Raw genomic sequence first — 144179 nt, 5'->3', positions numbered from 1 at the left:
ACTAAAAGAAAAAAATGCAAAAGTGAAAAAAAAGCACAGATGGGGAAGATTGAAAGAACACCAAAAGGTGGAAAAACAGATAATCAAGGCAACAAAAAGAGAGCATGAAAGGAAATTAGATGGCATCTGACCTGCTGAGTACTTCCAGCATTTTCTGTTTTGATTTCAGATTTCCAGCATTTGAGATTTTCATTTTTGCTGTACACATTATTTTCTTCAGAGGCTATGTTTAATAAGGTGTATTAGTACCAGGCAATAGAAAATCATTCTAATTGTTGCACCAATTTCAGTATCACATAGTCCAGGTTTTGCACAGTCAGTTGGAGAGCAAAGCTACTTTATTGTCTCAATCTCAAAAGAGTAACTCCAACTGCACTATTGAGCAAGTTCCATTTCCTGCTTCAGATATCCGAGTAGTTTCTCTGAATGAGACCACCAATTTAGTATTGAATTACAAACAGCTTTCTTGCATGGATTTCTGCCTAATAGGAGATGGGTTGAGACTCTCTAAAGTAATTTCCTTAGGACCTTATTGATGATTCGTGTTTATCAAGAATGGATTCAAAGCAGTCCCAGAAGTGAAAGGATTGGACAAACTGCATCATCCACTGGAGTTAGAGGCAACTTGATTGAAACCTGTAAAACACTGAGGGGCCTTGGATGTGGAGGGGATGTTTCCTCTTGTGGAAGAATCTAGAACTAGGGGTCACTGTTTAAAAATAAGGGGTCACCCATTTAAAACAGAGATGAGGCAATATTTTTTCACTCAAAGGGTCATGAATCTTTGGAACTCTCCTCCTGAAAAGGTGGTGGAAGCAGAGTCTTTGAATATTTTTAAGGCAAAGATGGATAGATTCTTGGTAAGGTTATCAGTGGTAGGTGGGTTGCAGATTTCAGGTTACTATCAGATCAGCCATGATCTTATTAAATGGCAGAGGAGGATCAAGGGGCTGAATGGCCTACTTCTGCTCCAATATAGCCTATAAATGCATCTTATTCAATAAGAATCAAATATTTATTATATTAAGATATTTAATCGAATATCCCACATGGATTTGGAAAGGACAGGTCAGCCAGCATGGATTTATAAAGGGTAGGTCATGTCTGATGAACCTGATTAAACCTTTTGAAGATGCTACTAAAGTAGTAGACAATTGATGGTAGATCAGAAGTTAATTTTGAATCTGACGTTGATAGATTTTTGTTAGCCAAAGGTATTAAGGAATATGGGGCAATATGGGCTAGGTTGCAGATCATCCATGATCTCATTGATTGGCAGAACAGGCTCAAGGGACTTAAATGACCTATTCCTGTTCTTATGTTCCAATAAACATACTGGTCATGGCTAAAAGTATTTGCTTTTGTTACAATAACAAGGCTTTATAAGATGGTTATGTTTTGGGACTGTCTTTAATTTAGGGTCAAATGAAGGAAGGGTCATGTGACCTGTTCCAAATTCTGCTGACAGGGTGGTTTGATTGCTAAAGATTAAAGAGGAGCACAGATTGTTTCACTGGGAAGGCAGCACAATGTGTTCACATTTGTGGTGGCAGAAGATCTGTGCTAACAGTAGAGAGACTATTAGTCTCCAAGTCTCAGGACAGTGCTGAAAATGTCATATTGTAAGCAGTTATTCTTTAAACTGTCCATTTAGTTCCAAGATAAAAGAGTTGGGCTCTAAAGGAGAGTTAATCAGCATTTCTGCCTGGATACAGGCCCATATGATTCACATTGCCATGGAGATGGGCTTTGAGAGGAGAGAGTTTTAAGATATCCCTGAAACTTACAGGCATAGATCAGTCTAACAGGATCCGGGAGAGAGAGAGAGCAGCTAGAAACCAAAAATCTAAGGTCCACCAGGCAGGAATGTGGGTGGGAGCTTGCACTCAGATTGAAAAGACTAAATTTGTGAGGATTTAAATGAGACTGGAAGAGTCATCTAATATTAGCTTGTTAGGGGAAAGAAAGTAAGTGAGAATTTATCGTAAGGGAGACTTCATTATAAGGGAATTAATTACTTAAATTAGAATCTACAGGCAGGCCAGCACAAACCAATAAATCAACATTTAAACCAGATGAACTTTGTACACCTTCAGGGCTTGCAATCACCAGCAAGGTCCTGGGAGCTAGACTGGACATGAAGGAATTAAAAATAAGATAGATTGGGTGTCCTGGGAGTCAGGTGGAGACTTAGGTTGGAAAACAACTAAGATTAAGTGTGCTCTTCAACAGACTGGGGAAGGACAGATGGTCCCAGCTTAGAAAAGAGGGAAGGTCTCTGCCTGGGTGAAAAGTGGGATGTACCTGATGCCAGAGATGTACGTGGTCAATAAAGTATAAATATGCTGAACACTTGTAATTTAGCAGAGTGCTATCTCAAGCTGCCTTGAGATGGTTCTCTCTTTGCAATTGCTCGAATAAACGATCGTGACCTGTACCTGAGACTCCTGTGGTCCGTTTGTCAAAGATACCACAACAAGCTAAAGGGAGGAATCTCCAGAAAAAGAAAAGTCTCATCATGAAATACAGTTGTGGGATTAAAAACTGTCAGATTGGGAAAGGAAAAGAACTGAAGTAAACTCAAGTCGTTAAGGAGCTCTTTGGTCCTGCAAAAAATTAATGCTATTAAAAGGAAACCTGTAAAGTGTTTGTTTTCAGCTGTGTTAAAAGAGAAATGGGAGTTTGATTCTATAGTTTGAAGTATAATCTGCCTACAAAAGTAGTGTTTATTCAAAGTGTTTTTAGTTTGTTTATTACAGTAAAAGTCTTAAAACGTGAAATTATATCCATCACCCTTTCAGCCAATCACTGGATGTTCGAATTTCTTTTTAAAAGTCAATGGTCTCTACAGAAATTGAAACACTTTATTTTATTTGCTTGGTAAAGAAAAATCTTTAACCTTATGCTTTCACTTTGGCATAACTGTTTCGGATTTCTCTTGAACAAATAATATTACAGTAAAGTAGTAAAAATACATTCCTAGACTTTCTTAGTCCTAGTGCAGTACTTATTTTTTTCTCACATCACTTCATACAAATAGCATGAGCAAAGATATGATTAGATGAAATAAATCTGTCACTTTTGACTTTTTTCCAAAAGTGTCCCATATAATTGCATGGAAATGTGTGGAGTGTTACAAGCATGAAGTTTTAAAAATAGCTCAGATTTTTCAAATTTTTAAAAAGGTACAATTCAGCAAATATGTGCCTTAAAATTAGGCTCTTCAAATATTAGTAAATGAATACTTAATATCTTCGCATTAAATTCCTTTAATCATTCCATTTATGGGACTGAATATTACGACCCCCACCCCCAACCAAGGTATTTGAAGACTGGGAGCTCAAAATAAAATGAGTGGCCTGCCCAGCGCCTTCCCGCCCACTCCTGACTTGTCTCCCATATTACAATGGGCAAGTAAGGTTTCAGGCAGCCTGCCTCCCCTAGGGCCTATTGAGGCCCTTAAGTGGCCAATTAATGGCCACTTACGGCCCTAATTCCACCTCCACCCTATAATGCATGCAGCAGGGGAAGGCAGAAGGTAGGCAATCCAGCAGCTTTGAGTATGCTGGCTGATGTCAGGCAGGAAAGGGGCAACCCCCAAAGATTATACACACACCTCCCCCCTTAAGCCTTCCCCCCCAGTATGCTCCTACATGAAATGACTTTACAGATTCTCAACCCAACTCCTTTTAGGCACAAATTCACGCTAGTAATACAACACTAAATTGGTGGTCTCATTCAGAGAAACGACATGGATATCTGAAGCAGGAAATGGAAATAGCTCAATAGTGCAGTTGAAGTTGCTCTTTTGAGATTGTGACAATGAAGTAGCTTTTCTGTCCAACTAACTGCAATATCTGGTCTATATCATACTGAAATTAGTACAAAAATTTGTACCATTTTCTATTGCTTGGTACTAATACGCTTCATCTTATTGAATATAGCCTCTGAAGAAAATAATGAGTGCATAGCAAAAATGAAAGTCTTAATTACATTAGCCCCCCAACACTTACCCCCTGCCCTACCCCCTTGCTGGCGCCTGCAACTTGCCTCAAGTCCAGGATCCATCAGTCTTCTTCTTCAAGGACTACTTCAAGTCCCAACAGGGGCCACTACTCAATCCTGCTGCTCAGGTTGGCCGGAAACTCTATGGTGAGACTTCCCTCTAGGGTGGGAACCCTCCCAGGTGGGGGACTCAATTAAGGCTGCCCCCAGTGCAATATTTTTGCAGGGCAGCTGTGTTTCAGCTGAGCAGGCTGACCTTGGAATTATTGGTAAGGGTGGCAGGCAATATGCGCCCCCCAACACCACCCCTCCAATAAAATCCACTCCACAGGGTGTAAAATCCATTTTAAATAAACAGATGAATCTTTGTTTAAATAGTGGGCAGATGGAATGCATATAAACATGTATTGGCATTTATATGATAATATTCAAAGAATAATTTCAAACATCATAAACATTTAAATAATGGGGACAAATTTCTGTTGAAAAAAAACTTGCATTTATATAAAAAAGGAGAATGATCATAAAACTCAGCTGTGGTCCAAGTCATTTTCCTCTCTGAATAGAATATCAAAAGTGATGATTTTTTTTTAGATAATGGCAAATATTATTTTTGAGCATAATTAATGCTCCATTGTAATTTATGCTAGACTAAGGGATTAAAAGATGGTTAAAGAATTAAATGTACTTTTTGAGCATTATTCATTTCTCTGTTCTCTAATTCATCATAAATTAACCTAGAGTGTTCCTGATGATGATTAATGGGGAGATAGTAATGTAACCATTATACTATAGCCATTGTTGGTTTTGTTCCAGGGATGTGAGCTTTTACATAAACTAATGAATACTGTGTCAGCCAATTAAATTTCCAAATTCAGTGATGTATCTACTAATAATCACTGATATACAGTGATATGTCTGTGGGGGGTGGATAGGGTGGAAAGTGGGTGAGGGATAGGGTGGGTTGGGGCAGTCAGAATAGCGGGTATTTGGATGGTCGTCGGGGGAATAGTGGTGTGATCGGGAGTTAGTCAACAGGTTGGGGGTGAGTCGGAGGTTCAGGAGGTATTTGGGGGTCATGGAGGGTAGTTGGGAGATCTGGAGGGACTCAGGAGGTCCAGTGGGGTGTCGAGGGAGGGGTAGCGGTTAGTAATATAGCTACCCAGGAGTTAGAACTGGTTTTAACCCTTCTAACTTTTCTTGGGTATCTATTCTGCTAAGTAAGTCAGAACCATCCGAAGTCTCCAACTCAGAGTTGGAGACTTTTCAGAGTTCCAGACTCAGGGGAGTTGCCCATCCAAAGTCCAAACTTCCCCGTGTAGTCAGTATGTCAAAACTTTACCTCTAGGGTGCGACCATCCATAGATTGGAAGTTCTGGGCTAGTTAAAAATGCAAATTTTTCTCTTTTCTCTTAACATTTGTCCAAAATGTATCACCTCACACCTTTCTTCATTTAATTTCATCTGCCGTGTCTTTGCTGATTTTACTAATCTGTCTTCCTGAAGTCTGTAGCTATCCCCTTCAATGTTACTACATTTGCTAGTTTTGTATTTGCAAACTTTGACATATGCACTCAAGTCCAGGTCATTAATAACTTTAAGAATAGTGGGTCCAATAACCACTCCTGGGAGACACCCTGTATTCTACTTTCCAAAATAAGAACAACCATTCATAACTGCTCTGTACCTCAGCCAATTTTGTATCCATGCTGCCACTGTCCCTTCAATTCCACAGCCTTTGTTTTTGCTAACAAGCCTTTAAAAATTATTCTTTCACAGGGTGTGAGCATCACTGGCTAGGCCAGCAATTATTGCCCATTACTAATGGCCCTTGAGAAGGTGATGGTGAGCTGCCTTCTTGACCACTGCAGTCCTGGTGGTGTAGGTACACAGTGCTGTTAGAGAGGGAGTTCCAGGATGTTGACCCAGTGACAATGTAGGAACAGTGGTATATTTCCAAGCCAGGATGGTGATTTGGAGGACAACTTGCAGGTGGTGGTGTTCCCATGCACCTGCTGCCCTTGTCCTTCTAGATGGTAGTGTCATGGGTTTGGAAGGTGCTGTCGAAGGAGCCTTGATGAATTGCTGCAATGCCTTTTGTAGATGGTACACACTGCTACTGTGCGTTGGTGGTGGAGAGTGTGGATGTTGTGGGTGGTGGAAGGGGGTGCCAATCAAGTGGAATGCTTTGCGCTGGACGGTGTCAAGCTTCTTGAGTGTTGCTGGAGCTTTACTCATCCAGGCAAATGGAGAGTGTTCCATCACATTCCTGATTTGTGCCTTGTGGATGGTGGACAGACTTTGGGGAGTCAGGAGGTGAGTTACTCGCCACAGGATCCCTAGCCTCTGACATGCTCTTGTAGCCACAGTATTTATATGGCTGGTCCAGTTCAGTTTCTGGTCAATGGTAATCCCCAGGATATTGATAATGAGGGTTTCAGCAATGGTAATGTCATTGAATATCAAGGGGAGATGGTTAGATTCTCTCTTGTTGGTGATGGACATTGCCTGGCACTTGTGTGGCATAAATGTCTATTATGTGGTGTGAATATCAAATGTCTTCTCAAAGTTCATTTATGCAAGTTCAAATGCACCAGCCTCATTAACCGTGTCTATTACTTCAGAGAACTTCAACTTAGCCAGGCATGATTGCCTTTAACAAATCCTATTTGAATTTAATTTATTAGCCCATACTTTTCCAAGTTCCAATTAATTTTGTCTCAAATTGTGTCTCAACATTTCCTAACTGCTGATGTGAGGTTGACTGGCATATAGTTTACAAAATTGTGAGGAGTATAGACAGAGTAGATGCGAGTAGGCTCTTTCCACTTAGATTAGGAGAAATAGACACGAGAGGACATGGCTTTAGGGTGAAAGGGGAAAGGTTTAGGGGGAACATTAGGGGGAACTTCTTCACTCAGAGAGTGCTGAGAGTGTGGAACGAGCTACCATCTGACGTGGTAAATGCGGGCTCACTCTTAAGTTTTAAGAATAAATTAGATAGATACATGGATGGGAGAGGTCTGGAGGGTTATGGACTAGGTGCAGGTCAATGGGACTAGCAGAATAATATTTCGGCACAGACTAGAAGGGCCAAATGGCCTGTTTTCTGTGCTGTAGTGTTCTATGGTTCTATAGTTGCCAGGTTTAACTCTCCTTCCAAACAGGGGCATTACATTTGTAATTCTCCATTCCTCTGGCACCACCCTGATATCCAAGGAGGATTGGAAGATTGTGGCTAGAGCCACCACAATTTCCACCCCTACCTCCATCAGTAACCTAGGATGCATCTGTGACCTGTGACTTTGCTCATTTGAAGAGTGTCTAGAACATCTTTATCTATTTCTATCCTAATATTTCTACTGCCTCCTCTTTTACTGCAGCATCCTCTTCTCTAGTCAAGCCAGATGCAAAATATTCTTTTAGTTCCTCAACAATGCCCTCTTCCTCCACCAGAAAATCTCTTCTGTTTTAATCAACCCTCCTCTTCCTTTGATTACCCTTTTACAAATTATTTGTGCATGAAAGACTTTTGGGTTCCCTTTTATACTGGTAACTAATCTCTTCTCATACTCTATCTTTATTCCTCTTAATTCCTTTTTGAGCTCTTCTCTGTGCTTTCTATGCTCAGTTTGGTTCACTGCTTTACAATGAACTTTACAATTGTCATAAATCACTTCTGACTCATTTTAGCCTCTTCATATTTAATAATTCGAGCAGAGAAGGCTGAAGGCGGACCTGATAGAGGTATACAAAATGATGAGGGGCATAGATAGGGTAGATAGGAAGAAACTTTTCCCCTTAGCGGAGGTGCCAATAACCAGGGGGTATAGATTTAAGCTAAAGGGGAGGTTTAGAGGAGAGGAGATTTGAGGAAAGTTTTTTTCACCAAGAGGGTGCTTGGAATCTAGATCCCATCGCCTGAGGTGGGGGTTGGGGGAGTGGGGGGGGGGGGGGGGGGGGGGGGAGGGCAGGAACCCTCTACATTAAAGTAGTATTTAGACGAGCACTTGAAATGTCATAGCATACAAGGCGACAGGCCAAGTGCTGGAAAATGGGATTGGAATAGATAGGTGCTTGATGGCTGGCACTGACATGGGCTGAAAGGCCTGTTTCTGTGCTGTATAGCTATGACTCTATTAATTTATCATCTAATTTGTTTAAAGCTACAAAGACTTCTCGATCATATGGGCTTCTGCTCCTTGTAGCATTACCAGTCTGTGCCATATTACTTGACCCTGTTAAGCTACTTCCTCTATCCTGCCTTCTATCTCACTCCAGACTGTTACTACTTGATCTCCCTCTCCTATTTATAGGTGTTCTTTCAACCTTTCATGATCTCTTTCAAGAGGCATGTTCATTCCCAGTCCCACTGTCTGAATTGATATTATGTTTTTTGCTGTATGTTCCCATTCTATAGGCCCAACCTCCTGTCTTTTTATCTCATATATTTAACCAGTTTATATTTTCCAGTGGCCTTCCCTGCTCTACTTACAATTGTCACGTTCTGCCATCAACTGGCCCCTTTCTGGCATGTATGTAACTATAGTGCCAGCTTTTGGCAATTGTCCTCTGGAACAAATTGCCTCATCTCATTTGTCCAAAATACTGCGTCCATCTTTAGAAACCCTTGTCCTCAGTCATGCAACATGGGTATGAGGGATACATGGTTCCTCATCACTTACTACAACCCTTTCCGGATCCGCAAATTTGTAATCCGTGCCACGCCAGCTAACCTCGATGTGTAACCACATAGTCTGGCTCCTATGCTGTGGAATGGACAGTTTACCACCTTTACCTGTAGCCTTTCCCAGGTCTTTACACTTGCTAAGTCCTTTCTTTTTTAGCATACCATGTCTCCTCGACTGAAAATAGTTTTCGATGGCTGAACATTATGTCTTAAGGCTCGCCGAATTTTATGAAACTTCGGCTTTAAGGAATGCTCTTCTGCCCATTGTCATGGCTCACTAGGGATAGTGCGCTGTAATATCAAGCCCCACTGCTCCCCAAGCCGAGACAAATGTGAAAAGTTTGATTCGGCCACAAAATTGCCCAATTCTACCTAACTGTTTAATTTAGGTTAACCGGGTTTGTAAACGTAACAAGTAAATAACTGTTTATGACACAAATTGTCTTTAACCAGTGGCAAAAGAAAGAAATATGAATTGCTAACTTTTAACTCTAACTTGAACTCTGCCCCTTCTTGTACACACGCACGCGCATGGATTTTAAGGGCAAGATAAAACGGCTCAATAGCACCAATCCGTAGTACGGAATTAGAAGGGTTGATTTTGATTGATGTCTTCCCAAATTCCTTGCAGTTTGTTGTTAATGACACGAGATGGTCTTCCAGCACTTTCAGTCTGTAGTTCACTGGTTGAAAACTTGCTTTTTAATGTCTCTACTGGTGATTTTCCCTTTTTCCTCTTGACAGGTGGTTTTTCAGAGAGAGTAGGTTACAGAGATATGGGACTCGGCAGGGGTGGACGGGGGCAGTCAGGAAGCCAACCGCTGCCTGCGATCGAGGCAGGAAGGCAATTTCATGCTGGCGGGCCAATTAAGGAGGGGGTGGGGGGAGGAAATAGGAGGGTGAGCGGGATGAACGCAAACTTTGCACATGTGCATGAGTGCGTGCTTGTGAATCTCCCTGAGGCACAGCTGCCTCAGGGAGATTAAGAATTTTCAAAAAAAAAAAAATAATGATAAAGATTAGAAGAATGTTATAAAACATGTCCCCTCATGTGACTCTGTCACACGATTAGGGGCATGTTATAAGTGAAATTTGAAAAACTCTCAAATTCCTTAACCTTATTCCAGTCCTAGTCATTTAAGGAGTCCAGGTAGTATTTTAACCAGTCTATTCCACACAGTAGATGGGCATCGGCTACCTAGCACCACACAGCTGAAGGACTCTGCAACCAAGACTTTCATCACCGGGCTGAAACCTCTTGTAACTAATATAATGCCCTCTCTTTGGTCAATATCATCTTCTTCTTCTTCTGAGTCTTGTCTCCTGTTTAATTTCGAACACCTTTGTTATAAAGTTTAGGCAGTTCATCGCATAATGGTATTTTGAATCGCATCTAAAACACTGATTAACCGCACCCTGGGCATTTCTGGGGTTCATTCTTTTGTTGTAATTCCCCAAGTATTTTCTCCTGCCATAATTATCAAAGGCTTTTTTGTCCTAATCATTTCTAGTTATAAATCTCTTTCTGTAAGGACACCTCCGTCCTGTTTCTAAACGACCTTGCCATCCTGTTAATATTGTATCCTCTATTTTCTGTCTTACCGCTGAATGACCGATTTGACAATGCTGTCAGAAAGGAATGTCTTCCAAGGACTTTTTTTTTAAGAGTTTCTGACATCTGTCCTAGCAGTGTGTGTCTTTCCACAAATTTAACTCCTGTCAAAACTAGAAGCCTGTCCATGTTCAATACCCTGGCACAGTCTAGCAACTTAAATGCCAGCACTGATTGCAAAAGTTCCATCTAGAAATTTCTCAATCTTGCATATAGTCTATTGAATTCCATTAGGTAATCTTCTATGGAACTACCCTCCAACTTTCCAAATGTCAAAATCTGACCACACTTCATAAACACTTAATAAATCATCCTTTTAATAGATCCATAAAATCTAACAATGTTTACAAACCTTTATCTGTATCCAAAAGCTCAGGCTCCAACTCTGAAAATACTTTGCATCTTATTTTGCTTTTGTATGGTAACAAAGGTGCCAAGGCTATTCCCTGTTTTTTCTTTGGCAAGGATGTAACCCGTGTCCACATAGTTACTCCATTCTTCCATAGCTCACAGGGTTCATTTTCAGAAATCATTGATGGGTAATCATACCCCAAAACTCTACATTTTGATTCAGTCATTTTTGAGTGACTCCAAGCCATGCTTCTCTTAAAAGTTAATTCCTATCTCACCCAACCCCCCCCCACCCACCTTAAACCAATTTATATTTCTCCCTTCTTCTAACTATGCTTCAGTTCTGCCGAAGGGCCATGAAGGCTCGAAACGTTAACTGATTTCTTCTCCGCCAATGCTGCCAGACCTGCTGAGTTTTCCAGGTAATTCTGTTTTTGTTTTGGATTTCCAGCATCCACAGTAGCTTTTAGCTTTTTGTTTTTATCCAAATACAGTCTTTTGACTGAAGAAAGCTTAGTTTCCAATCTTTTTTCACTTCAATAGCCGGCACCAGGACCATCAGATGGAGTTTTATTTCTGGTGTATAAAACTCTACAAGGAGATCTTGTCTCACCCGTTATCCCTTATATACAACCAAATGGGTACTTAAGTTGTTAACTAATAATTAGCAATTGAACTCCTTTAACTGTTTCCTTCCCCAACATGTACCATCTACAAGATGCATTGTTGAAATTCACCAAGGCTCCTTCCAAACCCGTGACCATCTAGAAGGACAAGAGCAGCAGATAGATTGGAACACCCCCACCTGGAAATACGCCCCCCCCAAGCCATTCACCATCCTGACTTGGAAATATATCACTGTTGCTTCACTGTCGTTGGGTCAAAATCCTGGAACTCCCTTCCTAACAGCACTGTGGGTATCTACACAACATGGACTGCAGTAGCTCAAGAAGGCAGCTCACCACCACCTTCTCAAGGGAAATTAGGGATGGGCAATAAATGCTGGCCCAGTCAGCGGAGCCCACATCTCATAAATGAACAAAAAAAGTCTCATCCTCTAAGGGACCAATATTTACTTCAGTTACTCTATTCCTTGTAGGAGGTTTTACCACCTGTTGTTATATTTCTTGTTAGTTTACTCTCATGATCTATTTTCTCCCTCTTTGTTCCCTTTTAGTTATCCAGTGCTGGTTTCTAAACTTTTCCCAGTTCTCTAGCTTACCACTAATCGTCACAAGATTCTCGGCCTTTCCTTTCGACTTTCTTAGTTAACCATGGTGCATCTTTCTGGTGGAGTCTTTCTTTCTCAATGGAATATATATTTATTGATAATTATGAAATAGCTCCTTAAATGTCAGTAAAATGTCACTCTTTATTTACCATCTTAACCTTTCATCTATTTTCCAAGACCAATTCAGACAATTCTGTCTTCAGGTCACAGAATGTGATTTGGGTGGGGGGCTTCAATATCCAACACCAAGGGTAGATTGGGAGGACTGCTGCTGACCAAGTTGGCAAGTCTGAAGTACGTAGCTGCCAGACTGGGCCTGTGGCAGGTGGTGAGAGAATCAACAAGAGGGAAAAACATACTTGACCTTGTCTTCACCAATCCACTGCTTGCAGATTCATGTCAGTTTTAATAGGAGTGACCACCTGTGGAGACAAAATCCTTCCTTCTCAGGGAGGACAATTCTCCATTGTCTTGTGTAGCAGCAACACTATGTTAAATGGGACAGTTTCAGATCAGATCTAATCGCTCAAAACTGGGCATCCATGAGGCACTGTGAGCAGCAGCAGGAGAATTGGAATCAACCACAACCTGTAACTTCATGGCCCAGCATATCCTTCACTCTATCATTACTGTTAAATAACTGCAGTTTTCAGTGCCATCCGCAACTCCTTAGATACTGAAGCAGTCTGTGCCCACAAGCAAGACCTGGATAATTTTGAGCCTTGGAGTGATAAATGAAAAGTAACATTCGAGCATGAAGGGGGCGGGCCCCCCGCCCCTCCCCTCCCCTCTCCCTTCCCCTCCCCTCCCCTCTCCCCTCCCCTCCCCTCCCCTCTCCCCTCCCTAATGGACCCCCTTTCCTGATTGGAACCCAGCCCAAAGTATGCCCACCCGATCCCTCCCTCATACCGTGAGTGCCCCATCCCGGCCTTCGAAACCAATCATCACCCTCCATGCACCCCTCCAGGCCTTGGGGCATCCTCTCTTGGTCCTGCCAAGGGATCTCCTGGACTTACCTCCATCCTGGGCTCCCACCTCTTTGTTCCGTGGGAATCGATGTATTCCCAGCAGTGGCCATCACTCCTGATGGTGTCGCTGGGACTGGAGATCTGCTAGCCAATCAGATGAACATCAGATCTCTGAGACAGGACTTCCGCCCAAATGAAGGAGGAAGGCCCACCTCCAGCCAATTAACATCCCTCAGAAGTTAACTGGCTGCAGTGCAGCCTTCTGGTGCGGGATTGTATTCCCCGCCGATTTTTTCAGTGGCAAAGTAGAAAAAACCGTGAGCTGAAAAATCCAGACCTATATCTTTTTTTAATTTGTTCATGGGCTGTGGGCGTTGCTGGCTAAGCCAGCATTTATTGCTCAACCCTAATTGCCCTTGAAAAGGTGTAGGTGAGCTGCCTTCTTTAACCTCTGCAGCCCATGTGGTTTAGATACACCCACAGTGCTATTAGGGGCTGGTCTGGGTTCGCCATTTTTGATTCCGGTGCCTAGGTTGATGCCGGGTGATCCGTCTGGTTTCATTCCTTTTTGTAGACTTGTAGTGGTTTGATACAACTGAGTGGCTTGTTAGGTTAATATAGAGGCACCATTAAATTACTGGTTGGATTCTGTGGCCCACCAACTAGTGAGAAAGATATAAAGGATATAGGGAAGAGCTGCCTCCTTGAGCCGCTACAGTCGATGTGGTGTAAGTACACCCATGGTGCTGTTAGGAAGGGAGTTCCAGGATTTTGATCCAGCGACAGTGAAAGAACAGCAATATAGTTTCAAGTCAGGATGATATATGACTTGGAGGGGAACTTGCAGGTGGTGGTGTTCCCATCTATTTGCTGCCCTTGTCCTTCCAGGTGGTAGAGGTCATGAGTTTGGAAGGTGCTGGTCAAAGCATTCTCGGTGAATTGCTGCAGTGTATCTTGTATATGGATCATATTGCTGCCACTGTGCGTCAGTGGTGGAGAGAGTGAATGTTGAAGGTCGTGGATGGGGTACCAATGAAGCGGGCTGCTTTGTCCTGCATGGTGTTGAGCTTCTTGAATGTTGTTGGGACTGCACTCATCCAGGCAAGTGGAGAGTATTATTACACTCCTGACTTGTGCATTGTAAATTGTGGACAGGCTTTGGAGAGTTAGGAGGCGAATTAATCTCAGCAGAATTCCTGGCCTCTGACTTTCTCTTGTAGCCACAATATTTATATGGCTGGTCCAGCTCAGTTCCTGGTCAATGCTTAGCACCAGGATGTTGATAGTGGGGGATTCAGCGATGGTAATGCCATTGAACATCAAGGGGAGATGGTTAGATTCTCACTTGTTGGAGATGGTCATTCCCTGGCACTTGTGTGGTGCAAATGTTTCTTGCCACTTGTCAGCCCAAGCCTGAATGTTGTCCAGGTCTTGCTGCTTATGGACATTGACTGCTTCAGCATCTGAGAAGTTGTGAATGGTGCTGAACAATGTGTGATCATCAGCAAACATTGCCAGTTCTGATTTTATAATGGAGGGAAGGCCATTGATAAAGGAGCTGAAGATGTTTGGACCTGGAACACTAACCTGAGGAACTCCTGCAGTGATGTCCTGGGTCTGAGATGATTGACATCCAACAACTACAACCATTTTCCTTTGTGCTAGGTATGACTCCAACCAGTGGAGAGTTTTCTCTCCGATTCCCATTGACTTTAGATTAATAGCTTTGTTTAGAAGAAGCTTTGTTAAGAAAATTAGAGAAAAAAAGAACAGGTGAAATGTGTCCTTTATTTGTTTTATCCAAACAAAATAATATTTAGCCAATATACCTACACAGTAATTATGACTGCACTCCAAAATAATTAATTGCATATGAGCTGCTTTTGGTGCACTTAGAGATGTGACAAGCTGCTATACAAATACAAGCTATTTCTTTCCTTTAACCCCTTCCCTAGCATCCTGAAATACTGAAAATGTATCACTTTCAACACAGAAGAAGCAGCTGTTTAGTGAGTAGCTGTTGAGCTTTTATGTATTTAAGCAATAATTTAATAATCTAATAAATGGAGGCTTGACAGGACAGCTTGGACCCATGGAGTATGTATCCTGTTCCATGTGGGAACTGTGGGATGCATCTTGTGCCCTGGACAACCATGTAGATAGGAAGTGTGGTCAGCTAGAGGAGATCCTGCTCCTGGTTTAGGTGCTTGAGCAGCTGCTGGCCTCACTATGGTGCGTCTGTGTGAATAGAAGTTTTATGGATAGCATATTTACAGACGTGGTCACCCTGCAGCTTAAGGATATGCAGGCTGAGAGTGAATGGGTGACTGCCTGGCAGTCAAGAAGGGCCAGGCAGGTAGTGCAGGAATTCCTGAGTGCACCTCACTCTCCAACCAGTATTCTGTTCTGAATGCTGATGAGAGTGATGGTTCTTCCTGGCTGTGCAGCCAGAGACTAGTGATCCGCGCCACAGCTGCTTGGCTGTACAGGAGAACAGGCCGAAATTTGGAAATCCAATTTTAGTTGGGATTCAATAATTGGCAGGACAGACAGGCATTTCTGTGGCTGCAAACATGAATTCTGGACTGTACATTGCCTCCCTGGGGCCAGGGTCAAGGATGTCACTGAGGACTGTAGAGCACTCTGAAGGGCAATAGTGAACAGTCATGGTCCATATTGGTACCAACAACATAGATAGAAAGAGGAATGAGGTCCTGAAGGAACAGTTTAGGAAGCTAGGGAAGAAACAAGCAGGACCTCAAAGTGGTGATCTTCAGAACACTCCTAGTACCACGTGCTAGTGACAATAGAAATTGGAGGATAGAGCAGATGAATGCATGACTGGAGAGTTGATGCAGGAAAGAGAGCTTTAAATTTCTGGGACATTGGGACTGGCTCTGGGGGAGAATGGACCTATACAGGTGGGATGGGTTGCAGCTGAACAGAACTGGGACCAACGTCCTTGTGGTGTGATTTGCTAGTGCTATTGGGAAAAGTTTAAACTAACTTGGAAAGGGTCTGGGAACCAAAAGGTAATATTTGAGGTAAACCAAAGTGCACAGAGAATTGGGAAAGACAGATGGCACTAGAATAGGAAATAGTAAGGTATTAGGTGGAGTCAGGGTAAGAGGGAATGTAATAAGATTTACTGTGCATGTATGTGAATGTTCGTAGCGTGGTAAATAAGGTTAGTGAGCTGCAGGCGCCAATAGCCTCGTGGAAATGTGAATGTTGTGGCAATATGGCTCAAAGAAGGGCAGGACTGGGTGTTAGATATTCGTGGATACAAGGTGTTCAGCAAAGATAATAAAGAAAACAAAGGAGAAGGGTTAGCTGTATTGATTAAGGAGAACATTACAGTACTGAAAAGAAGCTGTCCTAGAGGGGTCAAGGACAGAATCTACTTGGTTAGAGCTAAAAAAAAATAGAAGTACTATTAAATCGCTGGGTGGATTCTATGGGCGCTAACCAATGAGAAAGATATAGAGAAGGTGCTGGTGAGCCACCTTCTTGAACCGCTGCTGTCCATGTGGTGTGGGTGCATCCACAGTGCTGTTAGGAAGGAGGGTCCAGGATTTTGACCCAGCGACAGTGAAGGAATGGCAATATATTTCCAAATCAGGATGGTGAGTGACTCAGAGGGGAACTTGGAAGTGGTGGTGGTCCTTTTTTTTTTGTTTACTGCGGTTACCATGGAGTTTTCTCAATTGTCCACTGTAACTTTGGTGGAAGGTATTCAGAAATTCTGGAAAAATAGCATAAGTGATATTTAAACCATGTCTGCAGTGGGAAAGTGGGAGAATCACTGTGGAAATTCAAACCCAATTTTTTGCTTCTATTACCCCATCTGGTGGATTTTCCAATTGTTTATCACTCTTTGAATAAATAAATTATTGAATATATACTTGTATCTGAAACATGTCGGGCCAACTTCTTGTCCACTGGTTGGAGAACCGGCAGGGGACTACCGTCAGTTCCGTGGGGGAGGCCCAATGGAATCAAGTGCCCTTCAGGCACTTAAGTGGCCACCGTAGGTCCTTCCCTAGGATTGAGGCCCCAGGCAGCAGAAGACCTGCCCACTGAGAGCTGCCAGCCAATCACTGGCCAGCAGCTCCTTGTGCAATCAGCAGCAATGGGAGTGGTGGCTACTGGGGGTAATGCACCCACCAGAGGCCCCAGATCATCATGGAATCCCAGAACAAAGGTGAGTGAGATGGGATGGGGATTGCGCGGTAGGTGCCGCAGGAGCTGGGGAGGCAGGGACAGTGGAGTTATCAGCAAGGGCAGGGTGGTGGCTTTTCAATGGATACCCCCTGCCTTATGATGTTTTCCTCAATTGGGCACAGAGTGCCTGACTATGAGGGACCCCCCCACCCCCCACCCCCACGTCACCCCCTTGGGTTTGCTGGGCAGCCTTCCTAGGATGTGGAAGGCCATGTGGCCTCCATTTAGTCCCTGAGCCACCACTAAATTCTGGTGGGCTCAAGGGTAACGGGTGTCAATTAGCTCATTACTGAGTCTAATTGGCACATCCCACCACCGGCAGCCGCGAATCTCTCCCAGTTAATCAATGAAAGTTTTGTTGGTGCTGGGAGACTGACGCAGGTCCTCTCCCACGATTAAGTGGGCCATATTTCTATTTTCCTGTTGCGATGGGCTGCAATGAATTCAGCATGATGAGGGAGGCCAGGAGCGGGATGGGGGCTGCAGGGTGGAGGTCCCTGGGACAGGGGGTGGGGGATAGGGGGTCAGATGCAAGGGCAGGGGTTTGGTTATCAGCAGCCACCACCCTTCCCAATCCTGGGTCACTCAATCAGGCACAGAGTGCCAGACTATGATGGACCCCTCAACACCACCCCACCCAAGGAGACTGCTGGAAACCAAACACAGGATGTGGGCTTTGCTGGCTGGGCAACTCTCCACTGGTTGGAGTTATACTTAGCACAGCTTGCTTTTCCTGATTATTATAAATGACCTAGGCTGTGGTGTGCAGGGGGTAACTTCAAAATTTACAGATGATACAAAGGTTAGAAATGCTGTCAACTGTGACGAGGATAGTCTTGAATTCAAAAGGACATAGAAATGTTGATGGATTAGGCAGACAGGTGGCAGATGAAGTTTAATGCAGAGAAGTGTGAGGTTATCCATTTTTGCAGAAAGAATATGGTGAGACAATATAAAATACATGGAGAGCCTCTAAAGGAGGTGCAGGAAGAGAGGGACCTCGGTGTATAGGTACATAAGCCATTGAAGATGGCAGGGCATGTTGAGAGAGCAGTTAATAAAGCATATAGTATCTTAGGTTTTATTAATAGGGGCATTGAGTACAAGAGTAAGGAGGTCATGTTGAACTTGTATAAGACCTCCTCTGGAGTATTGATTCCAGTTCTGGGCGCCATACTCGAGGAAGGCATTGGAGAGAGTACAGAGGAGATTCACAAGAATGATTCCAGGGATAAAGAACTGTAGCTATGAGGATAGATTGGAGAGATTGGGACTGTTTTCCCCAGAGAAAAGAAGGCTGAGAGGAGACTTGATAGAGGTATTCAAGATCCTGAGGGGTATGGACAGGGTAAATAGTGAGAAAATGTTCCCACTCAAGAGAGCATCAAGAAGGGTACAGATTCAAAATAATTGGCAAAAGGAGTAAAAGTGACATGAAGAAAACCATTTTTCACACAGAAGGTGGTGGAAGTCTGGAACAGACTTCCTGAAAGGGTGGCAGAGGTAGGTTTGATCGAGGCATTCAAAAGGGAATTGGATTGCTACCTGAAAAGAAATAATGTGCAAGGTTATGAAGTTACCGACAACCCTCCAGCCCCTCCTGATGCCTGACCCCTCCAGCCCCCCAGCCACCCACCCCACCCGAATGTCCGCACCCCCACCCCCTCCTGATGTCTGACCCACGCCCACCCCCTCCCAAAATCCGACCCCCCACAACACCCACCCTCCCCCCAAATATCCAGCCCACTCCAACCCCTCCTGATGTTCGACCGCACCTCCAGCCACTCACCCCGCCTGAATGTCCGCACCTCCAACTCCTCTCGAATGTCTGAGCCCCCCCCACCTCCTCCCGAATGTCCAACTCCCACCCCCCCCAAGGTATTACATTCCCACCCCTTCTAATGTCCAACTCCACCCCCCAACCACCTCCCAAATGTCCAGTCCCCCGCCCGGCCCTCCACCCCTCAGAATGTCCAACTCCCCAGCCTCTCCAAAATGTCCGCACCATCCCCCACCTCCCCGAATATCTGGCCCACTCAATCCCCTTCCGATGTCCGACTCCCCCCACACCCCCCCCGATGTCCGACCCCCTGCCCCCATCCCCACCCAACCTCCGAACACCTCCAACGCACAAATCCTATCCACTTACCTTAGGCACTTACCTTTTCCCTGGCCTGTCAATTTCAATCGGGCCTTTAAACTTAACTGCTTTATGGCAGCAAATGCTGTAAATGAAGGGGCGTGTCCTCCTTCAATTCAACAGTGCCGGACTGCAACGCTGGACTTCAGAGATAATTGCACTGCTTGGATCTCGCCCAGCCTGAGTCGGAAGGTCGGGCAGACAGGCACAGAAGAATTTTGAAGTAGATAAGTAGGCACAGAGTGGCAATCCGACACCAATTACCACTCCGAGGAAGCTATGGTAAAAACCTGTGAGTAGACTTCCACTAATTGGTCAAAACTTACACTTAGCAATTGCCATCACATATCTTCTTTGAATCTGGAAACCATCCTGGTTTCTACATTTGAATACAAATGCCCAGAGAACATTAAATAAAAGTGGTTCACAATGTACGTAATGTCCTGAGAGTACAACTTCTCCCCTTGCTAATTCAACCCCCCACACCACAACCCTCAGCCCCCGAACCCCCAGGCTACACATCACGCTGCACAGCCATATACAAACCAAGCATGTATACTTTATGAGCGTAGTCAATAGTTTGGCCCAGTGCACACTGTTTCCATCAGCAGATGAAAATCAGCGTGCATTTAAACTTCTCACACTTCATTATGATAAAAGCAAAAAACTGCGGATGCTGGAAATCCAAAACAAAAATAAAAATACCTGGAAAAACTCAGCAGGTCTGGTAGCATCTGCGGAGAGGAGCACAGTTAACGTTTCGAGTCCGTATGACTCTTCAACAGAACTAAGTAAAAATAGAAAAGAGGTGAAATATAAGCTGGTTTAAGGGGGGGTGGGACAAGTAGAGCTGGATAGAGGGCCAGTGATAGGTGGAGATAGCCAAAAGATGTCATAGACAAAAGGACAAAGAGGTGTTGAAGGTGGTGATATTATCTAAGGAATGTGCTAATTAAGGGTAGAAAGCAGGACAAGCAAGGTACAGATAGCCCTAGTCGGGGTGGGGTGGGGTGAAGGGAAGGGATTGAAATAGGCCAAAAGGTAGAGATAAAACAATGGATGGAAATACATTTAAAAATAATGGAACTAGGTGGGAAAAGAAAAATCTATATAAATTATTGGAAAGAATAGGGGGGTATCGGAAAGGGGGTGGGGATGGAGGAGAGAGTTCATGATCTAAAATTGTTGAACTCAATATTCAGTCCGTAAGGCTGTAAAGTGCCTAGTCGGAAGATGAGGTGCTGTTCCTCCAGTTTGCGTTGAGCTTCACTGGAGCAATGCAGCAGGCCAAGGATGGACATGTGGGTATGAGAGCAGGGTGGAGTGTTGAAATGGCAAGCAACAGGGAGGTCTGGGTAATGCTTGCAGACAGACCGAAGGTGTTCCGCACAGCGGTCACCCAGTCTGCGTTTGGTCTCTCCAATGTAGAGGAAACCGCATTGGGAGCTGCGACTGCAGTAGATTAAATTGAGGGAAGTGCAAGTGAAATTCTGCTTCACTTGAAAGGAGTGTTTGGGCCCTTGGACGGTGAGGAGAGGGGAAGTAAAGGGGCAGATGTTGCAGGGAACAATCCCTGCGGAATGCAACCGGGGGGGGGGCGAAGGGAAGATGTGTTTGGTGGTGGCATCATGCTGGAGTTGGCGGAAATGGCGGAGGATAATCCTTTGAATGCGGAGTCTGGTGGGGTGATAAGTGAGGACAAGGGGGACCCTATCATGGTTCTGGGAGGGAGAGGAAGGTGTGAGGGCGGATGCGCGGGAGATGGGCCGGACACGGTTGAGGGCCCTGTCAACCAGCATGGGTGGGAAACCTCAGTTAAGGAAGAAGGAACACATGTCAGAGGAACTGTTTTTGAAAGTGGCATCATCAGAACAGATGCGACGGAGGCGAAGGAACATTCAAAGGATCATCCTCTGGCGGCATTCCGCAGGGATTGTTCCCTCCGGGACACCCTGGTCCACTCCTCCATCACCCCCTACACCTCAACCCCCTCCCATGGCACCTTCCCATGCAACCGCAGAAGGTGCAACACCTGCCCCTCTACTTCCCCTCTCCTCACTGTCCAAGGGCCTAAACACTCCTTTCAAATGAAGCAGCATTTCACTTGCACTTCCCTCAATTTAGTCTACTGCATTCGTTGCTCCCAATGCAAACCGTATGTCATAGGAACCCAACCAATGGAAACCCCTCTACAATGGAGAGACCAAACGCAGACTGGGTGACCGCTTCGGTCTGTCCGCAAGCATTACCCAGACCTCCCTGTCACTTGCCATTTCAACACTCCACCCTACTCTCATGCCCACATGTCCGTCCTTGGCCTGCTGCATTGTTCCAGTGAAGCCCAACACAAACTGGAGGAACAGCACCTCATCTTCCGACTAGGCACTTTACAGCCTTCCGGACTGAATATTGAGTTCAACAATTTTAGATCATGAACTCTCTCCTCCATCCCCAGCCCTTTCCGATTCCCCCCTTTTTTTTCCAATAATTTATATAGATTTTTCTTTTCCTACCTATTTCCATTATTTTTAAATGTATTTCCATCCATTGTTTTATCTCTACCTTTTAGCCTATTTCGATCCCTTCCCTTCACCCCAACCCCACCCCCACTAGGGCTATCTGTACCTTGCTTGTCCTTCTTTCTACTCTTAATTAGCACATTCCTTTAGATAATATCACCACCTTCAACACCTCTTTGACCTTTTGTCTATGACATCTTTTGGCTATCTCCATCTATCAGTGGCCCTCTATTCAGCTCTACAACCCCCACCTGCCCCCTTAAACCAGCTTATATTTTACCTCTTTTCTATTTTTACTTAGTTCTGATGAAGAGTCATACGGACTCAAAACGTTAACTGTGTTCCTCTCCGCAGATGCTGCCAGACCTGCTGAGTTTTTCCAGATATTTTTATTTTTGTTTCACACTTCATTATGGTTGCTCTTAATCTATCACAGCTCAGTTGTAATTGTCACACTCCATTCATAGCTCTTGGCTCCTCCCTTAGGAAATAACAATGGTAATCAAACGTTACATTGATGGAAAATGCCTTATCTGCTTGAAGTAAATCCTAAAATAAACTTTACAGACATGTAAGCCCAGGCAGTAGCATAATGAGTTCCTGATTTAACGGCTGTTTAAGAGCAGAACTTACCCACAGTGAACAGCAACGATTGATTCTCTGGAATATCGGAAGCAGATAGGATACAGCAGTAGCTCTGGGGGCTGAATTAGAGGCAGAGGAGAGCTAGAGTAAACTGAGGGCGATAGTAATAGGCAGAAAATGTCATCACAAATTGAGGGGAAGAGGAAGAGAGAAGTGTGAAAGAAAATTGTGTGTGAGGCAGGGAAGAATGAGATGGGGCAGGGGGTGGTGGGGTGGAGAAATAAGTTCCTCTGCTTCACTGTTACAAAAACAATTTTAAAGCAATTTAACAGCCAAAATTACCATCAATTCACACCTTCAAATACCCACAACTTCTCTGTAAGAAATTGCAGTACTTCAGCAAATACAGTTGAAATTGTTATTACTATTGTTGTAATCATTCCATCATTTTTTGTTCTATGAAGATGTTGAATGTTCACAAAATACTGCTGTCAGGGGTGTGATATGGGGAATAAAGTGTTAATATGAGTTATAAAGTGAGATATATTCATGATAGTTGCCTCTCTCACTGTAGTTTCTATCACAAACCTTGGCCCACACATCTGCTATTATTTTCCTAGATGTGTTTTGCTACAGATGAAGTCACTATATCTGATAAGAATGAGCTGTCTTGGTGTTCTATTTTGTTTTCCTTACATCCTGCACTTTCCCACTAACTTGCAGACACGTCTGGCTAGCTACAGCTGTATTGTGTATAAATGTATGCTATTGTAATTGCTCTTTGAGATGCTATGGTTTGCTGAAGCATTCCTCTGCTTGCTTATAATGAAAACTCCCTAACTTTAACCAACTCTGGACTTCCATTTGCCCCACAAAAAGTGCAACAGGTCCAGAACATCTTACAGTGATGTGACATGGCCCGGTCCAGAATGAGTCTGACTTACCCTGAGATTTTTGGTGTATTATACTTCACACTTCATTTTGCCGATGCCTGCACTTGACAAAAAAGGCTATGCGTCACACTTGTAAAGCTTGAAACAAAATTTGAAACATTCTGTAGCACCACGTTCAGTTCTACAAAAAATTTAAAATATTTTTCTGCATCATTTTTTAAATAGAGGATTAATTGTCTGTTGTGTTTTCTGTCTTTGTATCAATATTTCCTTTAAGTGCAAGTCTAACCTGTTTGCTAAGAGCTTTGGCATTCATACAGCTAATTGCATGCTCAATGGTTCTCAAATATTTAATGATATGAAAGTCTTCAACACATCTTTTTTGTCTTATTTATTGGACTGTATTTTGTTGGTGTTTGCTGCTGATCTCAAAGAAAGCTTGCTTTAAAGATCAGCGATCTCTGTGGTCTGTTATCCCCTCTCCTACATCAGTTTAAACCTAGTACCTAGTTAAGGGGATCTCCAGGCGGGCAACAGCCATGACATCAGCAAGCAGGTAAACAACCAATCACTTGAAGTAGTCACAGATGGCAAGCCAAGAAGCTAAAAGCACATATCCTTCTTCTTTAAGTTAAGATTTCAGATAGTGATATAAATAATTATGTTATGATTAGCATAGAAAATAAATTAAAGAAAAGCAAGCTGTTTATTTTTTTAAAAGTGGATTTTGTTGCATTATGGAAAATTTTGTACTCCACAAATATAAAATTAGCATCTCAGGACCAGTGAAGGTGTGTAGCAGTAATTATGAAGTTAGTGCACTTTTAAAAACCAAGGCCTGAATTTTTCCCTCGTTGGGCGCACGTGATCAGCGGGCATGGGAGCGGCTGGGAAACAGGCCTCCGACCACGATCGGCCCACGACCGCGATTTCATGCTGGCTGGCTAATTAAGGCCCGCCCAGCATAAAACGCATCTTCCCAATGGTTGGGAAGAGCCAGGTGGGGGTGGGGGCCTGTGGGGCGTCGGGTCCAATGGCGACCCAGTGGGCTGTTTAAAATCGGCAGAGGCAGCTCCCTGAAGGCTGTCAGGAGAGGATCTTTTGGCGGTCTGGAGACTGGAACAATGGCCTCACCAGCAGCTGGAGACGTCAAGCGGGAGGGTGGGTCAGGGGCGGTGGGGGGGGGCCACCAAGATGCAGCAATTATAAATGTAGGTTTAAAGTACCACGAGCGCAAGAGGGACTGTTCATGGGTGATCTTCTGTTCTGCCGTGTTTTGTTTGTATGTTTACTGGTGTGGAAATGAACACCAGATATGATAATGTTCATTTGTTGTGAGCATCAAAATTATATAAATTTTGCTTTTGTCTTAATGGCCTGAGTATGCTTCGTCTTTCTTTTGGGGCAGGACATGCCAGTATCTAATGCTGGACGTGAGTTGCTCTAAAATTTATTGCTCAGGCACTGAGTGGACTTTGGGTTCAAATGAAAGGGTCATTTCAGACATCCTGGATGAAGGCAGCAGCCCTGGCATGAGCTGGAAGCAGATCTTTGGCAGCCTAGCTAACAGAGTGTTGGATCAAGGTGTCCATGGTGTCCCTGCCTCCCTAAAGGATACGGAGGTCTGCCTCTATGCCCTCAGCATTCTCCTCACCGTGCTCCTCTTCTGACTCACCACTGGGTTCATCCTCTGTGGCAAATGGAACAGTGTCAAGATCCTCTTCCGCCAGTGCGTCCCCCTTGCCAGTGTCAGATTGTGGTGGGTGCAGCATGTAAACACTATCAGTGACACCTGCTCTGTAGTGCACCTGCTGAATGGTCCAGGTATCGGATGCGCATTTTCAGAAGACCTATGGTCTTCTCTATCATCGCCCTTGTGGAGGGATGACTCCTATTATAATGCTGCTCTGCCTCTGTTCTTGGGCGGCGGAGAGGTGCCATAAGCCACCTTTTCAATGGATAGCCCTTGTCACCCAGCAGCCATCCATCCTGTTGGGCTGGAGCACTGAATAGACTTGGCATCCGATGGTGTCGGAGGATATATGCATCATGGGAGACACGAGGATACCTTTCACAGACTTGCAGAATCAGCATCCTGTGATCACACACTACCTGCACGTTCATGGAGTGGAAGCCCTTCCTGTTGACAAAGGCACCCGGCTAACCCACTGGTGCCTTGATGACCCACATGTGTCAATTGCACCCTGGACGTGGGGGAAGCCAGCAATTGCTGCAAACCCTCTGGCTCGCTCAACATGGTTGGTCTCATCCATACAGAAATGAATAAGTGTCAGTATCCACCTGAATGGAACTTGATGCAACTGTGGACAGCTGATTGGGAGACTCCACACGGATCCCCCACTGACCCCTGGAAAGAGCCAGAGGCATAGAAGCTAAGGGCTGCTGTGACCTTCAGAGCCACTGGCATGGGTTGACCACACGCACAGTTGAAGGTGATCTCAGGCCCAATCATTTGATAAATGGAGGTCACTGTCTTCCTGTAGAGGCGGAGCCTCCTTCGACATTCCACCTTGGACATATTGAGGTAGCTGCATCGCCGCCTGTAAACCCTGGCAACAGGAAAGTGGCATCTTCCGTGACCCTTCTGCCTTGGACTACCTGCTGGCCCTGCACCCCTTGTGCCTGCGCCTCTCCTCCCACAGGCACCTCCCCTGGAAGCTGCATTTGGACATCTGGCCTCCTCTCCCTTATGTCCTTCTCAGAGGAGGTGCTTTCAGCGGAGACCACAATCCCCATTACCAGGGTAACAGAAGGCTGTCTGATACCTGGAAGTGTCCACCCAGTCAAAATTCTCCGGTGGCCTTAGACACCAATGGGTGCTGAAATGAGGCCTGGAAATGCTAAGAATGAGGCTCAGAGCAGAGATGAAGCTGTCAAGTTCAAATAAGCAACCAGAGGCAAACTATTTCCTAAACTCTTCATTACTCACAATGGCAATTTTGCTGACCCTTTTTATCCCGCCCTTGGATGAGGTTTTGTAAAAAGTTTTGCCCGTGCGACGAGCGCTATACCGCACGGGCAACGTAAAATCGTTAACAATTGCCTTTTTAGTGGCTTTAAGTGGCCTTTCAATTGATGATGGGCACGGCTCCAACACCCATGCGTATCTGCCGACCTGAAGATTGCTCACGTGCAGTTTTACACCCGATCGGGTAGTGTGTGTGCCCACCCATGGAATGTAAAATTCTGCCCTAAGTTACACTGTAGTAATAGGAGTCTGACACATATCATGTTAATGTGGGATTGAGTACAGTGCCATCCACACAGTGATGTTAGAGGCACAGGACTCGCACCTAGAGATCAATTGAGTGTTGGACAGAGATGTGTGTACCAGCAAGCATGGAGACAGCTCTTAGCTTGTAACTTTTACTGTATATTTGTAAATAGTTCTAAGAGTCAGTAAAGACTTCCAGTTAATCTACGTATGACTGCGAAGACTTCTTCAAACCTATCAATTTTTAACCAACACCCTAAACATGGTAGCAGCCTGTGGAAAAACCCAAAATCTCATAGAAAATGCAGAGGAAAGCTAAAATGTTGGAAGACTGTGAAACAATTCAGCAAAGCAGTCTGACCTAAAAGGAAGCTACAGAAGTAAAGGCACAGAGAAAAAATTGCCAGGACAAAGCTCCAAAGAAAGGCTTGGAAGCTGAGGGCAGATATTTAAAATTCCCTACTGCTGTAGAAGACTCCTCTGAATATCCTTTGGAAGTCCAGCTTCAGATCCCAGAGTGCAGAGTTAGCTGTCCAAGCAGGGGTGACATAATTCTTTTAAAACTCCAGGTTACAGCAAGTCTTGAGAAATCTTTAAATAATTCGGAATCTGAAATGCAGTTTGGAAAAAAAAAACCCATTGGTTAAACTTGAACACGTGGTGTCCAATCTCGCTTCAAAATTTAAAAGAAATGCAATAATCCGTGAGAATCTTGACTTCTAATCTCAGCTGAGAGAAATCAAAAGCCAGGATTTGACAAGTTTGCGAATTTTAAGTAAAATGCTGAGCAAGAGAACTCAGCAGGCAGTCAATTCAGGTAGCCATTGGTGAAGAAAATGCATTTTTCAAGTTGAGTGCCATTATAGCAGGGCCCACCAAGGTTGGCAAGCACAGGTAAACCCTTTGCTTTCAAATGAATGGCGGTGCCATCTTGGATTTCACCAACTTCTTAAAGCTGAACCTACACCTTAAAAATAGATCAGAATTCCACACTTCCAAATCAATTTAGATTAATCCAAGGCCCAGATTAATCACAAAATTGGGGGCTTTGGAGGAAACGATTCCTCAGATACTGCATTGGTTCTGGTTTAGACAAAAAGTCAGAAGCAGAGCAGGTTAACACACTGCTTTACATGGTAGGCCCGATTGCAGGTGACATTATTGAAAGACAGGGAATAAGTGAATCATCTGCTGAATTTGAAGAAGCACTAAACTCATTCGACATTTATTTAAATTGAAGAAGCAATACAATACTCGAAAGAGCTAAATTTAACAAGTGAATCCAGCAGCCAGGAGAACATGTTGAGTTCAATCATCAATGATTTGGAAAGGATGGTAGTGTTTGCGAATACGGAGACTTAAAACCTGAAGTCATCAGGGACAGAGGGCGGAATTGTCCCAGATTTGCACCAAGCGTGGTAGTGGACAGGAAAAATGATGTTTTACCCGTCAGCTGCAATGACAACTTCTCAAGTCGTATCGCCTCAATCCCGCTGTATTAATTATGCATTCCAGAGAGACACACCGTTTCAATGGCGGGCAAGCACTCATTTACCCACCACACCATCATCTCGTCGTTTCATCACATCAAGCTCTATATTTAAAATCCAGCCGTGTGCACACCCCTGCTTTCAGCCCATGACTGCTGCATGAAAGACATAGACTAAAAGGCAAAGGATTGCAGCCACCAGGTTTAATGATGTGTCCCTTGAGCGCCTTTTGGATGCAGTGTAGGCTCACCATGATGACCTCAACCCCCAATCTAGCCGCAGGATGGGCAGCAACATCACCAATCCGGCATCGGAGGGCGGTGGCAGCGGTGGTCAGTGATGGTCAGAACCACTCAATGCCACAAGAGGATGAATGATTTCTTCTGTTCTGTCAGGGTAAGTCACTCTTCTCATCACTTTCAACTCACACTCACAAATGCATCACACATCCACAGGGCCCTCACTCACTACCAGTTCAAGGGACATTACCATTCACTCTTTCACACACAACTTCATTGTCCTCATCCCACCCAAGGGACCACTCATCACCCACACATGCCAGGCATACCTACCATTTGGCCTGGCAGGCGTCCTGCTTACATTCCTCCCGAATGACAAGCTGGCACACAACAAAAGAGAGAGGTAGCAGACTGGTGGAGGAATGCCCGACATCAAGGCCCTAACAGGCTTTGAAAACAGAAACATTCAGCTGGCTGATGAGGATCTGGACCATTCTTGTGCTGACAATGAGGTCAGCGCCTCTCTACCAAGTGAGGATCCAGCAGAGCAACATCCATCAGACAGCTATACTGTGAGTGATGTGTCCTGTTTCATAGGCCACTGCCATGCACTAATTATCTCTTCTTTCTTTCATAGGAACATCTGGGAAACAGCCGACATGTGCCCTCACTGCATATCATCAACATCTTCCTGCAAACAAGTGGCTATTAGGTCCTCCACTGCGTCTCTATTACAGGAATATTATCACAGAGGGTATGTGCATTGCCATAAGCCAGACTGGAGCCAAATGTTCATAGATACAATGTGAGGATCTATGGTGTCTCCTCGCTGCAAGTTGTCATCATCCTCCACAAACCTAGCAACTATAAAGGTCTCCCGAGCATGCCTGTCTTGTCTGGCCAGTGCGAGGGCCTCATCCCCATCATCATCGCCTTCGAGAACCTCCTCATCCTCATCCCTGCCGACGTCCTTCTCATCAGAGAAGACCTCCAGCTCCTCCATCTCCTCCTCAGCCAGCTCCTCTCCCTGTTGCAACGCCAGGTTGTAAAAGATGCAGCAGACGACGACGATGCATGACACACTCTGTGGACTGTATTTCAGGGCTTCACCAGACCGGTCCAGGCACTGGAACCTCATTGTCAGCATCCCAGTAGTCTGCTCCACCAAGTTGCGAGTTGCAATATGAGCCTCATTATACCATTACTCTGCTGCAGTCTGAGGTTGCTGCACAGGTGTCATCAGTCACGTCCTCTGCTGGTAGCCCTTGTCCCTGAAGAGCTATCCCTGCAGCTTCTGTGGACCCTGGAAGACATCAGGGATCTGTGACCGACTGAGAATGTAGAAGTTGTGTACACTCCCTGGAAACCATGCACTGACTTGCAATCTGCATTTGTGCTGGTTGCACACCAGCTGCACATTCAGCCAATGGAATCCCTTGTAGTTGACAGTTTTTTAATTCACCCACTGGATGTAGGCTCCGCTAGCTGAGCTAGCATTTATTGCCATCCCTAGTTGCCCTTGAGAAGGTGATGGTGAGCTGCCTTCTTGAACTGCTGCAGTCCATGTGGTGTAGGTACACATACACTCCTCCCTCTGCCTAGCCAGGCACCTTCGTCCCTCTCTTCTCCATTGCCTTCAGTCCCTGTATGCCATGAGGTATAAAACTAGTTCACCAGGCCCCATGTTCCTGATGTACTCCTCCAGCAGGATGGAAGAGAGATGCATGTGTCAGCTTGGGTGTTCTAAGAATCTCTCTTGGTTAAATCTGAAGGCCCCATAACGCATCCCGAAGAGTGCTGGCCACTGCTTGGATAGCCAGAGTTTAGTGCGCTGTATGGCTGCTCGAAACCATGCCCACCTCCACCCCACTACACCTGACCGATTGGCAGCAGCTTTGCCCATTGGACTGCATGCTGTGCTCTCATCTCAGGTGCAGGAATTCTCCTAACCCACACTGCTAGGCTGCACTGTTAGCTTGAACCATGGGGGAGACTGGTTGAAACCGGGATGATGACATTGCAAGGGGCTGTGAGCGCCTCCACCAGTGACTGCTCCATGACCAGCTTTCGCAAGGAGATTGTACAACATGCACTGTCCAATTGTTCTGCAGTCCACTAAAATGCTCATTAGTTTGCAGTCTGTGTCCGAGGGATGCAAAGCTCTGGAGCACTTGGTGGCACTTTCACGCCTCTGCATTGCTCGAGTGGGTAGATAAGCTAGAGGCCCTACTCCACACATGTCAATGTGGCTGTGTCTGAACTGTCTCAACTGCAGAGGAATGGTCACTTTATACAAGGTTTCCCTAATGCGTGGCCACTTTCCTACCCGCCCACCCTGCACGTGCTTGTGCATTACCTTCAACTGCAGGGCAGCGTTTGCCACCCCCTCCCCCCCTTCCCCTTCCAAGCTGCTTCAACTGTAGGGCAGCCCCTTCACTGCCACCCCCAATGTGCCTCAACCTTGAAGTCCAACAAGCGACCCTCGTGAGCACTGCGCAACGTTAATGTGCACTCACCTCCGAATTCCCTCAAAATGCAGCTCGTTAAGTGCACGCTTAGATATACACATCGGCATGCGGGCAGACAATCCAGTGTGGGTGGTTGATTCTGTGTGGGGCTGGCCTTATAATGGCATGTAGATGTCCAATGGCGGGAAATGCGGTCCGCCATCAACGGGCTGAGTGAATGGCCGCAAACTGGTTTCACAACATTGTGAAGCCAATTTTTGGCCTTCTCACCATCTTGTCCGCTCACACCACCGAACACGCCCGACGCCAGCGGGCACCAAAATTTCCACCCAGAATAGTGGTAGGAGTAGTGGATGATGCACTCTCCGACCTCATGCAAGCAAAGAAAGATGAAACCCTGGAAAAGGCAATCCAGATAGTTAGGCAGTCAGAGCTCTGTGAGCAGCACAGAATCATTTTAAGGGGAGCAAATAAACTGTGGTGCAGAGGCCAACTCACAGTTCAGCTGGTCAAGCAACAAAGACACAGAGACACTTCAGGCCAGGCAAAGCAATACTCGAAGCGGCCAGCAGAGCGATCATGCCAACACTGTGGAGCACTACAGTGTACTTGCACACGAACAGAGGAGAGACTTCATCCTGAGTGAGACACAGCCAGAGTGAGTGTGGGTATTGGCAATTTGGTGCACAGTGGGAATTCGGTGCCGAGGGGGAAGAGGTACTCTTTGCATTTTTTCTTTGCTACCCAACTTCTTAAATCCTCAGAGAGTGGTCTTGCGCTGCTGCAGCAGTAGAGGCTACATGGGAAAGGAATGACTGGTAAGTAATGGGTAAGGTCAGGTAAGTATTTACTACTTTTATTGCTTATAGTTTAAGGTCTTTTTGTGGTTTATAGTTTGTATATTCTGTAGTAACGAGGATCAGGAAAGAAGGGCCCTAGAGTAATTGGTTTAAAAGGTTTAATTTAAAGGGAAAAGTCATGGCAGGAGAACTCAAAGCCATGGTGTGCTCCTCATGCTCCATGTGGGAAGCCGGGAACATTTCCAGTACCCGGGACCAGCATGTGTGCAGGAAGTGTGTCCAGCTGCAGCTCCTGGAAGCTTAGGTTTCAGAGCTGGAACAGCAGCTGGGGACAATGTGGAGCATCCACGAATCTGAGAGCATCGTGGATACATGTTTAGAGAGGTGGTCACACCACAGATGAAGGGACTTGAGGAAGGAAGGGAATGGGTGACCACCAGGTAGTCTAAGAGAAACGGGCAGGTAGTTCAGGAGTCCCCTGGGGTCCCACTCGCAAATCGGTATTCCATTTTGGAGGTTGATGAGGGTGTTGGTTCCTCCAGGGAGTGCAGACAGAGCCAAGCTTCTGGCACCACAAGCAACCTGTCTGTACAGGAGGGGAGGAAGCGAGGGAGAGCAATAGTAATAGGGGATTCTATAGTCAGGGGAACAGATAGGCGCTACTGTGGCCTTCAACATGACTCCAGGATGGTGTGTTGCCTCCTTGGTGCCAGAGTCCGGGATGTCACTGAACGGCTGCAGGGCATCCTGAAGGGGGAGGGTGATAAGGCAGAGGTCATGGTACATGTTGGTACCAATGGCATAGGTAGAAAGAGGGATGAGGTCTTGCATCAAGAATTCAGGGAGTTAGGCAGTAGACTAAAAAGCAAGACCTCTCAGGTTGTAATCTCTGTATTACTCCCAGTGCCACATACTAGCGAGCTCAGAAATAGGAGAATAGCGCAGATGAATACGTGGCTTAAGAGTTGGTGCAGAAGGGAGTGTTCTAGATTCCTGGCTCACTGGGACCGTTTCTGGGGAAGGTGGGACCTGTACAAGCAGGACGAGCCAATCACCCAGGAGGTAACCACAGCACCTTCAGCGGTGGATGTAATAGAGAGCGACCAGCAGCCCGATGAGCCCCAACCTCTAGCTCCAATGACAGTACAGCTGATCAACACTGCAACCACTGAACATACTCTGCAACTCCCAGCCAGCATGCCAAAGCCACAAAAGATGCAAGAACCTGGCAGCAAATGTCCATTGCCAACAGCGAAATGCAGAGGTGAGTGGATCACTAAACCTCATTCTAGTTAAAGGAATGCTCATCCACCACCACAGAGGATATCGAGATGACCTACACAACTACAGAAATAGCAAAAGAAAGTGACCAGGAGACAAGCACAATGGTCATCCACCCTGCAAGAAACAAGTTAGAGCAGCAACCACTGACCAGCGCAACAGCCAGACTGACCATGAGTGGTTCAACATGAAAAGAATGAAAGAAGAGGATGAAATCATGCCCAGGTGCCAAAATAACCTCCAAACCTACAGGAAGAACCAGCAGCGACAGAGCTTACCACTCCTCCGACCATAGTGCACGCAAGATATGGAAGTGTTATAAGGCCGCCAGACAGCCTAAACCTTTGAATTCAAGGACTTGAAGGGGTGGGAGGGGATATGGGTTAGTGATAACGTATGATAATAACAATGTAAGACATTAGGTAAATTATAATCGCTTGCATTGCATTCAATAAAGGCTTGGGGGAAGGTGTAATATAAGGGTCCGGAACCATTACTGTGGGTCTGAGTACAGGAATGCCCACACAGTGATGTAAGAGGCACATGACTGGCACTTAGGGGTCAGTTGAGTGTTGGTCAGAAGCCTGTGTACCAGCAGCATGGAGAAAGCTCCTAGCTTGTACAATTTACTGTATATTTTAAGTCGTTCTAAGAGTCATTAAAGATTTACAGTTAACCTATGTATGACCAAGAAGACTTCTTCAGACATACCAAACTGTAACCAACACCATACAATACCTCATTCAACATGGTGCAACTTTTTCAAGGGCTTTTACCGTGAGACTAATAGCTCAAGGGTGGAAGCACTCATCAGTTTAGTTGATTTCCATTGATTGCAATCTGATGGTGGTAGGGGCCTCAACAGTGCACCCTGTGGAGAAGTGGAGAATTTCTGGATTTTTGCATTACTCTGCGCATGTGTGGTCTGCAGAATCTGCTGTCAGCTTCAATGAAGTAATGATGGTAAAGCTGGTATTACTGCCACACAATCTGTCTGATTATTTCTGCCCTTTTCAAAATAATTCAAGATAAGAGTTTTAAGCCAGCCCGTATAAAGTCCTACAAGAGAGCTGGGCCTAATTTTAGGGAACGAAGCCTGGCAAGTGCCAGAAGTGTCAGTGGGGGAGCATTTTGGTGATTGTGACCATAGCTCAGTAAGATTTAAGGTAGTTATGGAAAAGGACAAAGATGGACTGGAAATAAAGGTTCTGAATTGGGGTAAGGCCGATTTTAATCTGATAACACAGAATTTGGCCAAAGTGGACTGGGAGCAGCTACTTGTAGGGAAATCTACATCAGAGTAGTGGGAGTCATTCTAAAAGGAAATAGTGAGAGTTCAGGGCCAACATGTTCCCATAAAGGTGAAGATTGGGACCAACAGGTCCAGAGAACCCTGGATGTTAAGGAATGCACAGGATTAGATACGGGAAAAAAGGGAAGCTCATGGTAGGTACTGAGGGCTCAAAACAGCGGAAGCCCTAGAGGAGTATAGAAAATGCAGGGGGTTAATTAAAAAAGAAATCAGGTGAGCGAAGAGAGGGCACGAAATAACATTGGCAGGTATAATAATAAAGGAAAATCCAAAGGCATTTTATAAGTACATTAGGGGCAAGAAGATAACCAGGGAAAGAGTAGGACCCATTAGGGGCCAAAGTGACAATCTGTGTGAGGAGCAAAAGACGTAGGTAAGATTTTAAATGAGTACTTTGCATCTGTATTCACTATAGAGAAGGACAATGTAGGTATAGAAATAAGGGAGGGGGACTGTGATATACTTGAACAAATTAGCAGTTTTAACGGGCTTAAAAGTGGATAAATCCAGGCCCAGATGAGATGTATCCCAGGCTGCTGTGGGAGGCAAGGGAGGAGATTGCAGGGGCCCTGACATTAATTTTCAAATCCTCTCTAGCCACAGGAGAGGTGCCAGAGGACTGGAGGACAGCTAATGTGCTACCATCAGTCAAGAAGGGTAGTAGGGATAAACGAGGGAACTATAGGCCAGTGAATTTAACATCAGTGGTAGTGAAACAATTGGAAAAAATTCTGAGGGACAGAATTAGTCTGCACATGGAGAGACAAGGATTCATCGAGGATAGTCAGCATGGCTTTATCAGGGGAAGATCATGTCTAACAAATTTGATTGATTTTTTTGAGGAGGCGACTAGGTGTGCAGTGCAATAGATGTAGTCTACTTGGACTTCAGTAAGGCTTTTGACAAGCTCTTGCATGGGAGACTGGTCAAGAAGGTAAGAGCCCATGGGATCCAGGCCAATTTGGCAAATTGGATCCAAAATTGGCCTAGTGGCAGGAGGCAGAGGGTGATAGTCGAAGGTTGTTTTTGTTACTGGAAGCCTGTGTCCAGTGGTATACCGCAGGATTTGGTGCTGGGTCCCTTGCTGTTTGTAATGTATATTAATGACCTAGACATAAATGTAGGAGGCATGATCAGTAAGTTTGCAGATGACACAAAGTTGGTGGTGTGGTAAATAGCAAGGAGGAAAACCTTAGGCTACAGGACAATATAGATGGGCTGGTCAGATGGGCAGAACATTGGCAAATAGAACTTAATCCTGAATCATGTGAAGTGATGCATTTTGAGAGGACTAACAAGGCAAGGGAGTACATGATGAATGGTAGGACCAGAGTATCAGAGGGACCTTGGTGTGCATGTCCATAGATCCCTGAAGGCAGCAGGACAGGTAGTTAACTTGGATACGAAGGCATATGGGATACTTGCCTTTATTAGTAGAGGCATTGAATATAGGAGCAGGGAGGTTTTAATGATGGAGCTGTATAAAATGTTAGGCCACATCTGGAGTATTGTGTGCAGTTCTGGCCGCCACACTATAGGAAGGATGTGATTGCACTAGAGAGCCTGCAGAGGAGATTCACCAGGATGTTTTCTTGGCTGGAGCATTTCAACTATAAAGAGAGACTAAGGTATGCTGGGATTGATTTCCTTACAGCAGAGAAGGCTGAGGCTGGACCTGATTGAGGTGTACAAAATTATGGGGGGGATAGATAGGGTAGATAGGAAGAAACTTTTCCCCTTAGTGGAGCGGACAATAACCAGGGAACATAGATTTAAGGTAAGGGACTGGAGGTTTATATAGGGGAATTGAGGGAAAAAAATTTCACCCAGAGGATTGGGGGGGTGGGGGGTGCGGTATCTGGAACTCACTGTCTGAAAGAGTGGTAGAGGTGGGAACCTGCACTACATTTCAGAAGTGCTTAGAGGAACACTTGAAATGCCATAGTATACAAGGATATGGGCCAAGAGCTGGAAAACGGGATTAGAGTAGATAGGGGCTTGATGACCAGCACAGACAGGATGGGCTGAAGGGCCTCTTTCTGTGCCATAAAACTCTATGACTCTATAAACTTCCAGTCATTTGCTTAGGTTTCTTTGAGCCTAAATTGCCTTTACTTCCACTTTTAATGAATATGTCAGCTTGGTTAGTGAGCAGTATTTTGTTTCAGAGTCAGAATATAATGGGCTCCAGCACTTAAGCACTGAAGCTAAAGTGACACTTCATTACAATATTGAGGAAATTTTGTACTATCAGAGGTGTCATCTTTCAGATGAGATATGAAAGATATCTCTTAAGCCCCTGTCAGTTTAACATTGGTGGTGGGAAGGTTTTTAGAAGAGTGCGAGCGGAGAACCCTGGGACAGGCAGTCAGCAGCATCTAGAGGAGAGTGTGGAGATTTAAAAAGAGCATGAGCTGGACTCGGGGCTAAAAGTAGCGTGAGGACAGAGTGAGAGTTCCAGGGAGACTCGGGGCTGAAAGCGGCGCGAGGACATCACAATTCAAAAAGTGACACGATGCAGGGGGGGCAGCTGATTGGTAAGTTGGGTCAGGTGGGTACTTCTACTTCTACTCTTTCTATTAATTAAACTGCTGTAGCCCATTAGCTTAAATAAAATAAGGTGAGGACTTTGGACTATAGTGGGAGTGTTTGGAGTGGAATAAGGCCACTACCATAATTAGTATTCTTTAAAGGGAGTAACTAATGAGCTTAATCTAAAGGGAAGTCATGGCAGCAGAGCTCGCATGCGTGATATGCTCCTCCTGTGTTTTGTGGGAACTCATGGACACTTCCAGTGTCCCTGGCAACCATATGTGCAGGAAGTGTGGCCAGCTGCAGCTACTGGCTAACCGCAGTTTGGAGCTGGAGCTCTGGGTCGATTCACTGTGGAGGATCCGCAATGCTGAGATTATCATGGACAGCATGTTCAGTCACACCGCAGGTAAAGACTGAACAGGTGGAAAGGGGATAGGTGACCACCAGGCAGAGTAGAGGAAGGCAAGCAGTACAGCAGTCCCCTGTGTCTGTCCCCCTCTCTAACAGATATACTGTTTTGGATACTGTTGGGGAGATGACTTCTCAGGGCAAAGCAGCAGGAGCCAAGTCCATGGCACAATGGGTGGCTTTGCTGCACAAGAGGGGAGGAAGAAGAGTGACAGGGCTATAGTCATAGGGGATTCAATAGTAAGGGGAACACACAGACATTTCTGCGGCCGCACAAGAAACTCCAGGATGGTAAAAGCAAAATACTGCGGATGCTGGAAATCTGAAACAAAAACAGAAATTGCTGGAAAAACTCAGCAGGTCTAGCAGCATCTGTGGAGAGAGAAGCAGAGTTAACATTTTGAGTCCGTATAACCCTTCTTCAGAGCTCTGAAGAAGGGCCATACAGAATCGAAATATTAACTCTGCTTCTCTCTCCACAGATGCTGCTAGACCTGCTGAGTTTTTCCAGCATTTTCTATTTTTGCTCCAGATGATGTGTTACCTCCCTGGTGCCAGGGTCAAGGATGTCTCAGAGAGGTTGCAGGGCATTTTGAAGGGGGAGGGTGAACAGGTCATGGAACATATTGGTACCAATGACATAGGTACAAAAAGGGATGAGGTCCTACAAGCTGAATATAGGGAGTTAGGACATAAATTAAAAAGTAGGACCTCAAAGGTGGTAATCTCAGGATTACTACCAGCGCCACGTGCCAGTGGGAGTAGAAATAACAGGACATATCAGATGAATATGTGGCTGAAGAAATGGTGTAGGGGGGAGGGATTCAGATTCCTGGGACATTGGGGCCAGTTCTGGGGTAGATGGGACCAGTATAAGCAGGACGGGTTGCATCTGGGCAGGACTGGGACCAATGCCCTTGGGGGAGGTGTTTTCTGGTGGGTCAGGGAGGGTTTAAACTAGAATGGCAGAGGGATGGGAACCTGAGCATGGAGACAGAGAGGGGGAAACAAGGATAGAAACGAAAGACAGAAAAGTAGAAGCAAAAGTGGAAGGCAGAAAAAACAAGGGTGATAAACAAATGGGGTCTTAGTGCAAAATAAAGGTAAGATGACTAACAAGGTTAAAAAGACAAGTCTAAAGGCATTTTATTTTAATACGCGGAGCATTCACAATAAGGTAGATTAGTTAACAGCACAAATAGATATAAATGGTAATAATATAGTTGCAATTACGGAGAAATGGCTGCAAGGTGACCAAGGATGGGAACTGAACATCCAGGGATATTCAATATTTATGAAGGACAGACAAAAAGGGAAAGGACGTGGGGTAGCATTATTGGTAAAGGAGGAAACCAATGCAATAGTGAGGAAGGACATTGGCTCGGAAAATCATGATGTGGAATCTGTTTGAGTGGAGGTATGAGACACCAAGGAGCAGAAAAAGTTGATGGGGGTTGTCTATAGGCCCCCAAACAGTAATGGAGATGTAAAGAAAGGCATTAAGCAGGAAATTAGAGACCTATGCAATAAGGGTACAACTGTAATCATGGGTGACTTTAATCTACATATAGATTGGACAAACCAAACCAGCAATAATACTGTGAAGGAGGATTTCCTGGAGTATGTACGTGATAGTTATTTTAGACAAATATGTTGAGGAACCAACTAGAGTGCAGGCTATCCTGGACTGGTTATTGTACAGTAAGAAAGGATTGATTAACAATCTTGTTGTGGGGGTCCCTTGGGGAAGAACGACCATAAAATTATAGAATTGTTCATTAGGAAGGAGAGTGAAGAAGTTGAATCCGAAACTAAGGTCCTGAATCTAAATAAAGGGAACTACGAGGGTATGAGGTGTGAGTTGGCAATGACAGATTGGGGAACCTTACGAATAGGGTTGACAGTGGATAGGCAATGGCTAATATTTAAGGAACGTATGCATGAATTACAGCAATTATTCATTCCTGTCTGGCGCAAGTATAGAACAGGAAAGGTGGCTCAACCATGGCTTACAAAGAAATTAGGGATAGTATTAAATCCAAAGAGGAGACATATAAAATTACCAGAAAAAACAGCAAGCCTGAGGATTGGGAGCAGTTTAGAATGCAGCAAAAGTGGACAAAAAGACTGATGAAGAAGGGGAAAATGGAGTATGAGAGTAAAGTTGCATGGAACATAAAAACTGACTGTAAAAGCTTCCATAAATATGTGAAGAGAAAAAGATTAGCAAAGACAATTGTGGGTCCCTTATAGTTAGAAACGGGGGAAATTATAATGGGGAACAAAGAAATGACAGGGGAATTGAACATATATTTTGGTTCTGTCTTCAAAAATGTGGACACAAATAATTTCCCAGAAATGTTAGGGAACCAAGGGTCTAGTGAGAGGGAGGAATTGAAGAAAATCAGTATTAGTAAAAAATGGTGCTAGAGAAATTAATGGGTTAAAGGCTAAAAAATCCCCAGGGCCTGATAATCTACATCCCAGAGTACTAAAGTAAGTGACCCTGGAAATATTGGATGCATTGGTGGTTATCTTCCAAAATTCTATAGACTCTGGAGCAGTTCCTACAGATTGGAGGGTAGCAAATGTAACCCCACTATTTAAAAAAGGAGGGGGAGAAAAACAGAGAATTACAAACCAGTTAGCCTAACATCAGTAGTGGGGAAAATGCTAGAGTCTATTATAAAAGATGTGGTAACAGAATACTTGGAAAGCATTAATGGGATTAGACAAAGTCAGCATGGGTTTATGAAATCATGCTTAACTAATCTACTGGAATTCTTTGAGAATGAAACTAATAGAACAGGTAAGGGAGAACCAGTGGATGTGGTGTATTTGGATTTCAAGAAGGCTTTTGATGAGGTCCCACATAAGAGGCTAGTGGGCAAAATTAAAGCACATGGGATTGGGGGTAATATACTGGCATGGTTTGAGAATTGGTTGACAGACCGGAAACAGAGAGTGGGAATAAATGAATCTTTTTCCAGGTGGCAGGCAGTGACTAGTGGTCTACAGCAGGGATCAGTGCTTGGGCCCCAGCTATTCATGATATATATAAATGACTTGGATGAGGGAACCAAATGCAATATTTCCAAGTTTGTTGACAACACAAAACTGGGTGGCGTTGTGAGTTGTGAGGAGGATGCATGGAGGATTCAGGTTGATTTAGACAAGTGTGTGGGTGTAAACACATGGCAGATGCAGTATAACGTGGATAAATGTGAAGTTGTACGCTTCGGTGTGAAAAACAGAAAGGCAGAGTATTATTTAAATGGTGATATATTGGGAAATCTGGATGTAGAAAGGGATCTGGATGTCCTTGTACACCAGTCAATGAAAGTAAATAGGCTGGTGCAGCAAGCAATTAGGAAGGCAAATGGTATGTTGGCTTTCATTGCAAGAGGATTTAAGTTCAGAAGTAGGGATGCCTTACTGCAGTTATACAGGGCCTTGGCGAGACCACACCTGGAGTATTGCATGCAGTTTTGGTCTCCGTACCTAAGAAAGGATATGCTTGCCATAGAGGGACCGCAGCGAAGGCTCACTAGTCTGATACTGGGGATGGCAGGACTGTCGTATGTGGAGAGATTTGTTCGACTAGGCCTGTATTCATTAGAGTTTAGTAGAATGAGAGGTGATCTGATTGAATTGTATAAAATTCTAACAAGGCTAGACAGACTGGATGCAGGGAGGATGTTTCCCCTGGTTGAGGAGTCGAGAACCAGTAGCCACAGTCTCAGGATACGGGGCAGGCCATTTAGGACTGAGATGAGGAAAAATTTCTTGACTCAGGGAATGGTCAACCTGTGGAATTCTCTACCACAGAAGGTTGTGGAGGCTGGGTCACTGAGTATATTCAAGAAAGAAATTGATAAATTTTTGGATATTAGGGGCATCAAGGGAGAGAAAGTGGGAATATGGTGTTGAGATAGAGGATCACCCATGATCATATTGAATGACGGAGCAGGCTCAAAGGGCCAAATGGCCTACTCCTGCTCCTAGTTTCTATGTTTCTAAATAATTATCTGGGTGAAATTAACATTCATTTGGACAAGTGTGGACTAATTAAGAAAAGCCAGCACAGTTTTGTTAAGGGAAAATCATGTTTAACCAACTTGAGTTTTTTGATGAGGTAAGAAAGAGGGTTGACATTGGGGTTATTCTCCTTAGAGAAAAGAAGATTAGGAGGAGATTTGAAAGAGGCTTTCAAAATCATGATGGGTCTAGACAGAGTAGATAGAGAGAAACTGATTCCTGTTGGTGCAAGGGTTGAGAACCAGAGGACTCAGTTTTAAGGTGATTATGCTCCTTTTTTTGTCAATGTGAGGAAAAAGCTTTTTACACAATGAGTAGTTAGGATCTGAAATGCACTGCCTAAGAGTGTGGTGAAGGCAGATTCGATCTGGGATCTCAAAAGGGGATTGCTTCAGCACCTGAAGAGAAAAAAATTGCAAGGCTACAGGGAAAGATAGGGGGTGTGTTTCAAGCTGATTGCTTGAATGCCAGCATTTCCCCGAAGGGCTAAATGGCCTCTTTTAGTGCTGTTACCATTTTGTGATTCTATGATGTACGTATCGTCTTGCTCTGGGCAAACTGGCTGCTAGATTTTCCTACATAACAAAAATAACCACACTCTAAAAATATTGAATTAACTGTGAAATGCTTTGAGATGTCCTGGGGATATGTAAGATACTATCTTAATCCAAGGTCTTTCTTTCTTAACATTTTTACGAAATATGTGAGGAAGATCATAGCATGCAAAGAAAATGATAGTTTAGAATGGAACTCAAAGTGCTGTGTTAAAACTGGGATGGGAGGAGTGCATTATCTATCTCTAGTTTCACTACTCCATGGGTCACAACATATATTTAAATGATTTTTCCAGCTAGCTAATGGGAATTGAGTGGTCATTCTGAGATTCATAGGTAAAACATATATTTAGCCTATTAGCTTCAATAATTTTCTTCAATAAACAACAGGATTATTAGTTTATTATAAAACCATCATGCAGTATGATATATGAAAGTTTAATAATGATTATTTCTAAATATCCTAGCTCACACTCACACACACATCAAAAAAAAATAGAAGAATTCTGCCAAAAGGTTAAAAGTCATTGGCTCAAGAGAAAATGATAGCTGGTGGAGTCTTTGAAATGGCATCCGGGTTATACAGTTGGCTTTTCAGCACTGGTCTGGGGGACAATCGATGACTCTTTCACTAATTTTCAGTGGTCTTTGAGAGAAACTTGCAGTCAGTTGATTTCAGAACATAGAGCAACTTCCATTCCCTTTTTGCTTTGGACTGGGTCTGGAGCTTCAGGAGCTGCTGTCTTCTTTACCCAAGCAGTTGATTGTTCTTGTTTTCCCCCCAAAGCAAAATCAGCCTACCAGCTTTTAAACACCATTTTTCAAAGCATGTTTTTTCCAAAGCCATAAACCACCGTGTGACTCTTTTGTAAACAGTCCACTGGGGTCAAGAGGTTTCAAGCTTCCTTACAACTGCTTAATTACCTTTTCTTGTAAAATTCTGTCTTATCCAGGAACAGCTGCAAGAGAGCCCTTGCATTAACCCTTTAAGGGACAGTATCTTTTAAAAAGGACAAATTCTTCCAGAATGTTCTTAGTCCTTCAAGATGAACCATTTTTCATGATTAAAGTGTTTATGACAGCTGTGACAAGTATATACAACTAAATGAAAAAATAGAAAATGCTAGAAATACTCAGCAGATCGACAGCATCTGTGGAGTGAGAAATAGAGTTAACATTTCAGGTTGATAAACTTCCGTCAGAACTGATATAAGTTTTAGTTTTAGTTGACGGGCAATATGATCGGCGCAGGCTTGAAGGGCTGAAGGGCCTTTTCCTGTGCTGTACTTTTCTTTGTTCTAAGTTAGAGATATCAGCTGCTGTCCCAATAAAGGTGACTGGAACTATGGCTGGAAATTGTTAAACTCAACTTTAAATCTGGATGGCTGTCAAGTGCTGATTTGAAAGTGAGGTGCTGTGCCTTGAGCTTATGTTGCGTTTCATTAGAATAGCATAGGAGGCTGGGGACAGAAAGGTCAAAGTCGGGAGTGGGGAGGGGAATTAAAATGACAGGCTCCAGGTCACTTGTGGACTGGACGAATGTGTTCCACAAAGCGCTCACCCAATCTGCATTTGGCCTCCCAACTTGCAGGAGATTGCGTTGTGAGCAGCTAATCCAGTGTACTAAATTGAAAGAAGTTTGAGAGGAAGCACAGCTTGGGTGACGGTTTTGCTGAGCATTTCCAGCATTTCCTGTCTTCTTTTTCAGATCTCCAGCATCCACAGTATTTTGCTTTTGTATATACAACTAAACAATGACATAGCCCCCTGAATATCGTGGTTTCATGTGTATTACCTAACAACAGTTGAGGGGCAACAACAACACACACACACTTCCTCACTCAATTCAGAAGTTCTGCTTTCTTGAGAGTGTCCTCTCCTACAGCCAGATTAGATGTGATAAAATCACCCAGAAGCAAACTCAGCCTTCAGCAGGCTCACCACAGGTTTTGGAGGGCATGACATTTGTCTTAAAAAAGATAAAACTACCAGACAGTGGTTCTCACATCACTTCTAACTTTGTATGTTCAGAAACTCGAATAAATTTGGGGTAACATGACAGATTTATTGGAAAACAAACTCAAAAAGGGCGGCGATAGGTTTCAAAGCAAAACCAACACATGGAAGTTAACGTTAGAAATACATACATATATATATGTGTGTGTATATATATATGAATGCAGTATTTATTTATTTGAATAGCATAGTGTTATGGGCAAAAATTCATAAAATTGACTGATTTCTGTACTCAAAATTAACTTGCTGAAGGCCCTTCTTCACCGTAAAGTCCCACACAGCCCATTACCAACCCTGTACCAATGCAAATTAACGAGTGTGGACACACTCAGACCCGTTTCAAAGCAATGTTTTTGAGGCGTTGCGGACAGGGAAACTTTACTTCCTTTTTTTACCTTCAACTTATTGTAACCTAGTTCGTTTTTAGAAGAGGTCACTATATCCTTCAAAGGCCACACTATAAAATCTCCACCTTTCGCTTCTCTTTTTCGACCAGCCCGACGCACGCTGCCTTTTAAAGCCAGTCAGCACAGCTTCTGCCTCCTGTCAATCATTTGCCTCGATTGGAACGGCAGCTTCGCTTTCCTATTGGCGAACCCAAGACGATTAGGCGAGAAGCCAAGCAGTATCCGTGATCCTATTGGTGGCCGGCGGTGTCAGTCATGGAGTGCTGTGTTTAGTTCTTCCCCGCTGAGTGGATTCACTGAGTGAGAGAGAGAGAGAGAGAGGAGGAGCAGGGGCGTGTGGAGAACTGTCCGTCTCCAATCTCAGACACAAAACCTTTGCGCCTTACTTATTTCCCAGACTGGGAGGGAGAGCGGACTCTGTTATTTCCACATATAACTGGACACACACATAAAAAAAAAAATGCGTCTCCCTCGAAAATGTTGGACATTATGCACCATAAGTATCATAGTCATTTTTTTTAAAACAAAGGACATAACAAGATCGGAGCAGCAGCAAACGCAAATGGGGTAATGTGCCTTAATCTCGTTTTAAATGAAAAAGTGGTGGAAATATTTTTAAAGGAGTTTGCCTGCAAATCAATAAATGCAATTGGTTTGGCATGTTAGTGTTTAATTTTATTTTGATGAGCGACAAATTAGCATTTGTAATCCACAAGTGATATGTTTGCCTCTACCTTTTGAAGCTACTATTAATGCTTTGGGAAGAGTTTTTATTTTAAATGTACCGTTTACAATTGAGTTAGTTTTGCTGCTTACAGTCTTTGTGGTTCCCTTGACTGACGACGTGGCTCGCTAGCGTTTTTTTTCTCTGAGAGAAAAGTGCTGGGATGGAATGGAAACCTTTGTGGAAGTGATTCAGTGAGAAGGACAAGTCTCGGCTTCACGAAACAAAACCAGTCTGCCCACCTCCCTCGCCAGCCGAGACAACTCGCGTGGAAGAGAAAACGAGCAGGAATTTTGATAGCCATAGTCTGACGCGCTCGGGTACCAGTGCCTGTGGGGAATGTGGTAACTCTGGATGGGGAAAATGAGCTGTATTTCCGATCCAGGAGCAACCCCCCCCTGATCAGTGCCGCCTTTTGTGTTGTGTTTTATTGAGTTGCCATCTCTTTTTTTTTCTCCAGTAGGTGGGCTTGTGCCTGCACCTCAGATGTGGCTAACGCGCCAGTATTTTTGGTCTGGTACACACACTGAATGGTTGTGATTTGACTGATTGGTAGCAGTGAAGTCACATTCAGCCCAGCACTGCAAAAGATCACAGTGTTCTTCTGTGCGACGAGTGTATCTTTTTTTTTTAACAGACTTTGGGAGGCAAAAGAACTGTTAATATCGATTTGACATTTTAGCTCACTGTTTCTTTTATGAAACTGTCATTGCGGGTTTAATACGTTTTACTGGTTTCCATAACGAGTTATTTTATATTGGATTGTCATCGATTTTTTTCCCCCCCCCCGACTCTTTTAGTAATGTTATGCAAACGATCGGTGAAAAAAAATGATTTTCTTCTATTCCGAAAGCAAAGCTTGCAAGTTGCGGTTTGAGAGCGGAAAGTCAGTTTTCAGCATATGTCAGAAAGTCATATGCGCTGGATGGTGTGAGACAAGATTACCAAGCTCTGACATTCGCTGGATGGGGGAGCTGTGGTAAAGGCAAGGCGAGCAGTTATAGAGTCACCCAAGCACAGTCACAAGTTAAACTGTGGCTGGATCGCCTGCGCTTACCAAAGTGCCTTTCATGTCATAAACAGGAAAAAGAGCTGACGTGACTAGAGAGATAGGTGAAGTAATCGGTGTGAACATAAATGGTCAACTGCTGCAACGGGCACGATACACATTTAGTGGTTGCCTCGCATAATCTGGGGTTGATAAATTGTGAAAAGCATCTCTACAGTAACTTAAAAAAAATTAACTGTTTCAGGGATGGAGAAGCGAGTCCAACCAGACTGATGGTTAACACTTCCAGAAAAGTAAATAGGAAGAATGCGCTTCCACGCTTCCAGCACTCTGTGGAGGGTTGGAAAAACAATGCATCTCTAGTGACCAAGATCAGGTATAAACTTTATATTGATGGCTGATGTTGTTGGCATTGGAAAGCTATGTTCACATTGTATAACCAACATCCTATTGCAACTAACTTTACCCCTTTGCTGTACAAATATTAAAATAATTGATTTCAGCAGGAAATAAGCAAAACACATTTTTATTGAATGGAACAGGAAATAAAACACATTCAGCAGTTCATGTATGACTTCTGCCAGGCCGTTGTATGTTAAGACTACATTTTACGCCAAATCATCACCCAGCAAAGGTTGGTGAAGGTTTCTTGGAGCTGAGTAGGTTTACACCTTATTTTCTCAATTATAGAGCCAGTTTATGTGATCATAGGTCAGAGTAGGAAAATGTGAAAGCTAGAATTATTCAGATCTTCAGTATATGTATTGCCATAAGGCATTTGCTGCCGCTATTCTAGTCACCAGGCCTCTTCCACCCCAAGCCACCTGACATTTAGCTGAACATTTTAAATTATAGGCAGTTTATGATGTACATAATTGAGTAATATGAGCACTAATGAAAGAAATGTTTAATGAACCAAGGGTATTCCTCAGACAATTGTTGATATTAATAGAGGAAAGTCCACAGGGCTGCAATCTCTTACATTTTTTCATAGCAACAGTGAGTGTAACAAAAAAAACTAATTCTGAAACACAGCAATGTAGCAGGTGTTCTAGTTTATTATTAGTCAGCTAGCTTGCAAAACTATTCAAAGACACAATTCAGGGGAAAATACAATAGAGGAGAAAGAAATTTTCATGAATAAACTTTATAATTAAATCCTAATGTTGATGTCTTTTCACAGTTACAACCAAATTTCAGTTGGTATTCACTGAGAATTAAAGTGGACTGAACTGGATAACAAGGTTTTCAAAAGAAAAAGAGAAATACTTAACACACCCCCTCAACTCATTACAGAATAGAAACTATAATAATGGGCAGACCTCCAGACATATCTTGTCGTCAAAGGCAGGCTTGCTTTACATGTATATTCTATTTATGTAAATGTAAAGAGACAGACGAGCAAGTGCATGTGAGAGAGAAGACAGTGGATATCTCTCTCTATTGCAAGATAGCAGCTGTGTTAAGAGGGATAAACCGTGAATGAAGCTGAATTACTCATTTGAACACTGAGACTAGGTCACTGACTTAACTGCAGTAAGGTATAACTGTTACTGTTTAATTGCACGAAGTAGTGAATTTTATTTTTATAATTTCCTTATTGTCATGATGCATTTCCATTGCTATTTGAAGAAGCCATGTGACATACCGAACCTGAAGGAATATCGACTTTCTGGCACATGGCCTGTAGGAATATTGAATTTATGACATAGAATCTGGAGCCATATTGAATTTGGGACATGAGACATGTAGTAGTTGCAGATTATTTTTTGACAGTGAATTGCAGGAAGAGTTGACATTGTATAGGCTAGCAGCAAAATCCTAATCCTAGTTACATGTCCATACGGAAATTGAGAAACCATATAGCATGTTAGTCACCCATAAGTTTTTACAATTGCAGTAAAGTCAGGATTACAACTGCCATGTGTGTTTTTTTAGTTTAGCATGTTTCATAGCTTCTTCTACTTAGGAAAAACTGTCCCAATTTGATTTTTTTACTCTTACTATTAGGATTTTTAAATCTATTTTCATTTTTCCGCTCCTGAAGGCAGGGATAAATATGATTCCATAGGTTCTTTTCACAAACAGCATTTGCAATGCCTGAGTCTAGACAATGAAAATTGAATTCTAAGTAACACTAAGGGGAGGTCTTGTGGTGCAGTGGTAGTGTTCCTGCCTCTGGGCCAGAAGCTCTGGGTTTAAGTCCTACTTCAGGACTTGATAGCCATGGAAGGTACATTCATATTTTGGTCAAACAGGTTGATTATCAGCCTGTAAATCCTTTCAATAAGCTGGGTGGCAGCTGTAAAAGGGAGAGTTTCCTTGTCAGCCATACGTCAGAATGTAATGGCAAACCACTTTGCTGAGCATAATAATGGACCAATCCAATGGGAGTCCATGTTTCCCAATGCCCTTGTAGGGCATGGCACCTGGAGGAGGAGGGGGGCCACAAGATATGTGTTTTACAAATAGGAGTAGAGAGGGAGGGCCATCGCAAGATATGGTCAAGAGTGGGATTTCTGACTAGAATTCCCTTTCCTAGACCATAATTATTAAGGTCAATTGTAATATTCCTGCTTCTTTCCTGTCTAAATTCAGCTAAATTAGCACTTACTGGGAACAGAACCTGCAATTTTCCTGGCCTGCCTGGTCAGGTACTTCCTGAGCAGGGCTTTGACTCATAACTACTGCCTCGTGGCTCCTGTTGGAAAGTACACATGTGTTTGTCAAGTGAAGAAAAGGTCAGGCTTGGCTGTAAACCTCCCCCACGCCTCAGTTCAAGCTGCTAACCCTCACTATCTGGCTCATAGATCCAGAATGATGACACACTACGAGGTGCTGATACCCTATAAATTGTATCAAAATTAAGTCAGCAGATTCAGGATAGAAAGGCAGAAAGCTTGGGGGTAAAAGTATTATTTTAGCTCTCAGCTGTTATGTGGAACTGCAATTAGTTGTAATTTGGTGCTAAGTATGAGGTGACAGGCTAAAACACTCATGAAAAATACCACTGACAATCATATGTCAAATAAAATTCATACATTCCTTCTAACATTTCAAAGTAGTCCCACTTGAACTATGACAGTGAATTATGGCATATTTATTTATTTGTTGAATTAACATTAGGATGTTACACTTGTTATTGGTGTTTTCAGTTGAGTTTCTGAAGAATAAAATTGCCAGATGCAATTTCCCCCATCACTTAAATACATACTACCTGTATATACATTATAATAAAAGTTTCTAAATATAATGCATTTGCTCAGAAAATATTACCCAAATAAGAGATTTTGGTGATGATAGCAATAATATGGTGCCAGAATACAATTGAGTTTTCTTTTGTTCGAGCTACTCATATTGGCCAAATGCACAATATATGTATAAAATTTTGACGACTTAAAGCTTACAAGACACTGGAACTGGAACTAAATTGATTAACAGGGTTACTTCTGATTTTACTTTTTTCAGCTGAGCAGTTCTGCTAAAAGCAAAGACTTGGACCTTTGAAAACTGAACAGCTGTTTTTTCTTTAAATTTCCTTCCTTTTAAGGGACAATGGTTAGGAAGTTTGTGTTGTAGAGACTTCCAGCATTAGCAGTCAGCTGGAACATTTTTTTAAGTTTTCAGTTGCAATTCAGAAATGACTGCATTTTGTAATAATGCAGAATTAGAGGAAGTGATTCACAATAAGCACCTGTAAACAGCAAAGCCTGGAAGTGGATAAGACATGCAGTGTAAAATGCTGTAGCTTACACCATCAGTCTGAATCCTCAGGAGTTTTGGAAAGCTTTATTTCACTTCTAGTTGTGAAATCTGGAATAACTGACCACATCCAAGGTAAACGGGAATCAATTTTGTTTTTAAAAACTATGACTAATATGTATAGGATTTGTAGAATGGACACAGTATGCCACTCATTTCATCCTCAATTTTATCCCCTACAGTCTTGAAGGCATTGAGTTTTTGTGGCATACACCAGTGGCCCTCCATTATGGTGTGTTGCATATGAGTGCCACCTACAAATCCAGGTGATGGCTGTTGGCAAATAATTGAGTGTGGGCACTAACACCTGACACTAGACCTTTCGTTTCTAGTAAGGGTCAATGAATAGCAAATTGGTGTGGAAATCCAGGGTGCTTTTCCCTTCCTTGAACCCAGGGTTATAGAGACATAACCATAGCCACCATTGCCCATAAGATCACTAGGAGGACAGACCTATGATTGGGGAAGCGATGGCGTAGTGTTATTGTTGCTAGACTAATAATCCAGAGACCCAAGGTAATGCTCTGGGAACCTGGGCTCAAATCCCACCACAGCAGATGGTGGAATTTGAATTCAATAAACATCTGGAATTAAAAGCCTGATGATGATCATGAAACCATTGTCTTTTGTTGTAAAAACCCATCTGGCTCATTAGTGCCCTTTAGGGAAGGAAATCTGTTGCCCTTACCTGGTCTGGGCTACATGTGACTCCAGACCCAAAGCAATATGATTGACTCTTACATGCCCTCTGAAATGGCCGAGCAAGCCACTCAGTTGTATCAAACCACTACAAAATCACAAAAAATGAATAAAACCAGACGGATCGACCGAGGCATCGGAAATGACAACGACAAACTCATCTCTGTCAACTCTGTAAAGTTCTCCTTACTAACATCTGGGGGCAAGTGCCAAAATTGTGAGAGCTGCCTCACAGACTAGTCAAGCAACAGCCTGACATAGTCATCCTCACAGAATCATATCTGACAGATAATGTCCCAGACACCATCATCACCATCCCTAGGTATGTCCTGTCCCACCAGAAGGACAGACCCAACAGAGGTGGCGGCACAGTGGTATGCAAAAGCAGGTCAGAGGCTAGGAATCCTGTGGTGAGTAACTCATCTCCTGACTCCCCATCTACAAGTCAGGAGTGTGATGGAATACTCTCCACTTGCCTGGATGAGTGCAGCTCCAACAACACTCAAGAAGTTCGACACCATCCAGGACAAAGCAGCCCGCTTGATTGGCACCCCTTCCACAAACATATTTCTCCCTCCACCACCGACGCACAGTAGCAGCAATGTGTATCATCTCAAGATGCACTGCAGAAATGCAGAAATAAGGTGCTCCTTAGGCAGCACCTTCCAAACCCACGACTGCTACCATCTAGAAGGACAAGGGCAGCAGATACATGGGAACACCACCGCCTGGAAATTGCCCCCCAAGCCACTCTCCATCCTGACTTGGAAATATATCGTCGTTCCTTCACTGTCGCTGGATCAAAATCCTGGAACTCCCTTCCTAGCCGCACTGTGGGTGTACCGACACCACATGGATTGCAACGGTTCAAGAAAGGAGCTCACCACCCCTTCTCAAGGGCAATTAGGAATGGCCTATAAATGCTGGCTCAGCCAGCGACGTCCACATCCCATGAATGAATAAAAAAATGTAAGGAGTCTGAAGGATGCTTCTTTTAAAGTCATACTGACCTCCTGGTCTGCTACCGACTCTTCTGTGTTCCTGGAATTGCCTATCCCCTCTTTTATTATGGGCTTCCATTTCAGCTGGAAGGTGGACCAGATTCCCCCACCACCCCTGTAAGCTACTGTCAGCGATGGCTGATCTGGCTTGAACCATGAAAATGGGGGTTTATGCCTCCCACTAATGTCATTGGCCAGGCATAGCAGCCCCAGCTCCCACTCCTATCTACAACAAAATTGAAAATCATTTCTAATACATTTAGCTTGGATTACATTAAACTATTTGGCATCTTCAGTGCAATATTTCAACCCATTAGCAATTCAAATAAAGAATATAACTGGTGTGGATGCTGTAATATGCAATAACAGTGGCAGGAAAGTGGGTTAATTCCCTAGTCTTCTGTGTATCCAATCTCAGACATGCTACTAAAAGAGGAAGTATGGGAGCTATACATGGAAATCAAAGAAAGGGCTATCTATGGGTTGCTCTTGTCCCCTTCTCCAGTAGTACCTGGGAACATGCCACCTGCCTAGGCCAGCAAAAAACTCAAGGGGATGACAAAGACAATGAAAGAACTTATATCCTCACAAAACAAAAATGCACCCTGCTGATGTTACATTATTTGGATGATAATGTACCATATTCACAAATTCAAATCAAACAACTCAGCACTCAGAATTGATTTTCAACGAGCTGTTTGGATTTGAATGAGCTGGAGTCTCAAATTGCCTAGGAATTTCAGGAAATGAATTAAAAAGAAAATCTCTACAATATTAAAATTCCATGCACTCTTGTTGCTGGACATGCTTCAACATCTCCACTTATTTCTTAATTGTCTCTAGGTCCCTTGGTTGAAATGACTGATCACACTAGCATCTCATACATCCTACTTGTGTTAGACTTATGAGTAGAATGCCATTTCTTTTAAATATATTTTTCCTTTTTATATCCCATATTATTATAGTGTATCTCACATACAAGTGAATTGGTTTGCAATAGCAGTAGGTGATTTTGAAAAATCACCACAAGTTCAAATCTTTTCTAATTGCGTTTTCTCAGAATTTGATATGTCAGTAGTATTACAGTGCTAATGTAGAGAAATGGTATCCTTAGAAGATGGAGCTTCTATTAGAGTCGCTCTACTACCCTTATTTAATGGTGCATCTGAAATATTCTGCTAACCATTATTTTCTTATTTTTGAATATTTCAATGAGAATCATTACTACTGAAGAGAAATAATGTTAGGCACAGATAGAAACTTAAATGATCAACTTAAGAAAATTATATACTTTGGGGCATGAAGAGGAGTCAAAAATATGACATCACAGGTAACCTGATTCTATCAGGAAAATATATTTTATCGGCCCCCACAGTGTGGTATGAGTTATAAGTCAAGGCCACAACAAGAATCCAGGTCTCTCTGTTCCTCTTCACTGCTATTTTGCATTGTTATTGGCTGGCTTACAGAATGTAAGCAGGTTGAGATAATAATTTCTTTCATAAAAATCCAATAGCCAATTTTCAAAATTATACACATTGTTACTGAATTTTATGCTCAACAAGGTGAACAGTACTTGTATTAGAAGCTAGAACTATTTATTAAACTGCTTGCACAATGAGGAATAGTGAAGTGCCGTTTTTATTTCATTTATGAGAGATTTCTTTAAGGAACTGATCACAGGAGTTAGGTGAATAAACTGGGAATTTCTATGTTCTTCCAATGGCTCAATGTACCACATATTAAGATAATGAGATGCACCATCCAAGTGTTTTTTTTTCATTCACGGGACATGGGCCTTGCTGGCTGGGCCAGTATTTATTGCCTATTCCTAGTTGCCCTTGAGAAGAGGGTGGTGAGCTGCCTTCTTGAACCGCTGCAGTCCATGTGGTGTAGGTACACCCACAGTTCTGTTAGGAAGGGAGTTCCAGGATTTTGACCCAGCGACAGTGAAGGAAGAGCACTATATTTCCAAGTAAGGATGGTGAGTGACTTGGAGGGGAACTTCCAGATGGTGGTGTTCCCATCTACCTGCTGCTCTTGTCCTGCTAGATGGTAGTGGTTGTGGGTTTGGAAGGTGCTGTCGAAAGAGCCTTGATGAATTCCTGCAGTGCATCTTGTAAATGGTACACACTGCTGCTACTGTGCGTCGGTGGTGAAGAGAGTGAATGTTTGTGGATGTGGTGCCAGTCAAGCGGGCTGCTTTGTCCTGGATGGTGTCAAGCTTCTTGAGTGTTGTGGAGATGCGCTCACCCAGGCACGTGGGGTGTATTCCATCACACTCATTACTTTTGCCTTGTAGATGGTGGACAGGCTTTGGGGAGTCAGGAGGTGAGTTTCTCGTTGCATGATTCTTAGCCTCTGAACCGCTCTTGTAACCACAGTAATTATTTGGCTGGTCCAGTTCAGTTTCTGGTCAATGGTAACCCCCAGAATGTTGATAGTGACAGTGATGGTAATGCCATTGAACATCAAGGGGCAATGGTTGGATTCTGCCTTGTTGGAGATGATCATTCCCTGACACTTGTGTGGTGTGAATGTTACTTGCCACTTGTCAGCCCAAGCCTGGATATTGTCCAGATTTTGCTGCATTTGGACATGGACTGCTTCAGTATTTGAGGAGTCATGAATCGTGCTGAACATTGTGCAATGATCAATGAACATCCCCACTTCGTACCTTATGATGGAAGGAGGGTCATTGATGAAGCAGCTGAAGATGGCTCGGCTGAGGACACCACTCTGAGGTACTCCAGCAGTGATGTCCTGGAGCTGAGATGACTGACCTCCAACAATCACAACCATCTTCCTTTGTGCTAGGTATGACTCCAACCAGCAGAGAGTTTTCCTCCTGATTCCCATTGACTCCAGTTTTGCTAGGACTCCTTGATGCCACACTCGATCAAATGCTGCATTGATGTCAAGGGCAGTCAGTCTCACCTCACCTTGGGAGTTCAGCTCTTTTGTCCATGTTTGAACCAAGGCTTTAATGAGGTCAGGACCTGAGTGGCCCTGGCGGAACCCAAACTGGGCGTCAGTGAGCAGGTTATTGCTAAGCAAGTGCCATTGATAGCACTGTTGATGACCTCTTTCATTACTTTACTGATGATCGAGAGTAGACTGATGGGGCAGTAATTGGCCTGGTTGGATTTGTCCTGCTTTTTGTGTACACGACATACCTGGGCAATTTTCCACACAGCCGGGTAGATGCCAGTGTTGTAGCTGTACTGGAACAGCTTGGCTAGGGGCACAGCAAATTCTGGAGCACTAATCTTCAGTACTAATGCCGGAATATTGTCAGGGCCCATAGACTTTGCAGTATCCAGTGCCTTCAGCTGTTTCTTGATATCACGTGGAGCGAATCGAATTGGCTGAAGACTGGCATCTGTGATGCTGGGGACCTCCGGAGGAGGCCGAGATGGATCATCCACTTGGCACTTCTGGCTGAAGATTGTTGCAAATGCTTCAGCCTTATCTTTTGCACTGATGTGCTGGGCTCCTCCATCATTGACGATGGGGATATTTGTGGAGCCTCCTTCTCCAGTGAGTTGTTAAATTGTCCACTGCCATTCGTGGCTGGATGTGGCAGGACTGCAGAGCTTAGACCTGATCCATTGGCTGTGGGATCGCTTAGCTCTGTCTATCACTTGCTGCTTATGCTGTTTGGTACGCAAGTAGCCCTGTGTTGTAGCTTCACCAGGTTGACACCTCATTTTTAGGTATGCCTGGTGCTACTCCTGACATGCCGTCCTGCACTCTTCAATGAACCAGGGTTGAACCCCTGGCATTATGGTAATGGTAGAATTAGGGATATGCCAAGCCATGAGATTACAGATTGTGTATGAGTGCAATTTTGCTGCTGCTGATGGCCTACAGCAACTCATGGATGCCCAGCCTTGAGTTGCTAGATCTGTTCGAATTCTATCCCACTTAGCACAGTGGTAGTGCCACACAACATAATGGAGGGTATCCTCAACGTGAAGACGGGATTTTGTCTCCACCGGGACTCTGTGGTGGTCACTCCTACCGATACTGTCATGGACAGATGCATCTGCGGCAGGCAGGTTGGTGAGGATGAGGTCAAGTATGTTTTTCTCTCTTGTTGGTTCCCTCATCACCTATCGCAGACCCAGTCCAGCAGCTATGTCATTTAAGATTCGGCCAGCTCAGCCTGTGGTGGTGCTACCGAGCCACTCTTGGTGAAGGACATTGAAGTCCCCACCCAGACTACATTCGGCGCCCTTGCCACCCCCAGTGCTTCCTCAAGTGGTGTTCAACATGGAGGAGCACTGCTTCATCAGCTGAGGGAGGGCGGTACGTGGTAATCAGCAGGGGGTTTCCTTGCCCATGTTGGACCTGATGCCATGAGACTTCATGGGGTTTGGAGTCGATGTTGAGGATTCCCAGGGCAACTTTCTCCCGACTGTTTACCACTGTGCCACCACCTCTGCTGGGTCTGTCCTGCCGGGGGGACAGGGCATACCCAGAGATTGTGATGGTGGTGTCTGGGACATTATCTGTAAGGTATGATTCCGTGAGTGTGACTATGTCAGGCTGTTGCTTGGCTGGTCTGTGAGACAGCTCTCCCAATTTTGGCATAAGCCCCTAGATGTTAGTAAGGAGGAATTTGCACAGTCGACAGGGCTGAGTTTGCCATTGTCATTTCCGGTGCCTAGGTCGATGCCGGCTGGTCCGTCTGGTTTTATTCCTTTTTATGGACTATTAATTATTCAGAAAACTTGTTTGTGCTGTTTCCAGTTTGGACTCCATCAATCCCTTTAAGAACACATACTGTAGCCACTGGAAACTGCATCATGGTTCTACAACAGGAGTAGGACCCAACTGAAATAAGGCATCTGTCTGTTTGGGCAGCAGTGCTAGCCAACCATTTTGTGGCCCACGGTAGTATTTCACTCTGAAAACTCTGTTTATGCAACTGTGCGCCAGAATTGTAGTTGATACAATATCTGTGATATGAACTTTTTGAATGAAGTTTTAAGCCCTGATTTAATTGTTATTCGAGTTATTATTCTTTTTAAAAATGCATGGCAGATGTGACCGTTGATTTAATAATACCGCTTACTGTGCCTTTACAAGTTCTATTTATGCACAAAGCAAAGTGTTTCAAAATAATACTAAAAAACCTGGAAGTGCAAATCTGTGTGACAAGAAACACTCCTTCATATTCTAGTAAATGGCATGTTGTGTAAAATATGTATTATTTTCAGGAAGGAACAATAAACAATGAGTACTTTTTCAGTAAGAGATTTTATTCTATAAGAAAGCATTGTAATAACATACTGTGTATATTTTGGATCTTTCAAGATCAGAAGGAGCAGAACAGCTCACTTTCACTTGTTTTACCTTTACCGATACAGTTATACGTACACAATTTTAGTTTAGACATTAAAGCATAAAGCGTGGAAGGAAGTTCTTACTGTTCTTACTTAATTTAGACTTTCTTGAGGGTCGAATTCACAAAATCAATTTGCCTACTTTCTCCAAAAATAATCCCAATTCTTGATTCTCTAAAGCAGGCAAATGTTAGTATTGTATATTTTTCATTTAAATAATAACCTCGTATCTTTTTGAATTTTGTACTCAGTGAGTAGTGACCATCACTTGTAGCAAATCATTCTCCATTCCAATAACAAGTTGCATGAACAGATTTCTTTTCATTTCCCCTTACATGTCCCAGCTTATTTTAAGATCATGACCTCCTGCCTTCAATTGACCTACCAGGGAAAATAATTTATCCACGTTTACATTGTCTGTTTCTTGTTTCATTTTGTAAACCTCTAATCAAATTCCGCCCCCACGTCTTCTCAATTCAAAGCAATGAAGCTTTGGTTGTTCTGTCCACTCCTTGTGACTCAGAATTCTCACCTTTGACTGAGTAAATCTGCATTGTATTTTATCCATGGCTATTATATTTGTTCTAATAGTGCGGAGCCCAGTGCTGCATACGATGCTTCAGGTGTGAACTGACCATCATTTTGTAGTGCCATTATAACATTTTTAGTCTACATTAAAATGTGTTATAATGAGGATTGTACTTCTGATGGGGGAGGTGTTGCTGTAGTGGTATTGTCGTTGGACTAATATTCCAGAGGCCCAGGATAATGCACTGTGGATCTGGGTTTGAACCCCACCACAGCAGATCGTGGAATTTGAATTCAATACAAATCTGGAATTAAAAGTCTAGTGATGACCATGAAACCTTTGTCGATTGTTGTAAAAACCCTTCTGGTTCACTAATGTCCTTCAGGGAGGGAAATCTGCTGTCCTTATCTGGTCTGACCTACATGTGACTCCAGACCCACAGCAATGTAGTTGACTCTTAAATGCCTTCTGAACAAGGGCAATTAGGGATGGGCAATAAATGCTAGCCTAGCCAGCAACGCCCACATCCCATGAATAAATTTTTTAAAATGGTGTCATTCTCTCATATTTGTGAAAATGCATTCTAACTTTTTATCATGTTGCCTTAGTCCAGTAAAAGCATATTTTCTGAGTGATTTAACTTTTTTACTGAATGTCACTTTTTCTAACGCAGGAAGGATATTCTTCGATTTTTAGACGCTGAGAGAGATATATCAGTAGTGAAAAGCAGTTTGAAGCCAGGCGACATTATTCATTATGTGCTGGACAGGCGCCGGACTCTCAACATCTCTCACAATTTACACAGTCTTCTCCCGGAAGTGTCCCCTATGAAGAACAAGCGATTCAGTACTTGTGCGGTTGTTGGAAACTCTGGGATTCTCCTGGGTAGTGGATGTGGAAAGGAGATTGACAGTCATGAGTTTGTAATAAGGTAGGACCCTTTCTATAACAGCAAGTTACCACCTTTGCAGTTAACAATGGTTTTCTAAGGCACAGACCTTTGACCTTATGCTTGAGCATAATAGAAACATTGGGGCCAATTTTAATTCTTTGCGACTGGGTGTGTTTTGACTGGGTTAAAATTGATCCATTGTATAAGAGACAAACTTTGTAAGCAAGAAATTCTTTGTTCTAATGCAACATTTTCAATTTTTCCCCTTTGAGTGAAATTTAACGTTTTTTTTCCTTGAAAAAATCTGAAACAAAATGAAAAGAAAATTATGTCTGGTCAAGTGCTTCCTTTCTCAGCTAAAATTACTGGATTGTAGGGCAATGATACAGGTCATTGCAGGTTTCACAGACCGTGCCACATAGTAGTATGAAGCAAGTTCACACATGCTGTCACCTACATGTTAAGTTCCTGACTTTAACTGCACCATTATGGGAAGAGGCAGACTTTCAATCCTCTTGGGGTTGCAGGTTACACAGGCAGATGTCTAGAAAATATAGTAATATGGTTAAGAAAAATAAATCAACGCTTATTAAAATGTTTTAAAAATATAAATGTTTATTTATAAAATGTTTGATATACTCCTCTTTTGCCCTGTTTGATTATTTATTTTATGGGTAAAGATAGAAAGATTGGAAAGTGTTCAATAAGAATGGTAAAGATGCTACCAGCTCTTAAGTCTTTGATCTGTGAAGAGTAACAAAAGGAAGTAAATTTGCTCTTGGTTCAAAAGAAGTTTTTGAAATTATAATGGGAATCTGTAGGGTTGATATAGAAAAATACTCTGACTAATCTGGAGAATAAGAAACAGGCATGTAGTTACATATAAGTTTAAACAGGAGTGAATTACAACTAAGAAAGTAATTATTTCATACTTGGGAACAAATTATTACACTTTGTTAATTATAGTGGAAAACTAGATATGATTAAAAAAGTGAAGTAATGCAGGTAGAAACTGCTGGTGCAGTATTTAGCCATGCTGAGCTTTGCTCTATCTCCACCTCATCAATAATGTATTAACAAACATTAGGAAAGGGTAAGTATACAGCCTATACTTTTTCCATTAAGGGGTTAGTAAGGTCATTAATGATGAATATGTGCAGCATTTAATTTAATGAAACTTAATGCAGAGAAGTGTGAAATGATGCATTTTGGGAAGATGAACGAGGAGGGGCAAAATAAGATAAAAGGTACAATTCTAAACTGGGTGCAGAAGCAGAGGGAAATGTGCACAAATCATTCAAGACGGCTGGGCAGATTGAGAAACACAGTTTATAAGGCATGTGGGATTGTGGGCTCTGTAATTAGAAGCATACAGTTCAAAGCCAGGGAAGTTATGATAAACCTGTATAAAATACTGCTTTGGCCTCAACTAGCATATTGTGTGCAGTTCTGCACACCCGACTTTAGGAAAGATGTGAAGGCATTAGAAGGAGTACAAAAAAGATTTACGAGAACAGTTCCCAGGATGAGGAACTTCAGTTAGGTGGATAGATTGAAGAAGCTGCGGCCATTCTCCTTGAAGATGAGAAGGTTGAAAGAAGATTTGAAATCATAAGGAGTCTGGCCAGAGTAGATAGGGAGAAACTGTTCCCTTTGGAGGAAGGATTGAGAACCAAAGGACACTGATTTAAGGTGATTGGCAAAAGAAGCAACAGTGACAAAAGGAAAATCATTTTTTCCTAACAGCACTGTGGGTGTTCCTACACCACATGGACTGCAGTGGTTCAAGGAGGCAGATCACCACCACCATCTCAAGGGCAATTAGGGATGGGCAATAAATGCTGGCCCAACCAGCAAAGCTCACATCCCATGAACGAATAAAAAAAGAAGAAAAATAATATTTATGGAATGAGTGGTTAGGATCTAGAATACACTGCCTGAGCATGTGATGCAGGCAGATTCAATCATGGCTTTCGAAAGAGAATTGGGAAATTACCTGAATGAAAAAAATTGCAGGTATATGGGGAAAAGGCTGGCAAGTGGGACTAGGTGAGTTGCTTTTGCAGAGAACTGGCACCAATGCGATGCTTTGAACACCTCCCACCCACCCCCAATGCTGTAACCATTCTTTGATTTCATAGCTGCATAGTCAGACTGAAAAATGAGTATTTTACAAAAGCAAAATATCATGAATGCTGCAAATCTGAAATAAAACAGAAAATGCTGGAAATACTCAGCAGGTCTGGCAACACCTGTGTAGAGAAAACAGTTAATGTTTTATGTCTGTGTCCTTTCATTAGAACTAGGAAAAGATATAAATGTAATAGTCTTTGAGCAAAGGAAAAGGAGAAAGGTGGAAAGAAGAACACGAGCAGAGGCTAGGCAAAGCTCATAAATCCATTCAGTTAAATGCTAAAAAGGGACAGTTTGGTACTGAAGAGGTGTGAATCAATGAAATAAGTAGACTTTTCTAACATTCTTGCGCTTGCCTTGTTAATCAAAACTGTGGTGCATCCCCTGGGAGAAAGAGAGGAAAAGCAAAACAATTTTTAAAAAATTGATTGACCTAATTAGCAAGCCAATGGATTTGGGTATAACGTCCCCAATAATTGAAGCTGTGTTCAAGACCTGATTTTGGAGTTAACTATGACCTTTCATTTGTGAAAACCATGGGTTATATTTTCAACTTGCTGGCTGGACGCAAAGCTGCTGTTGTGGATCAACTGACCATTGTAGAAATCACCTTATTTTTCCTTCAATTGGTTTTAATGCAAAAAAGGAATCTGTAGTTTTTATAACAGACAGCTGATCACCTTGGTTACATGAATACAGAAAATATACAGAGTGTAAATGTCCCTGCTACACAACGTTATTCTTGTTACGAAATTCTTGATAGTTTAAAAGTGGCTAATTCTTTAACCTTCACATCATGCATCGTACACATAAGCGTTGGAAACTTACTCTAAGTGCAGTAAAGTTAAAAGCAAAGAGCAGTTAGCTGACAGGACCCTAACAAATAATAGTTCTTTAACAAAACCTGAAATGTTTCTTCCAAACTGTAAGTATGTCATGGGAGAATTTCACTAGCCTGCACATGGCTTAGTCGCTCATGGCAAAGGGGAAATGTGACTTAATCTGCATGTTACCTCAGTTGAGGAATATCAGATCTCACTCTGATTTACCTAGGCAGTGCACATAGGAAAGCAATTGCTTTGAAGGATGGAATAGCAAATAGGAAGCTATAATTCATAGTAGTCTTACATCTCTTTGTAATAAGGAGGAGTCTTGCAGCTGCAAATGGAGGTAAGGCCCAGGGCCGGAGGGGAGGGAGGTGGTGTTGGGGAGGGGGTGTGATCTTGATGGAGAGGCTGGGAGGGGGAGGGCGAACCCGTGGGGGAATGTTACAGATGGGAGAGATGTGGGATAATTTTTCCCTTTTTCCCGCATCTCAACTGATGTAATTTTGAGAAGAGGTATTTTAACCCTTTGACCACTGTGACTTTTAAGAACAGATACGAAACAGGCTTTCTGGTAAGTTTAAATCAAAAGACAGAATAAACGTTTATTTCTCACAACACCCAAAAATGTGCACAGCACAGCTCCCCATTCACCCAGACACACACACCCATGCAAGAAAACATGACTTCCAAAGATGTAACAAGCACTTGGATTACTTGAAGTCCCAAAAGTCAGTATTATTTTGTTCCTCTACGAAAGTTGTCAAAGTGTTGCAGGCGTGGAAATTCTCTTTCAGTTCATTGAAGAAGAAAAAAATGAGGGTCAGAGGTTTCTGGTGATGAATTCACAATGATACACCAAGCAATAGTAGGTTTCTGGCTTTTCCAGTCGAAAGCTGTGGCCGAGCCCATGTAATCAAAATTACAATCCGCAGGCACTTCTCTGCCTGAGATGACTTTTTCAAGGCAGGGAGTATTTTACGGCCACCTGCTGCCTGCAAACCTGCCAGTGGGTGACCGCAAAATTCTGCTTATAGTCTAATATATTTAGAAATAAACTAAAGAACTATATTGTGTGAAACCAGGAAGCATTTTTCTATTAGAGATTGATGTATAAACTCGAGGCGATGAAAATAGTTTAATCTGAAAATGAAGTGTGTGCATGTTGATCAACAAATGATTCTATAAATTATTTTTTGATAGAGCATTGAGGGATTTGGAGGCAAGGCAGGTAAATGGAGTTAAACAATGATCACATAGAATGACAGAACAGGGTCAAGGGCCTGAAAGGCTTTCTCTGTTTCAGTTATTCTGTTCACCCAGTGGGAAGGAATGCTTGAAAGAAGTGTGTCTCACAGATACACTGCAGTGCTAATTCCCTAGCCCATGTTTGCTTTGAGTGCAGTTTCCTAATGTTACCCTCATACATCTACTTTACTGAAATAGTTTCATGGTGATGTTAAGCTGCAGACCCTATTCCACACCCCCCTGGATGATTGGAATGAACTGTCATTTAAGATCACACACTTTTCATTCAGACACTTCTATTTATTCTTGACAGAGCTTGCCATACAAACATACAAATTAGGAGCAGGAGTAGGCCATTTGGCCCCTCGAGCCAGCTCTTACATTTGATAAGATCATGGCTGTTTTTATTATGGCCTCAACTCTACTTTCCTGTCTACCCCCTATACTCTTTGACTCCCTGGTCAGTCAAGAATCAGTTTAACCCAGCCTTAAAAATATTCAATGACCCAGCCTCCACTGCTCTCTGGGGAAGAGAATTCCACAGACTAACGACCCTCTGAGAGAAAAACATTCTCTTCATCCTTGTCTTAAATGGGAGACCCCTTATTGTTAAACTGCATCCCCTAATTCTAGTCTCTATCATAAGGGACTTAAGAGGCTATTGGCTCTTCTGGTCATCCTTTTCTTGCTGTGAGTTCTTGTTGCTCACAGTCTCACTACAGCCTGAAGAGTATCCCAAACTTTAGCTTCACTAAACTTCTGTTTCGCAATTTTAAATGTACATGAAAACGCAGGACAGATTTGCTTTCATAATATAATGTATACTGAAATATGGTTAAAAACATTAATTGTGGTTCTTACAATTGCAACCAAAGCTGTGGCTCAGTCTGTTATAACTAGTAATTGAAAAAGTTTAATTATATTGCTGAAAAGAGAGACATGTTGCCAATGCTTTTCGTCTTGCACTTATAAGGACAAACGCAAGAATGCCAAATTTCAAACGATCACAACAATTTATACTACAGGAGAAAAGGGTGCTGATTGGTTGGCAGGTTGACTTTGGCTGAGGCGTTGCCATGAAGAAAACAACAGGGAACTGTAGGCTCCCTAAGTTCCCGGGTAATTCAAAAACGGTGCAAAGCTTGAACATATTTCTTTTGTTTGCAGAGGACATGTCCCTGCGTATGAATGTATGCCTAGCAAAACTGGAGTCAGTGGGAATCAGGGGGAAATTCTCTGCTGGTTGGAGTCGTACCTAGCACAAAGGAAGATGGTTATGGTTGTTGGAGGTCAGTCATCTCTGCTTCAGGGGAGGCGATGGCATAATGGTATTGTCATTGGACTAGTAATCCAGAGACCAGGGTAATGCTCTGGGGGCCTGGGTTCAAATCCCACCATTCAAATTCAATAAGAAACTGGAATTAAAAGTCTAATGATGACCATGAAACCATCGTTGATTGTTGTAAAAACCCATCTGGTTCATTAATGGCCTTTAGGGAAGGAACTTACCTGGTCTGGCCTACATGTGATTCCAGACCCTGCAAGGTGGTTGACTCTTAAATACCCTCTGAACTAGGGATGGGTAATAAATGCTGACCTGGCCAGCGATGCGCACATCCCAACAAATAAATTTCTTAAATCACTGCAGGAGTTCCTCAGGGTAGTGTCCGCAGCCCAACCATCTTCAACTGCTTCATCAATGACCTTCCTTTCATCTTAAGGTCAGAAGTGGGGATGTTTTCTGATGATTGCACAATGTTCAGCACCGTTCGTGATGACTCAGATTCTGAAGCAGTCCTTGTCCAAATGCAGCAAGACCTGGACAATATCCAGGCTTGGGCTGACAAGTGGCAGGTAACATTTGCGCCACACAAGAGTCAGGCAATGACCATCTCCAACAAGAGAGGATCCAACTGTCACCCCTCGACATTCAATGACATTACCATCATTGAATCCCCCACTATCAATGTCTTGAGGGTTACCATTGACCAGAAATTGAACTGGACTAGCCGTATAAATACCTTGGCTACAAAAGCAGGTCAGAGGCTAGGAATCGTGCGACGAGTAACTCACCTCCTGACTCCCCAAAGCCTGTCCACCATCCACAAGGCACAAGTCAGGAGTGTGATGGAATACTCCCCCCTTGCCTGGATGAGTGCAGCTCCCACAACACTGAAGAAGCTTGACACCATCCAGGACAAAGCAGCCTGCTTGATTGGCACCACATCCACAAACATTCACTCCCTCCACCATCGACGCACAGTAGCAGCAGTGTGTACCATCTACAAGATGCACTGCAGGAATTCACCAAGGCTCCTTTGACAGCACCTTCCAAACCCGTGAGCACTACCATCTAGAAGGACAAGGGCAGCAGATAGATGGGAACACCACCACCTGGAAGTTCCCCTCCAGGCCACTCATCATCCTGTCTTGGAAATATATCGCTGTTCCTTCAATGTCGCTGGGTCAAAATCCTGGAACTCTCTCCCTAACAGCACTGTGGATGTACCTACACCAGATGGACTACAGCGGTTCAAGAAAGCAGCTCACCACCACCTTCTCAAGGGCAACTAGGGATTGGCAATAAATGCTGGCTCAGTCAGTGAAGCCCGCATCCCATGAATGAATTAAAAAACACTTGTAGCAGGCGTAAATGAGCCATGTTACAAGCTCGGTGAATTATCTTAAATTGATTGTTAATGTATCTATTCTCGATTTCAGGATTTCTGCCCAATTGTGGAATCACATCTAACAGTAGACGTTTTGGGTTTTGCAAGCATGGGCTGGTTGAGTATGGCCTGTACTCTGCCTGTTACGAACAACCAAAGGAACATGCTGTTTGATTCAATCAGCCAATTGCTGGGATATACGGCCTATGTACCTGACATCGCACTGACACTGAATTCACATACGATGTTGCTCAATTGTGTGGTAGGCAACATGTCTTTTTGCACTGATGACAGCATCTTGTTAGTGGAAAATACCAATCATAGTGCAGCGTAAAATGGCTTCCTTAACCTTCTGGTCAGGTTTTTGAGATACTCTGCCTTTCCAGGGTAATTTGAGATAGAGCAGGCATTTTTCAGGTTTGAAAGTGGCTGCCTTTGGCCATTTGCTTACCTTGTGAGCTTGACACAGAAAAAGAGCACATCAAAGCTACCCTGCGGGACATGGCTATCGTAATCAGATCATTGTTCATGGTGTATCGCGCAGACTCACAAATGGGCCAATGTTGCTGCTGAGGAAGCCTTGGGAGCTTGCTGCAAGGAAATATGCTTAGGTACTCTGGTGAGTGTGAATGTTTAATCTATGGGCTGCCAATCAAGTGGACTGTTTTGCCTTGATGGTGCTGAGTTCCTTGAATGTTGTTTCAGCTCATCAATCCAGGCAAGTGTTCCATCACTTTCCTGGCTTGTGCCTTGTGGTGGTGGGAAAGCTTTGGCATGTGAGGAAGTGAGTCAATCACAGCAGAATTCCCAGCCTCTACCCTGCTTTTGTAAACAAAGTATTTGTACCAGTACAGCTGGTACAGTTGAGGTTCTGGTCAGTGGTACTGAAAGCAGGCAATATCGTAATGATAATGCTGGTGAATGTTAAGAGGGGCTGATTAAGTTTTCCTTTGTCGAAGATGGTCATTGTTTGCCTCTTGTATAGTGCAAATGTTACTTGACACTTAACAGGCCAAACCTGAACATTGTCCAGGTCTTGCTGCATGCAAACACAGACTGTTTCATTATCTGAGGAATTGCAAATTAAGCTAAATGCAGCAATCATCAGCCAACAGCTCCCACCTCTGACCATATCATGGAGGGAAGATCACTGATGAAGATAATTGGGCGTGAGACGCTGTGCTGAGGAACTTCTCCAGTGATGTGCTGGGGCTGCAATTATTGGCCTCCAACAATGATAACATTGTGCTAGGCATAACTCTAGGCAGGCAAGAGCTTTTCCCCGATCCCCCTGACTTCATTTTACAATTGCTGCTTGGTGAAGCCAGTCACTCTCACTTTATCTCTGCAATTTAGCTCTTGTGTCCATGTTTGGACCAAGTCTGTAACGAGGTCTGGAGCTAAGTGGCCCGAGTGGAACTCAAACTGTAAATCAGTGTGTAGGTTGTTGGTGAGCAAGTATCATGTGACAGTACTATTGGCAACTCCTTTTCATAGCTTTGCTGAAAATTGACAGAAGGTTGATAGGACAGAAATTGGCTGAGTTGGATTTTTCTTGCTTTTTGGGACAGGGTATACTGTAACATTTTCCACAGTATTAGGGGTAAAGGCTAGTGTTATAGCTGTCCTGGAATAGCTTGGCTAGAAGCATGGATGGCTCTGAAATGCAGGTTTACAGCACTACAGCTGGGATGTTGTTGGGACCCATAGCGTTGGCTGTATCCTGGCACTGACCGTTTATTGGTTTCATCTGGAGTAAATCATATTAGCAGAAGGCAGTGGGGACCTCAGGAGGAGGCTGAGATAGATTATCCACTCAGCGGCTGGGATTTTCCGTGCCCACCGGTGTTGGGTGTGTTGGTGGCGTGAGCGGACAACATGGCGCGATTGGTTTCACGACGATGTGAAACCAGTTTGCGATCGTTCGCTCAGCCCACCGATGGTGGGCCATGTTCCTCGCCATCGGGCATTGGGAGCCTCATTGTAATACATCAGCATATCATTATTAGGCCATCCCGCCGGAATCGTGCCCCCTACTCGATCGTCTGTCCATGTCAGCGGGAAACACACCGACGTGTTTCACAACAGCGCATAGGCGACGCGCACTTGGCGGGCTGAACTTCGCTCAGGACTTCAAGGTTTGTTTACCTACCTTGCTTCGTTTAGCACTCACAGTCATCAGTGCCAGGCTTCACAGGCAGCACCACATCACTTTAGGGGGAGCTCACAGGCAGGTCTCAACCTACCAGATCAGCCATATGTGGGTGGCTTTTCAATGGCTGCAAGGCTAGGGCTTATTTTTCAAAGGGGGAGAAGTGGCCTCAGGCAAGGGAAGAGGCTGCAGGATGAGGGCTGTACTGCGGAAGAAGGGTATCCCAGGGTGTGTGTGGGGCACATGTTGATCTGTGTAAGCGGCCTCAAGATGGTGAGGGCAGAGCAGGCAATCTCCAGAGGAGACGAGGCCAGGTGGACATGTGAGGGTATGTATGTGAGAATGGGTGGTGATGTCCCTTGAGCTGGCAGTGAGTGAGATACCAGTGAATGTGTGATGGGCTTGAGTGTGTGAGTTTAGAGTGATGAGATGGCTGCCACACCCTGGCTGCACGGTTGAGATCATTCATCGTCTATCTGCATTGGATGGCCAACCTCTTCTGTGCAGCATTGGCACTGTCCGCCACTGTAATTGCCACCAAGCCGGGGTGGTAATGTAGCTGCTCCTCCTGCAGCCAGAGAGGGGTTAGAGGACATCACAACGGGCCTGCAAGGTGCCCAAAGGGCGCTGGAGGGCTGCAGTCTCCTTGTCTTTTGGGGCCATATCTTCTTTGCTGCAGTCCTGGGCTGGAAGCACTGAGCGCAGCTGTACTTTAAATGTGGTGCCTGGTGTGATGAAGCAGCGAGGTGGCTACGTGGCAGACAAAACGGAGCCTGCCCGCCATGGAAACAGTATGTTTCCCAGGAATGCATAAATAATGTGGCGGGTATGGGACAATACGGCGTGAAAACCCGCCATTGCAGTAAAACGTCATTTTACCCGCCCACTACTGCACTCAGTGCAAATCTGAGACGATTCCACCCAACATTTCTGGTTCCGGCCACTTCAGCTTTTGCACTTGTGCTAGGCGCCGCTATCATTGAGGAGGGGGCAGTTCATGGAGCCTTCTCTTTTGTTTAGTTCTGAATTGTCCACCCCTATTCATGACTGGATGTGGCAGGACTGCAAAGCTTTTGTCTGATCCATTTGATGTGGGATCGCTTAGCACTGTCTAGAGTATGCTCCTTCTGGTTAACACATGCTTAATATTTATATTTCCTGTGTTGTAGCTTTACCAAGTTGGCACCACATTTACAAGTAAGCCTTTTGCTGCTCCTGGCGTGCTCCCCTACATGTCTCACTGAACTAATGTTGGTTATCTGACTTGAGAATAGAAACATGGAAAGATTTATGGCACAAAAGGAGGTCATTGGGTCCATCAGGCGAGAAAGAGCTATGCAGCCTGATCCCACCATCCCCCACTTGGCTCGTAGCCCTGTAGGTGCATCAAGTAAATATTCAACTGCTTTTTAAATGCAGCACGTGTTTCTGTCTCTACCATCCCTTCAGGCAGTGAGATCCAGACCCCACCGTCTGATGGGTGAAAAAATTACTCCTCAACTCCTTTCTAACCGTTCTTCCAAAACATTAAATCTCTCCCCTGATTCTTGTCCTTTCTGCTATTGAAAAATGTCCTTCCTACACAATTTAGGTCCCTCATAATTTTGTCACCTCAATGTCCCCTCAGCCTCCTCTGTTCCAAAGAAAACAGTACCAACTTACCCAGTCTTTCCTCAGAGCTAAAGTCCTTCAGTCCCGGGAACATCCTTATAAATCTCTCTCTCTCTAGTGCAATCCCATCCTTCCAGTTTTTTTTATTCTTTCATGGGATGTGGATATCACTGACAAGGCCAGCTTTTACTGCCCATCCCTAATTGTCCTTGAAATTAGTGGCTTGCTAGGCCATTTTAGAGGGCATGTGGGAGTCAGCAACATTGCTGTGGTAGACCAGACTGGATAAGGATGGCAGATTTCCTTCCCTGAAGGGCATTAGTGAACCAGATGGGATTTCACAACCATTGCTGATAGTTTCCTGGTCACCATTACTGAGATTAGCTTTCAATTCCAGATTTATTAACTGAATTCAAATTCCACCAGCTGCCCAGAGCATTTATCTGGGCCTCTGAATTACTAGTTCAGTGATATTACTACTATGCTACCATCTCCCTATCTGGAGATAGTAATAAGGTACTGTACACAGTACTCTAGCTGTCGTCTAACTGGTGTTTTAGAGTTAAAGGAAAAAAGACCTACATTTATATAGTGCCTTTCAAGACCACTGAATGTCCCAAAGTGCTTTACAGCCAATGAAGTGTTTTGAAGTGCAGTTATTCTTGTAATGTAGGAAGCGCGGAAGCCAATTTGTGCACAGCAAGCTCCCATAAAATTCAATATGATAATCTATTTTTATGATGTTTATTGAAGGATAAATATTGGTCAGGATGCCAGGAAATCTCCCTTCCTCTTCTTTGAAATAGTGCAATGGGATCCTTTGTGTCTATCTGAGGAGACAGATGGGGCGTAGGTTTAAAGTCTCATCCAAAATTTGACAACTTCAACAGCGCAGCACTCCCTTAGTACTGCACTGGAGTGACAGCCTAGATTTTTGTGCTCAATGTTTTCCTGGAGTGGGACTTAAACTCATAACCTTCTGGTTCAAAGGTGAAAGTGCTACCAACCGAGCCACAGTTGACTGTTAACTGAAGGAAGAAAGCATCTCCTATGGTGGCACTGGCCCAGCTGATTGTGGTCTCAGCTGTTGCAATGTTTTTCTATTCCAGTGGAAGAAATAGTGGTTTGGACAATGCCAAAACATTGGCTCATTTGGATCCAACTTAAGCTTACGTGACTACTGGAAGTTTTTGTGACATCTTGGTATTCAACTTTCTCTTACAAAAACTTTACAACACAGTTTTCCTTCTCAATGGGAATTGAGACTATCCTTGTCTGGTGAAAGTACCCTTGTGTGGGCTACACAAAGTTCTAGCATAACTTCTCTGCTTTCATACTCTAGGCCTTGACCAATAAAGCAAAGTATCCATTGTGCTTTTTTGACCACCTTTATCTACCTGTCTTGTTACCTTTAGGGATCTGTGGACATGCTCTCTAAGATCCCTCTGTTCCTCTACACTTCCCAGAATCCTACCATTTATTGTGCATCCCCTTGCCTTGTTTTCCCTCCCTATGCACATTACCTCACACTCCTCCAAATTGAATTCAATTTGCCATTTTTCTGACCAGCCATTGATACCTTCTTACAATTGACAGCTTTCTTCCTCGCTACTAACTACACGGTCAATTTCCATATAATCTGCAAACTTTTTAATCATGCCCTCTATATTTAAGATTAACTCGTTGATATGAGCCACAAACAGCAAGGAACCCGTACTGAACCCTACACAATCCCACTATCCACAGCCTTCCAGTCACAAAAACACCTGTTGACCATCATCCTTTGTGTCTTGCCACTGACTCAATTTTGGAACAGCTTTCCACTTTTCTATGGGCTTATAAATAGTAAAATGATAATAAGAAAAGGGGAGAGGCTGGTTAGAGGCCAAAAAGGAGACCTACGCTTGGAGGCAGAAGGCATGGTTGATGTACTGAATGAGCACTTTACATCTGTCTTTACCAAAGAAGCGGATGCTGCTAAAGCTGTAGTGACTGAGAAGGCAGTTTAGAGACTAGTTGGGACAAAAGTTCATAAATGTGGAGGTTTTAGAAAGGCTAACTGTACTTAAAGTTGATAAATCACCTGCACTGCATGCTGTGCATCTGAGGACATTGAGGGAAGTAAGGGTGGAAACTGCAAAGGCAGTGACCATAAGCTTTCAATCCAATCCAATCCAGGGGTGGTTCTAGAGGACTGTAGAATTGTAAATGTTACAGCTTGTTCAAAAAAAGGGTGTAAGGATAAACCCAACAACTACCGAGCAGTCAGTTTAACACCAGTGGGAGAAAGCTTTTAGAAACAATAACCTGGGACAAAATTAACAGTCACTTGAATTTAATTAAGAAAAGCCAACAAAGATTTGTTAAAGGTGAATTGTATCTAATTAACTTGATTGTGTTTTTTGATGAGGCAACAAGGTTAATAAGGATAATGAGATGGATGTGTATTTGGACTTTGAAAAGAAGATAAGGTACCGCATAATTGGCGTGTTGGCAAATTTGAAGCCCATGGAATAAAAGGAACATACCCCTCACTCGACCATCTCGGCGACAGCGGAACCAGTGGTGAGAGGTGAAAGCCTCTATACAAAGCTATGGGCCTAGTGCTGGAAAATGGGATTAGAATAGTTAGGTACTTGTTTGACTGGTACAGACTCGATGGGCCGAAGGGCCTTTTTCTGTGCTGTAGACCTCTAGGACGGGATTGTTTCAAAACCTTTTAGCGTTTTGTAAGACGTTTCTGACCCAAGATTATCTTTAACGGCACCAGCTTCTTAAATAGATAACACTGTAACCATGCAGACTAACTACAGAAGAGGAACAGAATCTTTTCCATTTTTCTTTTGTTTATCCTTTTTCTCCTTTAAAACAGCCTCAAGTTCTGATGTTTGCTACTTGATCAAATTTGAAAGAAACCATCAGTAAAATGTGTCTTTAATTTGAATTTTAGTCGTACTTCTTTAAGTCTGCTACCAATGTTTTGAAAAGTCCAAATTGGATTTCTGCCAGACTTCTTCAAGACTTAAGGCTTATCTTTGTGTTTTGGGAAACAAACTGTAGAGCCTTTTTATAGCTGTATAAGTACATGTTAATTCATACTTAAAGTCAAGTTTTCATCCAGTAACTTTGTGTTCATGAAGAACACCCTGCTTTAACAATGACTTGATAGTGTTTTGAATTTTCAGCTGGGTAAGAGTATGGCTTCATGGTGAGAAGTAAGAATCGTGAAAGTTGGTGGTGGTGCAATGTAGTGTTTGACCGCAGTTTGCCTGGTAATTCACAAGTACCTCATATTAACCCTGAATGTTAGAGTATAAGATAGGTATTATAAATTGTTTTATCTTTTTGGCCTTGTATAGTTAAGTTTATTTTTATTTGTTCAAAATCTGTGGAATCTTGTGGTTTTATTCACTTAGCAAGTGTCTTGAATCTCAAACCTTGTCTACTTTAACTAAAATGTTACTGATCCATAACCGGATTGAACCAAAAATTTGGGGATCTAGTCAAGGATCATAACATGAATTGGGGGCACATCCGGGATTTTGAATCCACAGACAAATACAAGTGTTGGTACTTGCTGAGGTTAAGGTTGAAAAGTTTCTCACAGTGCATTTTACTATACTGATTAAAAAGCAGAATGGCTTTGTCAATTGCTACAGCTTTTTCACAGAATGAAGATTTATTCCAGAGTGATTTGCAACAATTAACCAAGGTTAAGTTAATTGCATTAAAAAAGGGGTTAGAATTAGAATTAAAAGCAGGGGCTAAGAAAGCAGACATAATTGACTGTTGCTTCTCAAATTTCAAGCCAATGATACCTCGATTACTGTAGAGACCACATATACTAATCTGTAAGATTTTGGCTTTGGGAGCCACAGATACCTAATATAGGCAGTCAAATATTCTTATGTAATTTTGAAGTAGCTTATTAGGTTTATTAAGAAGCAACAATTTCAATATAATGCATGAGCTAAATGGACAGGAAAAGTATACGACCCGTGACAGATGAGAGAGGTTCGCTGATCCCAGAGGACTAACAGACGGTTGGTACAGTTGATCTCAGTAGCTTGTGGTGGCAGCATTCTGCTCCAGCTGAAGTGTGAGGGAATTCTTCCCTCAGTCCCCCTCCATCATCCCTGGTCTTCCAACTGAACAAGCCTGACTAAGTCTGGCATCTGATGAGGACTGTCCCCGAGCACTTGTTAATGTACTTTATTTCTAGGGGCTGGTAGTTTATCTTATGTCAGTCACTTGTTTGAATCTTTCGAACCAATGATTACAACACAGGTACACAAGATGTCAGGATGGTCACCTGCCCGCTGTCCATCACCTAGCTCAAGGTCAATTTTTAGTATACCTCATGCTTAGGCTCATTTGTTTGCCCTACTAGACACTCATATAGATAAAAGGGTACACAAGGACCCAGAAGATACCCTGCAATAAATCCTGGAAGATGTACATCTTTCTTTTGCCTCAGTCCCTGGCTACTAAGAATGTTTTTTTACCTGAAGAGAGACAGAAACAGAAAACATACAACCGTCTTCAAGGATTTACAATACAATGCCTGCTAACTCTACAATATTCTTAAAGACACCATTTCTTACAGTCTTACACACCCAAGAGGGTCTCCGTGTTTTTGATGGCGTGCTGCATCCTTCAGAATCTCACAACTGTAAAGACCCAACAGCACTTTCTGGGATATGGGGGCCATATTAGCAGGAAGAGGTGGTGGTGGAGGAAGGGAGGAGACCACGTGCACCACATGCAACTGGATGGAATGAGAGGGACTGCGTATTTTTAAACTCATTCATGGGATGTGGGCTACTCTGGCTGGGCCAGCATTTATTGCCCATCCTTAGTTGCCCTTGAGAAGGTGGTGGTGAGCTGCCTTCTTGAGCCGCTGCAGTCCATGTGGTGTAGGTACGCCCACAGTGCTGTTAGGAAGGGAGTTCCAGGCTTTGACCCAGTGACAGTGAAGGAATGGCGATATATTTCCAAGTTAGGATGGTGAGTGACTTGCAGGGGAACTTCCAGGTGGTGGTGTTCCCATCTATCTGCTGCCCTTGTCCTTCTAGATGGTAGTGGTCAAGGGTTTGGAAGGTGCTGCCTAAGGAGCCTTGGTGAGTTCCTGCAGTGCATCGTGTAGATGGTACACACTGCTGCTATTGTGCGTCGGTGGTGGAAGGAGTGAATGTTTATGGATGTGGTGCCAATCACATGGGCTGCTTTGCCCTGGATGGTGTCAAGCTTCTTGAATGTTGTGGGAGCTGCACTCAACCAGGCAAGTGGGGAGTATTCATTCACATTCCTGACTTGTGCCTTGTAGATGGTGGACAGGCTTTGGGGAGTCAGGAGGTGAGTTACTCGTCGCAGGATTCCTAGCCCCTGACCTGCTCTTGCAGCCACAGGGGTATTTATATGGCTAGCCTAGTTCAGTTTCTGGTCAATGGTAACCCCCAACATGTTGATAGTGGGGATTCAGCGACGGTGATGCTATTGAACGTCAAGGGGTGATGGTTAGGTTCTCTCTTGTTGGAGATGGTCATTGCCTGTCTGTTGTGTGGTGCGAATGTTACTTGTCACTTGTCACCCCAAGCCTTGATATTGTCCAGGTCTTGCTGCATTTGAACTTGGACTGCTTCAGAATCTGAGGAGTCGCGAATGGTCCTGAAGGTTGTGTGATCAACAGTGAACATCCCCACTTCTGACGTTATGATGGAAGGAAGGTCATTGATGAAGCAGCTGAAGATGGTTGGGCCGAGGACTTCGCTGAGCTGAAAAGAACTTCCACAGCCCCCAACATGGATCCATCATTACCTATCAGTACATCCATTTCACACTGCTCGTTACAAAGTTTCCTTGGCCACCATCATTTAATAAAGGCCAATAGCAAAAACCCTCACTAAACAAATTCATCCAGCAATACGATAATAATATATACAACTTGTATATATTGCTCACTCTTGTGTATCCCCTCGTGCCTGTCTTGTGGGTACCTTTGCCTAACCTAGTGCTCCTGCACAGTGCTAACCAGTGGCTGCAGCATGGTTGATGGAAGACTACTGACTTTCACTGGCGTTGACTGCAGATGGCCTTGCAGAACACCCTTGAATGGCTCTGGGCCTTGAGGGCCCAGCTTTGGACTGCACCACTTTGGCATGGATGGCAACAGACTAAGCTGGCTGCGAGGGAACAGCAAGGACACTGGTGAAGTGGCAGTGCTGGGACTGCTGTCACTGTGAGAGAAGACAGCAGATTCATGCTCCATGGTGCCATTGCCACTCCTCTGGGGCAGCTCTCAGAGATCCTTGTAAACTGTTGGAGCACAGATTGCTGGACAACTGTAAGAGCCTACATGCCCCATTGAGCACTGAGATCTGCACGCATAATGGCAGCTGTCAGTGCTTGGATGGCAACAGCCAGGGGTCTCATGACCTCGGCCTGAGCTTTTACTGCAGTACTGAGACACCAGAAGCATTCATGAGTCAGTCTGGCAGGGCTGCCCCATGCATGTACTCGCCACTTCCACATTGGAAAGGATGGGCTCCAAACTCTGCCCTGTTCGGTGCCACTTTGGGGCCCAACACCTTCATGCTTCTAGCCAGTGACTGGAGACGAGCTGGCAGGTCTGTCAATTTATCGAGAATCTCAGTGTACATCTTCATCAGCTGCCCCAAGAGGTTCTCATCTGAGTTTCCTACAGCAGAACTCATCTATGACTTTGTCCTGCTGGGTGTTTGCACTAAACTGACCTATCCCTCTGGCCTGGCTACAGCCCAGCCGTCCCTAGGGATTCACCATGTGCAGAACCCAACTCTAAACTAGATTCTAATATACACTAGTATCTGCACTGGTGGCTCTGAGTATAAGGTCAAGTAATGGTGCTGCTTCCCCAGAACTATGATATTGCTCTTGTCCTTCCTCATGAGGCTGCAGTGGCTGACTAGGCAGCAATTCTGAACTACCTGAAAACTCAAAAGCATAAGGGGAGGGCAGGAGTCAGGCCAGGGCAGGTGGGGAGGAAAGCAGAAGGTCCCTGATCACTCTATCCACACTTTCCATTTCATAGCACCTTTCAGGATGAGGGTGAGGAGTGAATGGAGAAAGTGCCTTAGGCAGCAACGTGCCATCATCTTGTATAGCCTCGGCGGCGCCAGTGGCTATATGACATTGGTCCCGGTATTCCCACTCCTCCACAGCACTGAGGTACAAGGTGCTTCTCTGCTGATCCAGTGGGTCTCCTCTCCTGTAAGAGGAAGGAATGTTAGTGATCATACGCCAGTATGATGAGGCGATGTGTCTGCCATAGTTGTAGATTTGTGCAGGTGTTCAGAAGTATGTCTGGACCTGGCATGATTTGAAGGTGTGTTTGTGGGTGAGATGTAGTGTAAGAATGTTAGGAGTGAGTCTTGAGTGTCTGGGTGTGGGGTGTGCTGCTGGGTGAGTGATGGGGTTGTGCTGCATTGAGCAGTATGATAAGAAAATGGTGTGGGCGGTGTGATATGTCATGTGCAGATATGAGTGAGGTATTTAAACTTTTATTGGTGCTGCTGCCATGTCCTGGGTGCCACACTCTAGGCATTAGCCCTCACTTGTCGTGAGTTCCTGTTTCCTTTGAAAACATGGCCTTCGTGGCCTCCACCTCTCTGACCCATGCATCCAGGGCAGAGTCACTAAAATGGGGAGCTGTTTCCATGGCCTGGGGTGACATCCAAATGCTCCAATGTCTGCAGTGCATTACTACAGCTGCCAAATGTGTAGGGACTGCAACTTCAAAACAGAAAGGCTGCTTGCAGATGTGGTTTCTTCAGAACACTACTCTGGGACTGCACAGAGACAGCCAGCAGCGCAATGGAGAGCAGGTCAGCACGGAGCCACTTGTAAACCATGTGAAAATCAGGGAAATGAGCTGCATACACAGATTTTACCTGCTACTCACTTCGCTTCAATCAGTGTGGACAGATCACAAATCGTAGCCCCTGCAACCAAAAATCGTCACAAATGAAATCCTAGCCCATTGTCTTTTGTAGATTATTAATATAGATACATATATGATGGAACTCATATGAAAGAGTATTGGCTGTTTAAATCATTTTTGATTATTTCCACAGTCTGTAATTTATTTCTAAATACTAATAAATATGTTAATTGGGAAGAAAACCTTATGCAAAAAATGATTTTATTTGTTGTAGGTGTAACCTTGCTCCCCTCGTGGAATACGCTGATGATGTTGGACTCAAATCTGATTTTGTCACAATGAATCCATCAGTCGTGCAAAGAGCTTTTGGAAGTCTTCAAAGTGAGACAGACAGAGAGAAATTTGTCGACAGACTGGCTGTGTTGAACGACAGTGTTCTTTGGATCCCCGCGTTCATGGTTAAGGGAGGAGAAAAACATGTTGAATATGTAAATGAGCTGATTCTGAAGAACAGGCTGAACATTCAGACAGCCTATCCATCCTTGCGACTCATACATGCTGTCCGAGGGTAAGTATCGCTCCATGGCTCAGACTAGGTTAGTTATACGTTTTGGACCGTGAAGTAGGCAGCATGTTGAACATATGCTGGTCAGGGATGTATGACATTAAACCACAAACCTTAAATACTTGGCTGCTCATCTGAATTCAACTTCTAAGTCAAACAATTGGAATTTTAAAAAAATGTCTAAAGTTTTCTCAGATCTACCAACTTTAATCCAAGCAATTAGATTTTTAAAAACTGTTTGGATTAATGAGGGCTGGGATCTTACAAAATTTTGTTATATAATGCCTGCTTGACTTGTGCAATATAGACAATATATCACCTCCATTTAAACCAATCATCCTCTTCGTATAGTGTTTGAATCTATAAGGATCAATCTGCAACCTTTTCAACACCAAATGAGATAAAGAATAGATGACAGTAAGGAAAATCTGATTGGAACCTGGCGTTATTTTGAATAATGCACAAAAACTGATCCATTCTCAGCGAAATAGTGTACAAAGGACTTAAGATTGATAACATAATTTAGATTTTCTGTAATTAAAATCTTTCCTGACCATAAACTCGTTTATCAACTACATTCAAAGGCATTGGAAGTTAAAAGATTACTTATTAAAAAATTAATAGTCACACACCACTCTGCCATATAGTTATGCCTGATGAGTGTCTGCCTCCATGAAGATATATGGGCTAGAAATGGATCTAGATCTGTAAATAATCCTTATTGACATTGAAAGCAGTTGTGTATATGTAAGAAATATACTAGCCCTATCTCAAAGAATATGATGTAAAAGAGAGTGCTGTGTAGAGAGGATGAATGGCTCAAATGGGAGTGACAAGCTACATCAGGCTGACTTTTTGAGAAAATTTCAGAGATCCCACCCCACCAATGGATCTTACACATTGAGGTAATTTATTTGAAAATTGCAGGTGCATTCAGACTGATTGTGCAGTTAACCCTTAGTGACAAATGGTCTTGGAACATTTTGTTCTGTTGTTCATATAAATAAATACATAAATACTTAATACATAATTGGGTTTCCTAGGTCTCACAATGCCTAGTAATTATTTTGTTTATCTGCCAGTATCTTTTTCAAAAATCTTTTTAAAAAAGTTAATTGTATAACCTTTTGGTTTAAAGAGGAAGTACGATAAGCAAAATTCCCCCAACATCCCTGATGTAATGAGGGCAGATAATGACGTGCTTTTTCCCGGTGATGACTTGTTATCATGTTTTATGCTTTAAAATTGCTGGGTAGAAGCAGGTTTCCTTCCTTCAACCCACTGTGTGGAAGCATGATGTTTGATAAGGGGAATTTCTGTACAAAACTTCCATTCCCAGACTGTCTCTAAAACAGAAAACACTGTAAGATGTGACCATAGGGAATCCAGTAAATAGGCAAAAATCTTCCTTTTACAATCTTTAGGGATGTTGAGACAACTCAGTGGAATATACTTTAACTCCTTTAACTGCTCATTTGTAAGGATACATCAACAGTATTTATGAACTGGGTGCTATAAATGTTGACTGCTCAGATGTAAGTTTAACGTCAGACCACTATAGTATCGTGAAACGGTTAGTCATAGCCAGTGCTAAAGTTTTATTCTGACATATGTGCTATGAATGGTGCAATGTGATCATTGTATGCATTTTCTTAATAACATAGCTGTTATGTACAGAGAGGGCTACAGTAATGCAGTTGATACACGGACTTCCAAAAGGCATTTGGTAAAATGCCACATTACAGGCTTGTTAATAGAGTCAAAGCTGATGGGATCCAGGTACTGGACCCCTTATCCAGCATCCCAAAATCTGGAAGGACCCGAAACCGGCTACGTTCGCAGCTGGAGGGGAACTTCTGGTATGCTGAGTATTCGGGTCATGGCTCACCGATCCCTTGCTCCATGGGTCCAGCCTTATTTATTTCATGTCTGGGTTAATGGCGCAGAAGCCAGCCTGGTCCACCCCTCATCCCTTTCCCGTCCTGGCTGGGTCTGGCTCGGCGGAAAAATCAGCCTGGCTTTAAGTTTGAATTAATTATTATCCAATTTCCACTACACCACACCCCACCCCCAAACGCCAGATCCTAAATCAGAAAATCCCTGTATCCGGCACAGGCTCGGTCCCAAGCTTCCCAGATATGGGATCCGGTACCTGTAAAAAGGACAGTGGCAACATGGATAGGAAGTTGTAAATTTCAACAGATGACACAAAACTTAGAAGTATTGTGAACTGTGAGGAGGACAGTGATCAGCTTCAAAAGGACGGAGACAGGCGGGCGGAATGGGAGAAAGAGGGGGGTGGTGGGAGGAAGGAGAGTCACTCTTTCGCGCATGCAAAACAGTTCAAACAGTTGCTTGGTGGTCCAGAATTGAATATTGCTGAAAAGAGAGACAAGTTGCCAAAGCTTTTTGTCTTGCACACATCAGGACAAATGCAAGAATGCCAAATCTCAAGCGATCACAGCAATTTATACGACAGGAAATTAGCAGGTACAAGGGAAGCAAATCAGCAGAGGCATTAGTGGAGTACAGACAGTGCAGGGTGGAGCTTAAGAAAGCAATTAGGAGAGCAAAGGGGATATGAGGAAGCTCTGGCTGGTAAAAGTAGGGAAAATCCCAAGATATTCTATAAGCATATCAATGGGAAGAGGATAACCAGGGCAAGAGTAGGGCCCATAAGGGACCAAGAGGGCAATCTATGGGTGGAGACAGAGGACATTGCTGGAGTGTTGAATGAATACTTCACGTCCGTCTTCACCCAAGAGAATGAAGATGAAGGTATCGAACTCAGGGAGAGAGACTGCGAAGTTCTTAAGCAAATTAATATAGGGAATGACGAAGGTATTGGAGGTGTTGGCAGGCTTAAAAGTGGACAAATCTCCAGGTCCGGATGATTTGTCTCCCAGACTGCTGAGGGAGGCAAGGGAGGAGATCGCAGGGGCTCTGACCCGAATTTTTAGTTCCTCTCTGGCCACGGGGGAGGTGCCAGAGGACTAGAGAACAGCTAATGTGGTTCCGCTATTTAAGAAGGGTTGTAGAGATAAGCCAGGGAATTACAGGTCAGTGAGTCTCACGTCAGTGGTAGGGAAACTATTGGAGAAATTTCTGAAGGAGAGTATCTATCTCCACGGAGAGGCGAGGTTTGATCAGGGATAGTAAGCATGGCTTTGTCAGAGGGAGGTCATGCCTAACAGATTTGATTGAATTTTTTGAGGAGGTGACCAGGTGTGTAGATGAGCGTAGTGCAGTTGATGTACTTTATATGGATTTCAGCAAAGTCTTTGACGAGGTCCCACATGGGAGACTTTTAAAGAAGGCAAAGGCACATGGGATATAGGGTAATTTGATAAGGTGGATTCAAATTGGCTTAGTTGTAGGAGGCAGAGGGTGATGACAGAAGGATGCTTTAGTGACTGGAAATCAGTGTCCAGTGGCGAACCACAGGGATCTGTGCTGGGTCCCCTATTATTTGTCATTGATATAAACGACATAAATGACTATGTGGGGGGTAGGATTAGTAAGTTTGCGGATGACACAAAGATTGGCCGGGTGGTTAACAGTGAGGTTGAGTGTCTTGGGCTACAGGAAGATATAGACGGGATGGTCAAATGGGCAGATAAGTGGCAGTTGGAATTTAACCCTGAAAAGTGTAAGGTGATATACTTTGGAAGGAGTAACTTGACAAGGAAGTATTCAATGAACGGCATTGCACTAGGAAGTTCTGAGGAACAAAGGGACCTTGGCATGTGTGTCCATAGATCTCTGAAGGCAGAGGGGCGTGGAAGTGGGATGGTGAAAAAGGCATATGGGACACTTGCCTTTATCAATCGAGGCATAGATTACAAAAGTAGGGAGGTCATGTTGGCGTTGTATAGAACCTTGGTGAGGCCACAGCCGGAGTACCGAGTGCAGTTCTGGTCGCCAAATTATAGGAAGGATGTGATTGCACTGGATGGGGTGCAGAGGAGATTCACTAGGATATTGCCTGGGATGAAACATTTAAGTTATGAAGAAAGGTTGGATAGACTTGGGTTGTTTTCGTTGGTGCAGAGAAAACTGAGGGGTGACCTGATCGAGGTGTACAAGATTATGAGGGGCATGGACAGGGTGGATAGGGAGCAGCTGTTCCCCTTAATTGAAGGGTCAGTCACAAGGGGACATAAGTTCAAGGTGAGGGGCAGGAGGTTTAGGGGGGGATGTGAAGAAAAGCTTTATTACCCAGAGGGTGGTGACGGTCTGGAATGCACTGCCTGGGAGGGTGGTGGAGGTGGGTTGCCTCACATCCTTTAAAAAGTACCTGGATGAGCACTTGGCATATCATAACATTCAAGGCTATGGGCCAAGTGCTGGTAAAAGGGATTAGGTAGGTAGGTCAGGTGTTTCTCACGTGTTGGTGCAGACTCGATGGGCCGAAGGGCCTCTTCTGCCCTGTGATTCTGTGATAGGGGATTTTGTTTTTATTTATTCATTCAGGGGATGTGGGCGTTGCTGGCTCGGCCAGCATTTATTGCCCATTCCTAATTGCCCTTGAGACTGTCGTGGTGGTGAGGTGCCTTCTTGAACAACTGTAGTCCTTGTGTTATAGGAATACCCACAGTACTGTTAGACAGCGAGCTCCAGGATTTTGACCCAATGACAGTGAAGGAATGGCGATATAGTTCCAGTCAGATGATGAGTGGCTTGGAGGGGAATTTGAAAGTAATGGTGTTCCCAATCATCTGCTGCCCTTGTCCTTCTTGATGGTAGAATTCGTGGGTTTGGAAGCTGCTGTTGAAGGAGCCTTGGTGAATTCCTGCAGTGCATCTTGTAGATGGTACACACTGTTGCTACTGTGCGTTGGTAGCGGAAAGAGTGAATGTTGAAAGTGGTAAATGGTGTTCCAGTCAAGCAGGCTGCTTTGTCCTGGATGGCGTCAAACTTCTTGAGTGTTGTTGAAACTGTATTCATCAAGGCAAGTGGAGATTATTCCATCACACTCTTGACTTGTGCCTTGTAGATGGTGGATAGGCTTTGGACAGTCAGGAAGTGAGTTATTCAACATAAAATTCCCAGCCTCTGACTTGCTCTTGTAGCCACAGTATTTATATGGCTCGTCTAGCTTATTTTCTGGTGAATGGTAATTCCCAGGATGTTGATAGTGGGAGATTCATTGATGGTAATGCCATTGAATGTCATGGGGTGATGACATTCTCTTGTTGGAGATGATCATTTGTGGCACTTGTGTAGCGCAAATTTGGCACTTATGAACCCAAGCCTGCATAGTGTGCAGATCTTGCTGCATTTGGACATGGACTGCTTCAGTATCTGAGAAGTTGCGAATGGTGCTGAACATTGTGCAATCATCAGCGAACATCCCCACTTCTGACCTTGTGATGGAAGTAAGGTCATTGATGAAGATGGTTGGGCCTAGGATACTGCCCTGAGGAACTCCGATTGACTGATGCATTGCAGTAGAGAGATATGGACATATGAATTAGGAACAGGAGTAGGCCACTCGGCCCCTTGAGCCTGACCCGCCATTCAATAAGATCATGGCTAATCTGATTGTAACCTCAACTCCAAATTCCCACATACCCCTGATAGCCTTCCCCTCCTCCCTTGCTTATCAAGAATCTGTTTACCTCTGCCTTAAAATTATTCCAAGACTCTCCTTTCACCTCCTTTTGAGGAAGAGATTTCCAAAGACTCACGACACTCTGAAAGGAAAGGAACTTCTCCTCATCTCTGTCTTAAATTGGCGAGCAAGGGGAAATGTCATCCCTGCATCCAGTCTGTACAGCCCTGTCGGAATTTTATACGTTTCAATATGATCGTCTCTCATTCTTCTAAACTCCAGTGAATACAGACCTAGTCAATCCAATCTCTACTCTTACGACAATCCTCCCATCCCAGGAATCAGTCTGGTGAATCTTCGTTGCACTCCCACTATGGCAAGTATATCCTTTCTTAGGTAAGGACACCAAATCTGCACACAATACTCTAGGTGTGGTCTCACCAAGGCCCTGTACAGCTACAGTAAGACATCCTTGCTCCTGTACTCAAGTCTCTCGCAATGAAAGCCAACATACCATTTGCCTTCCCAACTGCTTGCTGCACCTGCATGCTTGCTTTCAGTGATTGGTGTACAAGGACACCCAGGTCCCTTTGTACGTTAATCCAACAGCTTCACGGTTAATTTTACTTCAGGTTTTCTTTAGTGAAATCAAATTCTCAAATGCTGTGGATGGATTTGAATGCTCACTTTGTGTGAATTATTAGCCCAAACCAAGTGTTTACCAAGTAAAATATATCCCAATGAGGAAGAAAGATGGTAAGAGGGGGAAGAAGCATCCATGGCTAAGCAAGGAAGTTAAAGATAACTTAAAGGCAAAAACTAAGGCATACCAAATTGCAAAGGTCAGTGGCAGGCTGGAAGATTGGGAAAATTTTAAAGATCAACAAAGGGTTACTAAAAAAATAATAAAAAGAGCAAAGGTAAATTATGAAAGAAAACTAGCGCAAAAACTGATAGCAAAAGCTTCTACAAGTATATAAAGGGAAAGAGAGTAGCTAAAGTGAATGTTGGTCCCTTGGAGGACGAGACTGGGGAGTGGGGAACGCAGAAATGGCAGTGACGCTTAATCAATATTTTGCCTCAGTTTTCACGGTGGAGGACACTAGTACTACCCCAATAGTAACAGGTAGTGCAGAGAGTATGGGGAAGGAGGAACTTCGAACAATCACCATCACTAGAGAAAAAGTACTGAGCAAACTATTGGGATTAAAGGGTGACGAGTCCCTAGGACCTGATGGCCCACATCCCAGGGTCTTAAAGGAAGTGGCAGCTGAGATAGTGGATGCATTGGTTATAATATTCCAAAATTCCCTGGATTCTGGAAAGGTTCCAGTGAATTGGAAAAATGCTAATATAACACCCTTATTCAAAAAAGAGGGGAGGCAGAAAGTAGGAAACGATAGACCAGTTAGTTTAACGTCTGTCGTTGGGAAATTGTTGGAATCCATTATTAAGGAAGTGTAGGGCATTTGGAAAGTCAAAATGCAATCCATCAGAGTCAACATGGTTTTATGAAGAGTAAATCATGTTTGACTAATTTGCTAGAGTTCTTTGAAGATGTGACAAGCAAAGTGATTAATGGGGATCCTGTAGATGTAGTATTTCTGGACTTCCAGAAGGCCTTTGATAAGATGCCGCACAAAAGATTAATAGACAAGCTAAGATCACACAGAGTTAAGGGTAATATATTAGCTTGGATAGAGGATTGGCTAACCAACAGAAAGCAGAGAGTCGGGATAAATGGGTATTTTTCTGGATGGCAAGCTGTAACTAGTGGGGTGCCACAGGGTTCGGTCCTTGGGCCCCAACTATTTACAATCTATATTAATGACTTGGATTCAGGAATAGAAGGTACTATAGCTAAATTTGCAGATTACACCAAAATAGGTGGGAAAGTAAGTTGTAATGAAGAAATAAAAAATTTACAAATGGATATGGACAGGTTAGGTGAATGGGCCAAAATTTGGCAGATGGAGTTTACCGTGGTTAAGTGTGAGGTTATCCATTTTGGTCAGAAGAATAAAAAGGCAACTTATTATTTAAATGGAGAGAAACTTCAGAATGCTTCAGTGCAGAGGGATCTGCGTGTCCTCGTGCATGAATCGCTGAAAGCTAGTATGCAGGTACAGCAGGTAATAAGGAAGGCAAATTGAATTTTGGCATTTATTGCTAAAGGAATAGAGTATAAAAATAGGGAAGTGTTGTTGCAACTGTACAAGGCATTGGTGAGACCGCACCTGGAGTACTGTGCACAGTTTTGGTCCCCTTACTTGAGGAAGGATGTAGTTGCATTGGAGGCGGTTCAGAGGAGGTTCACTAGATTGATTCCAGAGATGCGGGGCTTGTCTTATGAGGAGAGATTGAGCAGTTTAGGCCTATACTCGCTAGAGTTTAGAAGGATGAGAGGAGATCTAATTGAGGTATATAAGATGCTGAAGGGGATAAACAAAGTAGACGTGGAGCGGATGTTTCCCCTTCTGGGGCATTCTAGAAGGAGAGGCCATAGTTTTAGGCTAAGGGGTGGTAGATTTAAATCGGAGATGAGGAGGAATTACTTTTCTCAAAGGGTCATGAATCTGTAGAATTCACTACAGAATCACAGTGCAGAAGAGGCCCTTCAGCCCATCGAGTCTGCACCGACACATGAGAAAGACCTGACCTACCTACCTAATCCCATTTACCAGCACTTGGCCCATAGCCTTGAATGTTATGACATGCCAAGTGCTCATCCAGGTACTTTTTAAAGGATGTGAGGCAACCCGCCTCCACCACCCTCCCAGGCACTGCATTCCAGACCGTCACCACCCTCTGGGTAAAAAAGTTTTTCCTCACATCCCCCCCTAAACTCCTACCTTGAACTTATGCCCCCTTGTGACTGACCCTTCAACTAAGGGGAACAGCTGCTCCCTATCCACCCTGTCCATGCCCCTCATAATCTTGTACACCTCGATCAGGTCGCCCCTCAGTTTTCTCTGCACCAATGAAAACAACCCAAGTCTATCCAATCTCTCTTCATAACTTAAACGTTTCATCCTAGGCAACATCCTGGTGAATCCCCTCTGCACCCCCTCCAGTGCAATGACATTCTTCCTTTAATGTGGCGACCAGAACTGCACACAGTACCCCGGCTGTGGCCTCACCAATACAACTCCAACATGACCTCCCTACTTTTGTAATCTATGCCTCGATTGATAAAGGCAAGTGTCCCATATGCCTTTTTCACCACCCCACTACATCAGAGTGCAGTGGATGCCGGGATGCTGAATAAATTTAAGGAGGAGATAGATTTTTTATTAGTAATGGGTTGAAAGGTTATGGGGAGAGGGCGGGAAATTGGAGTTGAGGCCGAAATGAGATCAGCCATGATCGTAATGAATGGCGGGGCAGGCTCGAGGGGCTGAATTGCCTACTCCTGCTCCTAGTTCTTATGTTCTAAACCTCAGGATTACAAGTCTATTAGCTTAAAAGTGATACTATCTATATATGAATAATATCCTTATTTCATGTCAGTCACCATATATTGCTTCAATGGAGCTGTTACATTAGAACAAACCACTAATGTGCTTTGGCTTAAGACAAACCACAGTAAACATAACCACACTCCAAGTTACAGACTGCCCATGAGCAACACCATGATAGACTTACTAAAATGGAGCACAGGGGAATGAAAGAAAAAGCTTGTAAGAATGTTCTTTAGGAGATAAAGTAGCATATTAATAATTTAGTTCTTCACATTGATAGTTCCTAAACGCATGTAGTTTTGAATTCTTTGCAAAATGAGCAACACATATCAGATTACATCCCCAGCTTATTTCGCTAGAACCTGAAGGATACCCAGAAACTAAAAGAAGTTATATTGGAAAACCTTTGTCCGAAAGCATTTAAGAGTGCAAAAGGAAATGGCAAAAAGGATTACCAAGGATCATATGTGTGTTCAAGAACAATTCAACAACATTCAAATTCCAAACTCAGCCATATCAAATGTAAAAGGGTACGGCTATTTTTATTTAGTCATTCACAGATGTGGGCATCATTGGCTAGGCCAGCATTTATTGCCATTCCTAATTGCCCTTGAGAAGTAATTGACTTTTTGAACAACTGCAGTCTGTGTGTTTTAGGAACAACCACAGTGCTGTTAGGAAGGGAGTTCCAGGATTTTGACCCAGCAACAGTGAAGGAACAGTGATATAGTTCCAGTCAGAATGGCATGCGGCTTGGAGGGGAACTTGCAGGTGGTAGTGTTCCCATGCAGCTGCTGCCGTTGTCCTCCTAGATGGTAGAGGTCACAGGTTTAGAAGGTACTGTTGAAGGAGCCTTGGTGAGTTGCTGCAATGCACTTTGTAGATTTACACAACCCTGCCACTGTGCATCAGTGATAGAGGGAATGAATATTTGAGGTGGTGGATGGGGTGTCAATCAAGCGGGCTGCTTTGTCCTGGATAGTTTTGAGCTTCTTGAGTGTTGTTGGAACTGCACTCATCGAGACAAGTGAAGAGTATTCCATCACACTCCCGACTCCTGTCATGTAGATGGTTGACAGGCTTTGTGGAATCTTGAGATAAGTTACTCGCTGCAGAATTCCCAGCCTCTGACTTGCTCTTGTAGCCGTAGTATTTATATGGCTGGTGCTATTCAGTTTCTGGTCAGTTGTAACCAGCAGGATGTTGATAGTGGGGGATTCAGCAATTATGTCATTGAATGTTAAGGGAAGATGGTTGGATTCTTTCTTGTTGGAGTTGGTCATTGCCTGGCACATGTGGCTCAAATATTACTTGCCACTTGTCAGCCCAAGCTTGAATGTTATCGAGGTCTTGCTGCAAATGGACATGAACTGCTTCAGTGACTGAGGACTTGTGAATGGTGCTGGACATTGTGCAATCTTCATCAAACATCCTGATTTCTGATAAATGGAAGGTTGATTAAACAGCTGAATATGGTTGGGCCTAGGATGCTAGCCATGTCTCGAGACTGAAATTATTGACCTCCATCAATCACAACTATCATTTTTGCTAGGTATGACTCCAGATTTAAAAATCTGTAATAATATGTGAATAACAACACAAACATTGCTTCCTGCAGGGTTCCAATAGATGTTAAAATCAAATGACTTTCCATGTGCTAGTTCCTAATTCACCACTGTTGACCTCAACACTTGAAGTGAATACAATGGAATCTATTTGCCTATTTGTTCACACTTCAGATGAACAAACAATAACTTCCAATTATATAATTTCATTAATGTAATTAGCATCCTAAGGTGATCAACAAAAGTGCTATCAAATAAACATTGACATTTCATCATATAAGAATTAGAACAGGTGACTAAAGTCAAAGAGATAGGTTTTAAGGGCCATGTTAAAGGAGGAGAAAGAGAGAGTGGTGTCAACTGTGTCAGATAAAGCCACTTCCTCTGATGGTGGTCCGAATTTGCACTGCTGTTAGCAACTGCTTCTGTTCTCAGCTCCTCTTATGAGAATCAGATCAAGTGTTTTGTCTGTAAAGCATCCAAATAAAATAGCACTCCAGCATCATGCTTGGTCATCACTTTCAGCATCAAACTTTTCTTGCTGCATTGTTTCATAGCATATATAGCAGATATGACAGCAACATCCATTAGCTAGATCACAAACACCATGGCCGGAATTTTACTGCCCCGATGCGGCGGGGACGGGGTCGTAAAATGAGGTGAGCCATTCTAAACTTCATTGGCTTCGACGGAAGCGTAAAATCCCGCTGCTGTAAAATTCCGCCCCATGTTTTTCCAGGGGAATCCCACCTGCCATCTTCACCATCCCAGCGCCCCTTTTTCAGACTGTTTGGTGGAATTCCCCTGAAATCCCACCAGCTGAATCTCCTGCACATCTCCATAAAGTATCTGGGCTGCACCATGCCCAATTCAAAAATTGGCAAGCAATTCAAGAGTGATAGGTGGCATTTTAAATAGGAGCATCAAGAAAGGTCGTAAGATCTGCAGATCTTTGGGCAGATCAGCCTAGTCCCCCCACCTACGCTGTTAGCTGTATGAAACGGGTAGGCGTTGCTCTGAAATCCCACTGGGTTCACAGGGTGGACTCCCTAGCAACAGTTCTCAGGATTTGGAACAGAACCAATAAGACCAGAGCAGTTTCACTCTGATGTTTCACTCTTATGCATGTCAGTGCATGGTGCTGCTGAAACTTTAAGGCCAAATTCATTAAATATGTTGAGCACCATAGAGAGATGAAGAATGTTGTAGCACACAAACTTAACATCCCTGCCTCTACCTCTCTGAAAAAGGATGGAATCATCACTGAGGGCTAGCAAAATGTTTCTAAAACAAATTAATTTACTGAGAAAGTTGAAACTGAATCTTTTCAAATTTGACATTGATGCACATAAGGCAATGTTAGGTGAAATGACCAAAAGCTTGGTCAAAAAGTTTGAAGAAGCTTATTAAAGGAGGAAAGACAGGTAAAGACGTGAATGGATTTTGAGACCATGTGCACGGATTGACAGCTGGTCGATAATGCACACAAGACAGTCCTTATTGACATGGAACTTGATAAGCTGAACATTGGCACAGCTTCCCTACAAGAGACCAGGTTCGCCAAGAATGGATCACTGAAAGAAAATCATTTCACATTCAGCTGGCAGGAGAAGAGTTCAGAAGAAAAGCATGAGTGGGGGTAGGCTTCTCTGTACGGAACCCACTATCGATGGTATAACCTCCCACAATTGGCTCTGAATGTGTTCTCTCCTTTGCCTCTCAACTCAAACAGGGCAAGTTAACCTCATGAGTTTCCAACAGTGTGCTCCACTACAGAGGCAAAAGACTAGTTCTGTGAGGAGCTGGAGACTGCTATCAGCAGAATCCCTAAGTCAGAACATTTCAATAAATTGGGGGATTTCAATGTAAGAGTGGGCATGGACCATGAAGCATGGCCCTCCTGACTCGGACATCATGGCCTAGGAAAGATAAATGAAAATGGACAGCAACTATTTGAGTTTTGTTGCTACCACGAGCTTTGTGTAGCTATCACCTTACTTCAGAACAAACCACACCACAAGGTGTCCTGGAGACGTCCAAGATCAGGCCATTGGCAGTAGCTGGATCTGATCATCACCAGGTGTGACTCTCTGAACAACATTCTCAACGCACACAGCTACCATAGAGCTAACTGTGTTACAGATCACTCCACGGTGTGTCCAAGGTTAGGATACAACCCTTGAAACTTTTTCATACTGATAAAAACAGTTCCTTGATTCGATTGAACATGTGCTCTCCAGCATTCCCACACAAAATACAGAAGCAAAATGGAACATACTTTGACGCATCATCAACAATACTGAACTTTCAACATATGGGAATCAAGAGTGAAAAAGTGCTAACTGGTTTGAAGCTTAAGTCACTGCGATGGAACCTGTCATTGAAGCCAAGCGATCCGCTCTCATTAAATACAGGAGATCTGAGCAAAAAGACTCTGAATGCACTAAGAACTAAGTCCAGCAGACTGTTAGGTGGTGTGCCAGTGACTACTGGTTACAACTTAGCCAGAATATCCAGATGCCCTTCGACACACGCTAGGAGCGTGTAGGAAGGGATCAAAAAGGCAACAGATCCATCAGCCAAGAAATCCATTGAAAACCAAGGCAGGAGGAGAGGTCATCACTGACTGCAACAAACAGTTGGAGAGATGAACGGAACACTACCTTGAGATGTACTCTAGGAAGAACACTGTTACCAAGGAAGCTCTAGGCACCATAGAAACCCTAGCAGAGCTTGATTTTGAACCCACAGTGAAGGAACATGGCAAAGTTTTTGACTTGCTTGCCGTGGGCAAAGCTCCAGGTGATATTGCCATACTGCCTGATCTCATCAATCACCGGAAACCACCTACTGTATCATCCGCACAAACTTCTCTGTCTGCTGGAAGGAGGGGGCAGTACCCCAGGATATGGGTGAAGCAAAGATTGTGACCCTGTACAAGAACAAGGGGTACAGAACAAGGGCAATCACAGAAATTGCCTCTGTTGCCCTTGTCAGATTGCATATTCTGGCTGAATACATCTACCCCAAATCCCAGTGTGGTCTCAAAACTGGAAGATCTACAGTTGACACAATCTTCTCAGTCTGGCAGCTGCAAGAGAAGTGCCATGAACAAAGGAAACCACTATATATTTCCTTCATCGATCACATTAAGGCATTCGACCATGTGTACAGAGGCAGCCTATTTAAAAGCAAAGAAATGCTGGAAAAACTCAGCAGTCTAGCAGCATCTGTGAAGAGACAAACAGAGTTAACGTTTCGAGCCCATGTGACTTCTTCTGAGAGCAGTGCAAATTCAGACCACTAATAGAGGAAGCAACTTCATCTGACACAGCTGAGGATCTCATATGGGCACCTATAGCTGACTTTGAGAGCTCCCTTGAATTCTTTGTCTGTTGGAGCTTTCAACAGCCTTGAGTTTTGAATCCACCTTCCATGTTGTTAAGGAAGTTCTCACTCTAGATAACTGATTGACATAGAAATTATTGATGCCGTGCTGGAGAATGCTGCTAGTCAGAGTAAAGAAGAGGCCAAAACAGATGAAAGCAAAGGACCCAAATCCCACGTACCCCTTCCCCCGCCCCTGACCATCACCACCACACACCACCTCCAAGGCCATAAATTGTAATTCTGTGCAATTATAGAGGAAGCAGCTGACAACTAAGACAGCTTTTCTAATCACAGATGTTGTCTTTAGCAGGAGGACTATTAATTCCACTGCACTTCTATGAACTAGATATAATTGATAGTATTATGGATGAACATGCTGTTAACAGGAAGCAAACCACAATCACACAGCATATTATGAAATGACTGGACTTCACCTTGATGTTTTTATGGTACTCAGATTTTCATCATGCAAATCTTAATCGTCTCTTTGATGTTTTGTTATGATCCCAGCTGACATGGCTATTGGACAAGCCAGATCCCAGAGTGGAACCCGGCTTGATAGATCTTAACTTTTATTTTTTTGTTTAGAAACGTGGAGAGTGGCTACTGAACGAAGTCACAGGAGTCAGCTGATTAAACTTTTAACAAAAGAATAGAACATTTATTAAACATGAAAAGATGAACTACATTACTCCTTCACCCAAACTATACCTTTACAGATATATACAGATTCGTAAGGATAACACAAGTTATAAAGCTATCTTATACTCTCATGTTCACAGTAAGTACACAGTCTATGCAAACCAATAGGTGACCTGTGGTCAGGCACACCACACCCTGAAACCAAGTGACAGTTGCCACCCCAAACAGATGCTATGGATCCTTCATTTACTCCCCCCAGACACTTGTCACACCGTGAACCAACTGGTCTTACTGAATTCCATCTTTCACACAAGGGTCCCAATCTCCACTTTCAAAGAACTCGCTTTGGAATCTTCTCCCAAATGACGCTTTCTCTCGGACACCTTCCACAAGGGTCCACCTCCAGGGTTCTGAACTCTCCTTATGTTCCTCACCCCTGGATTGCCAGGTGCATTCAAGCTTTGTCTTCCATGCATTCTCTCTCAGGTACTCACATGCCCATAATAAGGAGTCACCAACCTTTTGGCTGTATCCTCGAATCTTCTGGCTTCTCGCAAGCCTATTTTGCTTTAAGTCTGCGTCCTGCAGCTTTCTCCCTTTAAGCTTGGAGCCTTCCTCTGCTTATACCTCTTGACTTAGCTTAACAGGACCTTTTCCAGATTCCTGTCCATCCTTTGGCAAGAAGGCCTTGGGCCTTTCCTTTTTTTGTCCCACACCCTGAGATCTTCTCCTGTTCTTGAAGGAATATGCTTTCTGCAGTTCCCTCTCCTGTCCAGCTCCTCCTGGCTCCTGGTTTCAACTGAACTGAAACTACTTTTCTATTTTTCTCCGTCCTTGCGGGCCCGTCTCCCTGGACCTGTGTTGCTAGGCAACAGCACAGTTTTTCTTCCTTGTGTTTGTTTTAACTTCCCTTCAGGAGTCATAAAACCTCATTAGAATGCAGACATCTTTTAAAGCGAAACCAAAACTCAAGTTCCCTGCTTTCTTACCATACAAATGCACATAGGGCAAAATTTTTAGCTCGGTGGTCAGACGCCCGCCCGACCCGCTCAAGCGTAAAACGACGTCGGGCGAGCGTCCCGATGTCAACGTGCAATTGCACGATATTTCATTCGGTAGGCGTGTGCCAGAGTCAGCAGTGCACCTGTCAGCAATTAAAAGGCCTTCCGGTTGGCGGGCGGACGAAGAGACCAAGTGGCCTTCGCACCTTTTAGCAAACATCATCCAAGGGCGAGATGAGGCTTCCTAAAACAAATAAAAATAAAATAAAACATTTAATTAGTAACATGTCTCTGCTCATGTGACAGTCACGTGAGGAAACATGTTTTATAACATTTTTAATTTCTTTATTTTTTTTTAAATACTCTCCATCTCCGTGAGGCAGCTCTGTGCCTCAGGGAGATTTTCAAGCACACGTTCACGCGCATGCGCGAAGTTTGTGCTCGCCACACTTGCACACCCCACCCTCCCCTACACAGGCAGCGTTGAGCCCTGCCACTCGCGTTTCACCCTGGGTGGGCCTTAATTGGCCCGCCAGCGTGAAATCGCCTTCTGGCTTCGATCGCAGGCGGCAGCCGGCTTTCCGACCACCCCCACCATGCCCGCCCGACAAGGGTGAAATTCTGCCCATATAACTTACTTAAAACTATCTCCAGTTCCTAACAGTTTTATTACACGTATTAAATTTCCTGTAGTGTTTCTTTTACGTTTAACTGTGCTATCTCATAGAAAATGCTTAATTTGAACGATCTGATCATTTGAATTCTTCATGAACAAAATTAATTCTGAATTAATTGAGCTGACTGTACAAACTTTTTCACGTGTAAGCGCAGTGTTCTTTCCTCCCTGATCTTCTCATTTCTGTTCTGCTCTGCTGAAGAGCGTAATTCATGGTAGGCTTATGGTTCCACAGACAACAGAACTTTCTGGAATATTCAGGTCTGGCTATGGAGAGCGGAGGTTACCACAATCAAACCTGATGCATTCCTCGCTGCTGCTTCCAGCAAGTTCCAGGATGGTGATTAGGCCTGGTAAACCTGACCAGTTTTGCTGATCACCCAGGAGTGCTAAAGGCAATTGTACCACACTCTTATCCTAACCAGTTGACTGACTGTGATGTTACTAACTCAGCACAGAATAAAGATTGAACTGAGACCTTCTTGTTGTCTTTGTGCTGCAGCAAATGATGCTTTTAGGAGCATAGAGACAGGAGTATGCCATTCAGCCTTTTGAGCCTGCTCTGCCATTCAATTAATCATGACCGATCTCTCTATATCCTTTGGTATGCTTACCTAACAAAAATACCTCTAGGGAAATATATAGTGTATATTATTGCAGTTTTATTTGAAGCCGGTCAGCTGAGCTGCATAGTCTTGGTAGCAGTTTTCTGCTATGGACTGGTTGGTGTAATACCATTTTTCATAATAGTGAAACATGAAATTGATGAAATATCAGCATTTTGGTTTCTTTGCATTACCTTATTCACTGCTGGCTGACAGGCAATGCTCACAAAGAAGCTGACAGACCTACTGGCATACAGTGTATGGGAGTACCTGAATCACTATACTACAATACAGTTTGTAATAACTGTTGTTTACTTAAATTTTGTTGGTAATTGAGATTCTTGTCTTTATCACCTATTTCTGGAGTTTCAAATTCGGTTGTGTTCCCAATTTCTGTTTTCATGATTAAGCGCTGCAGCTTAATTTGAAATCTGTACTCAAAGAAAAATGACACCATTCGTTGAATAGCTGCAGTTGCTTGCTATCACGTATCTACTAGAGAAAGCAGAGCTAAGGAATACTCAAAGATAATCAGTTGCCACTTATTAGCATAAATAATGGAAGACTTCAGACTTCAAGAGCAGCAATGCACAGGTCAAACATCAGAACATCTTCATTTTTGTAAAACTAGTTTTAATGTTCATTAGTGTAAATAGAGAACTTTTTTGTTCTGCTCATACAATGATAGCATCACTGCATCTGAAGAATGCCACATCTGGTATTTTATTGAGATGCGAGGCCACAATAATGCTATTATTTGAAAGTTGAGTAGTAAAACGGTTAGTGCTCTTGCCATTTTATTAGCAAGCTAGCATTAAATTTCAGTATCTATCAATAGATCTATGGATCTATCTATCCATCTTATACAGGTAGTTCTGCTCTTTTGGATCCATACCTGGCCAACATAGAGATTATTGATGCTGTGCTGGAGCATGCTGCTAGTCAGAGTAAAGAAGAAGCCAGAGCAGATGGAAGCAAAGGAACTAAGTCTCATATACTCCTCTGCCGCCATGCTACCAACCCACCCACTCTCCTGCCACCACCTCCATGGCCATATATTGTTATTCTGTGCAATTAATGAGGAAATGACAAGAAGGCCAAAAATTGCTTAGCAAACAGAAAGGCACCTGGCAAGGATGGAATCCCAGCTGAACTGCTCAAGCATGGAAAGTCACATCTATTGCCACACCTTCATGATCTTCTCCTACTCTGCAGGAGAGTAGCTCCATTCTACAGGAGATGCAAACGTGGGCAATGAAACCTCCCGCTGGTTACCATCTACTGCCACTCCTCAGCGATGAGTACTCCTCCATGTTGAAATCCACTTGGAAGAAGCACTGAGGGTGGCAAGGGCACAGAATGTACTTTGGGTTTGTCTTCAATGTCTATCAGTAACACTGGTTCGCTAGCATCACTACAGACTGAGCTGGCCGAGTCCTAAAGGACATAGCTGCTAGACTGGGTCTGCGGCAGGTGGTGAGGGAACCAACAAGAGGGAAAAGCATACTTGGCCTCGTCCTCACCAATCTACCTGTCGTATATACATGTGTCCATGAAAGTATTGGTAGGAACGACCACTGTACTGTCATTGTGGAGCCAAAGCCCCACCTTCACACTGAGGATACCCTCCATCATGTTGTGTGGCACTACCACCGTACTAAATGGGATAGATTTCGAATAGATCTAGCAACCCAAGACTGGATATCCATGAGGCGATGTGGGCAATCAGCAGCAGCAGAATTGTACTCGAACACAATCTGTAACCTCATGGCCCAGCATAACCCACACTCTATCATTACCATCAAGGCAGAGGATCAACCCTGGTTCAATGAAGAGTGCAGGAGGGCATGCCAGGAGCAGCACCAGGCATACCTAAAAATAAGGTGTCAACCTGGTAAAGGTACAATGCAGGACAACTTGCATGCTAAACAGCAGAAGTAGCATGCAATAGACAGAGAGCTAAGCAATCCCTCAACCAACGGATCAGATCTAAGCTCTGCAGTCTTGCCACAGACTGTCGTGAATGGTGGTAGACAATTAAACAACTCACTGGAGGAGGAGGCTCCACAAATATCACCATCCTCAATGATGGAGGAGCCCAGCAGATCAGTGCAAAAGATAAGGCGAAAGCATTTGAAACTATCTTCAGCCAGAAATGCCGAGTAGATGACCCATCTTGGCCTCCTCCAGAGATCCCCAGCATCTCAGATGCCAGTCTTCAGCCAATTCAATTCACTCCACGTGATGCCCTGGAGCTGAGATGATTATCCTGCAGCAACCACAACCATCTTCCTTTGTGCTAGGCATGACTCCAACCAGTAGAGGGTTTTCCCTCTTATTTCCATTGACTCCAGTTTTACTAGGACTCCATGATGCCACACTCGGTCAAATGCTGCCTTGATATCAAGGGCAGTCACTTCACCTCACCTCTGGATTTCAGCTCTTTTGTCCCTGTTTGAACGAAGGCTGTAATGAGGTCAGGAGATGAGTGGCTCTGGCGGAACCCAAACTGAGCGTCAACGAGCAGGTTATTGCTAAGCAAGTGCCGCTTGATAGCACTGTTGATGATCCCTTCCATCAGCAAAATGGGATACTCTTCACTTGCCTGGATGAGTGCAGTTCCAACAATACTCAAGAAGCTTAACACCATCCAGGACAAAGCAGCCCGTTTGATTGACACCACATCCGTCATTTACAACATTCACTGCTTCCACCACTGATGCATAGTGGCAGCAGTATGCACCATCTATTACATACACTGTAGCAACTTACCAAGGCTCCTTCGACCGCATATTCTAAACCTGCGCTCATTACCACCTAGAAGGACAAGGGCAGCAGACACATGGGAACACCACCACCTGCAACTTCCCCTCCAAGTCACACACCGTCCTGCCTTGGAAATATATTGCTGTTCCTTCACTGTTGCTGGGTCAAAATCCTGGAACTCCCTTCCTAACAGCACTGTGGGTGTACCTACACCACATGGACTGCAGCAGTTCAAGAAGGCAGCTCACCACCAACTTCTCAAGGTCAATTAGGGATGGGTAATAAATGATCAGCTAACCAGTGACGCCCGCATCCCATGAATGAATGAAAAAAGAGATGCAACTGTTACAGGGGCACCTCACTCCTTAACATCACAGGGAAAGCCTTTGCTAGGATTATACTAAAAGACTCCAACTACTTTCAGACCAAGTGTACCCAGAAGCAGAATGCAGATTCTGTGCCGATAGATCTATCATGGACATGACCTTCTCCATATGCCAGCTACAAGGGAAGTGTAGGGAACAGGGTATACCTCTTTATCTTACTTTCGTAAATCTTACCAAGGCATTCAACACCGTCAGGACAGAGCAGGACTCCACAAGGTTTTTGGGAAAATTGGTTGTCCACCAAAGCTCCTCAGTCTCATTCACTGCTTCCATGACAACAAACACTGCACTGAACAGTTTGATGGCTCCACTCCTGACGGTTTCAGAGTGAAGAATGGAGTGAAACAGGGCCCTAGCCTGCATTCTGTTTGGTATCTTCTCCTCCATGCTCCTGACCTTTGCCCCCCCAACAGATATGGAAGGAATCTACTTCATGCTGGGTCAGACAGCAAGCTCTACAATCTATCAAGGCTGAAAGTCAAGTCAAAGCCACATCACGTCCTGATCAGAGAATTTCTCTATGCTGAAGATGCTGCGTTAGTCGCCCAAATGGAAATTCAGATACAAAGACTCATGGACTGTCTGGCCCACGCCTGTGACTTGTTTTCCCTGACTATAAGTGTCAAAAAAACATGATCATGGGACAAGGTTTCACATATCCCCTCTTGATCACATTAATTAACATGCTGCTGGAAGTGGTTAGCAAATTCTGCTGCCCCAGGTCCATAGTGACAGGCAATCTGTCCCATGATGCAGAACTTGATACACTCATAAGGAAAGCAGCTCCCAGCTCTGTCCAACTCAGAAAACACACTTTGAATGACATCGAGCTGACCCTCAGGGCCAGACTGATGGTTTATAAGGCCTATGTTTTCAGCATCTTGCTGTTTGGCTGTGAAACACGGGTGACTTACAGCTATCAAGAAAAGCAGCTCAACAATTTCCATCTTCACTGTCTGCAGTGCATTATCGGTATATCCTGGCAGGACAAAATCATGAATGCAGCAGTCCTCTCAAAGGCAAAACTCTCATGTTTGTTAACGCTCATCACAAAGAGGTGGCTTCCTAGGCTTGGGCACATCTGCACACGCAAGGATATTCTGTATGGTGAGGTAGCCAGAGCCAGATGACCAGTGCTCTGTTTCAAGGATGTTTGCAAGCATGACATGAAGGCCCCAAACATCGATTATCACACCTCGGAGTCACTAGCTGATGACAGAAGAAAATAACGAGACCTCCTGTGGGCTGGCATGCACTGCCTTGATGGCAGACACCAACACTGAAAACAATAATCAACAACGACACTTGGTAACTTCAAGTGCAGCACTTGTGGCAAAAACTGCCTCTCAAGGATTGGCCTCTTCAGCCATCAGCAAAGGTACACCAAATGAAGACAGCCGATGTTTGCTGTGTGTCCATCACCTTTTGTATATTGGAAGGATGCTGACACGACTGATAGCTGATACTGATTTTTTTTTTGCAATTCCCTATCAAAGTCTAGCTTATAACGTAAAACATTATAAATCTTCCAACCCGAGGCACAATTTCACAATCCTGCTATCTTGTGAGATCCTGTGGCATGCACACCACTTCAAGTCTGATAGTGCAGCTATCGCTGCAGAAAATATAACATTTGAGAAAAATAAAACATTCGCTAACCAACAGAATCAACATAAATAATGCCACAATGGTGTCATCTATACATGCGGCAATTTATTGTTAAGGTTCAGCACACAAACGATTAATTCTATCAGTTTTGTATTTTAAGTCCCATGATCAGAGGTAGTTATGAGAATGGCTACATAACACATAATAGGTATTTAGTTCTTGTGTTTCTGGGACTCCTTTACTGATGCTGTCTTTTATCTTGGTTTCATTCTCATAGTGCACTTAGTTCTGAGAAGTCAACTTGTTGCAGCATTAAAATGGCCAGTTACTGAAACCAAAATTAACAAGGATATTGCCTGGGACCGATGTCATCAATGAATTGGGTCAGACAAGTGAACTCAGGATTTAAAATGAATAAGTTGAGGCATACTTTTAACACTGAGAAGGTGAATACACATGTTAATGTAAAATGTGTTACTGCAAACCCTCATGACAAGTATTTATCAACTGCCTCTTACTTTTATCTACTGAACCGGGCTCATTGTAGCATTGGTTATTCAAGTGGAAGAGATTTGCAATATGGTCTGCCTGTTTTTCAATTTTTTGATGTTTATAGCATAGTGCAGAATCAGAAAATAGAGGCAATATCAGAATAGCTGTGTGATGACAGGGTTTGCATATGAATACTGCCTTAAAGTCACTTTTAAAATGTTTCCATTCTTCTTGCTGAGCTTCTTCAGTGTATGGGAAAGCTTATGCATACAGAAATCTGAAAATCGCATTGTTGCCTTGTGTGGACTGACACATGGTTAGAATAAAAAAGCAACCCTAATGTTTATGTGTGTATGACACTGGTGGGAAATGAGACCATGTTGTAAGGTAGTATGCAGTTTGCAGGATCTTGAGATAATTACTGACAGAGAAGAATGTTTGACCCTTATTAATTTATTAATCAGGGAGATTCTAACACCCTCCATATAGCATTGAATTGTTTCTTTAAAAAAACTCCCAAGATTTTTACTTTCACAACTCTTCCTGGAGGTTTATACAACATTGATCATGGAGTCATTTGCGGAACAGCAGGAGGCCATTTGGCCCATCAAGTCCATGCTAGCTCAGGCAAAGCAATCCAGTCAGTCTCACTCACCTGCTTGGTCCACGTAGCACCGCAAATTTAATTCGTTCACGTGCATATCCAATTTCCTTTTGAAATCATTGATTACCTCTGCTTCCTCCATCCTCGTGGGGAGAGAGTTCCAGGTCATTACCATTCACAGTGTAAAGATATTCTTCCTCACATTCCCCCATAAGTCTTGCCCAAAATCTTGGATTTATGCCCCGTAGTCCTTGTACAATCTGCTAATGGGAACAGCTTTTCCTTGTCTGCCGTATCGAAACTTGTCATAATCTTGTACATCTCTATCCAAGGAGAACAACCCCAGCTTCTCCAACCTAAACCTGTAGCTAAAATCACTCTTTGCATCTAGAAAGATTTCCTGATGTTCATCTTAAAATTGTGTTTTAGTGGTTTAAATCTATATTTTAATTTTTGAGTAATACAGTATTCCAAGTTAGCTTTCTCTATACTCTTAGAACTCCTGCATATCTTTTAGAAGATCACCTCTCAAAGCCCCAGGTTTCTTTAACCTTTTTCCTAAAACCAGACCCCTGACACTAGTGTACAACTATAATTGAATGGTCCTGGGCAACCAAAACTGGATGTCATATTCAACTTGAGGTCAGACTAGAGATTGATTGATTGATTTTTACTGGTTGTTGCTGAGTTACTTGAGGTGTTTGGAGGCTTGTACTGTTAGTCGAATTTAGTGAAGTCTTCAGGGAGTGGTGTGACATGGGGTAAAGGCATTGATTCTGATTTCAAGAGTTCTACTCAAAGCACTTGCTCTAAGTCATTGGCGTTGTAGTTTCTATCCCTCTCAGTCTTCAGCTTGACATGGAGAGTCAGCAGAGGAGAAGCTGCTCGAAGAGAGTGGGAAGCTGGGAGGAAAGTGCTCTCATTAGGAGGCTACCTGCACCCAGGATCTTGAGGGAGCAATTATCCTACCTCAATCTAAGCAGGGAATAGTGTGTGTGCAACATCTCAGCTTCACCAAGGAGGCGCTCACTGAATTATTCCACCTGTTAGAGGCAGGATTGTAGCCTCAGCACAGGGCGAAGACAGCATTACCAGTGCCTGTGAAGGTGACTCTGGCCTTGAACTTCTTAACACGGTTCCTTTATGCTTGGAGTAGGCAATATCTCCAACACCTCACAGTTCACCGTTCACTGCTGCATAAAAGAGGGTATTGACTTCCTATCAAATGAGAGAGGAATACATTACATTTGCTGTTTCCAGTGAGAAGCAGGCAGTGAATGCATACAGCTTTCCCAGGATAGTGGCATTCCCCATGATGCAGACTGCCATTGACCGCACAGAACATTACTTTGCAGGCTCCTAAATCCAAACTCGGAGATATACCACGACCACAAAGGATTCCACTGCCTCAGTTGGTGTGACCATACGCAATATGTCTTGCAGATCAATGATCAGTATCCTGACAGCAGTGATGATGCCTTGGTTCTGCACTGGACTGTTCTACAATCTGCATTTGAGCCACCTCGAGAAACCTTAGGGCGACTACTGGGTGACCAGGGCTATCCATTGACCACATGGTTCATGACTCTGGAGTGCAACCCACACACGTGGACAGTAATATATAACAAGAGATATGCTGTTACATGAAATGCCATTGAGCAGAACACTAGGGTGCTTAAGCAACAGTTCCAATGCTTAGACTTTTCTGAAGGAACCCTACATAAAGTAGTACCAACACAAAGATAGACAGGAACGTAAGTTTGCAAGAAGACATAAAGAACCTACAAATGGATTTAGATAGGTTAAGTGAATGGACAAAACTTTAGCGGGAAGAATAATAACGCAGTATGTTATTTAAATGGTGAGTGACTGTGGAACTCTACAGTACAGAGGGATCTGGATCTTCTGATACATGAATCACAAACAGTTAGTGTGGAGAAAGCAGATGAATGTTAGCATTTACTGCAAGGGGAATCGAGTATAAAAGTAGGCAAGTGTTGGTATAGCTGTACAGGGCCTTAGTGAGACCATATCTGGAGTACTGCATACAATTTTGGTCTCCTTACTTAAGAAAGGATATAATTGCATTAGAAGCAGCTCAGAGAAAAGGTTGATTGCAAGGATGAAGGGTTATTTTATGAGGAAAGGTTGGACAGACTAGGCCTGTATCCATTGGAGTTTAGAAGATTGGAGAGGTGATCTTATTAAAGCATATAAGATTGTGAGAGGACTTGACAGGGTAGATGCTGAGAGGTTGTCCCCTTATGGGGGAGTTTAGAACCAGGGAACACAGTTTAAAAATTAGGAGTCTCCCATTTAAGACTGAGATGAGAATATTTTTTCCTCTCAAAGGGTCATAAGTCTCTGGAATTCTCTTCCCCAGAGAGCAGTGGAGACTGGATCATTGAATATATTCAAGGCTGAGTTGGAATTTTGATTAACAAGGGAGTCAAGGAATATTGGGGGCAGACAGGGAAGTAAATTTAAGGCCATGATCAGAGCAGCCATGATCTTATCAAATGGCGGAGCAGGCTTGAGTGGTGAAAAGGTCTGCTTCTACTCCTAATCCTGGTGTTCTTATGGGTTGCAATTATTGCTGAACAGAATTCACTTCCTAAACTAAATCGCACCAAAAATAAGCAAGCAGATAAATCATTTGCCTTAATGGTGTCAGTGACATGTTAAATTTTTCAGCTGATGTCTCATCTCATTGTGGATCAATGCAAGATCTTCTGTATATTCACTTGAAATGAAACCCAGCCAAACTTCCCTTTCATCCATCAGAAGTTTCCATTCCTGTCAAGAATGTAGGAGATCAAGTGAGGTAATTTTAGAGTTCTTAAGAGTCACTAAAATAATCTTTAACAACTATAAATCACTTTTTAAATTTTAAGTGCTTCAGATTGATGCTAACAGTAGTGGCAGAATGTTAGTGTAGGCTAATAATTTAATCTTTCTATAATTGTGAATCAATATGAACTCAGGATTTTTAGAGGGATGCTGGACAGGTACAGAAAGGATTATTTGCGGTAGCTCAGATTCATTTAGTGTTAAGTGGAGATTTGATCAACAGCAGGCTGGGCAGACTAAACATTGATTGTACTGTTTCATCGTCATTAATGAGAGAAGCCTGGCAGAGTTAGAAGGAGATATATTTCCCTTCATGCTCTATTAAGGCCATTAAAATATAACATCAGCAAAGTGCTGATGGAATTGTTGGACTGATTATTGTTGCACTAGTGAGGCTCCAGGAGTCTTACTGACAGGTTGCTAGGCAGACAGTAAAGAGCAGCTTTGATCTATCCAGTATTGGCTTTTACTTTTTCTCATAAGAATCAATTTTAAATTGTCTTCAATACTGTTTAATTTGTTGCTAAGTCAGCTTAATCACAAAAGTGAGCATTACAAATAACACCATTTTCCTCAGAAACAGTGGGCAGCAATTCCCTATCCTGGAGTGGAAGAGGTGGGGGCAGAAAAGTAGTGGGAGCTGCAGCGAGACAGTTCCCCAACATTTACCCGCTGCCAGGGAAGTTTCCCGGGGTCGGGCCGGCATACGGATCGGCTGTCCACTGTCAGGCTGCCAACTCAATTGAGGTGGCCCTACTGCAGCAGTCCAGGTCGGGGGTTATCACAGTCAGAGGCTTCATCCTCTGAAGATGGAATCTCTGGCAGCAAAGGCCTCACCACCAGTCAATCACTGCTGCCGGAGGGGATTCCCGTCTTATCAGAAGGGCCTGCCTGCTTGGCCCCTCTAAAACATGCATTAATTATCAACCCTCCAAGGGTGCCTCCATTTTGAAATTCCCTCGTGTTCTCCTAGCTGCCTCAGCAGCGCTCAACTCTCCTGGTAGATATAACAACAAGGATAACAGCACTCCACATTATTTAAGTGTAAGCTGACAGCAACATTTCACATTGTTCTTATTTATACTGCCTCTTTCAGGCCCTTTGTGGTTCATTAATGATTCTTCAATTTGATTGTTTAAGGGGATACACAGTTGCTTGACCTATTCATACAGGTTCCTGATATTCTGCAAGGGCACCTGAAACAAAATGTCTCTGTAATCACAAGTTTCAGTGCAAGCTGTCACTGAAAGTCTGTAGACTAGTATAAATGCAAGAAATGCCTGCCACCAGCTGCATTTTTGCTCTGGGGTTGGGACCCTGGCACTTGGTTGCAGATCAAGGTTCTTCACCCACATCTCGTGAAGCCAGATTTTTGACGCGCAGGCCAATTAGTGGTCATTGTGGATGCTTACCGTCCAATTAAGGGTGGTGAGCAGGCTCCTGAGGCTGGAAACCCCACAGGAGGTTCTCCAGCACTGAAAGATTGGCAGACCCACCGTCAAAGGTGGCAACTCCCATATAGGTAGGTGAAAGAGAGGGCACCTCAAGATGGAGGCACCCTCTGAAGACTTATTAAAACCTTGAAAATAAACTGAGAACATAGTTGCCAGACTGTTAATGTGAAGAGGAAACTCCTCTACAGGGCATCTTGTGACCACAGCTATAGCCATCATGCAGTTGTGGCCATGGGGGAGGGGAGGTGGTAAGAATGGTAAATGGACCACTGGCCTCACCTGGTCTGCCATCTCTATTCATCAGCCAGAATTTGGCCTCAGCAAGGGCCCTGATTGCCAGCTGGGGGGCTAAATGTGCTGTGGCCTTAATTGGCCACCCGCCACCTGCCCCTCCAGCCTCTTTAAACATGGCAATGAGGTAGGAACATGCCAGCACACTGGCACGTCAGCCAGCAGCGGGATATTGTGGGCCCGTCCTCCTCCGTTCCCATGTCCGCAGCCCTTTCAAAATCCAATCCCCTTTGTTCATCGTTGAGAATAATATCTGGCCTATTTCTGAGCTGCTTCAACCTCTATGCTCTCTGAAATGAACAATTTACAAATCTCAAAGCTATAACAGGGGCAAAGTAAATATGGGCCCATAACGTACGATCTCCGGACGGTCATACCCGGGAGGTATCCTAGAAGATGCGCTGGGGGGGGACCCCCTGGAAATCCCTCCGCAAGGACTGCATGGGAATTGTTCAGGAAGTTCAAACTTCCGATGGGCAAATACTCTGCTATGGGAACTATCCACCACTTCTATTTAAATCAGAGGCTTTGGATGGTTCAGACTCTTTGACCAGAATAGTTGCCCAGGGAAAGTTAAAATAATTAAAACCACTTCTAACTCCTGGGTAGCTAGAGTATTGACACCTCCAAGCCACCATAGGACCTCCCAACTTCCTCCCTGTACCTCGATTGGAACCCACCCCCCACGGACAATCCCGCCCCCCTCCCCCGACAACCCCCCCCACCCCCGACAATCCCCCCCACCCTGACTACTCTCCTGATTCCCCCCCGGCCCCCCCACCTGACTACCCTCCTGACCCCTGCGACTACCCTCCCGACCACCCAATGCCCCCCCCCCCATTCCTACCTACTTATCTTCTCCCTGGCTTCTGGAGGTGGCTGGGACCTTTAACCTTACCTGCTTTATGGCAGCTAGTACCGTGGAAAAGGTTGCTGGGGTGGGGTTCCTTTTGTCCGACTATGTTGCCCTAGACTGAAGGCCTCGGGAACCTGCACTTTTCTCACCCGGCCTGAGTCAAAAGGTGGGGCGAGGAGGGTGCAGCTCATGACTAAGGTTGGGAAAAAGGAGCGAAGTGGCAATCTGACTGTGATCGCCACTCCTCAGAAGTTCTAGCCCATGAAGTAGTGCATTTGAGGGAAAAGAATAGGGAGTGAAATGTACGCTAAATAGTAAAATTCTCAGTGCACTGGAGGAAGAAAGGAATTTGAGGATGAATGAACATAGATCTTTAAAAGGAAGATTGCAGGTGGAGACAAAAAGCAAATCAAATTCTACCTTTTTAAAGGACATTGAGCACAAAAGCAAGGAGGCGATGATGAATCTGTACAAAAGATTTGGGATCATGTTGATTTTCAGCATGGGTGGAAAACTGGTGATTGTAGGTTGGTTGGCGCCCTGTCCAGTTTTTCTTTCCATTGACAAGTTTGTTGGGCTCCAGTAAAGTATTATTTGAAGGTTCAGGCAGCCTGTTACAGAAGGGATAAAAACAGAAAATGCTGGAAAAACTCAGCAGGTCTGGCAGTATCTGTGGAGTGAGAGACAGAGTTAACGTTTCGAGTCCGCATGCAGAGTCGAAACGTCAACTCTGATTCTCTCTCCACAGATGTTGCCAGACCTGCTGAATTTTTCCAGCATTTTCTGTTTTTATATCAGATTTTCAGCATCCGCAGTATTTTACTTTTATGTTACGGAAGGGACATTGAAGCGAAGGAACGGGTGCAAAGTAGATTCACTCGAATGATTGGTTGAGAGGATATGGTTGTAATGAGAGATTTGAATAATTGATGCTGTATTCACAGAATAAGAGAATGTCAAGGAGGTATTCTGTTCCTGGCAATAAAGGGTCCTTCCTTTGTTATTTGTTGGGCACCTTCCTATTGATGTCTGCAGGCAGCCGGAGTGGTGCACTCCAGCAGATACTGGCAATCGCTGACTACTGCTCTTTTTCTAATTTACCATCCTGCTGTTCCTTTCTATTGGGTCTTTTTGAGGACTAGTGGAACCTCATATCACTTTTTCTGCAGCTTCCAATGGCAAAAAAAAAGTTTGACTTTGGATCCTTTTGGAGGCAGGGTATCCTGTCCCTGCCACTAACAACAAGCTATCAGTATAGATATTGCTTATTCTTCACATTGATTTATTTCTTAACATTTCAAATAGGTGGCAGGTCTCCATAATTTAATCATATTGGTTGTATTGCTGATTATAGCATGTTTACTTCACAGCATATTGTAGAAAGTCAGAGGATAATAATTGGATACAGATTGGAGTGTGATGGCAAATTTGAACAATTAGTGGGCACAGTTCCATATCTCAAGTGCATGTGGGCTTTTTACCATTTTGTTCAACTGCTGTGGCTTAGGTCTAAATATTAGGGGCAGTTTTGCAAAACTCTGCTGCTAGCACAAGTCAGATGTAGTGTTAGAACATTACAGACCCAACTCACTGAACCATGCTCAGTGCTAGCAAAGCCCTGTGCCAGTTAGAGGTTCACAAAATCAACTCTTTATTCTTTTGTTTCTCAGTGGTGTGCATTTTAATTGCATCTTTCCTCATTTCATTCTAAAAGCAATTTCTCTTCAATTACATTATCATTTAATGCATTTTTCCAATTAATCCTTTGTGATTTCTTGTCCCAGCATTAACATTTAATTTTCTGAAGTCTGGGAGTATAATTGTAATTGTCCTTAATTCTCTTCAGTAACTCTCATCCTGTATTGTGATCATGTATCTAAAGGCTGAGATTTAATGGTTTAATTACTTTCTTTCTAATTAGTAAATAATGGATTTGTTTGGTTCAAATTAAATAGCTCTTATAATGTGATATTAATCTACGTAAATATATTGTAAATAAAGCAATCTATAACGATCAAGGTTCTGTGATATAATTGGTAGATGCAATTCTTGTGAAGAATCATTATTAAGTCTGAAGCACCATTGTTGGTTAGTGTTAACATCCTGTGAATCTCAATAAAATAACACTGTAAAGGTGTTTGGAACCAGATTACTTACATTGAGCCCTGTCTACCTCAGGTTAAGAAAATTAATCATCACTAAGGTGATTGCAACAGTTAAGTAAAATAGAAAACATTGACACCCATTGAAATTCATCAACTGTTTAACTCACCGATCGCTACAGGTGGTTCACAATTGCACTTAATTAAAAGTTAACAAAATGTATGTTACTGTAGGTGAAACTTTCTCAAATCTCAAAATTGACTGTCCTTCATTTGATCTGCTAAAATTTGTTCGCCTTTGTGTGCAAGCTTCATATTCAACTCGACCAGCTTGTGAAGAAGTTAACCCTATAGATTTGCCATAGCTTCCCCCAGAGAATAGTGAGTATAGAGTGACAATAAGTAAGCCTTACCACATGGTCTGTGTGCGCCTGATTTTAAGATGTGTTAGTGGATTTAGCAGAGTGCTTATTGAAGCTAGTTGGAGGACAGACATTCTGTCCAGTATCAGCTGACAGCGCAGCCAAGGAGGCCCTGGAAATGTAAGTTGTAAATTGCTTCCATGGACCAGGAGGAGCAGGATTGGTCTTCTGAGCCCCACAAAAAAGGCTGCTCCTGGCCTGGGCTGGGCTTGCTCACCAAACCCTCTCCACTTCCAGGACCTTTCTACTTGCAGGTAGAACTGATGTCCCAGCCAACTAAATTGCTGTGAACCAAAACTAGCGAATTATAGTGGAAAGTCTATTAGGTGTCAGAAGCTTGGTTGCAGGGTTGGAGCCTCAAAATTGCAGCTGGAATAGACAGCCTCCCAGGCAATATGCTGGTCGGCCTCCCAGAAACCAAGATCAATCCCAGGATGTGCCATGTAAATGTAGTCAATGTCTGGTGGTATTTTATCGTGTCATTATAGCTTAGTGGTTAGCATAGTTGGGTAGGTGGAGTTCAGCATCTCACTGTTTATGGTGTTAAGGCTATGTCAGGAGTGTTCCTGCAATTGTGAAACTAGAATGCAAAGGAGGTTACTCTGAACTTATCAATATCTCTTTATGTTTTTCTTACAGATACTGGCTGACAAACAAGATTTACATCAAACGACCAAGCACAGGCTTACTGATGTATACACTTGCAACTCGATTCTGTGATGAGATCCACCTTTACGGATACTGGCCTTTCCCAAAAGATGCGAAGGGGACACTGGTTAAATACCACTACTATGACAACTTAAAGTACAGATACTTTTCTAATGCTGGACCACACCGAATGCCACTGGAATTCAAAACTTTGAAATCTTTACATGACAAAGGAGCTCTGAAGCTAACAACGGGGAAATGTGTGTAACCCTAGACATCAAAGCTGAAAAGCAGAGTTGGTGTGATATTTGCACACTGTAGATTTTATGTGAAAAGGTAACTCCTCAGTGATAATTACAACAATGCTGTAAAGTGCCCATTGCCCAGCTAAGTTTACAGCCTCAGATTGTTGTGATGAAATAATATAATCTCACTGTTAGGAGCAAAGATCAAGCAGTGATGTGTTAACAGTGATTGAATATTGATTGACAAAATGGTCCAGGTCTGTGAGCACTGTCATCACTAGTAGGGCTCTGCATTTATTGTAGCCTCCAAAGTCCTGAGGACTAATCAGGCTTGGTGTTAACTAGAGGTCAGTATTTGTCTTGAGCAGCTGTCTCAGCAAGCAATCGATGCCAAAGTGCTTTCTGAGTGTTACACAACTGAGTCACAGTTTCAAGGTACAATGTTATTGTCTGCATATGTGAATCAGCCAAGGGTAATATCAGTTATAAGAATTAAAAGGCCATGAGAGGACTTAAAGTCTGATAGCACCCCAGCTCGGTGTTGTTGGTAGTTTTATAGCTCAATGAATATAAAGAAGTTGTCTTATGTGGTGTGCTGAATGTGAACTGTAAAAAGTTAAAGGTGCCCTTTCTGCCGGTACCAAAGATCTTTATATACTGATCCTGTTAGAAGTTGCTTGTAAAGACTGATATTTCAGAAATTACTAGGGTAAAGTGTTTTGTGCAATTACTACATTTGTGGTTTTAGCAGGAGGAACCAGGAGATAAAGAAGGAAGAGTGGACAGAATAAAAAGCACAAGTCTTTTTTAAACAAAAGCACAGATTACCAGATCCTTAAAACATGGGGAATTCTACTCTAATGTTATTTTAAAAATCAAATTGGTACATTTGAAAAGTTCACTCACTAACAAATTCCTCTACCAAATGTTCTGAATCATGTTGTGAATAGTGGAAAAATCCTATTTCCTATGTTGCATTTTCCTATTAACCACACAATTAACCATCAGCACCATTATTCCTTTCTGTAAATATTATGTAATGTATTTTCTGTGGTAACATTGTAAAAATTTCTGCTTACTTTTAAATTATTTGTTTATGCAATTCTTTAAAACTCATCCAGGAGGGTTTCAGGTCACCTGAGTCTGGTCCCAGTTCCTGATGTTGAGACAGGCTTCTTGATTGTACAATGCCGAACAAAAACGTGGTTGCAACAAAGTTCTGCCTGCAACACTGGGAATTGGCAGGAGTGACTCAGGACTTTCCCAGACTTAGAACCCTGCAACGTTTAATTTTATTTCGAGAGATTGTCTTCTGCAAATGTTGGAACAGAACCATAGTATCTGATGGCTTGGAATTTCCTTGAGCTACACTGTTGTTGCCCCTTTAAAAAAATACATAGACTGGAAACTTCCAGAGACAGTTGCACATAGGTTTTCTGGGTCTACTGATTTACATTACCACTGGTGCAAGTGTTGGTGTGAAAATAATATAAAACAGCTGTGAGCAACTGAAACTTATGCACAGCTTTTAAAAACAAAGTTCAAAGACTGGGTGATGAACAGATAAGTGAGGAACAGTGCTTGGTTCTTCCTTTTCACTTTCAAATAATTTCACTACCTGTCTTGGCATTTTTTTTACTTGAACGGAATATTGGCCACTCAAGCACCATCTGTACCCAGAAGGCAGTGGGGTGCGGAACTGAACCAGAGACGAGGAATGTAGTTTTAAGTCATTCAAATCTCTTAAGCCATCCTGAAGGTTATTGTAGGCAAGGCGAACAGGCCCCAAGGTATGCATGCCACTAGCTGATGAGAAGTGGCACTGACACTGTTTATCAATTCTTTCATCTCTGGACCAAGGAGCAGTGCCACACAAGTTCCACACCCTCAGCTAGTCAGGCAACGTAACCTGTTTCAAACCTCCCCCTTTTCTTCTCACCCTCTTAAAACAACGCTTGCTCAACGAACGCTTCACAGTGCTGTTTTGTTAAGGGGCTCCAACTTGTACTATGGCTATGCAGCTCCTCTCACAGTAATTGCATATAAAACTTTAAAGCCCCTTCCTCACCTTTAACAGCCTCATATCCCCAAATTTCTTACTTCACCTTTTCTATACCACATGGCACGCAATGTTCAACTGCTAGCTTTTTTGCAGAACTCACTGACTACCACAGGGCACTGTGGGGGGTGGAGGGGGCTTCTCCAATTGTAGGAATGTGCAGTTCTTGCCATGGGAAATGTTCAGAATGGTGGCATCTTACTGGCACCAGGTTATTGACTGAGCACCTGCGCTGTCATCATGCTGAAGCACCGCCTTCTCTGTCTTCTTAATCCCGGGAGGGTGCTGCTCACCTAGTCTTAGCTTCTGTCCTCCTTTCCTGCAGAACAACCAGAGCAATGGACACAGGAGGTAGAAGATGATGATGATGGGGAAGAAGATGAGGAGAAAGCCAACCAGCAGTCAAAGCTGCAGGGCACTGCAATTCCTCAGGACAGCAGCACATAGCAGTAGTCCAAATCCCGGAACTCCCTAATAGCACATGGACTGTAGAGGTTCAAGAAGGCAGCTCACCAGCATTTTCTAAAGGAGGGCAATTAGGGATGGGCAATAAATGCTATTCTAGCCGGCGACACCAACATCCCATGAACGAATTTAAAAAAGGATACAGTGATGACATATGTTGTAATGCCTCCTGTAGTAAATGCAGAATCTCTGTCATTTGATCCTGTGGTGCTGTTGGCTGTGCATTATAATTCATGCAAAAATATACCTATAGGGAATGCCATATCTTGCTTCTGAAGAGTCCTGACTGTGGATAATGGTTAGGAGGTGTCTGAAAATCTGGTTGTATCAGAGCTTTCCTAGTGAGAAGCAGTTAGAAGCAATTGTAAATATCTGTAGGCAAAATGAGCTGCTGTAAAAAATAATGTTCTACCTGCAGAAATCTGTGACAGGAACTCTTCGCTTCCATCTTGCTTAGCTGGTCTTGGAAGTTGCTGGAAGAAATCAGATATGAGTCAAAAAAAAAGGTTGACTGTGACCTATACTGTCAGTGACTGAATTCGGGACATTTTCAATATTATAGGCTAAGTAGCGCACACATTCTGATTTTAGTAGTTAGTTAACCACACATTGGGATTTACCTTACTCGAAAATATTAAGTACTTTGCTTAGCCCAGCTAAAAGGAAAACCATGGCTTGTTCCACAGATGTGTGCTGCCTTCCTAAAGGCAAGTGAATGGCTTGGGAATCATTTTAATGAGTTGTAAGGAAGCAACACAAAGGGCAGAATTTTATGGCCCCGTTTCGACGGGGACGGGGCCGTAAAATGTGGCGAGACATTCTAAACCCCATTGGCTTCAGCGGGAACGTAAAATCCCGCTGCCATAAAATTTCTCCCAAAGTGTTCGTGTCATGACACCCAACTGTGAGAAATCCTTCATCCTTGCAGGTTAACGTCCTGTTTTATCCATGGGCAGAATCTTCCGGTCGGCGTGTGGGGGTAGTTTAGAAACCTGCCCGTCCAACCTTAAGGTTAATGGGCAGGTGAAAAGTCCAAGCAGCTTTCGCATTTTTCAGGAAACCTCATCCACGGGTGGGATGAGGTTTCCTGAAGCCTTTATAAAATAAATAAATAAATTTTCCCACCATTACAAACATGTTCCAACCCATGTGACATGTTTGAATAAATTTTTAAATACATTATTAATTTTCATAACCAATTAATCTCCCTGAGGCAGCTCCATGCCTCAGGGAGATTGCTGTGCCCTTTCATGTGCATGTGCGAATGAGCGCTGGCCCCGGCTCTCCCTCACCTCGCCCGCACAGATAGCGCTGAGCACTACCGGCCGTGTATTACGCCGGGCGGTCCTTAATAGGCCCGCCTGCCCAAAATGGTAGGGTGCAGCCGATTGCAGACGGCGATCGGCTCTGCGCCCGCCCGCCATAGGAAAAACCCAGGCCTATGTTTTATTTATGAGACCTGGAAGTTTTATTCCATTTCTTTGCAATTCTGTGAGAAAGTAAATAAAGGTTTTAGTACAGTTTATTTTCAAACGCCTCAAATGTTCGGCATTTTTCTTTCAAATTTCCTCCCTGCCTTCTAGAGTTGTTGGGAATGATTTTCACTGGGTGTGGATGGAAAATGAATCGTTATGGATTGACCACTCGTACGTTCTGCTCGATTCGCCTTTCTGAATAGACAGCCAATCGACAACCACCAGTTTTCCATCCATGACAAAGTGATAGATCTAATTGCTCCTTGCTAAAAAACAATTTCATGTTCAGGGTACTATCTAGTATCTTTCCCAACTGGCTGTTATTTGTGGGACATTGACAGGACACTTTACTATGAGGACTATTAAATACAAACCTGGGTTTGCCCTCACCTCAAGTCCATACACATACTTCCTGCATGAGTCATTGAATAGGGAACAGGCGCAGTGCCCCTGGCTTTCTAAGGCAGGGAACAAAATGTGTAACATCTGTCACTGTGCCTTTTCTGGTTACATTTGTCTGCTGTTCAGAGGAAATAATGCTTGCATTTTCATCATGCTTTATCACTTTAAAATATCTCAAAGTGCTTTGCAATCACAACGAACTATTTTGAAATGCAGTTATGGGGCTAATCTAAAGCAGCAAAAACCCACAGATAGCAAGGAGATTAGTCTCCATTTAATTTGTTTTCTGATGGTTAGCTGAGGGTGGAAATCTGGCCAGGATACATAGAGAAACCCCTGGTCTTTGAATAGTGCAAAGGGGTCTTTAAATGCCATTCAGAACAGCGATAGAATGTTTATTCGTCATACATGGAGAATCGCAGATTTTCTTCTCCAATCCTAAGGCAATTTGACAAAACAAAAGCTACTTGAGCTGTGCAGTAAACTTGGGGCAGTAAACATCACTATCAATCCTGCTTAAGAAAATGTTCATGATTTTAGTGTATGCAATCATAGTTGTTACATTTCAAGGAAAGCACTGATATTTTTTGTGAAAATTACGAACCTAAGTTATTGCTGTCAGTCTGTCGGCATGGTAGAATGTTTTCAATGTATTTTCATGCATCAAAAAAATGAGAAAAGACTCAAAAGACATTACACTACATTCGACTACTGAGAAAATAATTCCTACAATGTGAACATTTAAATATGATTTATATACAGTTTCCCAAAGTGATACAGGAACAATTAAATATGAAGGTTCTTAAATGCAATTGTCTGTTTGTTTTGTATTGCCTCCATTTTAGGAACAGTATTCAGTTTTCCAGCATAGTGCTCAGTAGTACATATTTTATTTTTTTCTCTGCGAGATGCTGGGTACAGTTCCAAAGGCACCAACAAGCCGCCTTGCCCAAGATTTAAGGTGTAAGCTTGAATTGTTGGGGAAGGGGGTAATTCTCCTCCACAATTCCACCTGAAATCTCTTCCATTTCAATGCCACAACCAGGATTTTTTCTTCCCAACCCAATGCATGAAAATAGCAAACGTAAGCATGGAGCCAATCCCCAGGGGATTTCCCTCCCATCTTATTGTCACTTCCCAGGTCTGCCATGTAAAAGATGGCGATAAGCCTCAGGATAGAGGAAAAACTAGTTGAAAATTTTCAAACCCCAGTAAAAATCTGTAATACTGGCACCAATAATACGGGAGTTCCATTTTAAAGTATATAAGACCAGTTCGGATACATTTTACTGGTACCCTTCACTTCAAGTTTTACTGTTGTTTTCTTCTGCTAGGAGTGGGAGTGCCAAGGCCTCCTTCTATGCTTCCATTGCAATCACCTTTGGGATGCATCTGCCTCTTTCAGATCCTTTGCCACCTTTTCTGGTTTTTCTGACTTGATAGTGAGGGATTTCTTCTTGTCGGTGGGGAACCTCCTGGGGAGCCCACCAAACACATCAGATGAATGTTAATCTAAGAAAATGGGGCACACAAAGTGGCTCTTGCACCAACTGCCCCATGGTGCTGAGATGATCTTCCACCAACATGGTAACATGGAAGGCACCGGCAGGATAGCAATCTGTCAAATTTCAGAATTTATGCATCTATCCTTCTCGCAGGGATGCAGTTTTGTGTTTTACTTGGAGGCTGCACTCGCAGGTAAGCCATTAATTTAATTCTGACTGACACTTGATACTTAGTTTGAGATGTCTATCTCTAGCTTAAATGCAAAGATCTGAGCTGTGTAGATGTTTCCACTGCATTCACAGCGATTCAGATCTGTTCTACGATAAGACTGCACTTGCACGCACACCAGAGCCCACACATTGAAAAGGTGTCATGACACATATAGACTGTGTCTTCAAAACTCTTGAAAGTGCAAAATTGATGGCACTGAAAATGCCCTGGTCACAGTCACAATGAATACAATGCTATCAGCCGCGCAGGAGTCAAAGTGCTTTTATACTCAAGAGCAAATGGTTTGAAGCCCTCAGCACATTGCAGTGAGCTTTCGTTCTGTTTTTCATGAGTTTATATCATCATGGCAGACATCTTCATTTTATTGAGTAGGATTCATACTAATTTCATATTTGTATACGGAAGGAAGGGAAACAAGCAGTAGTTTCATGGAACATATAGAGATTAAAGAGGAGGAGGTGCTTGCTGCCTTACAGCGAATAAAGATAGATAAATCCCCTAGGCCTGACATAATATTCCCTCGGACCTTGAGGGAGACTAGTGTAGAAATTGCAGGGGCCCTGGCAGAAATATTTAAAATGTCCTTAGCCACGGGTGAGGTGCTGGAGGATTGGAGGGTAGCTCATGTTATTCCGTCCAAAAGTAAACCAGGTAATTACAAGCCAGTGAGCCTGACGTCAGTAGTAGGTAAATTATTGGAAGGTGTTCTGAGAGATCGGATATATAATTATTTGGACAGCCAAGGGCTGATTAAGGATAGTCAGCATGGCTTTGTGCGTGGTAGGTCATGTTTAACGAACTTTGTAGAGTTTTTCAAGGAGGTTACCAAGAAAGTAGATGAAGGAAAGGCTGTGGATGTTGTCTACATAGACTTTAGGAAGGCCATTGACAAGGTCCCACATGGGAGGTTAGTTCAGAAGGTTCAGACACTTGGTATCCACGGAGAGGTTGTAAACTGGATTCGCAATTGGCTATGTGGGTGAAAACAGAGAGTGGTAGTGGATGATTGCTTCTCAGACTGGAGGTCAGTGACTAGTGGTGTGCCTCAGGGATCTGTACTGGGACCATTGTTGTTTGTTGTCTATATCAATGATTTGGATGATAATGTGGTGAATTGGATCAGCAAGTTTGCTGATGACACTAAGATTGGAGGCATTGTGGACAGCGAGGAAGGCTTTCAAAGCTTGCAGAGAGATCTGGACCAGCTGGAAAAATGGGCCAGAAAATGGCAGATGGAATTTAATGCGGAAAAGTGAGAGGTGTTACATTTTGGAAGGTCAAACCAAGGTAGGACATACACAGTAAATGGTAGGGCACTGAGGAGTGCGGAGGAACAAAGGGATCTGGGAGTTCAGATACATAATTCCCTGAAAGTGGCGTCACAGGTAGACAAGGTTGTAAAGAAAGCTTTTGGCATACTGGCCTTCATAAAGCAAAGTATTGAGTATAGGAGTTGGGATGTTATGGTGAGGTTGTATAAGACATTGGTGAGGCCAACTTTGGAGTATTGTGTGCAGTTCTGGTCGCCTAACTACAGGAAGGATATCAGTAAGATTGAGAAAGTGCAGAGAAGATTTACTAGGATGTTGCCGGGTCTTAAGGAGTTGAGTTACAGGGAAAGATTAAACAGGTTCGGACTTTATTCCTCGGAGCGTAGAAGAATGAGGGGAGATTTGATATAAGTTTACAAAATTGTGTGGGGTATAGACAGAGTAAATGTGAGTAGGCTCTTTCCACTTAGATTAGGAGAGATAAACACGAGAGGACATGGCTTTAGGGTGAAAGGGGAAAGGTTTAGGGGGAATATTAGGGGGAACTTCTTCACTCAGAGAGTGGTGAGAGTGTGGAACGAGCTACCATCTGATGTGGTAAATGCGGGCTCACTCTTAAGATTTAAGAATAAATTAGATAGCTACATAGATGGGAGAGGCCTGGAGGGTTATGGACTAGGTGCAGGTCAATGGGACTAGCGGAATAATATTTCGGCACAGACTAGAAGGGCCAAATGGCCTGTTTTCTGTGCTGTAGTGTTCTATGGTATAAAACTATAGATGTTACTGCTGTGCATATATCATAGGCCTAGCTGACCCAGTTCACAACACTGTTATATAGATTTAAACAAGATAACTTTTCTGCATGCAGGAGAAATTAAATACAAGGGACCAATGGTGAGGGACAAAGCAGGAATTGCTGGCAATACCTGAAATATTAATTCATCTGTTCTCTCCACAGATACTGACTGACCTTCTGAGTGTTTCAGTATTTTAAGTTTTTGTTTTTTATTTCCACAATCTGCAGTGTTTGACCAGTGTTTGCAGGGTGGTGGTGGGGGAGGGGGCAAAAATTTGGAACAGCCTGTTTTGGGCCATGGGGGTCATAACACGCGATCACCATGCTCCTGGTCCAATTGAGGCAGGCAGCATGCAAAGCTTGTGCTGCGTTCTCATGTAAATGATTTCAGTGTGGAGCGTGCTGCTGATTGACTGCATGCTCAGTAGGGTGGCCCAGCCGCATTGGTGCCTAGCATGGCACACAGCTGCTCTGTAATTTGTAAAGCCAGCATGCTCCTCCTGAATTTCATTGTAACTAAAGTATAGAAAATAGAGCAACAGCCAAAAGAAAACGTTTCCAGGTTTTGCAATGTGGCACTGGAGGCATTGGTGTGTCAGCTGTGCCTCAGTTGGGAGCACGCTTACCTAAGTCATAAGGTTATGTATTTAAGTCCCAGCCTAGGACTTGAGCACAAAAATCAAGGCTGACCTTCCAGTGCAGTATTGAGGGAGTGTCCATTGTTGGAGGTGCTGCATTTTTGATAAAATGTTAAAACCAGATCCTGACTACCTTCTTGGTGGATCTAAAAGATTCCATGGCACTATTTTGAAGAAGGGCAGGGAAGTTATCCCTGGTTTCCTGGCCAATATCAATCAACATCACAAAAACATTATCTTATCATTATTGCATTGCTGTTTTGGGGAGTTTGCTGTTTGTGTATTAGTTGCTGCATTTCCTACATTACAACAGTAACTGCACATCATTACAAGTACTTTATCGGCTGTGTGTGCTTTGGGACATTCTGTGGTCATGAAAGGTGTTATATAAATGCAAGTTTCTTTTCCATTAGTACAGAGGTGATAAGGAGGAGAAACATAATGAGAGGAACCTGAACACCCACACACAGCAGGGGTCAGGTAGCAGGTCAGCAACCCATTTGTAATTGAAGCAGACTTTGCCATGGTCCTTTAACTCAGCCACAGCATTAGCATCCTGCTTCTGGATTCCCCAATCAGTGACAAGATGGGCATACTGATGTGCCATACCTGTCAAAACAAGGACCTCTAGGACCCCAGCAGGACTGAACATTACATTGATTCTTGTGTCTTCAGCAAACACAGGAATGGAGAGGAAACCTTGGAAGTCTGTCCACTCCAGGACTCTCTCTTACCTGGAGGTCCTGCAGCAGGATCTGAGGGGCTGAATTGCAGTGATCTTTCCCGAGGACATTAGGAAGAGTCCAGTTTCTCCAACCAAGCAGGCGTGGATGGAAGTGGCTGTGGAAGTGAGCAGCAGGAGTGTGGCCCATTCAAACTTGGTACAATGCTCCAAGAGGTTCAAGACCTCAGGAGGACAGGAAAGCTAAGCGATGTAACATTTTTAAGTTACAAATCCTACACTCTGGCTTTCACAGCATTCTCTTGCATAGCACTCCTCAGCCCAAAAACCTGCAGCTCCACTCATTCCTCTTTTCCCAGGCACCCCTTCACATCGACATCTGTAAAGGAAACACTGACACTCACCCTCATCTTTGCAATATCTCACATCGATGTCTCACAGTTGCCATTCAGAAATGTTGTCCTTCCCCCCTCTCTGAACAATCCATTTCTCACAATCACAGCTCTCCGCTTTCTCTCCTTGCAGGAGAAAGGCAGACAACTGGGTGGGGAGGGAGGGGTAGGGGGGATGAGCGGGACCTTCCAGTGATGAAAACTGGCAATGTCAGCCCACCTGGTCCACAATAAAGGAGGTCTTGTTGCAGGAGGCTGCAGCTGTCAGCAACAACCGGCTGTGAAACCCTGGCCCTCCAGAGGCACTGGTGCTTACACATGTCGGGAGAGCCGATCTTTTTGGGAGTCTCCCCTCCTTCGAGCTGGATCTTGGTTTCTATACCCTCTGTCCTGTGGAGCAACATGTGCCAGACGAGAACTGCGATGGTGCTGCTGCTGGTGTTCTTGCTGCTCCTGCTGCTGTTGCTCCTCATGTTCCTCATCAGAGGTCCAAGCTAGAGCTGTGTAAGCTGTTTCCATGCCATGGTGAAGGCTGACAACAGGGGATTTAACTGAAGATGAGTGAAGTCCAAGACAGGTGAACTGACTTCCAAGAAGTTGGTAATCACCTGTCAAGCATTGAAAGCACTCTCTGGGAAGGAGAGCTATCAGCAGCAGCCACGCACCCAGCCATGGCTTGAGCTCTTCAATGTCATTGTTTGAAGGCTTTCCAACCTCTCAGTCTCACTGAACAAGCACTCCCTGCTGTGCATCAATCTAGTTGACCCTTGCAAGTTCTACACACCTCAGGAAACCCCTATGCTCACTGTCAAAGCCAGAATGCTTAGCCAAACCCTGAGTTAAGTAGGGATTTAAATATTCTAATTACTTACCTAACAGCTCCACAGGGATTTTCTACTCACCTGCAAACCTGCCCAGGTTAAACCCAGAAGTGGATGAGATCATGTTGGGTTCCTGTTCCACCATCACATTCTGGGGCTTTAACCCCCCACCTGTACTCGAACGCGCACCTTGCCCTTTTGCAGTTAAATCTCTGCCCAAAACAAAAACAGAAACAGAAATACCTGGAAAAAACTCAGGTGTGACAGCATTGGCAGTGGAGAGCACAGTTGACGTTTCGAGTCCTCATGACCCTTCAACAGAACTAAGTAAAAATAGGAAAGGGGTGAAATATAAGCTGGTTTAAGTGGGGAGGTGGGGGGGGGTGGATTTGTTGGGACAAGCAGCCAGTAATAGGTGGAGATAACCAAAAGATGTCACAGGCAAAAGGACAAAGAGGTCTTGAAGGTGGTGATATTATCTAAAGGAACGTGCTAATTAAGAGTAGAAAGCAGGACAGGCAAGGTACAGATAGCTCTAGTGGGGGAAATACTAAAAGGGCTAAAAGGTAGAGATAAACAATGGGTGGAAATACATTTAAAAATAATGGAAATAGGTGGGAAAAGAAAAATCTATTTAAATTATTGGAAAAAACAAAAAGGAGGGGGAAGAAACGGAAAGGGGGTGGGGATGAAGGAGAGAGTTCAAGATCTAAAATTGTTGAACTAAGTATTCAGTCCGGAAGGCTGTAAAGTGCCTAGTCGGAAGATGAGGTTCTGTTCCTCCAGTTTGCGTTGAGCTTCACTGAAACAATGCAGCAAGCCAAGGAGAGATATGTGGGCATGAGAGCAGGGTGGAGTGTTGAAATGGCAAGCAACAGGGTGGTCTGGGTAATGCTTGCAGACAGACCGAAGGTGTTCTGCAAAGCGGTCACCCAGTCTGCATTTGGTCTCTCCAATGTAGAGGAAACCGCATTGGGAGCAACGAATGCAGTAGACAAAATTGAGGGAAATCCAAGTGAAATGCTGCTTCACTTGAAAGGAGTGTTTGGGCCCTTGGACGGTGAGGAGAGAAGAAGTGAAGGGGCAGGTGTTGCATCTTCTGTGGTTGCATGGGAAGGTGCCATGGGAGGGGGTTGAGGAGTAAGGGGTGATGGAGGAGTGGACCAGGGTGTAACGGAGGTAACGATCCCTACGGAATGCTGCCAGGGGGGGTGAAGGGAAGATGTGTTTAGTGGTGGCATCATGCTGGAGTTGGCGGAAATGGTGGAAGATGATCCTTTGAATGCGGAGGCTGGTGGGGTGATAAGTGAGGACAAGGGGGACCCTATCATGTTTCTGGGAGGGAGGAGAAGGCACAAGGGCGGATGTGCGGGAGATGGGCCGGACACGGTTCAGGGCGCTATCAACCACCATGGGTGGAAAACCTCGGTTAAGGAAGGAGGAGGGCATGTCAGAGGAACTGTTTTTGAAAGTGGCATCATCAGAACAGATGCGACGGAGGCGAAGGAACTGAGAGAATGGGATGGAGTCCTTACAAGAAGCAGGGTGTGAGGAGCTGTAGTTGAGGTAGCTGTGGGATTCAGTAGGCTTGTAATGGATATTGGTGGACAGTCTATCACCAGAAATTGAGACAGAGAGGTCAAGGAAGGGAAAGGAAGTGTCAGAGATGGACCATGTAACTCTGCCCAATGCTTTTTTACAGGGGGCCAGGAGGTTCTCGATGCACCCTGGGAAGGGAATGGGAGCAGGAGATTAGGGAGGTCAATTTGCAGAGTCTGGCCTCAAGGACCTGGCACAGCAGTGGCAGAAGTAGTTCAATACCTTCACATGGGGTGTCAAGGTCAGGTAATGCATCTATACCTGACATTTCCTACTCACCATATCACCAACTTCTCCTGTTACTCAGTGCATCACACCTCCTATCTCTCACCAGTCAACAATCTCTAACGATCAGGTTTCATGACTAACTTCCTGATACTCCACCTCACGCATGTACATCTATAAATGCTGCTAGCCTCAAATCCTCTCTTGCTGCTTCCACAGACATCCAGTTATTCAACTATGGCAGGCACATCACCTAAACATATTACAACACACTCACTGGCATTCTTCCCTCTCTCTTGCAGGACAAAGTGTTGCAAAACTGTAGGGAGCAGCAAAGGAAAGGCAGGGGACAATGAAGCCATTGCATCTGGCTTCGCCGAGACTGTTCAGGATGATGGTGTGTTCCTGCCTTACGCCTCATCCCAAATACCAGCTCACCTTCACCTTACTATCTGGCATGAAGTTCAAGCCTTCCACTCCATTCTCTTCACTCACCCCAATCAGGCCCCCTTCGGCATTTTTACTTTCAGATGCCTAAGAGCTCCTAACTGGCCAGCTACTGATGCCTCATGAAAGTGCTCTAGTGGATGGAGTGATCTCCATTATGGAGACAAAGAGGTCCACTTGCTGCAAGGTTGCAGTCATGGTTTATGTGATTTGTATGTAAAACTGCTGCCTGAGCTTGTCTTTTTTTCAATTTGCATTCATGTATTCTGATCTTACAATCATGATTCACCTTGAAAAGGGAATCAGAATTAACCTGTTCTATTCCCCTTCTTAAACGTTTCCCTTTAGAATTATAGAAAGCACAAAAGGAGGCCATTTGGTTCAGGCCAGCTCTTTCCAAGAGCAACTCGGCTATTCCCACTCCCCTGCCTTTATCCCAAAGTCCTTCAAACTCTTTCTCTTCAGATAATTATCTAATACCCTTTTGAAAGCCACGATTGAATTTTCCGATCATACTCTCAGACAGTGTATTCCAGACCCTAGCCACTCAATGTGCATAAAGCTTGTCCTCATGTAACCTGTGGTTCTTTTGCCAATCACGCTAAATCAGTGCCCTCTAGTTCTTGATCCTTACATCAATGGGAACAGTTTCACCCTATCTCCTCTGCCCAGACCCTTCATTATTTTGAATTCCTCTATCAAATCTCTTCTCCAAGGAGAACAACCCCAGCCTCTCCAACCTATCCACCTAACTGCAGTTCCTCATCCCTGGAACCATTTTCTTGTGAATCTTTATTGCACCCTCTTTAATACCTTCACATCCTTTCTAAAGTGGGGTATCTAGAACTGGACAAAATAATCCAGTTGAGGCCGAACCAATGTTTATTACAGGTTTATCATAACTGCACTCTATGCCCCTATTTATAAAGCCCAAGATTCAATATTCTTAATTAACTGTGCTCTCAACTTGCCCTGCAACATTCAATGATTTGTGCACATATACGCCATTAACCCTCTCTGTTGCCTCATCAAGAAAATCGAGCAAGTTAAACATGATTTGCCCTTAACAGGTCTGTGTTATTTTTCCTTACTTAATCCACATTTGTCCAAGTGACGGTTAAGTTTGTCCCAGATTATTGTTTCTAATAGTGTTCCCACCACTGAGGTTAAACTGACTGGCCTGTAATTGTTGGGCTTATCCTTACACACTTATATGAACAAGGATGTGACATTTGGAATTCTCCGGTCTTTTGGCATCACTCCTTTATCTAAGGAGGATTGGAAGATTGTGGCCAGTGTCTCCACAATTTCCACCCTTACTTCCCTCAGTATCCTCATCCTGATCTGGTCCTGGTGACTTATCAATGCTAAATACAGCCAGCCTTTCTAACATCTCTTTATCAAGTTTACATCCAATGTCTCAAATACATCCTCTTTCATTATGACTTTGCCAGCATCTTCTTCCTTGGTAAAGATAGATGCAGAGTACTAATTTAGTAACTCAGCCATGCTTTCTACCTCGATGCATAAATCTGCTTTTTGGTCCTTAATCAGCCCTACTCCTCCTCTTACCATCCTTTTGCTATTTATATCCCTATAGAAGACTTGGATTCCCTTTATGTTAGCTGTCAGTGTCAGTCTAGTCTCATATTCTCTATTTCCTTCTCCTATTTGTTTCATTTCCACTCTGAACTTTCTACATTCAGCCTGGTTCTCACTTGTATTATCAGCCTAACATCTATCATTCACATTCCTGCTTCATCCTACTCTCCACCTCTTTCTTCAACATGGGAGTTCTGGTTTTGTTTCTCCTACCTTTCCCATATGTGGAAATGTACCTTCATTGTACGCAAATCATCTCCTCTTTAAAGGTAGCCCGTTGTTCCATGACAGTATTCCCTACTAATCTTTGATTCCAATTAACCTGGACCAGACCCATTCACCTCATCGAATTTGACCCTCCCTCAATTAATTGTTAATCTTATTTTTTGCTCTGGATTGCTTCTTGACCTTTTTCATAGCTATTCTAAATTTTATAGTGCTATGATCACTATCTCCTAAATGTTTCCCGACTGACAATTGGCCCACTTTGATCCAGCTGTTCCCATTAGCTGAAGCTACAAGAACTGGAGAACACATTTAAAATTTTGGATAAGAGATGCAGAGGGGATGAGAGGAAGAATTTGTTTATGCAGCGAGTGGTAATGACCGGGAACCCGCTGCATATGAGGGTTGTGGAAGCAGAGACAATCAATAATTTCAGAAAGAAATTGGATGGACACTTGAGGGAAATAAACTTGCAGAGTTACAGGCATACAGTGGGGGAATGGGACTGACTAGATTGTGCTACACAGAGCCGGTATGGACTCGATGGGCTAAACAGCCTCCTTCTGAGCCATAACAACTTTATGATCTCATTCACCAGAAGCAGATCCAGCAATGTCTCCTTCCTGGTTGGACCAGAAACATGCTGGTCTGGAAAATTCTCTTGATCATCCTTCAGAAACTCTCCCTCTCTCTGCCCTGTGCACTATTACTATCCCAGTCTACACTAGGATAATTAAAGCCAATATGAAGATCTCCCAATCCTGCAATGACATCAGTTCAATCAAACCTTTACAATTTTCCATAGCTCTGTGTCCCATCATGCACCTTCACGTTTTCTATTCTGCTCTGCTATCCCCATCCCACCCTGCAGGTGGCACTGCCTTACACTCCTACAATGGAAATCTGATCCTGAAAATCATCGGACCATGATCTTGACAGTTATGGTGGAATTGCAGCCGCCAGTGCCTCCAACTCTGACCCTGATAGAATATGTGAAGTTAGAAGCTTTTTTTACATCCCTGCAGCAGGTACCCATGGCCAGAGTACACAAAGTGTGCTCACCATGCACCATTTCCACACTGCACAAACTCTGGTGTCAGGCTATTGATAAAAAGGCTGGGTAGGGGTGGTTGGTGAAGGGGAAAGAAGAGGGGCCCCAACTGCCCTGAAGAATTGGCCTCCTTACTGAGGGGATTGATATGAATGTATAGGAACTTCCAACTTTGGGGATCTAGGCTAATTCACTGGCCTGGATCCCCGCGGGATCAATGTACCCACCCGGAAGCTGGGATGCCTTTTCTTCCCAGCACCTCCATTTTATTTTGGGTCTTACTGAGGTCAGGAAAGTGGGAAAAAATCCAAAATAGGACACCATGTCCAGGGTCAAGGAGAGAAATCATGGGCTCTGGTGCTTCTTCTCTTTCTGGGCCTCTTATTCCACACACTCAATCCCCCCACCCTCACCACTTAACCCTCTCCCTCAATCATGCAGGGTACTTTTCCCCCTTTCAAGATTCACCAATCAATTCACCAATCACAGAAAGGTCCTAGGTAAAGTGATAATGCCCATTGTTGGCATCTGGTTACAAATATCATCTGATTTATATGCAGCATGGGTCATTAATATTAAGAGCAGCAATGATATAATGCATTGTTAGTTTGTGTGCATCCTATGGATGATCCCACTGCAACTATTAACCAAACCAGAGAATACAAATTTTACTTTAACAGCATCATGCAATATTGTTAATTTGACAGGACGATATCCTAGTAGTTATTTATAACGCTGTGCAGGCCATAACATTGATTTTGGCGATTGCCTCAACCCTCAATACCATGTTCTGCACGTTGCACCACATGAACACGGTGACAGTAAATTCATATTTGGGAGAAAGATTCAATACTTGCAACTCAGATAAGCTGCACAAGATCATTTCCATTCTGTGGAAGTATTAGAAGACTTTCTCTTGCCTGTGTGCATGATATTATTCAATATAATTATTTCATAGAAAGGGTGTAATTGGATTCTATTTTATCAGTGATCTCACAGGGTAGAAAAATCAAATGACTCCTGAGCAACAATGTGAAATGATTGAAGAACAGAGGTCTTCACTGTCAGTGAGAAGCATTAGAATCCTCAGGTGTCTCTGTGCGACACAACTTTTAAGAGACCAGAGGACAAAGACTGAATGGTTCACAATTGTGTTTGTGTTTTCCTGATCAGCAAGTCTGAAGAACCTGCTGATTGCTGTTTCTCACTACAATATATTTTCAATATTGACCATGCGACACAACTTAATCATAATATTTAATTCCACAAAAAATCTTATAAAGGTACCAAGATAGTGTGGGATAACAGGTAAGTTAATCACAGAGCAATCAACTCATGTTAGGAAAGTGGCTACAAAAATCACTAAATTTACAAAAAAATTCAACTAATACAAGCTAATACAACCTTACCATTCTGACTTCTCTGGTGCCAACCTACAATATACCATAAATGACATCTGCCCCTTTTAAGCTAATGACAGTATCCCCAGGATTTGTCAATCAGACATCTCCTGCAGCTTAGAAAAAACATAGATTGAATTGTTCATCTGAATTTTTCAGAGAAAGAATGATACAAGGCATATAAATTCAGTACAGTCTTAACTCAAGAACTGGATTGCTTCCCCTTCCCCCAGAAGCTGTCATACAAATTGTATTGTATGCTGTGAATTTACAACCTAAAATGGAAAAATGTAATTAATAAATAAGAAAATTCAACAGCAAAAAAGAGTGACACCCCCATCCCATGCCCCCACCCCACCCCAACTTCCCCCATGCCACACCTGACTATCCACCTCCCAACACCCCAACCTCCCCCCGCCCCTCCAACAGCCTCCAACTTCCCTCAACCCACCCCTCCATCAATCCCCCAACCACTACCAACACCTATAACCTCCCCGACCCCTCAAACAGACTCGATGTACCCCCGCCCACTGCTTCAACACTCCCAATTTACCTTCGCCCTCCAACACACCCTAAACTCCCTCTCCACCCCTCCAACAGCATCCAGTTGGTTTTAAAATAGAGATTCTACTTATCATTTTTCAAACAAGAACTCTCAGTTGCTGGGTTGCTGTTGACCTTCAGGCAACTTTGTGGCTTTCTGGCAGGCTTTTCAAAAACAATTGGAACCACAAAGCTCCCTGAAGTTGAAAGCTGCACCGCAGAAACTTAGTGAAACTGACCTGAAAGATTAACTTCTAAAAAATCGTAACTCTCAGCCTGAAGCTTCAGATCTTTTTTAAAGTCAGTCTTTCAGGTCTGCAGCTCTGCTTCTGGCTGCTTAGGCTGAGGGATAAGAAACTTCATTTAGAACAACGACCCTGGCCCCCCCTACCCCCCAGTCACTGGTCTTTGGCACCACCTATAACCCCCACCCCATCTCCTGGGCCCTGACCACATCCCCGCACCCCACCCCACCCCACCCTTCACCCTACCTGCTCTTCCTGTTTTGTATCACTGGCTTTGTAAGAAATGGATAGAGGTTTTGTTTCTTACAAAACTGATAGGGACTCATTATAGGCCAGCACATAGTATATCTAAGTCCCAGGCTATTTCCAGGCAACTCTGCCAGACTCCTACTATGGCAGGGGTCCACTGGAATGAATGGATAACTTGTGCCTCTCTCTTCATAAACATCTTTATCTTTCTAACTGCCTCACACCTTCAAAAGCCTCCACAAAACTTATCTTTTGACAGCACCTCCAGTCACCAACCCTAACATTATTCCAACTTCTGTACTCCTTAATGTAGCTTGGGATATTTTGTATTTTAAAGCACTACATACATATAAGCTGTCAATTTTGTGATCCAAGAATTACTCAGTTAGTTTTTTGTTTAACTATTTCTTTCTAATGTAAATGCAGTGCTTAATTTATGTAGTATAAGAGTGTTTGGCTTAGCAAGGGTTAATGTGGGACTGGAGAATAGTACCGCCCACATTGTGGTGTCACATGAGTGTAGACTGTGTGTTGTGAGAGTCTGAGAGAAGTTGACATAAAGATAACACCTAGATAGAGCTATACCTTGGAGATATGTATATAGTTGTGTGTTAATAATAAACAGTTTATGCTCAACCACACAAGCCTCCAGACTTCTTAGCGAGACACCAGTCAACCTTACAACATTTTAAATGCCTTTCCTTATGAATTTGGATATTGTAATTGACCAAGGTATACAGATACACATTAAAATGCCATTTTTCAGATGAAATATTAAACAGGCCATCTGCATTTTGGAATGGATACAAAGGATTTAATGTCAATTTTTGTAGAAAAGCAGAGAATTTTCCCATTATCCTAGCCAACATTCACCTCTCAAAACAACATCACCCTGAACAGCCATTCATGTCATTGCTCATTCTGGGCCTTTACCATGCACTAATTGGCTGTTGCTTTTGCCTTCAAAACAATATTGACTGTAGTTCAAAAGTAGTTCATTGGTGTGAAGTACTTTGGCAGAACCTGAGGACATGAAGACTGATGTATAAATGTAAGCTCCTTCTCTATTTCCACTGCCATAGTCTTGATCTTATCTAAACTTCGATTGCTGCTTGCATCTCAGCATGTGCAAAGCCACTCCCATTTGCCTGTCACCTTCATCCATTTTTTATATCTCCCAATCCTGAAGTTTTAAATTATTGTTCTTGGTTCTAAAATTCTGGTCGATATAAAACTGATGGATGTGTATGTGTGTTTGTTTGGTTGCAGGGTGGGAGAGAAATGGTTGGATTTTGGGAGAAGAGTGGATCTACCATTTAGGAGGGTGTAATATGTGCCTCCCACAGCAAGAGTGATGGAGCTCTTCATGGGGCTCTTCCACTTTGTGTGCAATTACAGGCTAGACTCCTGAATGTCAGTGCCTCCTATTCAGGGAGCAGCCATGATTCCTTCATCCTTCGATTGTCCAGTGTCCATGCAATCCTTCAGAATCAGGAACAAGAAACTGTCTGGCTTCTGGAGACAAGGGATGTCCAATGCTACCACAGCTTATAACACCACTAGGAAGGACCACTAATGCAACAAAAGGCTACTAACATTTGAATTCAAAATCAATGAACTAATAGTGCACTGAAGGCAAGGTGATACAGGTTTCTAAGAGACTCTTTGTGTTGCTCCCAATATTCACTCATGAATTGTAATGGCCAGCTCTGCCCTGCAAGGAAGAGTCTTCAGGATGACCTGTATATTCTGAGGAGGAGACAGACCCAGAAGCTAAACCCACAGCCTACCCCCTGCCAGCAACCCCTCCCTGTCACTGGCCCCACCAAGACAAAGGAGCTGCTCAACAGGCAGGGTCAGATAGCTTTGAGGGTGGAACCGCAAGATAAACTTGTTGGAAGAGACTTTCAGTAATATTTAATTATGTTATAGCTTTAATTATATTTTATCTATAAAAGTCAGGGTGTTCCATATAATTTAAATTTAAACCTCTCCATGGCCTTGTTTTTTGCTATATTTGTAACCTCCTCCAGCTCTAAAATCTCCCTGTCCCTCTTCAATCTTTTGATGCCCACTCTTGTGCATCCTCCTCTCTTTCATTTTTTCATTTGTGGATTTGCCTTCAGTTGCTTGGATTCCATACTCCTTTTCGAAACTCCTCAGCCTGATCATCTCCCTCCAAAACCATTTTATAGACATTTATCCCTTCAATCCAGATGAAAGTAGTGGTAACTGTTCTACTGAGCAAATTTTAATTATTGGATAGAAACCAGACTCACTCATGGACTAGTAAACATCTTTGATTTTTATGGCTTTAAATAATGAAAAGTAAGACAAAGCCAAATAAAAATAGAAAATGCTAGGAAAACTCAGCAGCTCTGACAGCATCTGTAGAGAGAGAAACAGAGTTAACGTTTCAAGTCTGTATGACTCTTCTTCAGAAGAAGATTCTCTGAAGTAGAGTCATACGGACTTGAAATGTTAACTCTGTTTTGCTCTCCACAGATGCTATCAGAGCTGCTGAGTTTTTGAGCACTTTCTATTCTTATTTCAGATTTCCAGCATCCACAGTATTTTGCTTTAACTAAATAAAAATAGTCTATCTTTGGAATACAGCCAAGTATTCTTACTTTTCTTGGACAGCATAATGGGTTGGATTTTCATGTTAGAGACAGAGAGTGGTATTTTCCCAGAATTGCGCTAAGTACAGTAGTGGGCGGGTAAAATGGAGTCCTACCCGCCGACTAAAATGACGGGTCTTCACGCCGTATCTTCCCAAGCCCGCTTCATTATTTATGCATTCCTGGGAAACACGCCATTTCCATGGCGGGCAGCCTCTCATTCGCCCGCTTGCCATCAACCCGCTGTTGCATCACGCTGGCCGCCATCTTTAAAAGGCAGCCGCCAGCAAAGCACACATCACCACCAGCTCAACACCGCTGCCCAGGAGACATGGCCAGAAAAGGCAAAAAGACTGCAGCCCCCCCACCCCCTTCAGCAATGGGTCCCTTGAGCAACTGCTGGATGCCGTGGAGGCCCAACGGGATTTGCTCTACCCCCACTCTGGCCACAGGACGGGTAGCAATGTCACTAACCCGGCTTAGGAGGTGGTGGCAGTGGTGGTCAGCGCGAATGCCCTGCAGAGGAGGACAGCCACCCAGGTGACTCTGGGAGTAACCGGCCCATCTGAATCCTATCTTCCTGTGGCCTCCGCAATTCTAGCTTTACAAGCCGAGGAGAGTGACACAGCCACACAGCAGGACCCCGAAAGCAGGCTGGGGCCTTCCAAGTCTCGACCCTCCAGAGGATGGCTGCCAAAGTCATCACAGACAGGGCGTCACAGTTAGCAGGCTGCCTCCACCTCCGCTGTGGAGCACCAAGATGTTGCGGCAGGATTAAGAAGTTAGGTAAAAGTAGTTGCACAGCTCTCACCATCAAACCACCATCTGCGACCAGCGATGCTGTGCATCAGCTCCTGAAGGGCTGAGGTGCTGAAGGCGGACACAGCATCAGATGCATCTAAAGTTTCATGGCTGCGTCTCTGATATGGCCCTGATCATGGAGCGCAAGTGAGCTGCCCTCAGCCAGACAGGAGTCAGACATCTAGCCAGTGCGAGAGCCTCATTGCCATCGTCATCACCACCGAGGACCCCATCACCCTCAACCCCGTCAGTGTCCTCCTCATTGGAGGAGACTTCCAGCTCCTCCATCTCCTCCTCAGCCAGCTCATCTCCCCGTTGGAACACCAGGTATAAAGGGCACAGCAGACGATGACGATGTGTGACACCCTCTGTGGACTGTATTGCAGGGCTTCACCAGACCAGTCCAGGCACCGGAACTGCATCTTTAGCATCCCGATGGACTGCTCCACCAAGTTGTGAGCTGCTGCATGAGCCTCATTATACCGTCACTCTGCTGCAGTCTGAGGCCGCTGCACGGGTGGCATCAGCCACGGCCTCTGTGGGTGGCCCTTGTTCCCAAGGAGCCAACCCTGCAGCCTCTGTGGACCCTGGAAGACTGCAGGGATCTGTGAATGACTCAGGATTTAGGTTTCATGCACACTCCCTGGAACCTGCAGGATGTGTTTCTGGTGGTCGCATACCAGCTGCACATTCAGAGAGTGGAAGCCCTTGCAGTTGATGAAGTCCACCGACTGTAGTGATGGAGACCTGAGCACCACGAGTGCAGTCACTTGAACCCTGAACCTGTGGTTATCCCGAGATCAGGGTGAATCCAATAGCCCTTGCATCCTGGCTGTCCCGGTCCCGGGCGAAATGCACAAAGTTGTGTGCCATGGAGAAGATGGCATCCGTGACTTCATGGATGCATTTGTGGGTGGTGGATTTTGAAATCCCACAGAGGTCACCTGTGGAGCCCTGAAAGGAGCCAATGGCATAGAAATTGAGCACTGCAGTCACTTTCACAGCCACTGGCAGTGGATGCCCTCCATGTCCCCTTGGCCAAGTCCTACAGTAAGTGGCAGATGTGAGCTACCAGGTCCCTAGACATGCGCAGCTATTGGTGACACTGGTTCTCAGTCACTGCAGGAATGGCAGGCGGTGTCTATAGACCCTGGGTGTCGCTATTGCTCCTGGGCAGTGTGTGTGGGAGCCCCGGCTGCCCCTTCTTCATGAGGTTGCTGCTCTTGCCTTTGCACGGCCAGGAGCCTCAGTAGCTGTCTCCTCTGTTTTCTACAGTCTCTGTAGGCCATCAGGCATACAGCAAGGTCATCAGGATCCACGATCCTGATATGGTCCTCCTGCAGCATGAAAAAGAGAGAGAGACGTAGTTAGCAAGGGTGTACTTTGCACCTTTCCTGGCCCTGTGACTGCGCCTTAATGTTTCCAAGAGAGTGCTGGTCACCCCTCTAATGGCCAGAGCTGAGTGTGCTGCATGGCTGCCCTGTCAACCTGTGACCTGGGGGACACTGGTCCAAACCAGAATGCTGAGATTGCAAGGGGCTGTGAGCGCCTCCAGCAGTGACTGCTACATGGCCAGTGTTGGTGAGGAGGTTGTACAATGTGTGCAGTCCAACTGCTCCGTGGTCCAATGAAGTGGTGGTGGATTCGAAGTCTGTGCCGGGGAGGGGGGTGGTGGTGGGTGGGGATAAGGTATGGAGCACTTGCTGGCCCTTTGGTGCCTCTGCGTTGCTTGCATGGGCGGGCAGGCCAGGAGCCTGACCCCAGTTATATCACTGTGACTGCGCTTGATCTGTCTCAGTTGCAGAGGCACAGTCAGTTTATAAAGGTGTCCCTAATGTGTGGCCACTTCCCTCACTTACCCTCCCCCCCTACCTTGATTGCGTGTGGCGGGATGCAGTGCCAGGGCAGCACTTGACCTCCCGCCCCACCCCCCTCAGCAGTCGTCTCTGGGGCCAGGCATCAGTTGCTCCCTGAGGAAGGAAAGGGGAATAACTTGTAAAAGAAATAAAGTTGCATGCATTCCAGATTCACAATGTTTTAGAACTGTAAATCAAATGAAATTTGAAAGGATATTGTCATTTTTTTGGTGAAATACATAAATAGATCAGTAGAGATCAATACTTGGTGAGATTATGGAGAAAATACTGCAAGGATCATTGCTTTGTGCCTCCTAATGCTAGTCTTTCATAGTATTCTGTTTTCTCAATATGCCCACATTAGTTATTCCAGATATCATTCTCATAAAGCATTTTAAAAACTATGAATATGAATGACAATAACACTAGATCTCCAGTCAACTAAAGTCATGTGATGCCCATGTTCCAGGCAAAGATGATTTCACAGAGCTTATTTGATCATTCAGAAAGCACAGATGTGCACACTAAAATCGGTACCCTGTCAGCACATGAATTTAACATGACCAAAAAGCCAGCTATATCAAGTTTATTTACCATGTTCTCAGTGAAGATTGGCAAGGCTGAACTAGTTGAATTGTGAATAATTCAAGCTGCCAGCCATCACCTTTGCTGAACAGCACAAAAGGAATTATGCAAATCTTACAACAGGAGAATGTATTTATTGTCCACTGTTATTCTAGAAATGTTTAAAGGGCTACTTAAGATGCAGAAATAACACCAAATGATGGGTTTGGTAGGTTTCCCTTGGCAATGACAGCTAGAAATAGCATCCAATATTCTTAACTGTTAAAATAGTAATGAACGTAGTCCATACATGAATCTTGTGCAATATTTGGGGTTAACCGATATTTAACTTTGTCAAGTTTTGAGCAATTTCAATTGTGCAGAAATGTATCCACCAACCTATTGTTAAACAGTTATTTGTACTTGATGGTATCAGGTGACTCCCGGCCCCTTTTCCTCAACCACATTCCTGTTCACGAATGTTTTGAAACTAAAAAAATTTGGAGGAATGCAATAAGGAAAACAAAATTCAATATCCTCCCAAGTACTTCCTGTCAAAAGCAAATCCATTAACATTGCTAAAAATACAAGGTAAGATATTTGGGCTGAAATGTTTAGTTCTAACTGTCAAGGTTCTTTTGCTAGGAGCCATGCATTCATCACACACTTAGTGAACTGAGAGATGCTGATTTTTGCAGTTTTCAATAGTAATTCATTGCCAATAATAAGTTTACCTATCTCATGAAAATTAATGAAAAATTATTGAAATTCAGCAGCTTAAGAGTCAGAAATGATTGATTTGACCTTTATTAATCAGAAACCCTCATCCATGTGGGAAAACCATTGAAATATGTAACACAGATCAGGGGGGCGGAGGGGGGGGAACAGATGTTGGTATGGTGGTGTGGAGGGGGGTATGGTGCTCTGGTAGAGGAGGGGAAGGCGTTTGAGGCTGCGTCTTTAGTGTACACATGAAACACCAGAACATGTATGTAATAAACTTGGAATGCAAGACTAGTTTCTTGTAAGAAACAGTAAACTTTATTTACAGACTCCAGGTGAGGCTACCTGCTTGTTCCAAGACCAATGCTAAAAAGCTCTGCCCTTAAGATTCCCTGCGCTTAGGGCTGATTCGTCCATAGAGTCACATGATCCCCATAACAATAAGAAATGATTTAACTTAAAATCATTCCAATGTTGGGGTCTGGATTTAATGTCTCACTGAAAAGATGGCACCTCCAACAACATAGCACTCCCTCAGTACAACACAAAATTATGCCTTTAAGCAGTGTTCCCTCCTCAACTCTTATGGAATAAATTCCCAAGAGTGATTATATTGGTGTTTGTGCTTGCCACTGTAGAAATTCCTGATGCAAATTGCTGCACGTGCTCAGTTCAAGGCTTCATATCTACCACCTTCACCACTTGGCCATCAAGAAGATCAGAAATAGATCATGGGCAGGATTTTTAGGTCGGTGGGCGGGCACGATCGGCAGGCCCGGGATCGGCCAGGGAATGGACCACGATTTCATGCTGGCTGGCCAATTAAAAACCAGCCAGCATGAAGCGTGTGCTGAAATGCTCAGCACTGCTGGGGTGGGGGCAAGAGGAGGGCGGGCATTGATGTAAGTACGGGCACAGGCGAGCGCTGAATGAAAGCTTCCTGATGGCAGAGAGCTGCCTCAGGGAGCTGAAAACTTTAAAACCAATAAGTAAGGTTTTTAAAATTAGGAAAAAAAAATGTCCACGCGTCACAATCAGTCACCTGAACATATACATGATAAAAATGTTGCCAATAGATTTTTCTTACTTTTATTTAATAATGGTAACCTCATCCCACCCTTGGAGGGGATTTCATGAAAAATGCAAAATCCACCTGGCTGATTCACCCATCTGCCAACCGTACGGTTGGACAGACCACGAAAAATCGGAGATAATTACAACTTTAATTACCTTAGCAGGCCTCTAATTGTCAGTGGGTGCACTTCCGACTTTTGCCCGTGCCTGCCTACCAAAATATCACACGAGCCCATGGTCATCCCGTGTGATTTCGGGTCACGCACATGCCTGCACGCCGACCTAAAATTTCTGCCCCATGTTTTAGAATGCTGGCAATAATTGTCCTCCCCTTGAAAAAGTCTTACATGGCAAAATATTGTAGTGTGTTAAACTGCAGTACTGCAGCGCATAACTGTTGTGAAGTTGACAATGAACGGGTGAAGATAGGAATAAAGATCAAAAAGCAAATGATAGTAATCGTTTTAACCTTTAAAGAAGCCTCAGATCTCACCTTCCCAACTACATTCCAGACCTAGAATCTGGAGCGCTCTCTTCTTGGAAACAGTCAAGATAGACAGATGTGCAAGACCCCTTCAGTTTGCATGGCCTCATCTTGCATCTAGATAAAAAATAAACATGTTGAAATAAGGAAAATTAGAGATATTGTATATCATTAAATAACCAACTTGGCAGTCACTTTCTGAAAGTCTGCTAACAAACAGCATGTTTGTGCTGAAATTATGCGCGGTGTTTGGGGCTTGCAATATCGCAAGGGTATTTTCTGGCCTGTTAAAACATGGAGTTGGCAATGTATTTGGAAAATGAGTGAAGGGTTGCCAGTGTTACTATGTATGATATGTTTATGATATTCTAGAAGCTTACACTGAAGTGCTAGTGGTAAATATTGCAAAGCAATATTGTAAAAAAAGAAAGACTTGCATTTATATAGTGCCTTTCACAAACACTAAATATCACAAAACAAAAATAAAAATACCTGGAAAAACTCAGCAGGTCTGGCAGCATCTGCGGAGAGGAACACAGTTAACGTTTCGAGTTCATATGACTCTTCAACAGAACTAAGGAAAAATAGAGAAGAGGTGAAATATAAGCTGGTTTAAGGGGCTGGGTATGGGACAGGTAGAGCTGGATAGAGGGCCAGTGATAGGTGGAGACAGCCAAAAGATGTCATAGACAAAAGGACAAAGAGGTGTTGATGGTGGTGATATTATCTAAGGAATGTGCTAATTAAGGGTAGAAAGCAGGACAAGCAAGGTACAGATAGCCCTAGTGGGGGTGGGATGGGGTGAAGGAAAGGGATCAAAATAGGCTAAAAGGTAGAGATAAAACAATGGATGGAAATACATTTAAAAATAATGGAAATAGGTGGGAAAAGAAAAATCTATATAAATTATTGGAAAAAAAAGGGGGATTGGAAATGGGGTGGGGATGGAGGAGAGAGTTCATGATCTAAAATTGTTGAACTCAATATTCAGTCCGGAAGGCTGAAAAGTGCCTAGTCGGAAGATGAGGTGCTGTTCCTCCAGTTTGCGTTGAGCTTCACTGGAACAATGCAGCCGGCCAAGGACAGACATGTGGGCATGAAAGCAGGGTGGAGTGTTGAAATGGCAAGCGACAGGGAGGTCTGGGTCATGCTTGCGGACAGACCGAAGGTGTTCCGCAAAGCGGTCACCCAGTCTGCGTTTGGTCTCTCCAATGCAGAGGAAACTGCATTGGGAGCAGCGAATGCAGTAGACTAAATTGAGGGAAGTGCAAGTGAAATGCTGCTTCACTTGAAAGGAGTGTTTGAGCCCTTGGATGGTGAGGAGAGGGGAAGTAAAGGGCCAGGTGTTGCACCTTCTGCGGTTGTATGGGAAGGTGCCGTGGGAGGGGGAATTTACAGCCTTCCGGACTGAATGTTGAGTGCAACAATTTTAGATCATGAACCCTCTCCTCCATCCCCACCCCCTTTCCGATCCCCCCCTTTTTTTCCCCAATAATTTATATAGATTTTTCTTTTTCCACCTATTTCCATCATTTTTAAATATATTTCCATCCATTGTTTTATCTCTACCTTTAAGCCTATTTCGATCCCTTTGCTTCACCCCAGCCCACCCCCACTAGGGCTATCTGTACCTTGCTTGTCCTGCTTTCTACACTTAATTAGCACATTCCTTAGATAATATCACCACCTTCAACACCTCTTTGTCCTTTTGTCTGTGACATCTTTTGGCAATCTCCACCTATCACTGGCCCTCTATCCAGCTCTACTTGTCCCACCACCCCCCCCACCCTCTTAAACCAGCTTATATTTCACCTCTTTTCTATTTTTACTTAGTTCTGTTGAAGAGACATACGGACTCGAAACGTTAACTGTGTTCCTCTCTGCAGATGCTGCCAGACCTGCTGAGTTTTTCCAGGTATTTTTATTTTTGTTTTGGTTTTCCGGCATCCGTAGTTTTTTGCTTTTAACTAAATATCACAAAGTGCTTTACAGCCAATGAAGTTCGTTATTTATGGTGCAAACACTCTTGGGTCAAAACTTTCACCTCAGCAGATGGGCAGGCGCCTGACCCGCTCGAGCATTAAATGATGCAGGCAGACATCGGGCAAGCGTCCCAACATCAAAGCATAGCCATGCGATATTTCGGTCGGCGGGCACACACCGGAGTCGGCAGCATGCCTGCCGACAATTAAATGTCCTATTAAGACCATTAACAAGGTAATAAAAAGAAATTTTTCACTGCCTGTCCTATCTTATGGCAAAAAGGCCAAGCGGCTTTTGCACTTTTTAGGAAACCTCATCCATGGGTGGGTTAAGGTTTCCTAAAGCAAATAAAAATAAAATAAAAAATTTAAAATTAATTGATAACATGTCTCTGCTTATGTGACATTTTTCATATCTTTATTAATTTTTTTTAAAGACTCCTCACCTCCCTGAGGTAGCTCTGTGCCTCAGGGAGATTATCAAGCGTGCACTCATGCGCATGAGCGAAGTTCGCACTTGTCAGGTTTGCCTTCCTCCCGCCACCCGCCCAGGCAGCGCTGAGCGCTACTGCTTGTGGTTCACGCTGGGCAGGCCTTACTTGGCCCGCCAGTGTGAAATCGCCTTCCAGCCTCAATCACGGGAGGCGGTTGGCTTCCCGGCCATGCCCGCCCACCCCTGCTGAGCCTGTCCAAGAAGAGCAAAATTCTGCCCTTGTGGATTAGGAAACAGGCTAGCCAATTTGTGCACAGCAAGTTCCCACAAACAGCAATGTGATAATGACCAAACAATCTGTTTTTGAGATGTCGATTGAGGGATAAATATTGGTCAGGAGATTGGGTAATTGCCCTGCTCTTATCTTCGTCTTGAAATAGTGCTGTGTGGCAAATAGATAAAAAATATGGACAATATGATTGAGGATTTGAAAAAATATTGTGTATCTGTCTTCACAGTAGAAGACACAAGTTCCATATCAGAAATGCATCATAGCCCAGGGGCTAAAAGAGTGAGGGAATTAGGGAAATTAATATCAGCAGAGATGAGTATTGGAGAAACCTAGGGCAGGGTTTTTACCTCGTTGGCGGGCACGTCCAGGAGCGGCCGCAAAACCAACCGCCGCCCGTGATCAGGCCCCAACCGCAATTTCACGCTGGCTCGCCAATTAACGGCCAGCCAGTGTGAAACGTGCACTGGGAGCCTCAGCACCTCTGGGAGGAGCATGAGCGCTGAAGTGTGCGCATGCACGGGGGTGCGCGCAATGAAAGCTCCCTGAAGGCACAGAGCTGCCTCAGGGAGCTGAAGGTTTTTAAACAGCAAAAATATAGAATTAAAAATAAGAAAAACATGTCCCTTCATGTGACGCTTGGCCTATTCGCCCACCCGCCAGCCAACTGAATGGTTGGATGCGCAGGGAAAAATTCCATTTAATTAATTATATTAAGGGCCCTAATAGGCCTCTTAATTGTCGGCGAGTGCGCTGCCGCCTCTCGCGCGCGACTGCCAAGCAAAATATCGCAAGAGTGCGCGATGACATCAGGATGCTCAGCCGACATTATCGCACACTATTTAACTCTCATTCGGATCGGGCGCACACTCGCCCAATGAAGGAAATATTCTGCCCATTAGGGACTAAAATCCAGAAAATCCGCTGGGCCTGATGGCCGACACCCTGGCGCTCTGAAAGAGATAGCTGCAGACATAGTGGATGTGCTAGCTATGATTTTCCAAACTTTCTTAGAATCGGGGACAGTCTCAATAGTTTGGAAGTTAGCAAATGTTACAGCGCTTTTCAGGAAATGGGGGAGGGAGAAAACAGTGAACTACAGGCCAGTTAGCCTAACATCAGGTGTTGGGAAAATGCTGGAATCTAATCTTAGAAAAGCAGAGTATGATTAGCACGAGTCAACATGGTTTTACTAAAGGGGAATCTCTTTGACAAATTTATTAGAGGTTTTTGAGGATGCAACTAATAGGGTTACTAAAGGGGAACCATGTAGATGTAGTATATCTAGGGGCTGAATTTTCACTGTCATGGGGGCTTGTGTGGGGACGGGCGGGAGCGAGCGCGAACACGATCGGCACCCCCGATCGGGTCCGTGCCGCCATTTTATGTGGGTGGGTCAATTAAGGCCCGTCCAGTGTGATGCTTGCCTAGAAGCACTGAGCGCTCCCTGTGCAGGTGTTGGTGGGGGGAGATTCCCTGAGTCGGGGCCTGCGCCTTTTCGCGCGCATGTGCACGGAAGAGTGCAGAAATCTCCCTGAGGCACCAAGATCTTAAAAGTTAAATAAAAGAAACAAAAACTTTTAAAACATGTCCCCTCATGTGACAGTGTCACATGAGCTGGGACATGTCAATGAATTTTTTAAATGATTATTATTGAACTTTAAAACAAAGCGAAGGCCACCTGGGCTCTTTGCCTGCCCGCCAACCTTAAGGTTGGGCGGGCAGCTCATTTAACTGTTTTAATTAGTCTTTAACAGGACTTAATAGGCCTTTGACAGTTCGGTGGGCGTGCAGCTGACTTGGCTGCACGCCCACCGAACTGAAAATCTAAATGACGCGGGGTGACATTGGGACGCCCGCCCGATGTCACCGCATGTCATTTTATGTGTCGGCGAGTGGACCCCATCCCCGCTCGCCGACCGGAAAATTCTTCCCTGGATTTCTAAAAGGCATTCGAAAAGGTGCCACACAAAAGGTTAATGGGCAATATAAGGGCTCATGGAATTGGGGTAATATATTAGCATGGATAGAGGATTGCTGAACAGATAAAAAACAAAGAGTGGGCATATACAGAGCTTTTTCAAGTTGGCAGACAGTGAATGGTGGATTGCCACAAGGATCAGTGCTGGGGCCTCAGCTATTTACAATCTATATTATTGACTTAGATGAAGAGTCAGAGAATAATGTATCTAAATTTGCTGATGATACCAAGCTAGGTGAAAAGAGGACACACAGAGAGGCTGCAAAGAGATATAGACCAGTTAAGTGAGTGGGCGACAAGATGGTAGATGGAGTATAACAGAGGGAAATGTGAAGTTATTCACTTTGGTCTTAAGAATAAAAAAGCAGAATATTTTTTTAAAAGTGAGAAACTTGTAAGTGTTGATTTTCAAAGAGACTTGAGTGTGCTTGTACAAGGAATGCAGAAATTTAGGACTGAATTTTCCCCCCGTTGGGGGGGGTCTATTGATGGGCGCGGCGCCATTTTACATGGACGGGCCAATTAAGGCCCGCCCAGCGTGACGTCCGCACAGAAGTGCTATGTGCGGGTGGGGGGATTCCCAAAATTGAGAGTGCGCTCTTTCACACATGCGCACGAAAGAGTGCACGCATCTCCCTGAGGCTAAGTGCTGCCTCAGGGAGATCGGCTGTACATGTAAAAAAGATAAAAATAAAAGTTCCCTTACATGTCCCCTCATGTGACAATGTCACATGAGTTGGGACATGTGCATAATTTTTACAAAATCTTTATTAAAATTTTTTAAAGACTACATGAAACCTCATCCCACCATTGGCCATTGACAGGTTGGCGGGCACGCAACTGATTTTGCTGCGCTCCCGCCTTCCTGAAAATTTAAATGGGACACGGTGATGTCGGGAGTTCCGCCCAACATCACCGTGTGTCATCTTACGTGTCGGTGAGCGGACCCCACCCCTGCTCGCCGACTCGTAAAATTCTGCTCTTAATATGTAGGTGCAGCAAGCAATTAAGAAAGCAAATGTCATATTGGCCTCTATTACAAGGAGATTGGAGTAGAAGAATAAAGAAGTCTTGCTACAGCTGGACAGGGTTTTGGTGAGACCGCATCTGGAATACAGTGTACAGTTTTGGTCTCCACATTTAAGGAAGGATGTGCTTGCATTGGAGGCAGTACATTAAATATTCACTAAATTCATGCCTGGGATGAGGGGGTTGTCCTATGATGAGAGGCTGAGTAAATCGGGCTTATATTCTCTGGGGTTTAGATGAATGAATTATCTCACTGAAACCTACAAAATTCTGAAGAGGCTTGAAGGGTGGACGCTGAGAGATTGTTTCTGCTAGTCAGGGAATCTAAAACACAGGGTCACAGTCTCAGGATAAGGGGCCAATTATTTAGGACTGAGATGCAGAGAAATTATTTCACTCAAATTTTTGGAATTCTCTATCCCAGAGGGTTATGGTCACTCCATCACTGAGCACATTTAAGGCTGGGATTGACAGATTTTTGGTCTCTCATGGAATTAAGTGATATGGGGAGCTGATGGGAAAATAGAGTTGAAGCCCAAGATCAGCCATCATCGCATTGAATGGCAGAGCAGACTTCATGGGCTGTATGGTCTACTCCTGCCCCTATTTCTTATGTTCTTAAAGCAGACAGGGCCACAGTTTAACACCTCATCCAAGAGCCAGCATTAATTTTAGGTGCAGCACCCCCTCAATATTGCAGTGGGGTATTAGCCTGATTTTTGTGCTTAAGTCCTGAACTGGGACTCGAACCCACAAACTTATGATTCAGAGGCAAAAGCGCTATAAGCTGAGCCACAGCAGAAAGTAGACATTGGACGAGTACAGGTGCCTTGACAACCATTCAAAGACCCCAACAAATTTCTTCCTCATCTGCTTTCATGATTGTGAGATATATGATGCGAGTAGGCTCTTTCCACTTAGATTAGGAGAAATAAACATGAGAGGACATGGCTTTAGAGTGAAAGGGGAAAGGTTTGGGGGGAACATTAGGGGGAACTTCTTCACTCAGAGAGTGGTGTGAGTGTGGAACGAGCTACCATCTGACGTGGTAAATGCAGGCTCACTCTTAAGTTTTAAGAATAAATTAGATAGATACATGGATGAGAGAGGTCTGGAGGGTTATGGACTAGGTGCAGGTCAATGGGACTAGCGGAATAATATATCAGCACAGACTAGAAGGGCCGAATGGCCTGTTTTCTGTGCTGTAGTGTTCTATGGTTCTATGGTTCTATGAGACCATATTCCCCCTTTCTGCAGCCTCTTTTCAGGCTGCTTGGTGCTTCTCTTAATTGGAGGATGCCGATCACTCAAAAAAATACCCTTCCGTGAAGGGCCTCCTGTTGTGTGACATTGAAAACTGCATTTCAACCATAGAATTCTCATTTGCTGTGTTGCTAGGTCCATTTTTTTCATCCTAGCAGCAGAAAATTGTAATCAACAGCCTTTTAAGAACTGTTGACTTTGGATATCCTACCGCTTGGCCCTCATGCACGCCATCAGATGTGCACTGGGAGTGGTTCTCAGTTGTGTTAACTAGCCAGCCTAGCAGACAGGGGAAGGCACTGAGTGGGGAATTTACAGTGAACGGGGAGGTGCTTGGAGCTAGTAACAGCTCAGCCCAGCCCTGCCCAGCCTCGTGCACAGAAGTAGACTCCTGGCATTACCTGAACCTGAAGGAAGCTGCATGTGATTAAAGTTCACACTTTTATTTTCACTATTATTCATTGCTTGTAGTACATACATGTATAAGGAAAGTGATATAGGTCAAACCACAAGCCAGCTTCCATTTTAATGAATTATTTCAAAACTATACAACATAAAATACAGAAAATTTCCTATTTTTCACAAGTATTTATGTGCCCCTGAAACAGAACATTGAAAATATTTTGGGGAGTTTCCAAAGTTGCCAGTCATTTGGGGATCAAAGTTCTCAAAAACGGAAAGACAGAAACTAGATTTGTAGAAAAACTACTTCTATCACAGTATATTATTAAGAACGTTGAGAAAATAAGGACCAGTGTTATGATCCCCAGCTCAGGGACAAGGGTGGAACCCCTAACTTTTATTTTTTTGTTTAGATACGTGAAGATGGGTTACTGAACAGAGTCACTGGAGTCAGCTAATGAACTTTTAACAAAAGCATAAAACATTTAGTAAACAAGAAAAGATTAACCATATTACAATACTCTTTCACCCACAACTATACCTTTACTGATATATACAGGTTTGTATATATTTTGTAACACAAGTTACAAAAGCTATCCTATACTCTAATGTTCATAGTAAGTACACTGTAGGTTAAGTGACCTGTAGTAAGACACACCACACTCTGAACAAGTGACAGATGCCAGCTCAACCAGATGCTATGGATGACTCGCCAACTGCCCCCCTCCCTGCCACCCACCCACCCCACACCACCCCACCCCCCGCTCACCACCGCCCATCCCCCCCACCCCCCCCACCCCCCCAACCCCCCACCCCACCCCACACCCCCCCACCCCACTCCCCCCACCCCACACCACCCCACCCCACCCCCCCCACCCCCACCACACCCCCCACCCCACACCCCACACCCCCCCACCCCACACCCCCCACACCTCCACCCCCTACACCCCCCCACACGCCCACCCCACTCCCCCAACCCCCCCACCCCCACCCATCACCCCCACCCACCCCACTCCCCCCACCCCACACCCGCCCACCGCACCCCACCCCACCGCACCCCCCCCACCCCCACCCACCACCCCCACCCCAACCCCACACCCCCCCACCCCCACCCACCACCCCCACCCCAACCACAGACCCCCAACCCCCACCCACCCCCCCACCCCCACCCTCAAGAGAAGAGAGGTATAAAGATTTCATATGAAGTGCAGAAGGGCATGTCAGGAGCAATATTAGGCATACCTTAAAATGAGGTGTAAACCAATGGGCTGTATTTATGCTCCTTTCTGGGTTTGAAGACAGGGATGGCTCCTAAAATGCAGCATATGGCCGTTGCCTGCATGAAATCTTATGGGGGACGGTGGAAGTGTTGGATAATGGTGGAGGTGGAGATGTTGTTAATTGCCACTTAAGGGGCTCATCCCACCCTGTGACTATTTTACCCATGGCAGGGAGTGACGCACACTATGTGGGTAGCCCAGCAGCTTTAACTACATGGGCTGGTGTTGAGTAAGGGTGGGAGGGTGACCTCCTTTGCAGGTCCCCAGTGCCCATCGGAGGCACCACCCCAAGATCACTCATACCCCTTTACCCTCCCCCCCCTGCCCTCTCAAACCTGACTTCCCATCCCCCCTCAACCCCTCA

The 144179-nt window shown here is 43.9% G+C and overlaps 1 protein-coding gene across 2 annotated transcripts; it reads left to right on the top strand.

Annotated features, from left to right (window-relative positions):
• The first annotated feature begins 44287 nt into the window (after window positions 1–44287).
• Window positions 44288–113914, top strand: st8sia4 (ST8 alpha-N-acetyl-neuraminide alpha-2,8-sialyltransferase 4). Of its 2 annotated transcripts, XR_013579845.1 has the most exons (6): window positions 44288–44568; window positions 45979–46110; window positions 57750–58007; window positions 76798–77091; window positions 108453–110496; window positions 111091–113914. XR_013579845.1 is itself a non-coding variant. In XM_078565864.1 (5 exons), exons 1-5 carry the CDS (start codon window positions 44462–44464, stop codon window positions 108727–108729), a joined length of 1068 nt encoding a protein of 355 aa, XP_078421990.1. In that variant the 5' UTR covers window positions 44288–44461; the 3' UTR covers window positions 108730–113914. The 2 variants fall into 2 exon arrangements, 1 of the variants encoding a protein (XP_078421990.1); XM_078565864.1 differs by having other exon boundaries at window positions 108453–113914.
• Window positions 113915–144179: the final 30265 nt, after the last annotated feature.

The sequence above is a fragment of the Cetorhinus maximus genome, chromosome 2, assembly GCF_964194155.1.
Source record: "Cetorhinus maximus chromosome 2, sCetMax3.hap1.1, whole genome shotgun sequence".
In the NCBI taxonomy this organism is placed as follows: Eukaryota; Metazoa; Chordata; class Chondrichthyes; order Lamniformes; family Cetorhinidae; genus Cetorhinus; species Cetorhinus maximus.
Note: the sequence above shows the minus strand (reverse complement) of the source record. Positions and strands in the feature narration are given on the sequence as shown.

Excerpts from the sequence above, each read along its gene's own strand:
- st8sia4 (XM_078565864.1), top strand. The coding sequence starts at position 44,462 with ATGCGTCTCCCTCGAAAATGTTGGACATTATGCACCATAAGTATCATA. Across the intron at positions 46,111-57,749 it reads TCTCTAGTGACCAAGATCAG|GAAGGATATTCTTCGATTTT; the intron begins GTATAAACTTTA and ends TTTCTAACGCAG. Across the intron at positions 58,008-76,797 it reads AGTCATGAGTTTGTAATAAG|GTGTAACCTTGCTCCCCTCG; the intron begins GTAGGACCCTTT and ends TATTTGTTGTAG.